At 37.1% G+C, this 144,179-nt stretch overlaps 6 protein-coding genes across 8 annotated transcripts in view; 3 read left to right on the forward strand and 3 right to left on the reverse strand.

Moving 5' to 3' along the window:
* Positions 1-7,379: 7,379 nt before the first annotated feature.
* On the reverse strand, positions 7,380-12,890 carry LOC108671942. Its single transcript, XM_047883112.1, has 6 exons — positions 11,774-12,890; positions 10,690-10,912; positions 9,977-10,112; positions 8,364-8,503; positions 7,438-7,663; positions 7,380-7,384 (listed from the first exon to the last, which is right to left on the reverse strand). Exons 1-6 carry the CDS (start codon positions 12,301-12,303, stop codon positions 7,380-7,382), a joined length of 1,260 nt encoding a protein of 419 aa, XP_047739068.1. The 5' UTR covers positions 12,304-12,890.
* A 16,518-nt stretch (positions 12,891-29,408) lies between these two features.
* On the forward strand, positions 29,409-75,487 carry LOC125178714 (prostaglandin E2 receptor EP4 subtype-like). Its single transcript, XM_047883117.1, has 8 exons — positions 29,409-29,523; positions 54,075-54,251; positions 63,086-63,249; positions 65,775-65,920; positions 67,387-67,610; positions 71,587-71,747; positions 72,066-72,194; positions 75,186-75,487. The coding sequence occupies exons 2-8, from the start codon at positions 54,134-54,136 to the stop codon at positions 75,285-75,287; spliced, it is 1,044 nt and encodes a 347-aa protein (XP_047739073.1). The 5' UTR covers positions 29,409-29,523; positions 54,075-54,133; the 3' UTR covers positions 75,288-75,487.
* Positions 75,488-77,178: 1,691 nt separating this feature from the next.
* LOC125178711 lies at positions 77,179-80,114 on the forward strand. Its single transcript, XM_047883113.1, has 4 exons — positions 77,179-77,183; positions 77,221-77,339; positions 77,901-78,368; positions 78,881-80,114. Exons 1-4 carry the CDS (start codon positions 77,179-77,181, stop codon positions 79,768-79,770), a joined length of 1,482 nt encoding a protein of 493 aa, XP_047739069.1. The 3' UTR covers positions 79,771-80,114.
* A 4,236-nt stretch (positions 80,115-84,350) lies between these two features.
* Positions 84,351-100,320, forward strand: LOC108671946 (mitochondrial amidoxime-reducing component 1). Of its 3 annotated transcripts, none has more exons than XM_018159542.2 (8): positions 84,351-84,767; positions 94,716-94,871; positions 95,916-96,098; positions 97,022-97,199; positions 97,696-97,814; positions 98,393-98,500; positions 98,814-98,888; positions 99,271-100,320. In XM_018159542.2, the coding sequence occupies exons 1-8, from the start codon at positions 84,646-84,648 to the stop codon at positions 99,374-99,376; spliced, it is 1,047 nt and encodes a 348-aa protein (XP_018015031.1). In that variant the 5' UTR covers positions 84,351-84,645; the 3' UTR covers positions 99,377-100,320. The 3 variants fall into 3 exon arrangements, with proteins under 3 accessions (XP_018015031.1, XP_018015032.1, XP_047739071.1); XM_018159543.2 differs by lacking the exons at positions 94,716-94,871; positions 95,916-96,098; positions 97,022-97,199; positions 97,696-97,814; positions 98,393-98,500 and adding exons at positions 89,489-89,641; positions 90,078-90,260; positions 90,496-90,673; positions 90,815-90,933; positions 91,318-91,425 and having other exon boundaries at positions 84,384-84,767; XM_047883115.1 differs by lacking the exons at positions 94,716-94,871; positions 95,916-96,098; positions 97,022-97,199; ... (2 more) ...; positions 98,814-98,888; positions 99,271-100,320 and adding exons at positions 89,489-89,641; positions 90,078-90,260; positions 90,496-90,673; ... (2 more) ...; positions 91,643-91,717; positions 92,122-92,286 and having other exon boundaries at positions 84,455-84,767.
* Positions 100,321-105,077: 4,757 nt separating this feature from the next.
* LOC108671945 (toll-like receptor Tollo) lies at positions 105,078-119,413 on the reverse strand. Its single transcript, XM_018159541.2, has 2 exons — positions 117,671-119,413; positions 105,078-108,280 (listed from the first exon to the last, which is right to left on the reverse strand). Exons 1-2 carry the CDS (start codon positions 118,724-118,726, stop codon positions 105,482-105,484), a joined length of 3,855 nt encoding a protein of 1,284 aa, XP_018015030.1. The 5' UTR covers positions 118,727-119,413; the 3' UTR covers positions 105,078-105,481.
* Positions 119,414-142,619: 23,206 nt separating this feature from the next.
* The window catches only part of LOC108671943 (calcium-binding mitochondrial carrier protein Aralar1), a 51,041-nt gene continuing 49,481 nt past the window's right edge, over positions 142,620-144,179 (reverse strand). Inside the window, exon 15 of the mRNA XM_018159538.2 lies at positions 142,620-143,843. Coding sequence (XP_018015027.1) covers positions 143,669-143,843 — 175 coding nt within the window. The 3' untranslated portion in view covers positions 142,620-143,668. The remainder of the gene's footprint in view (positions 143,844-144,179) is intronic.

A 144,179-nucleotide genomic window follows, 5' to 3' on the forward strand; every position in this document is an offset into this window, starting at 1 on the left:
CTGTCCAACGTCCCGCCGGGCCGTCATGCCACCGTCCAACGCCCCCGCCGGGCCTTCATGCCACCGTCCAACATCCCGCCGGGTCTTCATGCCACCGTTCAACGCTCCCGCCGGGTCTTCATGCCACCGTTCAATGCTCCCTCCGGGCCTTCATGCCACCGTCCAACGCCCTACGCCAGGTCTTCATGCCACCGTCCAACGCCCTACGCCGGGACTTCATGCCTTCGTCCAACGCTCCGCCGGAGCTGCCTTAATGGAACTCCCCAAAGAGCTTTCATACTTCAATGCCGGTGTTGCGTATGTATCAAAATATTCCTTTACTGTTATCTAAACGCACAGCTCTTGTCTTCGGAAAGTTTGTAGGAATATCTTACAGCTCTCGGCTTTAGCTAGCGTTTACAAAAATCTTCCAGTTCACGACTGAGGCTAAATAGACGAATGTTTTCTAGTTGTAGGTGTCAGGAGTTCCTACAGTGTTTGAATTTTTTCTTGATCTCGACTTCAGCGAGATTAAACTGTCCAGACATACCTGAATTTTGTTATCTACCTAGTATGACCAAATAGAATAGAAGTGTCGGCACTGAAGAAATAGGCCAATGGCCTGTTGCCGATTCTTGTACTTCTCTTGACTTGATTCCACAAGGGATCCGGCCTTTGGAAAGCGATCTTTCCATAACTGACGATTGATTAAGATAGCTGCTGGACTTATTGCCTGGTCCATAAGGTGCTAGGCATTTTAAGACTGAACATATGCTCCTGCATAGCTTCGTCTAGTCTGTTCATTGAAGGCGTTCACGAATCAATTTTACTATTTTCAGATTTCAGATATTATATTTAAACACTTCCAGCTCGTAGCTTAAGATTGGTTATCTATCAATTATATAATGTATGTATAAGAGGCAAGTCTAATAAGTAACAATTAAAATCATCTCTTGCTGTTTTCAAAATGAATTTTGAACTTGATAAACCTGAATTCTATGTGTATTCTTAACAATATTCCTTTTATTCTAGAGTGAACGGAAATTGGTTGAACAATGCCGGGATCCTTCGGAGCCAAGTTGTTCCTACTCAGCGTCAGTCTTGCGAAGTGACAGGAAATAGAACTTCGTAACTGCGACGAAGCTTCCAATTGTTTACAGTGTCAATTCCTTGTGGAAGTTGCGTCGCCCCTAACGGCGAACCCAAGTTCACTGATAGACAGAGAGAAAAACATTAGAAAAATGAAGAGGCCTTTTAATCGGGAAAGGAAGAATGAAGATAGGTGAAATGCTCATGATATAATATTTTTATACTGAGGGTGAAAGTGTGAGACACTGAGAGTGAAAAATTAAGGAAAAATTCTTATTATTTATGTAGATTTATAACTTAAACAAATATTCCTTCTCAAAAACCTTCTGACACACATAGTATTCAGTTCAGAGCTTTGTAATGAGTAATTATCAACTAATAAAATATAATAAGCATTTTGTTTCAAGTCAGGACGTGATCGGTGATCATGAGCGTAGGATGGGCGATTGCCCGTCCATTCAATGGTATAGTTTTTACGTTAATAAATCGATGTCATCAGTGATACCAATGTATTCTCTTAACGCTTACAAATCGCTGTCATCAGTGACACAAAGGTATTCTTTTTACGCTTATAAATCGCTGTCATCAGTGATACAAAGGTATTCTTTTTACGCTTACAAATCGTTGTCATCAGTGATACCGAGGTATTCTCTTTACGCTTACAAATCGTTGTCATCAGTGATACCATGTTATTCTCTTTATTTACGCTTACAAATCGTTGTCATCAGTGATATCGAGGTATTGTTTTTACGCTTACAAATCGTTGTCATCAGTGATAACAAGGCATTCTCTTTACGATTACAAATCGTTGTCATCAGTGATACCAAGGCATTCTCTTTACGCTTACAAATCGTTGTCATCAGTGATACCAAGGCATTCTCTTTACGCTTACAAATCGTTGTCATCAGTGATATCGAGGTATTGTTTTTACACTTTTAAATCGTTGTCCTCAAGGCGAGAACGTGAAGTCACACACACACAACCGCTGGCCTTCCATAGAGGGTCTGGCCAAAGCCGAAATTACGTTCAAGTTGACACACGGCGACCGTTGTGGCGATGATACGAAGCTGCATCGTCTACTAGTCCCGTATACGCGATCGATCTCACCCACAATTTATTTCACGTTAAGATATCGTTCATTTAACGTTGTTTCTACAAAATTAACTCGTAATCTAGGTTTTTTCAACGGCATTTCTCAGGCAAGTACAAAGTAAAGGGAAACGAACATGACTTTTACTTGAGACGGCAGCTCTTGCATAGAATAATCTTACGAAATTATGATTCAGAATGAAAAAAATGTGAAATAATTAATGTTTGATGAAAGACTAAAAAAATTTCTGCTTTTTTATTAAAGGAACATCTTTGAATTTCTGTTCACATTACGCGTGAACACCGACCAAAATTTAATAATAAATATATGATCATTCTGGCAGCTGGGATATTCGTTAAAAAAATTAAATATGTGTGGGATTAGAATGATTCCAGGGCCACTCTAAAGTAGAAATAAAAAATTCTATTTCTTCAGATACAATTTTCATCAATTGACGCCAAGAGAGAGCTTGTTTAAGGTTGAGGGGCTATACTTGCGTGATTGTAATAATAATACTGCAGTAATGCCTTTTTAAATTAAATTAATGTTTATTCAAGTCAAACTTGTCTGAAGCCGGAGCAATAAGAGAATTTTATTTAATTAGGAGATCTCAAGCTCAGCTTAAAGACAACTTTACGCTAAGGTGATGTTAACCATTGCTAAACTTCAACTGTTTTTTTTCATAGTTTTTGAGGCCTCATATAATATCGTTAAGAAAAATCTCGTCCAAATTCACAAGCGAAATCGATTCCCTCCTAAGGGAAAAACTGATCACTGGGACAATGAAAAATAATAAAAATTCTCTCGTCCGACAGTATATTCAACTCGTGCAGCTATTTAAAAAGGCATTCAATTTTGTGTCAAAGTTTTGAACTATTAGAAATCTACTATTCTATTTAGCAGAAAAGACCATTCTATTTTTCAGATGAGCAGAATGAAATTGAAAAGCTCTATTTAGACCTTCAATCCTTTTGTACCTATTAACACCTCAGCTCGGACTGAGCTTGAGTACGTGATCAATTCTCAATTTATTTGCTGCCTTTCACTCTTTCTAGAAGATAACTTTATTTATTTTCTGCTGCCAGAATTCGAAGAAAGCTTTTGGTTCAAAGCATTGAAAGTAAAGCGTGATTCGTGTGAATGAATCTAAGAGGAATCGCAGGCTTGCAGTTTATTGCATTATCTTGCAATTGATATCTCGTACTTCGACTGCAGTTGAAAGCTCAATCATTCCGTATGCATTCGAGTTTCGATGACAGTCATAGGATAATTATTCAATATTAAAATATTTAACTATTATAAGCATATTTATCTACACACAAGTTAAGTATTCATTTGAGATTTTTCGTATATTAATAATCCCGATTCATTTCCGGCATTTATCTTTTGATTTGCTAGCACTGATAGGCTCTAATATAAGTTAGTAAGGTCGACGGCTGTGCTGATGGAGAAGTGCAGAAACACGATTTTTCAGGCTTTGTTTCGTTAATCATTCATTAAATAACATATAACCTACTGTAATTTATGTTTTTCGTCATTGGAAAGACGAGTATAACATCCCTTAGCATCAACGGTTGTACTTGACCAAACCTTATCTTTATTTAACGCAACCATGTGTTACTATTTAATTTGAAAAACTCGCATTCGATTTCAATCCACCAGACATTCGGATCTTTTGAAAAATAAAATCTTGGTGAAATTTGAAGATATAGGTATCATCTATTTGCAGCTCTGCCTCGATCATCCAACGCTAGAAAAACATATCTTTAGTAAGTTATCATTTAGCGATAATTAAAAAATGTGTTCATCGTATGTTTGCAACATTTTTGAATAAGAATAAAGCAACAGGACCGCCGTGCTTAAATCTTAACTTCAACTAGAATATCGCTTGAGCTGAAAATTTTGGGTTCGGATGCGAGGCAATTTTCCAGTGCTTGATAAATAGAATTTTTTAAGGTGGGCAATATGGCCTTATTGCTGGCGCTTCGATAAATTGTGATGGATTGGAACATAGGCCTGCTTAATATGCGGCACAAATTGAACTGCCGAACATATTTGTCGTATTTTTCGACTGGAAAAGAATATCGATTAATTCTGATCCAGTGCTAAATTTGTGCTAATGATACTTTAATTGCTTCAATAGTAGGTATTTTCTCGAGGGCGGTTATTATATGTGTAGATTATTTCAATTTGATCATTATATGTTGGGGAAATTCAAGATATTGTTATGTCTGTCCTTTCATTTTGTTTATAATTATTAACTCAAGAGTTCTTACACTTAGGAAATGTATAATTAATGAGTAATATATTTCTGAATTTACCTTCGATTCTGGCCAATTTACATGTGCTTATTCTGACTGTGCTGATATACAATTGACATTTTCTTGCGAATTCTATTTTTGATGGAAAATACCGGATAATGATCAAAGAATTGTCGTATTTTCATAGCGCATTTTGGCTTTTTATTTTTGCGACCGGAGCTGTGGATGGATTTAGCTTTAATATTTGTGACGCTCATCTGCGTCTTTTGAGGCTCAGCCAAACATTTTCTGACAGTTGATTCGTTGGTTTCCGACGTAGGCTGAACGGAGAACAAAATTCTTTTTCTGTTAGTTCGAGACTTGCCAGAACTCTGGAGGAAATTCTTTCATTTGATGATAGCCTTTGCTGTCACAGGGTGTCCGGCACACAGAATTGTTCTCGAAATAGGTTTTTCTCTGATGAAAAGATCTAAACTTTTTGCCGGGCTTTTCTAACTTCCGCACGATAAGTTCGCTTGCGTATCACTGTTGTCTGATCGGGCCACACAACATCGCTGTGAACGCGGCCGAAGTTTTGTTCTCTTGAACAGAATTTTGTATTTCTATGTTTCATGGCTGGTATAAAGCATGTTTAGCTTGAGCTGAACATTTTAATTATTTTCAATTTCATTAAATTTTTCTGCAACGGAATTCTCATGTTCGGAGCGTACATTTTTATTGCTTTAAAATTCATAAGAAATGCCGCAATTAGAATTGAAACGAGCACTTCCGTGATCAACTATCTAATTTTTTCTCGTTTATTGATTTGACGTGAAATTGCGTTATTAGAGGAATGAGATTAAAATCAAGTTATTCATACATCGTTTATTTAATCGCAAATACAATAACACTAAAACATCTAGACATCAAAAGCATCGTAATCGCGCATCTGAATTTCAAGCGCCAAGCTCGTGTTTCTTTAGTTTTGATCGACAACATCGCTGTTTCATTTCAATTCTTATCCAGAGAACTTATACAACTAAGATGAACCATGGATAAAATTTTTGCGATGATATGCTTAGATATACAGTATTCGTATATTTCTCTTGAAATAATATCAAACATAAAAGCCGGTGAAGAACTATTTTATTCTCCATATTTTAATTCACCAATGTTCCCAACATCTGTAAAATCCGATCAATTATCATTTTATATAGAATCATTGTTAGAATCAATGTTCATTATTATTCCTTTTGAAATGATCGGTATGCAAGAGGGAGAAAAAATTTTTTGTTGTGTGAATTCGATATAAAATTTCTGTTCATTTAATTATGCAGTGCCTGGCAGTTTCGATTGAAATTTAAATCATTTAAACAATCCTTGGTGCAGTTATTATTCGTTATTAATGATAATATTACAAGGAGATGTCCGCTAATTTTACAGTACGTTGAAGCTCAATACTGGACGAAAATGTGTTTTTCTAGGCGAAGCGCTTATATTTTTATTTTTTTGCTGGCGAGATACAGATAGCGAGATATTGCCACGATAAGGTAAAGTCTCTATTTCTCAACATTTTATAGTTAATTGTACGCAGTATAGCATCTTCCGAACTCAATATAATTGTTTTTCCCTTTCATATTACTCCATTACATTTCATATTTCCTTCTAAAACTTGCGTTTTTTGCATACTTTTGTTTCCTGCTTCCCCCTCGCGGTTCGCGTTTAGTAATGAAGAAGATCCGCCATTGACTCAATAATTTTATTACTTTTTAATATAATTTCCCCTTTAATTCCCTCTTTTATATATTTTCCCCTTTAATTCCCTAATTAGTTCTCGGCTGCGTGGATTTCACCGCTGCAGCAGGAACCAGCAAAATAGGAGCTCAAGGATAACCAACCAGCGCCTGCCGTCCTCAAAACCTGCACAGAGACCAATATTTATGCACATTTAACTATTTATTTTTAAGAACATAGACAAAATTATCATTCAAATATCTTTTGTAAACTGATCACATGGTTAATAGTTTAATATAATTTCTTAAGTTTAAAACTTTCTTGAGCTGTAAAATATTGGTGAAATATATTGAGGATATTCTAATCTATTCATTTTTATTAGTTAATTAATTTATTATTTAGGGAGATTTTTTCAGAGAGAAGACGCTGTTAATGCCATACGAGAATCAAGGTAATAGTGGAAAAATCTCATTACATCATTTATTATTATTGGTGCTCCCAACGAAAATTAGTCAAAGAAAAACGTGCACTTACTATTTGATTTATTCGAAATAAAAACTCCCATTTACTCCCAAAAAACTCTTATTTAGAAACTCCCGCATTTACTATTTGATTTATTCGAATTACAAAACTCTGATAAATTCGTTCACTTGACTTCTTGAAAAGGAAATTGTTAACGAATTTGGTTGAAAAAAAAGTAATCAACATTGATAGTGCTATCGATCAAGCTCCGAGCCAAGAACTCTGTTATGACGTCTCTTGACTTATAATACAGTTTAATACAGTACCTGTATTATACCTGTAATGGTTGTCATCCATTATACCTGTAATGGACCATTATTCCTCTAATGGATGTCATTCATTATACCTGTAATGGACCATTATTCCTCTAATGGATGTCATTCATTATACCTGTAATGGATGTCATTCATTATACCTGTAATAGACCATTATTCCTCTAATGGATGTCATCCATTATACCTGTAATGGATGTCATCCATTATACCTGTAATGGATGTCATCCATTATACCTGTAAAGGTTGTCATCCATTATACCTGTAATGGACCATTATACCTGTAATGGATGTCATCCATTATACCTGAAATGGATGTCATCCAATATACCTATAACGGACAGAATATAACAGACCTTGGCTAACAGCATAGGCGTTATAAGGAACAGGAAGCATCTCGTCGACATAGAGCGTCTCTGACAAGTTAGACGCAGCTGGCCGTTGAAAGTAACCCTACTCTAGTGTTTTAACCGTATGAGACAATATTTATAATGTACAGAATATAACAGACCTTGGCTAACAGCATAGGCGTTATAAGGAACAGGAAGCATCTCGTCGGCGTAGAGCGTCTCTGACAAGTTGGACAGCAGCTGGCCGTTGAGAGACGCCAAGCACGAGACGCGCGCCCGGCCTGCGCTGAAACGCACCGGCGCTACGAGCTCGACGCTGGAGCGGGTGCTGATCCTACCATCGTCGTTAACGCGGTCTGGGTAATCCGTCTGCTCCTCCGATGTCGCCTGCGCATAAATTATCAATAATTATATTAAATAATAATATATTAATGCTTACTTTCTCTTTCATGAGTTTGCTGCGAAATAGCCGGCTATACGCTGTACTATCGGAGGAAAAATTAGACTCTTTCCTACAGTTTGCCACAATTGGATGTTACGTAATAAGATCCAAGTACAATTCCGGACAGAACTATATGTATAATTTGAGTATTATTTCTTGCATTTCAATCTATATTGTTGTGAGACCTTTTGTTTGAGTTGTAGATATTTTGGAAACATTTGTTTATTTTATTTGAGTTTTCGTGTCTGTGCTATGTATTGATTGCTGTATGAGTTTGGAGTGATTATAATATCAATATTAAAATATGAATATGTGCAGCTTATTTCTTTATTCAACTTTTGATAATTTAAACCACTATTCACTCGATACAAATAATTATGAATATCAATTGTGCTATTATATTCTAGTTGAGGTACTCTAGTTATATTCAGTTTAGTATGTTTCTGATGATATATTATATAATACAATCCATTTCTATGAAGCAATAAATACCACTACGGAAAATAAAGTACAAATGAAAGGTGCATAAATAATTTCCGGATTAAATCCCAACATCGAATCGTGCAAATTCGCTTCATATATCGCAACAATCGATGTTTAAAATTGATACACAATAGTATATAAGCGATGCATAAACATACAGACCGGTATATCATTGATATGCCATTGCAGATCGGTGCGCGGGCTGGAGTCTGTAGCAGTGCAGAACCTTTGGATGGTCTCACCAGGTTTGTACAGCGCGGGCGCTGGTAGCTGAGGGTAGATGCTGATGCTTGCTGGTGGAACTGTCAGAACGAGAATCATGGTTTACTATGGTCGGAATGGGTTATAAATAATTTAGTATAATTTATTTTGCGTATACATAATTCAAGATTGTTGTGAAATATGTGGAACTCGTGGACGGAACAAGATTCGTGGGTCGGATAACGTATCATAAATCATATTCCTCGAAATTCGCACACGTTTCGTATTATAAACTATATTCACCCCAAGTTCGTCTTGGGTAAAAACGAGGCAGGCAATCTCCGCGGTGCGTCAGGCGAAATGAAACAAAGGCAAACAAAATTTAGGACGAAAAAGTGACATCGTTGGAGCGACGTCCCCAAGATCCTAATGAAGACGCATCCTCGACGAGGAATTACCAGACCTCGAGTTTTTCAGCTCAGCCATTCCTTGTTTACTTTCTTTGAACTCGCAGATTAAACGCCGTCGGTACTTTCAAGTAACGTTTTTTTTTTTTTTTGTCAATCCGAAATATTTAATTTTGCGACATCGCTTTTTGGGCAGTGAACAAATATACGGGGTTAAGATTAAGATATAAAAAGTTAAGGTTAAAAAGGTTAAGATGTACAAAGGTAAGATTTGGTAGTGGACGATGCGCTATTGAATCGCAATTAAGTATGACCTGACGGTAGTTCGGTTGTAGCGGGATCCGAGGATATAGAGGAACAGCGTAAACGATTACATAATATACTTTTAGGATTATAGTTCGGCTTACAGGTTAGGATAATCAGATTATAAGTTGGAGCTTTAACACTGATGTCTTCGGCGTCCAGTTGAAGTATGGATAAGTCCAGAGTGTATCTTCTACTCTGAAATTAATTTAGGGTTACTGTCCTGATGGATACGGACAGGAGTAAGGGCTTACACACGACTGTTCTCGGCCCAAGACAAGTTAATCGCTTGAGACAGAGCTTTTATAGCTTCGCTATTTGACGTCACCAAGGGCGTGACTTGATAAACAGGAAAGACTAATAAAAGGAAATGCTTATGAACATATCGCATGTGAAGGATATTATCTTTTAACAATGAAGACATCAATCAGGAAATATCCAGGGATGAATGGTATCAACATTGTCACCTGACATTTCTGCTTTCATTTAGGGATGAATTTTAATATTCCGGTCTTTTTGGTTTTCCTTTGCCATACTTCTTGTTATCTTACAAAATATGTTTAGGTAGTTACATCGCCTTCATTAATCACTTTTTCATTCGTCAAGACGGAACCATCATCACCCATCATCAATAATTCGTTTGCTCACCTACAACTGTCATGTTTTTGTACATGACGGCCGTCTTGAAGGCCGGGGCCTCCGTCATCACCTCGCACTGGTGGCACCATCATCACCCCCATCATCAAGTTTGCTCACCTACAACTGTCATGTTTTTGTACATGACGGCCGTCTTGAAGGCCGGGGCCTCTGTCATCACCTCGCACTGGTGGCACCATCATCACCCCCATCATCAAGTTTGCTCACCTACAACTGTCATGTTTTTGTACATGACGGCCGTCTTGAAGGCCGGGGCCTCCGTCATCACCTCGCACTTGTAGGCGCCGCTCGTCGCCTGGGAGACGTTCAGCAGCACCACCGACCGCTCCGTTGACCGCCACTCCTGCACCGAGACCTTTACTACTTCACACTTCATTAAATATTATAGTTTTTCAAATTATTTATATTGACAATTAAACCTTCAATAAACATAATGGTCAGCAGCACCACCGAGCGCTCCGTTGACCGACACTCCTGCACCGAGGCCTTTACTAATTCGCACTACATTAAATATTATTAATATTCAAATTATTTATATTAACAATTAAGCCTGTCATAAACATGATAATCGGCAAGTAACCGACCGCTCCGTTGAGCGCCACTCCTACACCGAGACAGTAAATTTTCACCGCTTTAGACTAAGTTGCTAGGTTATAGACAATTGTTGGTAATAAAATAAAATTATTAAATGTTATTCAGCAATATTATGAACGCTATGCATTCGGAAAAATGCCTTAGCAATTTTTTGACTTGCGAAACCATCATTACTCTAACCCTCAATTTATTTAAAATAAAGTAGAGCAAAGAATTTTAATTTGGACTTTTGCCTTGAGAAAATCATACACGTCCGCTCCGGAAAAACATGCAAAGTAACACAAAGTTTAGCGTCAAGAAAACAGTAGCCAGCGACGTAGACTCACGTCAACTTTGATGCCGTTGAAGTGATAGACGCTCTTATTGTTGTGTTTCTCTGTGTTGTATGTGTAGAACTGATCCTTGTCTCGCCACCAGTTTACAGTGTAGATCCTTTGGCCTTCCCCCAGCAGTCGGAAGTCGCACGTAAGGTTAATGTTGTCACCAACCCGCACCAGCGCCGGCATGCCCAGCGACACGATCTCCACGCCCGGGCTGCCCGTCGAGGACCTGGGCACCGGGCACGTCAGGGTTGGGACTGGGTATCAGAAATGTGGTTATCAGTTCCTGAATACGTGAGGGATCAACGTCGAATTTGTGGCTGGGCATCAGAAATGTGGTTAAAGAAAAAATGATCGCCGGAAAGGTGGTTAAAGATCATGTAAAGAAATACAGGATTGGACTTCAAGAATAAAATGTTTTTAACAGTTTCTAGGTTCACCACCAGAAGCTCATAAGTTTATGGCTAATTTTCCTCAGGACGGAATGCGAATAAACATCATTGCAATGATCATCTCGTCAATAAACACATCTCCATAATTTGTTTATATATTGCGCACGTACTCTAAATAAATGGCCAGTGTAATTAATTGTATGCCAGTGCAATAGCATGGTAATTATATAATCTCCAAAAGTCCATGAACCTGAATTCCGAAAGCACTGACATGGCCTGTTCACCTCAAATAGTTAAATTGCTGTCATTCAAACCTAATGGTAGTAGATTGTCCTGATGAGCATATTTAATTCAAAGTAATCAACTTTATTCATTCATCCTCAACATTCTCAACACATTCTTCAACAGTCATTCATTCTCGCTTCGATCAACTGTTGAGAGACAGAAGTAATCTTTGTTAGGTTCATTCAAATTACAATTCTACAAAGGTTTGCAGAACCTTTGGTAGCTTCTACAAACTACTACAATTTATCTTTCAATTGTCTTATAAGATTCAGACCTGGCATTCTCGACTAAAATTGAATTATCAACAGCAATTTTCCGTACAATAACGTATGATATTCATGTACAGGCTTGCGTATTGAGTAATACTTATGGGGTCTGTGCTATAACTTTCTTCTGCTTCTTGCAGGCCTCACCGATCTATATTGCGACGACTATTCCTATAATCTTCCGGAAACCAATTGTTGTCATACGGTCCCAAGGTGCCGACGTGAGGGTAAAGAGGATATTTCCCCTCCTCTCCTTCGTAAGGATGAGGGAAGTTTGAAGGAGTCCCTCTATGTTGAGCGAGTGCCAAAGCTCGCGGAGGTTCTAAGAAGCTCATCTCTATTTCGACAGGCGCTCGAGATTGCTGTTCAGTGGATGAGACCTCGGGCTCGAATGCAAATCTCGTAAATATTGGCGACGAATCTGCTTGAGTGCCGTCGGGTGGCTGTGGTGACGGCGAGGAAAAAGACGACCCAGATTTGTACTGTAATATCGTACGTGGAAATGGAGATGACGCCAACGTCAACGAGCTGCCAACAATGAAGGCGTCAAGAAGAATAATTCGCTGAATAATTTGCAGGCAATACACGACCAGGGCGCTTTTTTTGTCCATTGGCTTGCATGACGAATAGTATGAAGGGCTTTCCTTCCTCTGCATTATTACTTCTTTTCTCGGCATTATTTTATTCTATGCAACTACTTCAATTCTAGGAATAAAATTTCGAGTAACGTTCAGTCGCTAAACTACACAAAAAAAACTTAACCATCATTTAAATATAAAATTGGAGCTTATTGGCTTCAAAAATCCAAGGAACAGATTATCGTCCTGTTCAATTTCTTTGATGTTCGCGATTTTCTAGTTATATCTAGATAACTTTGCTAGTATAAACAATTTTTCACCATAATTTTATAACCATAATTATCTCAACAGTATTCAGGGCATTCACCATAATTTTATAACCATAATTATCTCAACAGTATTCAGGGCACACACAGTGTTTGTGTTAGAGCTTCTATGCATATAATGGAAGACACAGTTGACTAAATATACTCATTTGAGAGTTTTCTAATTTATCATACCGCAGTCATTGTTCAGTAAACTTATTTTTCAATCTATTTTTAGTGCGGCACGAGTAAGACAACTGTCAACTATTGATAATTTCAGAAGGGTAATTGACACGCGGTATATTTAAAATTGTATAATGAAGTGAAATTTCATCAGTGCATTAATCAATCAATTTATTCTGAGCTCGTATTTCTTCAAAGACGAATATCTTATACTTCCAACTTTCACGAGTATCTGGTGCATTCTTCACTTCCAACTCAGGTCTAACTGGACCTGAATGTTTTATTACCCAGAGTATAAAACATTTCAAGAACATGTGATGTAATAATTTAATGGCAGTTACAATTCATATTGTCATATTTTGCGTGCGATGTATCAATGCTAGAGCTCATTGTTCAGCATTTCCTGATCCACGCTCTGAAAAAATCTCCGGGATTTTTCATCAGAATCCAGTAATGGAAAGCCTGATCGTATTTGGGATCTGCTGAAACTTGGAAAGTTCATTTCCTTGCAACTGAAACCTTAAAGCAGAATTGGTAATGTTCCTTAAAAGCGTATCAAGGAGGCTCTGCCAGAGCCAGGCTTGCCAGACTCTCAAGAAGCGGCTTCAGTTAAATCTCTTCGGTCTTGATGCGTTATTAGGATGTATTCTGCTACTTGTGCAGACAACTTATCCATCTTATTAAGAATCAGGCTTTTATAAAACGCGTATACATAGGTTAATCGAGAAGCAGAAAGAAAATAAAACTTTTATTTGGAGCAACCAACGAACAAAACGAATTTTAGAAAATTTTCCGACTTTTCGACCATTTCGACAATTTTAAGGGGCAGGGTGGCCTAGTGGTTACAGTTCAGAGTACCAGGATTGGAGCAGAGAGGCGCGGGTTCGATCCCAGCTCTGTGCGCCAGTTGCTGGTCAGAATCGGCGAGGAGGCCAGGCGGTTAAGCGCAGCAGAATTGTAGCAGTGAGTTGCGAGTTCGAGACCACAACAAGCTGTGAATGTTCTGCTATGTTAAGAACCGGTGACAGGCCTACGGCCTAATAAACGCTGAATCCGCTATTATTATTAATATTATTCATCAATGTAATATAACATCCTATGTCATTATATTTGCTATAACGGGACAAAAGAAATACCCAGTGATAATAAATACATAAGTAATGTTCATCAATGACGATGCTCGCGCATCAGTAAAAAAAAGAAAACAGAATAAAGTTATCCTACTCAGAAAACCCGACTCTATTTTCTCCTCAAATGCTAGTACACGTCAGGGATCTGGATAAACAACATGCCGGCCATTTCTCCCCTCGTGAGATCACGCCGACTTTTGCATCTTTTTTCCTGGGCAATGTCGGGCGGCATAACCATAAGAAAAGGCGTCAACTTGCCTTCGGGATTTGTCAGTGTAGCGACCAAGGCTGGCCAAGAAATTTTGTATGAACGAGCGGCTGTTCATGCGGAATAGCAACGAGCAAACGACTCGTAAAGGGAATCGTCCACGCATCGCAAGCCGGCCAAAATACTGACGCTTGCCACCTTTGTGGCCATTAATAGTCCCGGCTGCGGGAATTTTATTACTGCTTCTTCTATTCTAATGCTGCTCGCTCTAATTCAGGTCAACGTATGGGCATATTTATGCAGTCGTATCCTCGCTGAATTCAAATGCCATGAATATTAATATAAAAATATAATATGAGTAACTATATCATAGGTGAAGCTTCTGCAATATAGAGGATTGTAATGCTGATATTAATGATCATGTTTCAATGTTATCGTAATTACAAAATTATTTCATCACTGCGTAAAATTAAATAAATACTAAAATGCCTAAGCTCCTGATTTTTTATATTATTCATGAACCCAATAGAGATTTGTAAATCTACTTTTGCCATATTTTTACGTAATGATTGGTAGACAATTGAGAATTTCGCATGAGCCCCGAATGAACATCGTTGACTGTTGGGAGAATTAAGTTTCAAGAGCAAATAAGCATTGCCACAGTGGGCTTTTATTTTTTACAAGGACCGTTTCAGTTTCCATTTGCATTTTGTGCAGATTACCTGGCAGAATCACATTATTTTACTCTGCTAGATAATTTTCTTATTTAATTGCAGTGTGTTCTTTTTGCGGTGGGGAACGAAAATAGTTTGTTTAAAAAGCTCATCACATTTTTTAGTGCTTCATTTTATACGAATATTGTACGTATTACTTAATTATTGATTTTCATTCTCTTTGAGTGTATGGTCCAATTTTAAAATTCCAATCAAAGATTCACGTTCGCTTTGCACAATAATTTGGTTCTAAAAAATATGGCCAATTTTTTTGATAAATCGGATAATTTTTATCTGAATTATACTCTGATAATAAAAATAATACATTTTGCTAATAAAAACGATTACTCCGATAAAATTAAAAAATTTTAACGCATAAACATTGAATTGTTTTCGTAGTTTCATCGTGGTTAATTTGCTTTTCAAAATCTAAATTTTTGTTAGCTACAAAAACATTTGCAGAAGAAGCTTTTCGGTTTTATGATATTTTTTCAAACGTTTTAATTATACATTATTTTTTATTTTATGAAAGTATAATTTCGTTAACTTTTCCGTGTAAAGATTTCTTACGAAGGTGAGATTTTTTCTGTTGCGGTTATCGTCCAATAAAAATTTACAAGAAAATTAAGAAGTTTTTAAGATAACTATTATTGAAGAAATAATCTGTCTCCGTAGAAAAATTGACAATGTTCGAATTAATGTAAGTGCATAGTGTGTTAAGTGATTTGAATAATCGTTATTGGTGACAATATACTCAGTCTTAGTAGCATTATTGAACTTATAAATAACTGAATAATTTTTTATCATTATTCTTTAATTATTCAACACTTCTATTCATTACAGAAGATGGACGTTGCAAGTAAACCGAAGTGACCTCAAAATAATAAAAAAACATTTTTTGCAACTTTTTCTATTCCTAACAATCGTAGTGAAATGAAAACGAAATGAATTTATACTCATATTATCAGTCTGCTTATATCGCAAGTTCACAAGGAATTTAAAAGCGATATGGTAAATTTTCTTGGCGTTTTCTTTGCCTTTAAATTCCTTGATTAAACACGCTCCCGTAAACTCGTTAATATTGCGTCACTGTATTTTTTCGGGTTAAGCCTTATATACAAATTAATTTCTTATCAAGTCCTCATGACAGAGTAAGCCCTTCTTGACGCCTAATCTGCAAGTCAAATTTACGCTCCTAAGACGACCGAGCGCAACAAGCGCAAGAGCCACTCGGCTCCACGGGAGCTTCAACATCAACCTCCTCACAGCCTGAGGTGCAAGGCACCACTGAACCCCTCGAATTTCCGAGGCTGGGCTGCCCTCGCCAATTGGGCTGCAGTGCCTATACGACCACGTGACCCACGCGAGAGCACAGAGAGCATCAACTGCTGCGGCACTTCCCTCCCAAAAATGCCACGGAACTACTCAAAAAATATTGCAACGACTCTTAAACAGGATTGTAAAAGGCAAAAAGCCGACCAGTTAATTCAACGGAACGACTCTGAAACAGGAATGTAACGGCATGGTGCGGAGTAGTTAATTTAGAGGGACGCCCTGTAAAGGACGGGATCTCTAACTATGATGGTTTGCCTTACAAAACTGATCACAAATTCTCCCCTCGAAACTTATTCTCTCTGGAAAATCATAACGATCCTTGCGTTTCTACTTCAGCTTGTTTCTTGCGGAACTTCTGTGTTTTATCTGTCACGGATTTACAGTGTTCAGGTTGAATTATCAAGTTAATATGTATTCATTCTTACTTTCTCTTCCATGAGCTTGCTGTGAAATTATAAGGCTACCGCCCTATTATTGAAAGGCAAGCTGCACTTTTTTCGGATTGCACAAATGGTTATATGGTTCCTTAAATTCTAGGCAAAATTTCGGAGTTTTATTTCTATAATTTATAATGTGGTTAATGTGATTTATTCCTGAACCATTCGGTTCAGAAAAAGTTAAAATAGCCTCACATGCACTTCGTCTTCCAAAACCATGCTTCAAACTATAAATATTAGATAAAATTATCCAAGTGATTCATGATAACTACTTGTATTTATACTATTAACTTTAGAATAGAATAGAATAGAAGTGTCGGCGTTGAAGAAATAGGCCCATGGCCTGTTGCCGATTCTTGAACTTTTCGTGACTTGGTTCACAAGGGATCCGGCCTTTGGAACCCGATCTTTCCATAGCTGACGATTGATTGAGATAGCTGCTGGACTTATTGTCTGGTCCGTAATTTGCTAGGCATTTTAAGACTGAACATATGCTCCTGCATAGCTTCGTCTAGTCTGTTTTTGAAGATGTTCATACTCGGAGCTTCAACGATACTACTTGAGATATCTTGAAATATCTTGAGATATCTTGAGATATCTTGAGATATCTTGAGATATCTTGAGATATCTTGAGATATCTTGAGATATCTTGAGATATGTGGAGTATGTGGAGATATGCTGAGCTATGAATGACGGAAAACGAGTTGAATGTGAACAGTTTTTGTTGTGCAATTTGGTATTGTTAGGCAGAAGTTCTTCATTTATACAAGTTCAACTGAAATACAGAGTATGCTAACTATTAAGTTATTAAGCTGTAAAATTTACGGCTGACTTTTCTGTAAAACGCGTGAATTTTCAAGCTCGTTTTGTCCGTTCAATCATCAATTAATCTATCAAAATCTACGAAGTTAATCGCAATTAGGCAGCTCTAAACCTCAAACTATTATTAGCTCTAAACCTCAAACTATTATTAGCTCTAAACCTCAAACTATTATTAGCTCTAAACCTCAAACAACTATTGTACAGGTAACCAGACAGCGCACCGCCGGCAGTGAAACACAGTGTAACACAGAACGTATACTGGCAAGCGTGAACGAGGTTCAGCAGTCTGCATATGACGAGTATAAAAGGCATACTGACTCCGATGTCAGGCACATCGCATATCGGCTATTGTTCGCTCTGTTATGGTTCCATAGAGAGTTGTGCATCTTAACTCTACACAACTATTAAACTTTGCCGTTTCCGAGAACGAAATTAAGAGAGGCAATGATCGTGTCATGCGTATCGAAAGCATTGACGCAGAAATTTTTTTAAGAAAAAAATTTACGGGTGTAATTCTTAACTAAGAGGACAAGTACTTACATTATTTTCACGCTGATCTTCTCTTTCAAGCTAAGAAGCTTAGAATGATTTTATGATTCCATCATCTCGGAATTTGACCTGTACAAATAACGTTGTTGATCCTTCACACGCTTCGTGTTTAGTCGGTCATTATTGATAATTAATATTAAATTAACCTACCTAAAGAGCTTACCTAAGTTAAGCACCAAATAGAAAATAGTACACCAATAAAAATTAGTTCATACATTGACGGAAATGTTTTTCTTGCTAATGGCAAGGGTTATGACTGGCAATGATTTGTTTTACGTCTATATATTATATTTTTTAGTTCAGATGCTCCAGGTGCTATGGCTGAAAGATAATATTGAAAAATTTGTATTCACGATGCAATCCGTGGATCTGCAAGATGAAATATCACTGTACCAAAAGTATATATGTTTCAGAAAACAGCAGCTTATTGATATTTTCTGCCGTAAATTTAGATCCCATGGGAAATCTACGGTCGATAAAAGGCATCCTCACCCTCGATATCAACCGTTGACAAGAGGCACCCTCACCCACGATATCAACTGTTGACAAGAGGCACCCTCACCCACGATATCAACTGTTGACAAGAGGCACCCTCACCCACGTTATCAACTGTTGACAAGAGGCACCCTCACCCACGATATCAACTGTTGACAAGAAGCTCCCTTACCCACGATATCAACTGTTGACAAGAGGCTCCCTTACCCACGATATCAACTGTTGACAAGAGGCTCCCTTACCCACGATATCAACTGCTGACAAGAGGCTCCCTTACCCACGATATCAACTGCTGACAAGAGACTCCCTTACCCACGATATCAACTGCTGACAAGAGGCTCCCTCACCCACGATATCAACTGTTGACAAGAGTTGATATCGTGGGGACAAGTGACAAGATGTATAGCGCCTTGTCACTTGTCCGTCCAGCGCCACGCGCAGGCGCACCACGTCGTCTGCGGGGGGAGGCCCCTATAACTCTTTCCGAGTAGTTCACAATGTGATGATATTTTGCCCAATTAAATAATTTCTCGCTACGATAGGTATCCTGGATACGCTTGCCAATAGCTTTTGGCGCTATACATCTTGTCACTTGTCCCTCCTTGTCACTTGTCCCTCCTTGTCACTTGTCCCTCCTTGTCACTTGTCCCTCCTTGGCACTTGTCCCTCCTTGTCACACACACCCTCCTTGTCCCTCCACAACCACGTGATAAAAGACAGCCGTTCCACTTAATTATTCATTACGTTGTGCAGATTTCATAAAAAAATATTTTCAATTCTTTGAAAGGCACAAGCTGTTACATTAGTCCGAAAGTTTTCGTAGATTATCCAACCTAATTCAGACTTTTTCAGACAATTGCTCGATATTTATCCAAGTTTTATTTGAACATCGTTCAAATTTTTTGGCGAACTATTTTCGAACTTTATCTGAAATTAGTTCGAAACCTTCTCCACTAGGTAAATGACGTCGATATATGTAGCTTCTAATTAACGTTGATGGATAAAAAACGTTTACTTAAACTTCGTTTCAGCGTCGGATGCCAGATGGGTTAATAGTCAAACTTTTGTTCAATTCTTGTCCAAGATCTCTCCACTTTTTTACAAAAACTTCCTTATTTTACCCGAATTTTTTCCAATCTTTGTCCGAATTAGGCCCCTATAACTCTTTCCGAGTAGTTCACAATGTGATGATATTTTGCCCAATTAAATAATTTCTCGCTACGATAGGTATCCTGGATACGCTTGACCTCTTTGTCATCTGTCTCTACTTGTCACCTGTCCCTCATTGTCATCTGTCTCTTCTTGTCACCTGTCCCTCTTTGTCATCTGTATCTTCTTGTCACCTGTCCCTCCTATCACCTGTCTCTTCTTGTCACCAGTCCCTCCTTATCATCTGTCTCTTCTTGTCACCTGTCCCTCCTAATCACCTGTCTCTCCTTATGACTTGTCTCTCCTTGTGACTTGTCCCTCCTTGTCACTTGTCCCTCCTTGACACCTGTCCCTCCTTGTCATCTGTCCCTCCTTGTCACTTGTCTCTCCTTGACACCTGTCCCTCCTTGTCATCTGCCCCTCATTGTCATCTGTCCCTCCTTGTCACCTGTCTTGTCACCTGTCCCTCCTTGTCATCTGTCTCTTCTTGTCACCTGTCCCTCCTTGTCACTTGTACCTCCTTGACACCTGTCCCTCCTTGTCATCTGTCCCTCCTTGTCACCTGTCCATCCTTGACACCTGTCCCTCATTGTCATCTGTCCCTCCTTGTCACCTGTCTCTTCTTGTCACCTGTCCCCCCTTGTCATCTGTCTCTTCTTGTCAACTGTCTCCCCTTATCATCTGTCCCTCCTTATCATCTGTCCCTCCTTGTCACCTGTCTTTTCTTGTCACTTGTCCCTCCTTGTCACTTCGTCTCTATGAGATGCTACGCTGTTTTTTTCGCGCCAGCCTCATCAGACTGGACAATTGAGACCTTCCGCCCCTGGTGGGTGATAATTAATTCGAGAAATTCCCAACAATTGGAACCTTGTCGTTAATTTTTGACCTTCGGTGCGAAACCCTCCTATTACCAACACCAGGGACCACGGCTATAAACTAAAAAAACTGCGCTGCAACTCATCCATGCGACAACATTTCTTCTCACTTCGAATCACCGACATGTGGAACAGCCTCCCCGATGACATCGTTGGCGCTCCGAGTATGAACGCGTCCAAGAACAGACTAGATAAAGCCATGGAAAAATATATGTTCGGACTCGAAATGCCTAGCACCATATAGAACCCGGTGGAAGTCTAGTGGCTATTTCAAATTATCATCAGTCATAAAAAAATCCGGTCAAATGACACGATTTAGATCTTCTGTGAACAAGTCACGAAAAATTCAAGAATCGGCAACAGGCCACATCAAGCCTACACTTTAGCGCTGACATCGCTATGGTATGTTATGTTATTACTGCTGCTACTCCTAAGGTCCTGTATACTATACGGAACTAGTATAGTCTCACCAAGTTCAATTATTCTTTGTGGTTTCAATAAGCAGAAAACTGCAGAAGCATCAGTAACTGTTATAATTACAAATCTCTAGAGCCTGTCATGTACACAATCAAAAAGCTTAGCGAAATTTATTTCCTTAGATTACATTTGCGTATTGTGCTGGTTTTCTAAAATGGTTTACTTGCAGATGAATTATTCTTTGCGGTTACGTCTATCGTATTTTTCATTTGAAAATAAATGCTATTATAAAATCTTACTTTGTTTACCATTGTAAGATTTTCGTTCAGAAAGATGTTATAATAGTGCATTTATTCATTTCATGGCATTCATTTTCGTAAACGACAATTCTTGTCTAATGAGCTCCGAGTGATGCCGGAATATTGCATGAGGAACTCTGGACGATAGAAGTTCTGACGTAGCACGCGGGGGTTGTAGAGGATTGCACTGAGAGAGTTGCACTCAGAGGTGGGCAGTAGCGCGCTATATGTAGCGGTAGCGGTAGTGGTAGCGGCTCTCCATTTAAGGCAATGTAGCGGTAGCGGTAGCGCCCGCTACATATTTAAGTAGCGATACGAGGTTTTGCCGCTACAGCGCTACCGCTACATTTATAGTTCAAGACTGCATTACACAAAAAAGTATTGCATGTACATCTATGGTAGTAGCTTTGTTAAACGCGTCTCGTTTATAGCTTTCAAACGAGTGCAAACACTTTGTAATTAACGAGAGTAATGATCTATATATACAGATTTAATTCAAATAAATCTTTGTACATATTATTAAAAAATGTTCATATATATATATATTTTTTTTAAAATTGTCTTACGCAAAATTATAGCACGCACAGACAAGCGGTAAACTGCGTTAGACGCGCCTTTTCAGCAGCTACAAAATGAGTCAAGAAAACGGTAAAGCCAAAATTTCCGATTTTTAGGGTAGCCGGTCCCCTTAATAGTATTAAAAATTATTTAAAAACCAGCATGATACATACATAATATAAATTACAGAATAAAACTCTACGAAAGATTTCGGTGTAATGTTGTCAACCTTAGCCTGTTACTAGTGTCAACATGTTAGTTGTTACTTGTTAAGTTGTTACCAGTTACCACTTACAGGTTTTTTTTCATCTTTCAGTTTGCTTACAGTTATTTTTACACAGTTATTTTTATGTTTCACCTTCCCTACACGGATGTTTACTTTAATCTACCAATCTCAAAAATAATCCACATATATATACAAAAAAGACTGATTTTTATAGGTATATGTGGATAATTTCTTAGATTGGTAGATTAAAGTTCACATCCATGTAGGGAAGGTAAAACATAAAAATAACTGTAACTTTTATTTACTGTATCTAACCCTGGGGTAACACATACTAGTTCGGTTAGGTTCATTGCAATAAAGTTGCATTGATATGTTATAAAAATGTTTTATTATCATTAAATGTTAATGAGTAAATCCCAATAGCAGAACAGTAAATATTTAGAGATTTCCAATAATTTTGGCCATCGTAGCGGCTAATGTAGCGCGCTACATTTTACTGTAGCGGTAGCGGTAGCGCCCGTTACAATCTAGTGGGTGTGTGTAGCGGTAGCGGTAGCGCCCGCTACATTTAGAGCATGTAGCGGTAGCGGTAGCGCCCGCTACATTTAGAGCATGTAGCGGTAGCGGTAGCGCCCGCTACATTTAGAGCATGTAGCGGTAGCGGTAGCGCCGCTACATTTCCAAGTAGCGCTGCCCAGCTCTGGTTGCACTGATGGATTTGAAAAGATTATTATGCGTTGTATTAGTACAAAGGGTTGAGTGATGAAAAATTCTCTCCGAAAAATTGAGATAATTTATTCAAGCAGTGATGCAATTCATGTCCTTGTGTGGGTCATCCTGACTCAGTTTTGCCGTGTAAAATGACGCATCAGAGGCCTCGGACAAATTTACGGCCGGACCCGCGGCAGGTCTCGCGGCCGGAAAAGTTTTTTTAGTGTGTTTATGGGTTTTTCTAGGTTTTTTGTGTTTTTAATAGAATCTGTTCCTAACTGACCTAACCTGTAAGGTTTTCGTTGATTGGCTAGGTTTTTTTCTATTTTTTGAGTCCGGCGGCCGCGAGACCGACCGCGGGTCCGGCCGTAAATTTGTCCGAGACGTCGTATCAGTGCTACACGCAGACAGTTTGTCAATCTTTGGACAATCTGACGCAATCATTCTTTTCTGTAGAGTTGGAACGACACTCGAGAGTTGTTTGAATTTGCTGGCGTTGAGTGGTTGAAATGAATTATCAAGCGTCAAAGTGGCACTAGAGGTTTGTGAAGGACGATTAGGTGTAAAGCAAAACAAAATTTCATCTTTCTACCTGGATTAAAGCCGGTATGATATTATATACTATATATCTATATATATAATATATATTATATATAGCAGTATGATGTATATTCATGACATTTTTTAAAAACGTCTGTGTCTCGGATGTTTCATTAGAACTTTCTCCGTGTTTATTCAATATTAAAAAATTAGTTCTATGTCCACATTATTAAATTTTACCGATAAGAAATCATACCTTCAACTAAATTAAAGTCCCTTTAAGGCGGAAGACAAACTTGGTTGGTGGATGACAACGATTGCATTTTCCAGGATCCAGGGTCGATGGAGGTGACGCCAGCTCTGACATTGCGGTGGCCGGGTGCTGCTCTTGGTTAACGTAAGTGATTAGATCTGTTCACTCGTTTAAAAAAATTCAAACATTAAGTGAAAGAAGCGGAGGAAGAACCTTAATCTTTATACGAATTTACTTTTTTACACTGTATTTACAGTGTAAAATTACTGTAAACAACAACAACAACAGTGTAAATTTACAATTTACACTGTTGATGAAGTAGAGGTTATTTTTTCGGAAAGCATAGAAATTTTGGAACCATCGTAAAATGTGATATTTGAATTATAAGTCACACGTTCCGAGGACGGTTTCGCTTGGAGGCAGGCGTCTTTATGGGATTCCGTTTCTACCGAAGATAATCTAGTTCTAGGTATTTCTAGCCGAAATAACCCCCGATTGTTAATCTAGTTTATCTGTTAAACATTTTTACAAATCATTTTTAGATAGCGGTTTGTTACCCTAGTTTTTACATCAATTGAATATTCTCACTATCATTAAATATTGCACACTCGTTCTATACTGAGATATTAAATAACGTTTCCTGCAGAAATTTCCACAAAAAATTAATTTTAATTTCTAGGTTGTGAGACAGCTGAAAACTTAGTACCAATCAAATAATTATCAACAACGTTGACTTCACTTTTATATGTTAATTACCAGCTATTGTTATAACATAAAAAAATCGGCTATTTTTCAGGCATTGTTTGAACTGAGATAATCATTATCTTGTCATCATTGAAAATTCCCTCTAAGTTTAATGTCATCACTTATTTAAAAGTCAATTCATCATATGCTCAGATTGTTCTAATAGTAACTGAATTAAGCTTGCTGTAGAACTAATACATGCATTTTTTTCTGGGCCAAACTCGGTCAAGATGACCCACATAACATGAATAGTGCATCGCTACTTGGACAAAGTCTCATTATTTTCTCAGAGTGCATGTTTCGTAGAGGTTCAGGGGCCATACTTTAAAAACTCGCTACTTGAACGTAAGTACTTACGCTCTAATTTCTTGTCTATGATTGGTGGATTTTGCTCGAAAGGCCGTCAATGATTGGCTGATGAACTTACGATTTCTTAACTTTTTTTGAAAGTAAAGGCCCTGTCCATTATAATCTTTATTTAAGCTACCGGCCTGTAAGGGGCACGTAACGATACACATTTCCTGTAGCACCTCTGCTGTTTACCGAGCCACCTTGACTCGATGAGATCCACGCCGGCTCTCATCGATGCGCAATGTGTTTTGTTTTTAGATTTATGAGGAATTTTTCCAAGGTTATTCCATGGCATTTAGCCCTTTTGAAATGAGATATTGCCTAGCCTTTATTGAGCTTTTGCAATGTTTACCGACTCTCCTTTGAAAAAATTTTGATATTGAAACCTGCATTTGGAAACCTGTACTTATTGCGGATGAAACAATCAAAGTAATTTGTATATTATTATGATATTGTACGAACAATGGATATTCATGAATTGACGGACATATAAATTATTTTTAATACTCTACTATACACTAAAGCCTAATACAAATACATGTTCAAATTATTAATAAATGCAAGTTCAAATTATTTGTAATCCATTAGATTCATTACCTAATAAGTTATATATAATATTTAATTAACAAACTAATAAATTCACAATTACAATTATTCGTGCAATCTTTACCAAGAATACAAGTACAAGAAAATTGAATTTTTAATACCGTTATTCGTCATATTTTGAATGTAATAATAATTCAGGAGCGAATTGAATTGAAATTAACGTAGTATGTGACTAAATATTCTACGTAACCGACAATGCGCTGGCGTTTCCTCCCCACTACCAGCAATCGTCGCAGGGTACGCGGATGTTTTTTCTTGCATGGCAAGCGTGTAAACATCGCTACGCATGCGTGAGACGGTAAACAAGTGGGGTGGTAACGCAGAGCCATGTGATGATCACTCGACTTGAAGGTAAATACGTACAGGACGATAATTGTTTCTTTCGAGCATAATGACTGTACCTATTTCGATCGTTTAGCTTATGAAACTATCAGTAAAATTTGTTTCATAGTTATGCCTATATCAATCATTTAGAATATGAAACTATCCGTATAATTTCTTTCATAGTTTTGCCAATTTCGATCATTGATCATGCGAAAATATCAGTATAATTTCTTTCATAGTGTGCCTATTTCGATCATTTTGCATATGCAACTGTCAGTATAATTTGTTCAATCATATATCAATCATTTAGCTTATGAAACTATCAGTATAACTTGCTAGATGTTCATGCATAATTTTAGTATTTAACATTCGAAGCTATCACAATTACTTCCCAGAAATACTTGAATTAAAACAACACAGTTATGTATAGTGACGTTTCTCATACATATTTGCGTGATATCCTGTGGTATACTATTGTATTTTTCAATGAATACTAAATATTTTATAAATGCTTCTAAAATGGCAAAGAACTTTATCGGCCCTTATATTTAAATTGGCTTTATTTCTACGTGAATATTTTCGTGGTAAGAGCTCATATTTCTCGGCAAAAAAAAAATAAATATAATACAAAGAAAACTCGACCACAATGGTTTGGTTAAAAAGTCTCAATATATACGGTAGGACTCGTCTTGTGTATGATGACAATTGCATCACGTTGAGTTGCTCGACCGATTGCTTATAAAATACTCTCAACAGTACAAGGTTATTCCATGGCATTTAGCCCTGTTGAAATGATATTTTGCCGAACCTTTATTGAGCTTTTACTATGTTTGCCAACTCTCCTTCGAAAAATTTTAATATTGAAACCTGCTTTCGGAAACCCGTGCATATTGCCTGCAGCCTCGGCCTTGGAAATCAAGGCCAGTGTTCGTGAGATGAATTTCTCGCGTATTAATTAAAGCGGAGAGAGTAGCAAGTTGAACACGTCCAAGTTGCGCCTCATAAAGGCGAAAATTAATCGCGTGATAGCTGATGCCTGCATTGATGTGATAATCAGCTGCTTTCTAAAGCCTACATGGAAGTGATAATCGTTGCTTTCTAAAGCCTACATGGATGTGATAATCGTTGCTTTCGGATGTCTATTTTGATGCACTAATCAGCTGCTGTCTGATGCCGCAAGTGATATGATAATCAGTTGCTTTCTGAAGCCTGCATTGGTATGATAATCAGTTGCATTCTGATGCCTGAATTGATGTGATTATCAGTTGCATTCTAATGCCTGAATTGATGCGATATCAGTTGCATTCTGATGCCTGAATTGATGTGATTATCAGTTGCTTTCTGCTGATCGAATTGATGTGATAATCAGTTGCATTCTGATGACTGAATTGATGTGATAATCAGTTTCTTTCTGATGCACGAACTAATGTGATCGTTTTAGCGTATGATCTTTTCAAATTCAGTTGTGCCAAGCATTTTATAAGCGCATTGCCAGACTTTCAAATCCAACAATCAACTTCTAAGACAGGATCTTACTTATATTTTCCTTGCTATATTAAATCAATTATTTTATGAATGGTCTCTTAGAATAAATGACCCTGCGCCTGCAGGCTCTTTTTAACGCCACAAATATCAGTCAAACCGTTTTATGTAATCTTGTTGGATTCTCTGAGTTCAATATAAACTCAAAACCCTCTATTTATTTCACTTGCCTATACTCTGTTCGCGAACACATGCGGAGATATTACCATCATATTTAGGATCACTAGTGGAGATAATACCTTCGTAATAACAAATAGATATAATTCCTCGGTGTGTACGATCAAAGTAAATGAAATGCATTTGAATGTACAATCGCAATTAGAGAATATACCCTTGTATCTATAATCATAGCTTTGCAAGCACGAGTAAAGAAAATATCCTCATATGTTATTTCAAAAGGAAATATTTCGACTGCACTTGAAGATAGGGTATACCCAATCAGCCTACATTGTCTAATACCGAGCTGTCACCTCCGCGGTGGCGGCCTTGGTTGCGTCGTTCATCACAAGTTCTATCCTCAGATTACCGGAAAGTCTGAGCTTCTGATTAACGACATTGGGCGATCATTCGAATTAGTTGCTGAACGTTATTCGCTTGCGTTAACATCAATAGGACTTGGATGAATGTTTGGCTGTACACTAGGATCTGTCTTATAACGTCCTACGACACAAGCTTTAGAGTTCAAGGCGCTTCATTGCATATAATTTTATTTAAGCCCGATTAATGCAACCTTTAGAATAGCTGTTTGATTGTAATTCGAATCAAATAGAAACGATATGAAATAAATTCGAAATGCTACTAATGATGATTAGCAATTTAAATTATTACTGGTGAACAATTTATTATAATCGTGAAGTTTGCTAGTGATGCTAAGTCAAGTGAGACTAAATAAGACGCTAAGTAGCAGATAAATCGATTTATTAGCTTTATCTAAGATGCCATTCACTCGTTAATCGTTTCAAATCTATCGTTTATTCATGTTTGATGTTCTTTATTGATGGAAATCAATAAATATGCAAACTAATACCTAAATTAAGATTATTAATTCAATTAACTAAAAAATTTATAGAAAAATGTTCATATAAATTGCCATTTATTCATAGCAGCTGCCTGCCAAAATATGTAGTTCATTTCGCGCCATTGGGTAGGAACTGATGTCAGAACGCTTCATCTCTTATGAGTTATCGTTTTAAACTATTAGATCATTAATTTAACGTTATTGGCTGTGTTATAAACTCATTATAATATTATCTTCAGTTCACTGACATTTAGAGAGGCTGGATATAGCGCATTTAGTGCTGCTGAAGCCGTAATTGTAATGTCCATGTAAAATAACGGATATTTATAAACGTTTGTATAGCGCAATATGCAACGTTAAAACTTCTATGTTATTTCACCGCACATTCGTATTAGAATTGATAAATTGCCTTCATTAAGAAAATCTTACTGAATTGGACTCGAGGAATCTTTGCTGAAAAATCTTCCGATTTTAAATAATTTAATCTTTTGTCGTGATTAATTTCATTTGCCTTCCTATCGTCATTGCCGAGTTTTGTTGTTATTTTCTGCCATCATAACCTCATCATGACTGCCATCATAACCACGTCACGACTGCCATCATAACCTCGTCATGACTGCCATCATAACCTCATCACGACNCTGCAACAGGTCTTGCCTAGTCTTACCTGGACTTACTGCAACAGGTCTTGCCTAGTCTTACCTGGACTTACTGCAACAGGTCTTGCCTAGTCTTACCTGGACTTACTGCAACAGGTCTTGCCTAGTCTTACCTGGACTTACTGCAACAGGTCTTGCCTAGTCTTACCTGGACTTACTGCAACAGGTCTTGCCTAGTCTTACCTGGACTTACTGCAACAGGTCTTGCCTAGTCTTACCTGGACTTGCTGCAACAGGTCTTAACTCGACACCAAATGTTGCGCAACAGGAACAATAATTTTCTTATTTTTGACGGCGGTAAACTTTGCTGACGCGTCAGTCCCGTGGTGGGTGTCGTCGTGAGGGGTTGTGTGGCCACGCGCTCCCCTCTGGTGGCCACAGAACCCTTGAGTTTTCTTAACATAACTGTTGGCTGCTTATTTTGTCTATCAATGAAGTCGTGTATGCACCAATATAATGCGTAAAATTTGTAAGTAATCTTTTCCTTAAAACATTATTAACTTCAGAAATTCAATTGTATTTGAAAATTTGTAATAGTTACTCAAGGTGGAAAATCTCTAAATTTGTCATTCGTGTTATATAATAGATGGAATTAAGTGTAATAGTTGCCAATTACTATTCATAAAAATCAATAATTCCTCAATCTTGAACCTGTTGAAAATTAGGAATTGGGCAAAAAATCCCATTTAATTTGTATTGAAAAAATTTCTTATGGGAATGGAAGATTATTTATTGAAGGCGAAAGGTTTCAATATTTTATGGATTTTCACTGAACTCGACAAGTTGGATTATTTACAGAATTTGTTATCAAGACTTGTAATCTGATCCAATAATTTATAAATAATCTTTGAACGCTCTAAGAAATAACCGGTGAGTATGAGACATTAGCTTAATACATAAACGTTCAATTTTACAATGTTTTATGATTTGTATGATCTTGTATGATTTGTATGATGTTTATGATTATATTATGTTATAAGTTTTTTTATAAAGTTTTATGGTTTGTTTGATGTTTTATGATTTATATGATGTTGTAAGATTTGCATGATGTTTCATGATTTATATGATGATTTTCGATGAGGCCGAATTATAGTGTAAAATATACCATAAATGTTATGGAAAAATACTGATTTTTCTCGAGCTATTATACGGCTGTCAAGTTTGTTGTATTGGATTCTCTGTGAGTATAAATATAATTACCATTATTTTCCGCCAATTGATAGTCATTTTTCTTTTTTTTTCATCAGAATGAGTCAGAACTTACTCATTATTATCTGAGTTTTATAGATCGCTTGGAAATTCAGTGGGAATAAAAACTTATTTATATACAGTTTTTTATCATTTTTAGCGCATATTCTCATTTATGGAAAATAAGGCGCTATTGTACTTGCAATGTCCGTCCGTGACTTCACGTCACGGACGGACGAGAAAATGCGCTCTCTGTCATTCACGGCAGTGAGTTATATTTTTTCCATTTAAACTAAATATCGTTACAAATTTCGGGATTCTTTTCGTAGGTCAAATCATTCATTTTTTATATCACTCGTACATATATAATTAAATCTTCGTTTGTTTATCCGTAGAGTTTATTATTTCGTCACATGCTCCTACGAATACTAAATTAAGTATTTCATGTTCGTTTAAATTTCCATAGAATTTATCAGTTCACACGCTTGTTTGAATTTTGGCATCTCTAAGTGTTATCATCAGTAACTAAAGTTTATGAGTTTGCTACTTTCAATTTACGAAAATTCGACGAGGTGTGATTATTCATCAATTATAGTTTTATTCATAATTGGTTTGCCCAAGTTAGTTAGTATCATTTTAAGTCGAGTTCTATTTGTCTAAAGTGGCTTGCTTAGATATTTGTGAATTATAATTCACCAAAATTCCTAATAATTATAAATATTCTTTATTAATCATAAAGAAATCGTTTAATGTTCGTGGAAGTATCTCATTTTAGGTTCAGTTCATCTCTACTATACCAAACTATGTATCGATTTCTCGATATTTTACGATTAAGTATTTGTAAACAACGAATATTTTAATTACGCGTCACTGTATTTATGTTGACCGTAGTAAAACGCATTAATGAATCCCGTCGTGTGTTAACAGAGATAGTTTTATTTACATGGAGAATCTTTATAATAAATGCACTCCCCTATATTAACGTCATTAGTCACAAGATTGTCACATAAGTGCTCTTCCTAAGAAGCATCGAGCAATATGTAAGTTTCGGAATATTTTGAATAACATATAACTTTTTGATTACCTACTTCAATGTCTAATTATTTGTTGATGTAAGATCGCGCAGTTCCGCTAATGGGCAACTTCCAGCAAGCCATTAACTGGAAAACTCATTTCCTTTCATTACATCAAATCCCAAGTTCACTATTCTATCAACATCCATTACTCACTTGTGCACAACACGTTCAGGAGAGGATCAATATAAGAAGAAACTTTACATGTTTTTTACTCGAAACATTTATTTTTCTAGCGCTGATCAGACAACATCGCTCGACTTGCTAACTTCGATTGAACTTTTACCCGCAATTGCAGGAGTAATGGCACACGACTTATTTTTAATATATTGGAAACTGACGCGCTCATTGTATTTAATTGACATTCTCAATAAACGTAACATATAAATGATTTATAAAAAGTGGCATAACTGATGTATAATATACAAATAAATAAGGCACCTAGTCTACATCATTTGCAACTAGGTTGATTAGTCGATAGATTTAACTGACGTACTCAATCTACATAATTGACGTGCTCAATCTATCTATAAAATACATTCTCAATATATATATATAAATATTACTTACGTACTCAATGGATATAAATAACCGACATGCCCAATACATATAACTGATGTTCTCCTTATATACTTTTATTGCACAAACGGTCTGGTGACTGCGTGTTATGGAGCGCCGCCTGGTGATGCAACATTTAATCGCACTGGCAGGTTTCTACTGAATTATTCGCGTCTGTTCGTTGCATTGCTGTTTGCACGGGGATTAGAATGTGATAATACAGGAAGTGTGAGTAATGATAGGAGAGCAATGATACGCGATGAGTTGAGCAATGATACGCAATTAGAAGAGATTTAATATGCAAGTATGAGAGTTGTAATACGCAATGAGATCAATAATATGTAAGAATGTCAATAATACGCTAGGAGATCAATAATATGCAATGTTGAGAGCAATAATACGCAGTTTCCCAGGGCAAAAATAGGTAATCACAGAAGTAAAAATACACGTTTTTATAAAGCAATAGTCCGTGCTATACAGTTCATAAAGTTGTTAATTTAATTTTATATTAACTAGAATAATGATAATTATTATTATTCAAGAATTATTCAATTAACTTAAAAATTACCTCGAAAGGCTTCTGCACGCATCAGAAACATCAGCGGCTTGCAGTGTCCCAGGCTTAATTGAATTTAGACCTTCAGTTGACGCATCTACACTTGAATTCTATGATTTAAGTTATTAATTTTCAGTTTGACAAGTACTTTTATTATACATTTTCCTGGTGTATTATTCAACGTAGTTTTTTTGAAAGACTTTCTTTCATATTAATATTTCTAACTACGGTTAGTTTCTTTTCCAATTTATTGCTAACCTGTCACACCAGTTTTCCACTTATTTCAGATTAGTGTCCTGAGATCAGTTTTTTCGGTTATGCTTGCGCAAATTGACCTATAAAGTTATCCAATTTCACAGTCCATTTAGTATGGCTCATCTCGCGGAACTTGGTAAGGGTGACCTTGCATTAATGATTAACAGCTCGTATAAGAAGTTTACGAACAAGCTTTTACGTGTAAAGTCCCCATAAAATATCATCAGGTCCGTCGTAACCATCGTAAGATACTTTAAAACATTTCCTAGAGCTGAAATCTCCCAAGAGATACGTATTTTCATATCTCCTTATTATGATGAATATGTGCGAGCAGAAGGCCAAACTATGTAGGTCATGATGATCTACAGAAAGGCAAAAGTGCATCGCTATTTGGACAAAGTCCCACTTATTTCTCTGAGTGTGAAATTTGAGCCGAAATTGTGTAGTGAGCCTCGATTTAAAATTGTGTAGTGAGCCGCGATTGTGTAGTGGGCCTCGAATCTGCCGCGAGACATGATTATGGGAGCCGGTAGTTCTTATTTATATTAAATAGGTTTATTATTATATCATGCAAATACATCCGTCTGGTGGTTTATTCTTCAATGAAATAAGATTTTATGAGAAATTCCCACCATCTGCGCTAGATCGACGCACAAATTGGTCAATTATTTACAAAAATCTTGCACGTTTCAACTGAGTATTTTTTAAAAGTATTACATTCATGCACGAAGGAATTCAGGTTAAAAAACTAGTCGCAGGTATTTTGTATTTCTCCAACAAGAAAGATCCTTCTATTGTTCCGAATAACGTAGCAGCGTACGCACTAAATCTGTTGAGAAATATTGTTCAAGTGATGCAGTAGGATTGCTTATGCCTTTCAATTCAAATATTTGAACATCCAATAAAAAATGGAAATGAGCACCGCCGTTGAATAAAAAAAAATTCATACGCAAGTTCGCCAATCCCAGCTTATCCCGTGCAGCCCGCGATTAAACGCATTGCCTGTCATTACCGTTAATTAAGAAATTAACTCGCACTCTATTCTGGAACCTAATTTTTAAATCGACTTTTGGTGAAATCAAATAATGTAATCCATGTGTTCGGAAGGCAAAGGGGAGAGATCATGTTCATAGGGTAAATATTTGTTGTTAATTTCTATTTCGGTTTTCAGAAGTAAATCAAAGCTTCAAAAAAATGCTTTATTATATTTTTGCAGCGCTATTGGTTATTTTAATACATAGCAAAGCCCATACATATGTGCTCAGCAACATCTGTGATTTTGGAAACTTTTGCACATTCTTGAAACGAACATCTTTTATTTCACATTTTACTGAAGGTTTTGTCAAATTATCATTTATTAAGTACTCGTACTGAGGGTTAAAGTATTCATCTATAATTAAGCAAGCATTAAATCTAAGTAATTTCACGATCAAAGCATACATTAGTTTGTATTACTAATTATTTAAATTAGTGTCATGGATCGCTAAAACATTAACCTCTCGGCGACAATTTAAAAACATAAAACCTCATAGCGACAATTTTCCAGGATGTGTTGGTCAGTTTATTTAATTTTTTTTAGGTCGGTGTCATGAAAGTTGTTTACCGAACGCACAATTACGACCGTAACGCAAGCAGGGGCAGAGAAATGAAGGTTGCTGTGTGATGGGTCGCAAACTTGGGCAAGGACGACTATTAATAATATAGAAACTATTATATATATAATATTACTGTTATATTATATATTTTATTATATTATACATAGAATAGTATTATACATAGTAAAAAGATTAACACTAATTAAACTGTAATTATGCTGCAGAAATAAAAATTTTAGATAATATTTTGCTAGTCAAAATATGGCTCTGTGAGGTATTCACACAATCGACAGGTAGTTAATTAAAGAAATAATCAAGGAAGCTTTTATTTTTAATTTATCAAACAAAATCTTGAGTTTGAGTTCGAATGATATAGCTTCAGAGTAATGGCGAAAATATTTAGTCGATAAGAGCCGAATCCTAAAGTTCAGAATGCGGTATTAGAGAAGTTGAAGGTTGATGGTTGACAGAGCACGTGACGAATGCGTGACGTAGATATCACGTAAGGCCGGCCAGTTTCAGGATCGGGTTAATGTATACTGTAGAAGAAATAAATTAAAATTATAAATCTTGCAAAATGACGAGGTAGCAAATTACAGCCAAAATAAATGATCAAAATTTCATTCATTTTAACAGAAAAAAAAAAACAGAAAAAAAAACAAACCTGAGGTTTAAATGCCCAGTGTGGTGATCACTTTTTGAATTAAGAATAATTGCAGGAAAATAGCGGAAATCAGTTTAAGGGGTGGGAAGTTGGACGAGAAAAAATAGCAAGAACAGTTGAAGGTTTTGATGCTTTAGAAATTAGAGAGATAGACTTAAGACTAAGGTTTGAATAATGATCTTCGCATGTCACTTAAAGTAAATAACGCACTTCTAGAGCGAAGAACAAAATAAAATACTTAAAAAAAAAACTTTTTAAAAAAACACGTTTTTCTTGTGGACTAAAAAGTAGAAAATAAATTATGGTTCGCCCCAAAAAAACGTGTGTCGGGCAGATTTATGATTAAAGCGAAAAGCACACAACACTTAAATTTTGGAAATTTGATGATAACGTGAGCGCCCGCACGTCATACTATATATATACTATATATATACTTTACTCAATTAAACTAATTTAGGTCTCTAATTACTAGTTTTTATGATTGTATCTGAAATTGTTAGGCGAAAATGGCCTGCATGCCGAATTTCAGATCTCTAGAGCAATCAGAAGTGGGCTAATTTTTGTTGTCAATGTTAACAACAAACAAACAAACAAGCAAACAAACAAACAAACAAACAAACGCGAAGCTAAGCTAAGAAAAACGTGTTAAAAACGTGTTAAAAAAGGAATCGATTTAATTTGAAAGAATTAGCATTTTAATTTTACGCATGAAATTTGAATTTAAATTAATTTGATTGTCTCCTTACACTAGGTCCAACTTCCCAATAGATTTAATAAATGAATTTAATAAAGCAAAAATAAATAAACAAAACGAAATTCACACGACATTCATACAAACCAAGGGATAGAGAAACAGGGATCATAGCAAGATGGTAGAAATACTTGAACTTCGGTTGAAGTTACTTGTTCACCGGTTCAAAAACGGCGGTTAAGGTTTTGAGCTATGAATAATGAATTTGAACAGTCTTTGAACACTGCTTGAAGGCACTATAACTTTGGACTGGCACTGTCGGCAGATATCATTTGATGCAATTGATAACTAATGATGATGAAGACTCCCAAGACCCGCGGCAGAACCCCTGATCTCGACTAAATACTTTTTCTTCAGATGAAGTTAGAGAAGCGGAATTCTAAGCAATTCCAAGCCAACAATAGATCCCGTAAATAAACCCTAGCATATACACAAATTGACGGTGGGAAATGAGGAATTTCTCACAGCTCCACATTCTTGAGAAGAATCTTGGTATTTTATGCAAAAAATATAAATACCTTTTAAAAATTATTTCACATAACCTACATTAGGCCGGATTCGTATGATGGCAAATGAGGTAGTTCATAAATCTCTCGAAATTTCTGAAAAACAAGAGGTAAATTCAAGGTGTTACAGCCTTGCGCTGAGAGGTGGCCTTCAGAAACGTGCTTAGTTTACCGAGAAATTCCGCTCGACGCGTCGTCAAGATTACGTCGAGAGCAGAATGGATGTTAGGCTGGACTGTGCTCCCACATAATGTTGAGGTAATGAAGATCGTTCGCAACAGGGAGTTTCTTTAAAAGGTATCTTAAACAAAATAATTTTCAGAAAGATTAAAACTTGTATGCATGTTTGTTAAATATTTTCTCGAGCTAATGAGTGACTAAAATAAATTGGCGTATTTCACGATGAGAGCTGGTGCTGTAATTCCACTTTGAATTTAGATATGAAAATATTGATTCCCGGGTCTAGTTTATCATGACTTTATCTAGTTATCCTGATCAAGCATCGAATAGAGTAATCTAGCAGTAACCATAAGGTTACTGCTAGGTTACAAGTTCTACAATGAGTTTGGAAGTGCGCTTAATTCTGCATCATCATCAAATTTAATCTTCGTAACACATCACCATTCAGACGCGAAAGAAAGCACTCGTATATGCAAAATACTAGTGTAAAAATAAATATTTATCCCATGCTTCCAGTGAGTAAGAACCGGCCTTGATTAGTTGGCGCTGCGCCGGCCAAAGACCGGCTCCATGTTCCCGCTCTATTCAAAACAAACTTCGTTACATTTGACTCCATAATTTAGTCGCTTCACAAGCGTTTCTGAGGAATGTTTTATATTCATTTCCGCATTTACATTATAATCTTATTATTACCTTATTTTGGTTTAGCGCCCCTATTCTCGTATACCTATCTGGTCTTCGCTCCATACTAGGATTTAAACCAATTTGCGTTACATAGTAAGCTTTGAATGTAACACTTTTATATTCTCAATTACAGTTCATATCCAGGAATTTGCCATCAATTCGGAATTTTGTCAGTTTTTGATGTTACACTGAAACTACCTAGTGCAGTGAGTAGTTCAGACTATTATGTTCTTCTAGCCCAATGTATAGTCAATGCGACCAATTATTATACATTATTAAATAACTGAACTCGCAAGCATTTACAATTACCATTCAAAATTCATTTAACATATTACCCACAATATTCGTAATTCAGCATATCTATATTATCAAAACTAATCCTCTTTCCTTAGTCTAACTTCCAACCATCATTATTCACAGTGAATATATTTTCAGAACATTGACTTCAATTAACTTTACAGATAATCTTGATAATGGGTGTTCTTGTGATTGGTGACTCGCGTAACATTGATTTCAGTTCACGTTACACCTAATCTTAATGATGGATGCAATGGGTGACTCGTGTAACACTAATTTTTATTTACGTTGGGGGTAACTTTAATTATGGATGCGATGGGTGACTCACGTAACATTGATTTCAATTCACGTTACAGCTAATCTTAATGATGGATGCGATGGATGGGTGACTCGCGTAACACTGATTTTGATTAACGCTGCCGGTAACTTTAATTATGGATGCGATGGGTGACTCACGTAACACTGATTTCAATTAACGTTGTCGGTAACTTTAATTATGGATGCGATGGGTGACTCACGTAACAATCATTTTAATTAACGTTGCACGTAATCTCAATGATGGTTTAGCTGTGATGGGAGGCTCTCAGAACACTGAATTTAATTAACGTTACATCTAATCTCAGTGACGGGCGTTAGCAGTGATGGGTGACTCGCGTAACAATGATTTTAATTAACGTTACAGCTAATCTCAATAATAGGTGTGAGCCGTGATGGGTGACTCACGTAGCGCATGTAAAGCTGGACACGCAGCATTGTGAGGCCCGGATCTCCATCAGTCAGTGACGCTGGGCTTCCATTAACGCGATTAGCAGCGGCCGCCCGCATCCTTGATTGTTTCTTGCACGCGCACTAATAAAAATTAATGGGAAATGTTGTCCCAAATAGTGACGCACTTTCTGCACGTGCCGCTGATACGTCAGTTTTGCTGGAGCAAACTGGACCAGGAGGACCCATACAAAAACCTCATCATAATTTGGACAAAGTTTCGACCGTTGCTTTCACTATTGTTTGTAAAAATTTTCGACTGGAAATATTCTTTATTTGCGGCATACACGTTGACAACTTTTTTCTTTTTAGAGGTATTTTTGTTTTTTATATACTTCTTAAATTTGAATAATTTTCGATGAATCGTCTGCTACTCTAGCACTACGTACTTATATGTTATTACTCATTACTATTTATGAAAAGTCTTTGGTCAGCAGAATTACATTCGTATCCATTTAATTTCAGGATGTCGAAGGTACCTTTTTCCCTGTACTTTTTTCGCGTATTGATGTATTTGTATTTTCAGCTAAATTTACGCTTAATCCTTGCCTTAATACTAATAATTTGCTTAATTAATTTTGCCTTCTTCTGGATTACGTATCTTTCTCATGTATACGGTTACAATATTGGGCAATACTAATCTCACGTTCCCGGAATATGCGTCATTTTCAGCGAACCGAATGGATGAGATGACCTCACCGAAAGATCCCGATGTTCAGTGACATTTCATCGCATTATCACACATAATCCTAGTCTTCTCAGCCAGCGGCTTGTTGAGAGTCTGTACGATGCCTCCAGTATCATAGGGGCAAGAATTGACCGCGTGATGCCATATATGTGGCCAACACGTTACGGTCTGCATGGCAAAACGTTCCCGCCCGCGGATACAGAATAGAATGACCTGATTTGAAGGCTGTCTTTTGGTAGAGTACGGTGCAAGCGAGGGCCTGACCACGTATTTGACGTTGAAATAACGTTTCTTAAACGTTTTTTCCCCAAAATCAACTCGGAATTAATGTTTTAACAACGTGATTTTCCTATAGTAGTTGTTAATCGGACTGCCTAAGTAATTGTCAGTCCGAAATAGCGGTGTTCTGATACACTAATGCAATCTGGCATCATTTTGACGTGATTGTTCAATTTTACGATCAATTTATCTCAGTTTTCGTACCTTTTATCAAGTCTGGATTAAATATTACCTTCAGTGACATGAATAATAAACATTATTTAATCACGATTTCCAACATTCATGAGAAAGATTTTCGGTGGACTTTCGCTAACCGTATTTGCAGAAGGTCAATTTATTTAATTTCCTTACGTTGAATCAATTTTATTTCTAATAAGATAATAGGCAATTTACCAACAGTTACTATTATTAATAATAACCGTAATTAATTATAAATAATTTTTTTAATAATTTTGAAATTATCAAAAGTGTCTTGAGTTTGGATTGTAAAAGTATGGTTATGCATTAGCATCACTCTGTACCATGGGGACTTTAAAAAACGTTTCATCGTGTGATGTCTGGCCTGCTGTTTGTGTATGGGGACTGGAACCTTGGCTGTGTATACAGGCAATGCATGAATCTGCATATATTTTCTTGAATTTCATTGCATGAAGTTGCCTGAGGATGGAGCAAAAATTTACTTAACTTTCCCGCGCAGAAATTAGGTTTCCATATTTTTCTGACGCTACTCATGGTAGTTTACTAAACCGCTAGTGAGGCTCGCATCGACAAAAATTGAATGAGACTTGAAATATTTACATATAGTTTCCTATATCCTTCAATCCTTGCAAATTATAGGCCCAAAATTATTCGATAGTCTAAACGTTCTGAGGAAACGATTTAAAGAACTGAGCGTTGTTAAAACAATTTAGTATCTCGCGCGTGCATCTCAAACGTCCTCGTACATTTTGGACTTTTAAAATTATTCAATTATGAACTTCTCAATAATAGCCTCTAGACGTAAAATTTGTTGCAAACTTCAGCCAAAATAGCATACAAATTGTTGTTTAATGCCTAACATTATATCACAAATCGTCACACATGATTAACAGTAACCTGTAAAGAGAAGTTCTTTTCTGAAGAAGTACTCAGCGTATGTACGGATCTCTACTGCCTTTTGAATATTAACGATTACTTATCCTTGACATGGCATGTGAGGCATGAAATGATAGGCATGACATGAGGAACATGGCATGATAGGCATGACATGAGGGCAAGACTATGTGAATTTGTAAGATCCAATTAGGCATAAACCTGCTTCAATTAATTATTTTGCATTATTATTTTGATTTCATAATCATTTGCTCTATTAGAAAGTTGTTCATAAATACTTCCGAGCGAGTCCAAAACTCGCCTGAACTGAAAAAAATTAACATTTACTGCATTTTAACAATGCAACTCATCAGTTTCGTGATGACAACATCAAGTTTATAACATTAAAAATATTTCCCGTACGTCGGCTGGTTAAAATTAAATATTTTCCATTTTCCTTCTCTAATTTCTTCACAAAAGTTGTACACTCTAATGACTTTAGCGTCACCCCGAAGCAACAAGCCTCGCCCCTAACCGTCCAGCAATTTGTCAGAGGCGCTTGAGGGAAAATCTTCCCGTCTATTTTTTTCAGTAGCCACGCCCTGGGCTTTTAAAGCTAAAGAATTGCAGCGACGTGACTCAAGTCTTGCGCTGCTGCAAAACTTGACTCTTCAACAAGAAGATTAAAATAAGAAAAAGAATTTAAATTAACTACTAGTGTGAAATAAACATAAAATTTTTTTAAATGTTTACATGCAAAGCGTTTTATTTTTGTTCAGTACTTCCAGACAAGCTGATTTATGCGACAATACACAACTCTGCGTGGTTCTCAGTGTCTCGGTATTGGGGCGAATATGAAATTTCTTATTTTAAAAATCCATAATTTTATTCTGTTGTCGTGTTGGAGTTATACCCACTATTTTTACCTAATATAACCCAAGCAAAATAATGTAATAATTATGGTAAAATGATATTCTTATTTTAACGTTGTTCATGCGCAGTCAATATGCCGCAATTAGAAAAGATTTTAGATTTTTTTTTACTCAGCCTCTTCCATGGATTTCCCTCAGAACTTTGTACTGTATGAACACCAACCGTTGCCTTGTGTTTCAACATAACAATCACGATAATCTCAATTATTCCTGGATTTTATTTATATACGTGCACTAAATTCGCGAAGTAAAAATGAATAATAATTGAAGGGTACAAAGAATACGCTGTTGACGACGCCGGTGCATGCCACCTGATCCTGCCACTGTCAACAAGACTCTTATGCGCATAATGCTGTTCAAATATGAGCATAATGGCCACTCCCGAATAATTGGAATGATATAAGCCCTATATATTATGGCGCTTCGTAATATTCTTTACGTTATACTTGTTGCATTGTGCCAATCTTCCACCCTGTTTCATTTGCTTGTCATCGTGGAATAATTCAAAATTTAATAACTGGAAGATATGTACGGGAATATTGCATCTTGAAATTCTTTAATGATTTATTGTGGTTTTCCTAAATTAAAGAGTGTATATATATCAAATTTTAATTAATGCTTATTAGAATTTCATTCAGCACTTTCCTTTATGCATTAATCCCCTCCCATGTTTGAGAGAGATGTCAAAGTCACTACAATCGATGTAATTGACACACTTGTTGTTTAGAATCTTTATAATTGTGTACGTGATAACCTCATAAACTTGTTAAATAAAATATTTACCTAAAGTTACAGAAACGGTTTCTTAGTATGAGATGTATGCAGCGAATAAGCCTATTACGGCCTTCAAGCTTCAAAATAGCGCAGCATAACTTCATATTGCACACAGTCTGCCTGAGCCCAAAGAGCTATAGGGACTTGAACATCTGTAGCATAGCCACTCTAGGCTCACACGCCTCTAAGTTCACGATATATTTTTTATTCTAATTAATTTTATGTATCACGTATGTTTCCGACTCATTGTACAGTATGAGTCACACGTATCATTGTCGAGAAGTTGCCTTCATGGCCCGTACTCAACTTTCTTTATAGCTACTCGAGTTAATCAAAGTTCGCGGGATTCGATGCAATCCTTTTAAAGCACTGCTACCTTGATTCACGGCTGTCTTAATTAATACAGGGTGCGGCGCGGGAACTTAATTATTTGAATTGCGCGCCACGTGGCGGCCATTAGTCCTAGGAAGGTGGCGCCATGCGCAATATGGTGCGCGGGCTATGAAGTTTTTCGTCCACTCAGTTCAGTTGCGACCATGCAGTGGTCGAGAGAGGAGCGCGCGTTCGCAGTCTCTGTGTACTTTTCTAGTGGCCGGTCTATCGACAGATGAGGGTACTAGAATACAGATGAGGGTACTAGAATGCAGATGAGTGCACTAGAATGCAGACGAGGGCACAGAGATGAGGTCACAGCAAATCAGACGAGGGCGCGAAAATACAAAAGAGGCCCCGGTAATACAAAAGAGGGCCCGGTAATACAAAAGAGGGCACGGTAATACAAAAGAGGGCCCTGTAATATAAAAGAGGGCCCGGTAATACAAAAGAGGGCCCGGTAATACAAAGAGGGCCCGGTAATACAAAAGAGGGCCCGGTAATACAAAAGAGGGCAAGGAAATGCAAAAGAGGGCCCGGTAATAAAAAGAGGGCCCGGTAATACAAAAGAGGGCCCGGTAATACAAAGAGGGCCCGGTAATACAAAAGAGGGCCCGGTAATACAAAAGAGGGCAAGGAAATGCAAAAGAGGGCCCGGTAATAAAAAGAGGGCCCGGTAATACAAAAGAGAGCCCGGTAATACAAAAGAGGGCCCGGTAATACAAAAGAGGGCCCGGTAATACAAAAGAGGGCCCGGTAATACAAAATAGGGCCCGGTAATACAAACGTGGGCACAAAGAGAAGCAACTTGATATGTCTGAAGTGTCATTATTTGACGAGGTGCGATACTCTGATGTGAAAATGTGATCTTTGATAATGTGATGCTAAATAATGTGATAATAAATGGTTATGTGATGCTGAGGCCTGATGATGTGTACATGTCATCCCACGATTCTTGTTCATGTGTTAAATTCTATCAATTAACTATTATTAATTTTCGCATAGTTTATAACACATTTTTTCTGTGATTTTCTTTCTATCTTGAAGAGCAGCTTCAAGCATCAATTTATACCTTCACACATGCTTCTCCAATTGGTGACACTTTGTTACAGGAATATGATAAGATCTTTTTATATATGTTGTAAAATCTTTCATAGATCGACTGTTTCGTAGATGGAATAATTATTGTGTTTCGTGGCAACAGTTTCTAGCGAGTGCAAAATATTTATTAAGACCATTTGCTGACATCGCATATGTACACATTATTTATACACAGTACTCGTCCGGTATTGTGGCTAACGGGTACTATGGCTAAAACTCCTCTAATTATTGAAGAAAAGGTCGGATTGCGTGACTAGTTCTGCGTTTCTTCATCATGCGTAGTCTTCATCATGCCTGTCAATACTGGCTAAAACAGCGTAGTAAGCTACGTACAGTATATATACCCTGAAAGGGACTTATACCGTACCGTGACCGTAGTAGGAAAAATTTCATATTGTTTTTTGCAAAAAGATAGTCTTTTTATATCGTTAGCTATAGCAAAATATAATCTTTTTGTAGATTTCTTACAGCAAAATAGATTTTCTACAGAATTGGTTGCAGCAACATCGATATGGTACCAGTAATTCAGACATTTCATGACCCGTTGACAAGATTGTGTTTGTGGTTTAACTTATGTAAGAATGAAACCAAATTCGCTCCTCTAAATTTTCTCTTTTCTCTAAATTTTTCTATTTTCTTTCCAGCTATGGGAATGACGAAACTCCTAACGTAATATTAGCGGTTCGTTTTCGATATTAATTTAAAGTGCCCTAATTTAGTAGTAGTCTTGATTTAGGTCAAATCAAAAACGCATTGTTTCGCTTTTTAGAAAGATAAGTATACAAGGCGAAAAATCCACACATTTATTAATTATTGAATTATTGCTATGCTTACAGCTATAAATAGTCGGATCAATTAATGCATTTACATCAACTGTGTAGGAACTGTGGCGTGTGTGTGCCACAGTTCGTGGCGTGGTGGCGTGCAGCGAAAACATGCGTCTGCCTCTGAGCATGCAGGGTGATTATGCCCTCAAGCTAGCGTGATTATACCCTCATGTAGAGTGATATGTCGCCATCGCTCCACTGTCAACACTCTATAATCAGTGATGCAAGTCTGAACACGACTGCGTCCATTTGGCACGACTGCACTAAACTCAACTCATCATCGCGACTGCACCATCGAGTTATCTTTCACTAACGGAGCAGAATTATCTTATCGGCACGAGGTCCAGCCGGCGAGTCAAGACCGTGGATTCATTGTTTGATGTTAAATGCTGACAACGAATGCATTGCATTCATGGAAAATGCATAATATGCAATGGCAGAAGATAGCTTAAGAGTCTTAATATGCAGTTTTCCTTGTATTCTTTATCCTTCTGCAATTTTAGAGAGTTGATCCAGTTGGCTGGTCAATAAAGTATCCAGAGTAAAGGGTTAAGTAAATTGCGACAGATCGGCTCCAATTATATTGTGCTCAAGAATCAGCTTCGAAATTCCACTGTGAATATATTTTTTCAAACATTTTTACCTATAAATATTAACGATTTTGATAACCGTGTGAGAAAATATCTGCATGTTCCATTGGCTCAGTAAGAAACCGTTCATCAGATGTAATCGATATTTTAAACGTTCGTTCATAAACTACTGTAGATCTTTTTGTAGACTTGTAGACTAAACACCCTTGGAGTTTCTATTTCTTTCTACGTACTAAGATTTATTGATACATTTTTTTCCTAGAATCGATGGGTCCCCACATCTAAGTACCAAACTTTACTCGTAATTCAGGCAAGTTATAATCAATACAGAGAGTGCATCGTGGCATCTTCACTGAACTTATACTAGGTTTTTATCAGGCTTCACCAGCCGGTCATTCATATCACACGCCTTTCCCTCTTGAAATGGACAAGGTTCTTCAGAAATTTTTAATTTTCTGCTCTTTGCGGAAGGCCTTTTCCAAAAATATAATCGTTTTATTGTCACATAAGTTATTAAGTAGCTCTAAATTAATTTTCTTCTTTTGTTGCAGTCTGATTTAACCAGGTGTGTAACAGCCATGGGCGGGCTTGTAATTGTATTGAGAAAAGTCATGCTCTAATATAAATAAGAATAATATAAATTTTAAATAATATGTTCTAGTAATATGTTTTTCCTCGGCTCCAAATTCAGTTTTGCACCGTCCGTCAGTTCGCATATTTCACCTTTTCTAAAGACGAGCTTTTAAATTTTCCTTTAAAAATTACCCCTGAAATGTTACCAAAACCTGCATTTCTACCACAGTCTCTTATTTCTTCCATGCAGTGCAACACGCAGCGTCTTCTTAGCTTTTAATTCAGCCCAACCCTCTGTCTGCAGATACACACATGAGCGAAACTTTGCTTAAATGGCCATGCACTTTCTGCCGTTATGTGGCTCATATTAACCTAGTTTGTCCCGGTACGAGAGCGTATCAGCGCTACGTGTTTAAAGAGAGTCACTATTTGGACAATATGACCCGTTCATTTTTCTGAGTGCCGTTTCAATGGCCGTCCCGTTACTCTCTCTTTATAGCGGCAATAAATTCTCGTCCGCCTGCCGCAGGCGAACAGTATCGTTTGTAGCGCGGTCAGCCGTTGCCCTCATTGTAAGTAAATTCAGTAAATTTATCCCACGTACCAATATTTTCCTCACTACAAATGTGACTTACATGCATGTTGTTTAGAAATTATTAACTGAACGTAGTACCCAGCAGCAATACACGCATTATTTGAGGTCAGGAGTTGTTGCGCCATTTTACCTTGTAAAAATTGCAAATACTATGAGATTTTTTTGCTCAACGCAGTAACTTCATCATATGGAAATTTTATTCTGCCCCTTGCCGTAAAATATTTATTCATTTCAATTCCAATTCCTTATATCCTGATCAAGTGTTCCCCATAACATTTCTGTATTCAAAATTATGTTATGTTATGTACAATATCTGTTATTGACGAAACATCGGTACCTTTAACCGAGCACAGTTCATCCAAGGTTATTTTAGTACTATGGCTTCTGAATAAGTCTGTTGCTGAAAAGTATTCAAAAACTTAACTTTTTTGGCTTCCTGAAAAACCACCGATGTTTTGTTATATAATATTTAACAATGGATCCGAGTTGTGCTTCCGTATGCGGATTTTGTTGAATTTTGATTTGAGTAAAGACTTATTCATCGAAACTATCTAACACTTTTTAGTCAAGATCTGTTGAGACCTATTATATTACATTAATTATATTATATTATTGCAATTATTGATGGATGAAGTGTAATTTTTTAACATGCTATTACATTCGTAAGAGATATTTCAGTTCAAGCCCCCGTTTGACCTTTGACCTCGTAATACACTTCATGAGCCATGCATGTAAACAAACGCGTGCGCTGACCCCACAAAGAACACTAATACTGACCTCGACGTGCACGCTAATGCAGCCTTTTTCAAGCTCGCCATAAGACAAATGACGCACAAGTGGTTGTTGTCTACGTCCTTGAACACGAAATTACAAGATGGGCCTCTAACCAAGACCAATAATTTTCTACTTGTATCGAATTCGATTTGGAAATTTGGTGTCTGGTAGCAGTGTCAGTTTGAATGCGTTTTACAACTTTTAGAACATCACTTGAGATGAAAATCTACCTCATTGAAAAGCTCCATTTTCCGTTACTTCTACTTATAATATGTTGCAAGACATAATTTAATATATGTTCACACGGCGTCAAATTTAATTTCAACTGCTGTGTTATCATAAATAGTGAACTATTCATTGTGATCCAATGGATCTCTTGAATTGTATGTTAATAAACTTATGCAAATGGAATAGCAACGGGAAGTTTGCTGATCAGAATACTACAACTTAGATAAATTGTATATACTTAATTATCAAAATATTTTCAGCTTTTTACAACATGCCTGAATATGTAAAATAAATGCAACAATGGAAAATTATTCGGTTTTGAAACCGGATTTTCCAGCAAACAGAGACGGAAAATAAAAAGGCATCTGTGCGACAACCTTGAAAATCTTCTGGTAAAAGTTTTATTTTCAATTCCTAAAGGAGCTTTCAAGAACTGCCACGTAGAAGCACTTCCATTTTACGACGAACCGAAGGTTATTTCAACTGAAAGCATTTATAACTGAACTCTTTACTTTGACAGCTGCTCTACTGAACACTGAAAGCTACAAGCCACCGATAGCTCTGTGCTTTTGTACTCCCTGAAGTCATCAACAATTTAAGAGTTATGACCTCGCTGCATTTTATGACTGAATGCTTGTCAAAACTTTGATGAATTATGTCCTCGTAAAAAATGTCCCTGAGCTTTCACACCTATTTTCTCGATCAAAAACTCAAAATTTCATTTTATTTTGGTACTATGTAAGGGAGCTGCAAAAATTGGAACAGTTCATTTGTCACCAACATGTTAAGTTATAGGTTATAACTGCTGCAGCAAATTCTAATAAAACGTTCACTGACCTGTTGGAAGTGAGGAATAAAAAAAGTTTTCGCTGCCATTCTGTTAAACGTTTTTTAGGTGACAACAACTTTTTAGAAAGAACATTTGTGAAGAGTTTGGTTCGTAGTTCGAAGTGAATAATAAAACACATTCGATTTGAATAGTGTTTTAGCTCGTGGGTTGTGCATACGATCCTATACGCACTGCCGCTATTGCATGACACTATTTCTCGATTACATTTAATTGAAGGATTATTAACATTAATCTTCAATTTTATTCACTTTATATGAAGCGCTTCGTAAACACCTAGCATAGCCTTAAATCATGATGTTCTTCTAATTTATTCAGATCGAAATTAAGATTAATAATTGGAAAGTAAATTTATTGAGGTTCATGGGAATCACTAACCATTATGTCAAGTTGAACAATTCAACTAAAATCCAAGCTAAATTTAACGCAAGTGAGTTTATTGATTCCGAAATTTTGATTAATAAATTCTGGCATCGAAACAACATGATTCCTCGAAAATGAATGTGACGAATTTCGTAGCGAGACTCTTCTTTGTGGATAAAATAATTTGACACGCGTGGAGTGAAGTTACTTGCCAACGGTTTCTGGCGAGGTCGAAACATTTATTAAAACCAAAACTAAACACCTTATGACGAAATATAAAACGTACATATATGTATAAACAATAATTGTACAAACACAAGTCAGTAAAATAGCTCTAATACAGTGGCTTGACTTACCAAATTATTGAGGCAAAGCTCGGTTTGTCTACAAGTAAATGCTTTTGTCGTACAATGAGGGCCTATATGCTGATAGCAGCGCCCTAGTTAGTTACGCTTGCTAGGGAATGGGACAAATCTAAAATTGTATATCAGGTTCACATGAGAAAGCCCGCCACAATGAATTTTAATTATTTATTCTGGAGTTATACTGATGAAGAAACCGAATAAATCCATTCATTCAACGCGCAAATATATAGCATGTTTGAGTTATATAGGTTATCAGAGCTATGAGAATGGGCTTAGTATGGAAATAAGGTTGACTTCATCCAACGTCATCCAAAGAGGCTTTTTACACGGGTAAAAGAAAATTTGCATCTACCACATTTTGGTTTTCCCCTCGCAATGAATATAAATGTGCTAATCAGGTAAGAACTTATAAGAAATCTGCATTGTAACTCTATTTTTACAACACTTCTCTTTAACTTCACTTCTTGTTGTTTGCTTGAATGTTTGTTTGTCTGTCTGCTACAAATCTTATAGTCGATATTTAACACACTTCTATCTCTCCAATCGAGCTGAAATTTTGCACACTTGCGTAAAGTTGGAGACAATGCATGAGTCAATTGACAGAATAAACAACTTTAAAATTTTTTTTCAATTTAAAAAAATTAAAGAATTAGAATTTTGTCTGCTACAAATCTTATAATCAATATTTAACACACTTCTAGCTGTCCAATCGATCCGAAATTTTGCACACTTATGTAACGTCGGAGACAGTGCATGAATCAATTGACAAAACAAATAATTTGAAATTTAATTTTTTGAATATTAAAAAATTAAAAATTTATTTTCTTTAGTATATGAAAATATAATTAGAAAATCATTGTACATGTTTAATATCAAAGACGCCGGATTCTTTAGAAGTGTTGTCTTTAAAAAGTAATTTTTAAACGCATATTATTACAACACTTCTCTTTTACTTCACTTCTTGTTGTTTGTTTGTTCGTTTGTTTGTCTGCTACAAATATTGTAATCGATATTTAACACATTTCTACCTGTCCAATCGATCTGAAATTTTGCACACTTGCATTAAGTCAGAGACAATGCATGAATCAGTTGGCAGAATAAATAATTTGGAAAACATACAAAATTTTTGTATATTAAAAAAATTAAAAATTAATTTATTTTAATAATTGAAAATAAAATTAAAAATTCATTTTACATGTGTAACATCAAAGACACTAGCTTTTTTAGAAGCGTTTTCTTCAAAAAGTAACTTTTAAACGCATATTATGTATATGTAGATCCCATTTAGAATATCCCCCATTTATTCATTATAGATGCTGTAAAGTAACACAAAAGCAGTGAGATATTGTCCCAGTGAATCCTGCGACGATTTGTGCAAAACCAAGAAGAAAGCACCGGCTGCTCGATACAAATCTGCTTAGGATTACATTACTCTCCAACCGAAGACACAACAGTTCGGGAAATTCCGTTAGTGATTCTCAACAATACAAATGGCTTAGAGTATTTATTCTCAACAACTTTGCTGACTACGATTGTTCGTTCTAAAAAGTTTGGGAAATTGCGAGTGTTTATTCGCAAGGAACAATTTGGGATACTTTGAATGTTTTTTCCAGCAACTCTTACCTATTATTCCGATTATTTATTTTCAATTATTTAGGGAAATTTTAAGGTTTTTCTCGGTATCCAGACTGGAGATTGCGAGGCAAATTATGTCTTCCTCTATCGCCATGGCGAGAAAGATAAATAAATAGTCCCTTCTATTTCTGAGAAGAAAGTCTTATCGCTCCTCTGGCCCAGCCTGCTCTGGTATCTTCTCTACGGAAAAGTTCAACAAAAATAAAAATGTTTTATTCGACGTTGGATCACGAAGTGGCGTTTCATCAAAACTCTGAAAATAATTTGCATAATCTGCTTCACTTTCATCTCAAATAAGTATTTTTTGGGGATTTCAATGTGATCCAAACGTTGCTACAGGCTCGGCTCAAGTTATTATTCAATTTTCCAATAAAATTCCTTGCATTGGGTGCATCTTACGTCAACCTAAAGGAGGAAGATCTTACTCAATTATTCTATCTGTTATTTTTTAGCAGAAAGTGACTAGTAATCCGTGCTTTAGGTACTGAAGATCTTCAAATTAATTGTCCACTGAATTAACGATGATTATCTCATTAATCACATTTCACAATTTGTTCCCTCGACATGCATTTATGGCTTAGGACTACTACAACTATTGATATTATTTAAATGGAAAACATCTTATACAAATCTTATAAAAAATATTTTATATCTTACTAAAAAATTGATCTCCATTATGACGATCAGCTGTACTAATTCGAGAACAAAATACAGAGTTCGCTCAAGTTGCCTTGCGTCGTCTCATCCTGAGCAATGGTTTAGCGTCCAGAGGCCATACTTTTAAAACTCGCTAAGTGAACGTAAGTACTTGCGCTCTATTTTCTTGTCTATGATTGGTGGATTTTGCTTGAAAGACCGTCAATGATTGGCTGATGAACTTACGATCTCTTAACTTTTTTTGAAAGTATGGGCCCAGTATAGTTAGTATAGTTCCAGTAACAATGGCGTATTCGCCGATTAAAATTTATTCTCATAGTTTTCAAATAATAAGGTACATGTGTTTAAGTCTGTGAAAACATTATTCAAGTGGGTAATCACTACCGTTTTTTTCCAAACTAGATAATATCTTCGATACTGTGAACAATAATACATATTTCAAATGGACAATTATTTGCCGTTTTTTCCTCAGCTACACTATTTTCACAAGTGTCATCTAAGACACCGGCTCTAATACCGCGTGCCTGACGCTTCATAGACGCCGCACGCGTCCATGCTTGTTCCTTCAGACATTAAACTGACTTTATCCGATATTTGCGCACCCGAGCGTTTGTTTCTGCACTGCCGATTCGTAAGAGAAAATATGCCGCTTTTGCCTCGCAGAAGGACAGCTTTCTTCGTTGTGAGCAAATCCCGCAATAAATTCTCCAGCAAATTGGTCAAACTTGTGGGGAATATTTTAAACTTGAAGGTCGCTTCTCAAAGTTACAAATGCAACTTGATACTCTGCACCCAGGTTGGGCATAATTATTTACAATTTCTGCGATGTAATGTTGATTTTTTTTGAAGAAAAACAGCAAAATATTTGCAATGCCATTGGAATTTAACTTTCGAGTAGCTGAGCTTCGTTTTTTCCCAGTAATTTGCTACAAACTAACAGGTAAGGTAAGTTAAATTAGTAAGGTAAAATTAGGTAAGTCAAATTACTAAAGTAAAATAAGGCAAGTCAAATTACTAAAGTAAATAAAGTTAGTCGAATTACTCAGATAAAATAAGGTTGCCGAATTATTCAGATAAAATACGGTTAGTCGAATTACTCAGATAAATAAGGTTGGTCGAATTATTATAGTAAAATAGGGCGAGTCTAATAAATATGGTAAAATAGGGTAAGTCAAATGACTAAGGTTAGTCACTAAGTAACTAAGGTTAGTCACTAATAAGGTTAGTCAAATTGCATAGGTAAATAAGGTAAGTCAAATTACTAAGGTAAAATAAGGTGAGTCAAATGACTACGGTAAATAAAATTAGTAAAATAATGCTCCGTGTATGAAAATATATTCATTGATTAACTTCTGTAAGAACTAGACTCGGCATTTGCAATGCTGCAATACCAACAGAGGTGGACAGTAGCGCGCTACATGTAGCGGCCGCTACTAGCGGCCGCTACATTTTCGGTAGCGGTAGCGGCGCTACATTTAAGGCAATGTAGCGGTAGCGTTAGCGCCCGCTACATATTTGAGTAGCGATACGAGGTTTTGCCCCTACAGCGCTACCGCTACATTTATAGATAAAGCCTTTAGATTTTGCCTGATAGTATTAAATACTATTTAAAAACCAGCATGATACATACATAATATAAATTACAGAATAAAACTGTACGAAGGTTTTCGGTGTAATGTTGTCAACCTCAGCCTGTCACTAGTATCAACATGTTAGTTGTTACTTGTTAAGTTGCTACCAGTTACCACTTACAGGTATTTTTTCATGTTTCAGTTTAATTACAGTTATTTTTACAGTAATTTTTATGTTTCACCTTCCCTACATGGATGTCTACTTTAATCTACCAATCTCAAAAATAATCCACCTATATATATAAATAAAAGACTGATTTTTTATATGTATATGTGGAAAATTTTTTAGATTGGTAGATTAAAGTACACATCCATGTAGGGAAGGTAAAACATAAAAATTACTGTAACTTTTATTTACTGTATCTTACCCGTACTAGTTCAGTTAGGTTAATTGCATTAAAGTTGCATTGATATGTTTTGAAAATGTTCATTAAATGTTTATGAGTAAATCCCAATATCAGAACAATGAATATTTAGAGATTTTCAATCAATTTCGCCATTGTAGTGGCTAATGTAGCGGCGCTACATTTTACTGTAGCGGTAGCACTCGCTACAATCTAGTGGATGTAGCGGTAGCGGTAGCGCCCGCTACATTTGGAGCATGTAACGGTAGCGATAGCGCCGCTGCATTTCAAAGTAGCGCTGCCCAGCTCTGAATACCAATTAATGTTCCAACGAATAAATTAAAACAATATAGCAATTTTAGAATTGTTCTTTACTTTCTGATTCTTTTTGAGTTATTTTTATCTAATTCGTAAGGATTATCGTGCAATTACGGCGATGCTCAACAACCCTGATTTTCTTTGATCCCCAAAAAGCGTGTCGCTTCATTTTTTTTAAACATTATTAACTATTATTTGTTCACTTATGCATACTCTGGTCAATGTTCTATTTTAATTTGAAAAAATTAACTGTTGCTTCTTGCAAATGCTTCGAACTTATGGTTCGGTGAACTCCAACCGTAAATTGGCCTCCGCCAATCCGGTCAATTAACTCGGTTTTTCATCAGCGTTTGGCGACCGATAGTTTTTCTTCAGCTTAATGAATTGACTTTAAGGCAGCTGGACAACAACGTCGAATTTAACCATTCGCATTTCCGTAGTCATGGAGCAAACGCTATACGCACTTTGCAGCTTGCTTTGTTCCAGAACAAAGCAAATTAATTAGGAGTAATTTTTAAACTTATTTATGATCGTCCACTGGACAGCAATTTCCATAACAGACATCGCCCCCAAACTTCCATTCATCAAAAGCGCAAGTTTGAAATATACTTGTCGTTATCATCAAACTAGCATCATTAAATCAAATAAATACATCATCATGATTAACTGTTCGAGATATGCTCCGTGCTTTCACGGGTAGAAAGAAATCTATAAACAACGTGTTATGTCTTCACATAATATATATTATTCTCTAGGGGCGCTGAATTGAGTCATGAGTCACCTTGCTTCGATAGATTTGTTGTAAGTACGATATATAATTTGAATAAATGATTGTCTGCACTGCAAAATTGATAGTTTCATTAATGCAATCTTTTTTGCCTTGTGGCCATTGGTCATGTTTTATTAATGTCACTCGTGAGTTTCATCAAATCCACACATTCGAAATTACATTTTATTTTTCCATTTCCTTTTGCCACTGCCTGAATGTGAGGTCATAGAATGTTTTCACATCACAATGGAATAAAGTGATTCAACTACGTTTCAAATTTCATTGCTGAAAGATCAGTTCATTAACTTTTCTGTACAATGGCGTATTCACGATCTGTCCGACTCTATTTGTACCTCGGATAGAAAATTTGAACAGTGCTCAATGGATGGCGTGGTAACTAAAATTTTTTATCTTTTTTAGTGAGATGCCAGCAGACTTCAACCGACTGCATTTTTATAAGCCTGTATACCCCCTGATCCCAAATTAGCAGTAACACTTTTAATTTATTGTTGTATTAATGCTGCACCATTGATACCGCGAGTTTTACTGGTAAAATCTGCTTCCAAATTCTCACAATTTTTTCATACATCTTACGCCGCTCATTATTTGTCTGCAGCCCAACTAGCCCGACAGACGCACAGTCAATCACTGTACCGGGGCCCATTTGTCACCATCATGACCGATACAGTCCTGACCATCGCCTGCGAGGCGGGCGTCAACTGTACCGTCCTGGCCCAGCAGCCTGGGGCCACGGTCGTCTCACCGCTGCTCCTCTGCCTCACTGGGGTTATCGGTAATAAAATTATCTAGTTTTTTCAATTATGTATTTCTAGATCCCCTATTAATAGGCACTGTTGTTCTCAGTAGTGTCTATATCTATATACTCTATCAATAGGCACTATTGTTGTCAGTAGTGTTTATTTCTGTAAATTTTTTCATGACTGCAGTGTCCAACACATCAGCGACGCGATCATCTCACCGCTGCTTCTCTATCTCACTGGAGTTGAAAATGATGTCAAGTAATTTTCCTACTATAATATTTTTAGAGTGTATAATTGGCTATACTGTCTATTAATGTCGCTACGTAGTGTCGACCATTGTTGAATCTATCTACTACTAACAGGTTAGGCCCGCGGTGACCGAGATCGCTAACCCTAGTCATTTCAATCCCACTATCTTTAATCCCGTCAGTAATAATAAAACCAATGTATGCCTTTGAAGAAAACCTTTATCTGACTTTCACTTGAAAATATGAAAAAGTGCATTTAAATTAGATATGTTTGTGCAATTTGAAAATGGAATGTTCAATTTTGTATCCTGTCCCTCTCTCCCAATTTTACGATTTCTTTCTATTATCACAGTAAAAATACATTTTCAGGTCCAGGTAATATCGCGACACGATTAAAGCAACCTGAATGTGTAGCGGCTGCTGAAGCAACAGCAGCCGCTACACATTGTTGCTCTAACCCTCACACTATGACAAATATATACTGCATACAAGATTATTTTCATTAGTGTTGACAATTGTCTTTAGTTTCATTGTAATGTGTTCCGCGGGTGATAAATGATGTGCTAAAATTATGCTTAATCTATTATTTATTAGATGAGAATTCCAATGACAAATAGCAAGATATGATGTAAGTATTCAACGATTTATTGCTATTATGTATCATTATTACGGTATTAACAATTATTTATCGTTGTAAACTTTCGTAATTTCGTTTTAAGCCTCTCGTTCTATTTCGATCTCAGAGATGCCGACGTCGAAGTGTAGTTTGCTCCCCTGAGTGACGTTAAGATCTCGAATGACTTGATTTACATGACTATGGGACGTGGTTTTACTGTCCAATTTGCTTTTAAATAATAAACTCTTTTAATTCATCGAATACCGTCGCCATCTGAGCGGGATTTTCTCTCAAATTTTCCGTTAAAAACAATTTACGTCCACTGATTGGTTTTCAAATAATGAAATACGATCAAAAATTCTGTTGATATTAATGCAGGACTATTCAAAGTGTGGTTGAGTTTTTTATCTGTATTGGATAAACAAACTTACCTGATCATTTCGATACACACATTTTGAACGTAATGAAGTCTTTTCTTATAAAAGCATTTTCTCGTCGTAACTCTACTCTCATTTACTGGAAAATTATATACGTTCTCAAGATTAAATGTTTCGAGGTCGTTTTGTTGTCTGACCTAGCACGTCAGCTGGAGGCGCCATGCAGTAACGTTACGCCAGAACCTTTACGGAATTTTTTTCTTTATTCTGGAAGGAAGTGCCATCCTGCAACTTAATTCTGCTGCTGCATGAAGAGTTTTTGGCTAATCGTGCCAGGAGATAACGAAAATTGTGACGAAAAAATTAAACATTCAGAACGCGAAACAAGTTTATTGCATTGACCACGTGTGCAGGGGTGGATCAAAAATAAGGTTGCATGAATTCCGCCAATTTTCGTTCAATGCGGGGCCAGATGGAAGCATGAGGTGGATGACGTCATTAATACGTCTTTATGCGGCTTCTACAACGTAAAATAATTAATTACAATTAAATTTAATAAATGGGAGTTATTTTCATATCTGTTGCAATTTAGGCGAGTTTATCATCACTTACAGATTTATTAGACGTCAGAAATCAGTTCAATATATTAGTTATCAGTTATTGATGGTTCTCTTTTCCAATTATTGAGATCCATTTGAAAATCAATTTGTACCATCTGTTTCGGTACTAAAATATCAATAATTTAATCAGCCCTACGTCTCCAGTATAATTCAAGCCGTAAAGCGGCTTATGATATTCGGACCCAACATAATCCTCGACAAAGAGTTACGCCTTTCCATTTTGCCCGAATTGCCGTGGGTTGCGAAGACACGACCAATGTGGAGCTTCGGTCCCATAACAGTGCAGTGAAGAGGAGTCTCCGATTCCGGGCGGCTAGTGAAGAGTTAGTTTAGATACGATAAGTCGATCAGGCCTCAAAACATTCCACGGAGGAGGTCGGGAATTTTGACCGCAGCGGAGTCGTCGCTAACGCAGACACTCGTGCTTCGTCGATCGCTGATGTCACAGCCGATCATATTTGAAATCCCACTTGCCAAAAACTCTCTCACCAACTGCAGCCATAGAGATGATTTCACTGCCGTTATCTGGCTTTTCTTTCTTGGGACTTAAATTAGAAACACGGAAGGTGTTGAGTCATATATGCAGTTATGCAAGGTATAAAGAATTTGTGCGTGGTTTGATGTTATTTAATGAGTAAGTAGTTTGCAGTTCAAACAAACATTTGTTTTAGTTCAAACAACAACCTCAAACGTTTCTCTATATATATAATAGGAAAATTTAGATTGAAGAACATGAACCACTCCAGTTTTAGTGGCAATTATAGAAGAAATCTCGATCCAGCAGTTCTTTGGTTTATCATATGATTGAAAAAAATAACTAAAAAATCTTTAATAATTTTATCGCATATATATTTCCTTTCACTTGCAAAATAAGAGCGCGAGGGTTATTATACAAGTATTTATTATGAAATTTGTCTTTTCACGAATTTAAAAGCAAAGAAAACAGCAAAAAACACCATTTCTTATGCTATGTTTTCTCACGAATCAAAGGTAAATCCGTTTTTAATTACTCTTATCTGAGATCGCCAGGCTGCACGCTCCCCGGATTTACGCCGCATATTTACGCTTAGTTTTATAGGGCAGGCCCCGCGTCTATCTCTTGGCTTAGAAGAATAAGAAACCACTCTGGAATTTTATAAGGTATTGTGAGAACGTTGAAAACGACTGAGTAAAATGAGCTTTTATCTCCACCTTCTTATCGAAAGACTTTAAGTTTTATTTGAATATAGAATGCTAAATGACAAATTCATCTTTGCACTATTATAAACGCAAAATACTCACGAATAAATGATTTCAATTTCATACTTTTTTTAGGTTGAGAGTCATGGTGGAATTTGCTTGATGAAACTTATGCCTAATACACTGAAGAGAGAAATTTTTCATATCAAACAGGGTACGTTTCTCCCCGTCCTAGTCCGATTATTTTCCTACACTTGCAACGATACATCAAAGGCTTTGTTGAGTCACCCCATCAAGTCAAGAATCCCCTAACCTATCAAGTCAAAAGGCATCTCAACTTATCAAGTCAGAGGGCGTCTTGCACCTGTAATTTGTTGTGATGAGCATCAAAAGTCAACGCTCCGAAAACATTGAAGGCCTTTTTATTTTTAGTTGAAGTTCCCTGCTCCAATGTTCGCGATTTCCTTCAAGTGTGTACACCGTTAAGAATATTTAGTCACATGCACGAGGATAATCAAGAACAAGTTATAATTATACTCTCGAGTGAAATTAACTAGTAATGCATTAATTAGAAGGTGCACTTTCCATTTGTAATTAAATACAAATAGTAATGGCAAACACCCAACGCCCATTTAAATGGACAATGCTTCTCTTTTTGTATAACCTTTAACGTTTATTATATTATCAACGGTCTCATAACAGAATATTACATACATATTAATATTGCATTGAATAGAATATTACAATAGATGAAACAATGCGTTTGAACGTTTAGTCTTCCGAGCATCGTATACAATCGAAATGATGAGAAGATTCTACGTCAATAGGCGGGAGTTTCTTCTAATAAGTTGCTGGCAACTATATAACTAAACCCGCGTTTTTTAACTTAAAATTTAACGCAGTTAATTCTCTTCGCAATTCCTTATATTACTTTTAAAACCTGAAATAAAAAGTTCGAGCTGCCACATAATGAATGATGCTTTAGAGCAACAATATCTATTATCGCTGGAAATGTTCACTCCACAAGTTGGTTTCTGCAATTTATGAACACCTCCAGCCTTGGACTCGATGGCATTACTAAAAATCTATATGTCAATGTTGTGTTATTATTAAATTAATTAATGTAAGTTAGCCCTGCTCTCACATTACGATTCAAAAGAAAATCCACTCATGCCTTGCCGCGTAACCTTTGAACGATACTTTAATTGTGACTTTAATTATGAGTCAAATTATCTTTAATTGTTTTTCCCGGCTAAAGACTGCGATTTTCAATATCAGCATGGAATATTGTTTGGCTTTCTTCATATTATTGTCACCCATCATAAGAATTCATTTTCAGTATAAACTAAATACCTATATGCATTTTTCATATTTTCAACCCTTCAGCTTGAATAGCAACGGCCGGGCAATCCTCTCATTCCCCATATTAGTGATATAATTTTAAATTTAACTCATTTAATTTCAAAAACTTCAATTTCATTCTCGTTTTCAAAGAATTTAATTTTAAGAGAAAGTGCCGGATATTTTCTCTGCATCTTCAGAGATTAATTTATTTAGCATTTCTTTGCTCCCGAGTTCCTGGCTAATTTGCGATTTAAGCCATAAATGATGCATCATTAAAGTGATCTCAAACTTATGATATAAATTCTTTTTCGTGTCGTAGTGTCTTCTGAATGCAATTTCTTTCAGGAAGAAAGTCTCTGATTGGTCGACTGCCTCAGCGACGCAATATATAGCAAGATTTGCTCGTCATGCGCTCTTAAAGCAAATAACAAGACCACATTAGGCAGGATATTAAATTTCTGCTCGCTCTTAAACTTAAATTTCATAATAAGAATGAATCCTGAAAATATATGTGAATATAGAATTTTTCCAAGAATATGTAAATTTTAAGTGTTCAAAGTTTCATGATAGTTATGAACAACTCACTTAGAAAACCATACAGGGTTTAATAAACTTTTTTTCCTGATGTACTTATAGCTGTGGATTTATGAGATGATTTTCAACGCATGCGATATCATGCTCATGTAATCTAGAGCTTAATTTTTTCACCAAATACACCGGCAAGATCTTATGCACAGAAGCGATCAAAGTGGCATGGCTTGTCGCGCTGGCTTGAGCCGCAGCTCAACCTCCACACTCTATGAAGGCTTGGAAATTCTGCTTGCCAGCGATACGCATGATTTTAGGTTAAATTAAATTAACGTTGACGTTCTTGCTATTAGTCTCAGATAATAAATGCTAGATAAGATGCACAAAATTCTTGCTGATAGTGGATATTCTTAACAATCATCTCATTGCTGCATTGACAAAAAAAACAATATTTTTATTCAATAACATAGTAAAAATATGATACATTCTATTAATCACTTTATAAGGGCAGTCATCCCTCCAATTTTTGAAAGGATTATCTCCAGGATTTTTTCAAATTTGTTTATTTGCTTAAGTATTGAAATATCAATTTCCATTATTATATTATCTGTTTTTTCTTTGTCCACATGAATCACTGAAATTTGAGATTTTTTTGCTGCGACACTCTGTCCATCATCTGTCATCTTCTGAAACGCAGACTGTAAACTCAGCTCTTCTCTTCCTGCGGCCTGCACATTGCATTTAGCGCCAACAAATGGATTGGCTTATAATAGTGACTTTTGCCTCGTTCATTTCATTTTGCTCTGACGCCGGAAGAGTGTGGCAACGCAGATAAACAACTTCACCACTCAATTAATCTCTGCCACTCGGAACATTCAATCTTATCAATGCAATAGCTCCTGTAGAGAGTTCATTAGTCTCGAAGTCCTTTAATCATCCAACTCTTGGGAGAGACGTTCTTCTCAACTGTGAACCAGGAAGTATTCTATCGACGCAACTGGGGACGCAAGATCACTCCATGAATTGAGATGAATTCCTATCAAATTAATGGATCTCGGCGCATTTGAAATTTGAAGAAAATATTTCCCTGGAAACCAACAAATTTTTATTTAGAATTGGAGCGCATGCACGAGATGCTTTGAAGGTCTAGAGTGAAACTTAATAAATAATCCAACGTCATTTTTTCGATGGAACTATTCAATGGAGCTGGTGAATTTTAATAGCTAATAGTTTCATGATATTATCCATGCAATTGCAAATAGCCTTCTCCGGTGCAGCCGATATAATTGTTATTATTTATCGTGGTTATTCCGATTATCAATATTGAAATCTGTTCAAGTTAGGTGTATATTTTTCAATTTTACTTTGAATTTTAATTATTCAGCAAGTAAATACGCGGCAGATCTTATCACGGTATGGAAGTGGTTTTTGGTCCACAGTTACATGCCCTTCTGTGTTTACAGGCGTTCTTAATTGTGCTTTTTATCGACACTAAAACAAAACTTTTGCTTCGTGACCCAAGAAATTGTGTGGAAATTTACGACCGCGTTTATAATGCAAGTCTCGCTTCGGTGTTCGTTTTATGACGCATTGGTGATGATTTTTTACCCCGGGACACCCTGGAACGCGGCGATCTTATATTCTAAACTTTTGTCGGTAGAAATTAAAGTTACAAAAATTTACTGGATTACACTATTTAAGGCCGATCCACACACTCAGAAAAATCGGTGAGTAATATTGTCCAAATACACATTTCCTTGCCACAGAACGAATAGAGAGCAGACGTAGCACAGCTACACCGCTTTTGCCAGGACTAACTGGGTAAGGATGACTCACACAAGAGCATAAGTGCATCGCAATGTGAACAAATTCTCACTCATTTCTCTAAGTGCACTCTGTTTTGCAAAACGATTTGTCTGCGGAATGAAATCGTTGCAATTTTTATAGCGTCCACACGGTGCCGACTTATCTGTGTAGTTTGCTCAGTTTTGTGCAACATCGCCATAGCTGCATGAGCAACATAGCCAATTTTGATGTGCAACATCGCCAATTTTGGTATTGCACCTTGTTAAAAAAAGATTGGAACGTCACAGAAGTAACCGGCGTTCAAAGTGGTTGCAGAAGTGGCTTCTAAAAATGCAGGATTTTTCCCATATCACATTACTGCGCGAATTACATGATGAACCTCAAGCTCATAATCGAATCAATTTATTACTTTTTCCCAATTCCCTGCGATAAACACTCCTCAAATTATTATTTTCTACAACTGTTTCTCTGTTTGCTCTTTCATCGATTACTTTTAATTTTTCTACTAAACTCTCATTTGCCTCCACCTTTTTGTCCCTGTTACTATAGTCCTTGGATTTTACTCGCCAAATGCAAGGACAATTTTCGGATCGATTAATAAATTCCTAGAGAAATTCCCGAGAACATTGCGGAAGGTCCGCCATTGTCGCCAGACTAAATGAAACTGGGAACAGATTGAAACGGAAAACTGTGCTACCGTCTACACGTTCCGACTTATCTGCGCAGGTCACCGAAATCTATGCTCTGTAGCTCAGATATCGCTGCAACTGTGCAGTCTTCCCGCCGGCTTCAAAACTGCGCAGTTTTCCCGTCCACACGCAACGTTTTATCTGCAACGTTTTGAACTGTGAAGACAAATCGTTGTGTAAATTACTGTGGACCGGCCTTATAATTTTTGTGGACCGACCTTATATGTCTCTGTCATTTTTATCATAAGTAATTTGTCAGTTGTATTTATCAAAAATTATATATACTCGACGGCAGATGTTTAGTATTGTCATTTCTCAATTTGTGTCACTATTTGAATTCATTTAGTAATAAAGTTAATTAAGAGAGTCAAACAACATTGGCATTTTTGTTTATGAGTAATATAATTCAGCGCGATATATATGAGCTGTTGAAGCCTAGTAAATAAAATTCCAGAATAAATTATTTGTGCTGTTTCAGTGAACAGTTCTTTTTCTAACGACACATTTTTGCGTTTTTTTAAACGCCTGGCAAGTATTCCGACTGAAGTACATATTCATCGGCTTCCATAACATGGGAATATAATGTGCGATATGTTGTACAATATGCACTTCTGCAATCTTATGCTTTCCTAATTACCGTGACGACTTTCTGATCCGTCCTTGTAACTATTGATGCCTTCATTACCTATACCGGCTTTCAATGAAGCAATATATAATACAGCGTTGTATAATACAATCAAATCTTATGGTTATTACCGTAACAACTCTATTTTTCTGCGCCATCACAGCTCAAATTTTGGCCCTAAATTACCTGCACCGGCACTCGAAGCAGAAGAATAGCGTGCGTTCTGTTCTACAACATATACCTTCAGTAAAATATTAACAACAATTTTTCTTTCCTATGCCATTTAACTGACCAGTGCACTGTTATGCTCTACAATCAAATGTTCTAATTATCCCCGTAACAATTCACTGTACTTATCATTGTAACAAAACTGTTATGCTCTACAATCAAGTGTTCTACTTATTCCCGTAACAACTTCATTGTTCTATGTCATAACAGGACAAGTGTCGGCCCTGAATTTACTTCACCGAATTTCGTGGCAGCAAAATTGCATTTACTGCGTTGTAAAAGATATTCTTATAATCAAATCTTTTACTTATTACCGTCCCTTCCTAATTTCACTAACCACAACAGGACAAGTGTCGGCCCTGAATTTACTTCACCGAATTTCGTTCAAGCAAAATAGCATTTGCTGTTTTGTAAAATATATTATTGTAATCCTTTTATTTATTACCGTTCGTTCCCAATTTCCTGCACCACAACAGGACAAGTGTGGGCCCTGAATTTACTTCACCGAATTTCTTGGCTGCAAAATAGCATTTGCTGTGTTGTAAAATATATAATCGTAATCTTTTATTTATTACCGTCCGTTCCTAATTTCCTGCACCACAACAGGACAAGTGTGGGCTCTGAATTATCTACACCGGCGCTCGAAGCAGCAGAACAGGACTGTGTTCTACGTGATGCTGTCGACGCTGCTCTGGACGGACCTCATCGGAAAGTTGACAACCACACCCGCTGCCATCTTGGCTTACGTGCACGGCCACTGGCTTGGCGGGGTGAGCACTGTGTTGGATAATGGTTGTTTTTAACCTCAATTATTATATCAATCAATTATTTACTGTCGTATATATATCAGGAACAATCCCGCCCGCCACCATCTTTGTTACGTGCTTGGTGACTGGCTTGGCGGGGGGGGGGGGGGAACTGTGCTGAATTCACTGAATCATGGCCGGGAAGTGCTGGATATATGAAACTTAATCTGTCATTATAATATAAACTTAGAATAATTATTAATGAAAATACACTGAACTAAATAATCTAGTTCATAAATAATAAATTAAAAAAATTCTTTGTTTCGTAAAATTTTATTAATATCTTCAAGATCACATATGAAGCTGCAACTATTCAATATATTATCTAATTTTTCTAACGTACAATGGACTAACGGTAAAGAGAATGGCTATCGGCTAATATATTCAATACGGATATGATTTTTATTTAAATTTATAGCGGACTATGACGCACGGCATTAAAGTTGCTGCAACGCTCAAAGTAAATTTTTCAACGCACAACATGAACTTATTAAACGGACTGTACTATATTGTTTTCAACGCATGGCACTAAAGTTTATTCAACGCAGCTAGAGAGCAGAAGTTGATTAAACGCACGACACTAAAGTAGCGTATCTACGCCGGTACGAAGGCCAATCGCCGACTCCGTTTAAGCTAAACGCCGGCACAGCTGCTCGATCTCTTCGACGTTATGAAGCAGAATTGCCTCAACTGTTCCCCGGACAAGAGGTCAGACTCTCCTATTAATTCTGACTCCAGCTCAAGACTGGAACTTGTGTTGTGGCCACCGGCTGTTTCTGTATGCACGGCTGCTGGCTGCTGACCTAAATTCTGGAGCCCTAAGCCCGGACATCAGCTATCTTGGCATGCGTATCAAGAGAGTTAGAGAAAGACTTGCTGAGCTTAAACCAAAGTTACTAGTTTAAATGTACGATTAACCTTCTGCAGTGAAGTCTTTCATGATAAAGCGTGGTTTACATTTATTCATTTAGAGTCTTAAGCAAATTTAAATAGCCATTTCACAGTTAATAAAAGATATTTCATTCGTTCAATAGTGTTTCATTTATTGATGAAGTGCTACACTGAAGAAAAATTGATTCATTGAGCTCCATAACCAGCCTTCAAAAGTCGTTGCATCCGCATCGAATCAGAAACTATCGGTGTTTTTTAAACCCTGGTTCTTTCTTCACTGAGAAGCGTCTGATAAGTGCCACTTACGAGCTCTTCATCACCGAGGATTGTTTTCTGAATAAGTTCCGAGTTCCAAGTCTATGATTGTGTGAGAAACTCTTTTGCAAAAAGCTGAAGGAGCAATCAAGTAACATCCTCGCTTGAGCCTCGTGATCGTCGCCCGGACCAGCTCGGTTTCCCTGCAAATGCAAATTTTTATAAAACTATTGTTAGCGCTTGTCTCGGTTCTATCGAATTTATGCCTGCACGAAATCTGGCACAAATGAAATCGCTGCAAGAAACCTGCTCCTTTTTTAATTTTTTTATTATCATGTACCAACATGATCAGCACGCGCCATAAGAGCAGAATGTGTATTTATGTGAACTGTAAATGCGTTTATATTGCGCGATAGTCTATCGCCCTGTGCAGACTAATGTACTATAAAGCATTGGAAATATTAGCTCTTTTAGAGAGATGAAATGATTCTATCTAACAGCATTTTTAATTTAATTTTTTTGCAATAGATTGAATGTTATTGAGACCAATTGCAAGCTAGTTAAAAGAGGTTTCTGCATGGAAACATTTATTCAGCGACGCATATTTTTAATAATGGTTCATTATAATGAACTAGATGTATATGTTCGCTGTATAGTACAAGAAAAAAATAACTTGGTTGCCATGCAGTTTCAAAATCACTTAAAGCCTAATTATTATTTTTGCTGAAATTTTTTATTTCTATCGCCTGGTGCAATGGGTCAAAGCATAAAATTTCAGTTTTCCATTAATGGGAAAACTTCCGCATTGAAAGGCACTCGATGAACTGACGAATATCGGCGCACTAAATTATTACAGAATAAATATATATAAAATCAATCTTTTTTTGGACGAATTTGCCTGTAAAAGTTTGTTAACTGAGCGCTCATTAGTTGGTGCTCGATGAGGCCTCAATTGTTGTGCTTCAAATATTATTGCTACGTTATATGGGCAATTAGGTAAATTATTAAGTATCTAATAAAACTTTACCTTCCAAGGCTGAAAAAAGATTTTATTTTATTTAGAATAAATGTTTGTTAATTATTATTACGTTTTTGCGCTCTTCATTGTATTGATGCGGTGGTTGAAAATTGATCCGAAAAATTAAAAATTGATGAAAATTAAAATGAACTTTTTCATTGAAAAATTCTGTGTGTTTAATTAATCACACATGGCTGAGGAGATATTAATCTCTATGCTGCTTTAACATATAACTAAATTATTCTGGTTAAATAACATATAAAAATTAATTATTTAATATAAAAGTATTAATTATAGAAAAGTATTATTAAATTTTGACGGCCAGAAAGAAGCATGCAACCTTCACGGCTTCACGATGATGACGATCGGCCTGGTGACGCACTGCATGGTCTCTGCCATGGCGGTGGAGCGATACATCGGCATACGTCACGGCTACTATTACAGCAAGCACGTCACCACGTCACGTGCCAGGTAACCCCCAAGCCTGTTACTACCTACTCACATATCACTCAGCAGACTCTATGAACACCTTTTCCTGTTTGTTCTGCAGACTTCATAAATTTATCATTTTGTGTGTTCTTCAGACTTCATAAATTTCTCGTTTTGCGTGTTCTTCAGACTTCATAAATTTCTCAATTTGCGTGTTCTTCAGACTTCATAAATTTCTCGTTTTGCGTGTTCTTCAGACTTCATAAATTTCTCGTTTTGTGTGTTCTTCAGACTTCATAAATTTATTATTTTGCGTGTTCTTCAGACTTCATTCATTTCTCGTTTTGCGTGTTCTTCAGACTTCATAAATTTCTCGTTTTGCATGTCCTTCAGACTTCATAAATTTTTCGTTTTGCTTGTTCTTCAGACTTCATAAATTTCTCATTTGTGTTTTCTGCAGACTTCATAAATTTCCCGTTTTGTGTTTTCTGCAGACTTCATAAATTTCCCATTTTGTGTTTTCTGCAGACTTCATAAATTTCTCGTTTGTGTTTTCTGCAGACTTCCTAAATTTCTCGTTTGTGTGTTCTGCAGACTTCATAAATTTCTAGTCTTCATTATTATGCAGACTTAATAAATTTATCGTTTTTTGTGTTCTGCATACTTCGTGAATTTCTCTCCATATACGCTCTGCAGTCTCCATGAATTTCTCACCTTACATGCCCTTCAGACTTCATGAATTTCTCACCATATACGCTCTGCAGACTTCACGAATTTTTCACCTTACACGCCCTTCAGACTTCACGAATTTCTCACCATATACCCACTGCAGACTTCATAAATTTCTCACCTCATACCCTCTGCAGACTTCATGAATTTCTCACCTTATACCCTCTGCAGACTTCATGAATTTCTCACCTCATACCCTCTGCAGACTTCATGAATTTCTCACCTTATACCCTCTGCAGACTGAATTTCTCGCCTTATACCCTCTGCAGACTTCATGAATTTCTCGCCTTATATCCTCTGCAGACTACATGAATTTCTCACCTTATACCCCCTGTAGACTTCATGAATTTCTCGCCTTATACCCTCTGCAGACTTCATGAATTTCTCACCTTATACCCTCTGCAGACTTCATGAATTTCTCACCTTATATCCTCTGCAGACTTCATGAATTTCTCACCTTATACCCTCTGCTGACTTCATGAATTTCTCGCCTGATATCCTCTGCAGACTTCACAAATTTCTCACCATATACGCTCTGCAGACTTCATGAATTTCTCACCATATACCCTTTGCAGACTTCATGAATTTCTCACCATATACCCTCTGCAGACTTCATGAATTTCTCACCATATACGCTCTGCAGACTTCATGAACTTCTCACCATATACCCTCTGCAGACTTCATGAATTTCTCACCATATACGCTCTGCAGACTTCACGAATTTCTCACCATATACCCTCTGCAGTCTCCATGATTTTCTCGCCATATACCCTCTGCAGACTGCTGCTGCTGGGCATCTGGCTGTTCGGCGTGCTGCTGTGCGCCATGCCTCTGTTCGGGGTAGGCCAGTATGCCCTACAATACCCCGGGTCCTGGTGCTTCGTCAACACACACGTCCTGTGGGACGAATCTCCGGTGCAACACATCGTCTTCACCAACCTGTACGGCAGCATACACGTCCTGTGCATCGTCACCATCGTCTACTGCAACTTCGCTGTTATTGGTAGGTTCCTATATATGTAGTTCAAACGTGTTTAACATTTTTTACTGTATAAAAAACAATAAAAAATTACAATATAAATGTATTGTAGTCTAACTGACGATATCCTACAGGCATCGCTTAGCTTCTGTGACAAGATGCGATAAATTTGGTATGTCTTCGGATTTAGAGTCAACTCAAAATGCTTATTCTTGGGCACATGGTAGATTTAATGCAAATGCTTCGACTTTTTTTGATTATCGAATGATTTGCAATCCACAATGTTTTCAAATACAATACTTCCAAAGATTGTAATACTATGAAAATTCAGTTAAGGTCCTGAAATATTGATATTATTATTAACAAATTATTTAACGTAATTATTTTTATAAATAATATTCCAGATATTTAACCTAGTGTGATACGCGAAATAATTTTATAATATCTTTATATTCAAGTAACTGGTATATTTTATTCTCATGAATAACGATGTACCTTTTGACGTCATCAATATTTTATTTAATCGACCGCGTTGATATTCGAGCTCGCGCAAGACAAGCTCATCTGTCCATTAACCTTCTGATCTATAAAACCTGGTGCCAAATTATCAGAGCGTGTCGCCGACGAGCATTAAATTCTTTATGCCCAGTCACAGCAGCCAGTACATCGCATTACTCGATGCACGTGCTGTTTTTCTTCCAAACTTGTTCTTCAGATTGGATCATATTAGCCAATCATAGCAGCCAGTACATCGCATTACTCGATGCACGTGCTATTTTTCTTCTAAACTTGTTCTTCAGATTGAATCATGTTAGCCAATCACAGCAGCCAGTACATCGCATTACTCGATGCACGTGCTGTTTTTCTTCTAAACTTGTTCTTCAGATTGAATCATATTAGCCAATCATAGCAGCCAGTACATCGCATTACTCGATGCACGTGCTATTTTTCTTCTAAACTTGTTCTTCAGATTGAATCATGTTAGCCAATCACAGCAGCCAGTACATCGCATTACTCGATGCACGTGCTGTTTTTCTTCTAAACTTGTTCTTCAGATTGAATCATATTAGCCAATCACAGCAGCCAGTACATCGCATTATTCGATGCACGTGCTGTTTTTCTTCTAAACTTGTTCTTCAGATTGAATCATATTAGCCAATCACAGCAGCCAGTACATCACATTATTCGATGCACGTGCTGTTTTTCTTCTAAACTTGTTCTTCAGATTGAATCATATTAGCCAATCACAGCAGCCAGTACATCACATTACTCTATGCTTGTGATATTTTATCACTTGAGCATCAGATCTGATCACATGTTGGATGCGCGAATATTAACCTCCTACTAAGATGTTTAAGCATATCCACCTTAAATTTATAATTATTCTAAATCTGCTTGAATTATTGTAATAAGTCGTAAAGCTTTTCTTTGCATTTTATGAGCCTCTCAATATTAATTTATGTTTTAAATGGAATTGAGTTCTATGCACACTATTATAATTTTTTCCCTTTTATTTAGAGATTCATGAGTCATATTAATCAGACGCCAACAAATTCCCTTGAAGTTTCTCAATTTCTTGTTCTGTCAACGATTAATATTATCGATTTCCTTTTCTGTCACAAACTAATTCCCTTGATGTAACGCCATTTCCCTCGGTTTTACTTAATTTACCTCAATGTAACTCAGTTTCCCTCGGTATACATCAATTTCTCTCGATGTACCTCAATTTCCTTAGATGTAACTCAGTTTCCCTCGATTTAGCTCAATTTCCCACGGTTTTGCTCAATTTCTTCCAATTTAGCTCAATTTTCCTCGGTGTAACTCAATTTCCCTCGATTTAGCTCAATTTCACTCGATTTACCTCAATTTCCCTCGGGGGAACTTAATTTCCCTCGATGTACCTCAATTTCCCTCACTGTACCTCAATTTCCTTAGATGTACCTCAATTTCCCTCGATGTAACTCAACTCTCCTCGATGTACCTAAATTTCCCTCTATGTATCTCAATTTACATCGGTGTAACTCAGTTTCCTGCTCGGTCTCAAAATACCTCATTCGAAATAGCGCTACACTACACACGTCACCTGTACCTTGTTCACACTGCTATAAATAGAACACTTAAAGCTCTGCTCCAGCTGACCACCTGCTCTCCTCTGCCCAATATTTACACTAACACTGGCATAACTTTGGCCCACGACGGACTCGTTTGAAATTTACGATCTTCACCTGTGGCGCGTGCCACACATTATCCTCTGAGCCGCCTGCATCAGCGCGATCTATGGCCTCGCGCTTGCCTTTGCAGAATGTGACTTTATCACCTGAACCTCCTGCATCAGCGTGTTCTATAGTCTCGCGCTTGCCCTTACAGAATGTGACTTTATCACCTAAGTCTCCTGCATCAGCGCGATCTATAGCATCTTGCCTGCCCTTACAGAATGTGACTTTATCGCCTGAACCTCCTGCATCAGCGCGATCTATATCACTCATATCTTCACGCCTATCTTCTCTGTCAGTAGAGGATTAATTTTACGCATATATCACTCATATCTTCACGCCTGTCTTCTCTGTCAGTAGAGGATTAATTGAACGCATATATCACTCATATCTTCACGCCTATCTTCTCTGTCAGTGTCACTCTTACGGAAGCGATATCGTCGCAGCGAGCCGCTGCTGGCCGGTGAGTTGCCGTTTATTCCTTGTGCAAATAAATTAAATGGAAATCTCATATTAAAAAAATTGCTCGAAAATTCATAAATTTTTTTTAAATTATCTTATCTATTGTCTGCCTAACTTATAATTTCACGCATTATGCCATCCCGGAAATATTCAACAAAATCTTGAAAACAAAATAAGTAATTGGGCCATAATATTGCATCAAATGAAGAGTAAAATGCATCTTCACAACTTAAAACTATGACAATTGACATGATGCGGGGTATATTCTACAATTTTCATCTAGCCAGAGTTAAACTGCTGGTCATTTCCAATCAAAATCTAATTATGGAGTGCCTAAGTAATGGTAAGAGTGACATGCTAACGGTAGTGATGATTGTCGATGTCATCATGCAGGCATTTGATGCATAATGATGCCATTTACAAAAATTACTATTTTTATAATAGCTTCTGGATTGTTAATCATTATATCGGCGTTTCACTTGTAGATACACCCATCAGACATTTTTTTCTTACTACTTAACAGTATTCATAATTTTCTTCTCGAATATTTTTGTCATGCTTTTTTGCCGCTTAAATAACACACTTAATTATTATTTGTATCTCCTTACTTTCTTTCTCTTAATATTTCAATTAGAAAATTAATACCCTAATTATAATCTCCTATATTCGAAGAACTTTTAAAGAATATCTAACGTCATATTGCCGATTGGATCTCATACCCGTTACAGGTTTCTTATAATTACAGATTTTTTTAGGAATAGGGCAAATTTCGTCGCACATAAATCTAAAAAATATAACTCAGTACTCACTGCAGTGAGTGACAGAGAGCGCATTTTCTCGTCGACTCAAACGTGAAGTCACGGACGGACAGACAGACGGACGGACAGACAGACAGACAGACAGACGGACAGACGGACGTGGCGAGCACAATAGCGCCTTTTTTCCATAAATGAGAAAATTCGCTAGAAAACGGTGCCAAAATCCCTTTTCATTCAATTATCCTGCTCTTTAAAATATTGCGAGCCGTTTTATTCACTGGAATATCCACATCGAACCAATTTACGACCATCAGCCGCCTTTCTGCATCTACATTACGAACTGAGATATTTCCTCACATCGCTTGATGTCGCCTCAAACTTGTGTTCCGGTTAACAGACTTTCTCGTTTTAAATTAACGCTTAACCGACCTAATTAGAACGTTTGGATAGGATTATAATCAATTTGGCCTGATATTCCGTACCCGTCAAATATAATCTCACACTTTTAATGATTCCCTGGATTTATGTAAATAATTTGAAGGATTTACACCCATGGCTGCTCGACAGGAACCCTGATCAGAACGCGCATGACTCGACTGCGGGAGCCCATGAACTCGCAGCACCTCTACAGCAACCGCAGCTACCGACAGCGGGAACTCGAGATCCAGATGGTGCTGGTGCTCGTTGTTATCACCGTAGTCTTCATCGTCTCTTGGCTACCTCTTGACGTGAGTCAACCAACCATGCTGTTTTTCAACCATATTCAGGGCTGCGTGCATTTCTCCGCGATTTCAAAAATTACCACAATACCTCTAAGTAACAACTGTCACAGTGCTCCACGCATTATCATTTGTCGTTTCTTTTCTGCTTCCTTTAATAATTTTTGTGCGTTAACGCTTCACTAGAATTACTGCAAATATCATTTACAGTGGCTATTTGCATACCATGGGAAATTCTCTAACATTCACGATTCGGTTTGGATATCTGTCACTGATGATGAAAATGTACATAATTGATTAAACGTCACGGTAAATAATTTATTCCAGCTGCGGATTTTCCTGAACCAAGTTTGGCCCCATAAGTCTCGGGCAGATCACTACCCCGACATTGTGGCCATCAGACTCGCTTCCCTCAACCAAATAATTGACCCGTGGGCCTACATCATCTGCCGTAAGGTGAGGTCTGGCTTGGAATACCATCCCCAAAAAATATGCTCTGGCACTAATTACGGCAGCATAACAATCTTCAGTCCGAAACGACCGATTCAGTGCCGTTAATAGAGCCACGCCAACGCCCGTCTGCATCTACATTGCACGGCACCGGCGCCTTGGCAGTACGTTGCTTTCAGCCACCGGTGACGGCAGGTCGCGGCACGAAATCAGCCTTATTTTGGCAGTAACATAAAGAATACGGTCGTATCGACAATACCATTTTTATTGGAAAACGCATCCCTGCGATTCCTGATTAATCATGAAACATGCGTTGGCGATTATGGTAAGCCGATTATTGAAGACAATTTTCTGCCCTGAAAAAGGTTTGGCCTCTCCATACGTTTCTGCCATCAAGTGCAAGCATGAAGTAAGATTGTTCACATCTTCACATCTATTTTACTGCATTTTTTCATCTGAAGACCTACAATCATGTCCTAAGAATCGCTTATTATTATGTATTTAATTTAGTTTACTATTTTGATAAAAACTGAATGATAAAACCTTTTTCTGGCTCAGAACATGCAAACGATGAAGTTCTATGAATTAGACAACTTCACTCTCAAAACTACACTCTCAGCAAACTTTGTGGTGTAACTATTTTATTTTATGTTGAACTGCATTCTGCAAAACTACGTTTTAATTGGTCACAAGTTACGGGAGATACATAGTTTCGTATCTACTGATAATTTTGATTTTTGATTTATATAAAAAATAAAATGAAAACATTTATGAAATATACTAAATACAAATGTTCTCGAACAAAAGGCGAAATTTCTAAAAATCAGCATCAAAATTATTAGCATTTTGATAATAAATCACAATTCCTTCAACAAATAAAATTGAAAAGAAACGTGCTTGCTCCATCAGTAGAAGAAAAAAAATCTTATATATAGCAATAACGGATATTCATTCTGAGAATATACGCAGATCAATCAATCTGGTTTGCAGAAACTCAACGCCTGCTGGCGTTTTCCTGCAAAAAAAATCAACAGTCTCATTCTGCTTTATTTTTGTATTTGTATGCACATAGAATACTTTTTTCAGGCCAGACATTGAGTGCTCGAAGAAATGGAACAATAAATCTTATTCCGGAAAAAATCCTTGAATGTTGCACGGCGTAAGATGTTGCTGAGGTGGAGATAAATGTTCGAGATATAAAAAAATAGTCCAAACAATACACGTGGCGTAGGTGCAAAACTTTCATTATTGTACTCTTCATTTTTTCAGCATTGATTCATTTACGTAAAATCAACGTTTTACATGCAATCATTTTGAAATTAAAATGAATTCAATTCTGCATGAACGAGAGAGTATGTAATGTAAAGTAAAAAGTTTCATGCATTAAATTTGTTCAAAATTTCATAATAAAAAATATATTAAAAGATCAGCCTCCCAAAAATACGTTTGAACAAGAAACAAACGGTGCCACGAAGTTAGTTAATTACAGTTTAAATAAAAACTAAACTCTTTGCATCGTGATTAGCGATGCAGGATTTGTTCTAGGATTATCATTGAGGTTTTTCATTTATTTCATTGGCATTTTTTGAACTGTGCGATTTCACATCACATGTAAAAACCCGCCGACAGGAGTGGCTTTCCGTTGATCAGTATGTATTCCAATTCCCTGTCACTGCTGGAAATATGAGACAGGAAGAGGATTGACCTGATATTTTTAAGAACCTGAATTTTTAAGAACCTGAAGAACCTGAATAACTACTAATGTTTGTATATTAAAGAAGCTGAATGAAAGCTTTTTAAAAAATAAAGATGTATTTGGAGTTTTGTCATAATATCTAAAATATAATATACATATTATATAATGTAGAGATGAAAGTGTAAGACTTTTCAAACTATTCACTAATTTGAGTTCCCAAAAGTCATGCCTCGAAGCAACAGTTTGGATGTGAATTAAAAATAAATCGGTAATATATTTGTATCAGCGGCTCTTACTATGCAACTATTTTATTAGAATCATTCTGAGTTTTTTATTAATTTTCCAATAAACTCTGTCGTCGGTCGTGATTTAGAAAACACTTTGTAAGCGAACTAAAATCTTTTCATAAAAAACTGAATTGAACAAAATTTGGCTATAAATTAGCGAGTAATACTGCTGTGCTCAGCATGCATGTGAAATACAAACATATAATTCAATTTTAATTTATAATTGTATTATATTGTGTGATTAAATTACCCATAAACGAGTTTTGATTACGCCTATATTATTAGGGATCAAATTTGTATTTATTCCTTATATATGCTCCTCATTTTCAGATTATTTCTTATAATATAAAGTTGGAAGCATTCTAATAACAATTATATTAATGTCTTTCGTAAATTTCTAGGAAATTTTGCATAGCATGAATTTATTTATTTAGCTCTCGGAGAATTGTGCGCATCACTGGCCGTATTGTATAACGGTTTGCTATTAAATTAGTTTAATTATGTAAATTTGTATCTAAATTTCTGACAAATTTCTTTTTTGTCAATCATTAAATGGCTTATAGTCTTTTTCTAAACCTTCATAAGCCGAATTTCATTATCTGCCTTTCTGCCTGAACCTCCAAACTAAACTCTACGGAGTTTACTCCTGATATTTAATTATCTTCGAATTTCATAACATGTGTACTCTGACGTTTCAAAAGTTTTTCTTATATAACTAATGATTTCTTAAGAATTTCTAATCCACATAATCCCATCTGAAATTACATTTTACTGTTTAGGGATTTAATTAAAATTTAACTTCATGATGAGAATCTCTATTATAGCCAGCACCGAATTTGCAATCTTACAATATCAGTAACATGTTATATTATTTCAAACTTAATTTATTGACGTATTTGATGAAGTTATTCATATATTAAGTTAAATTACTTGTTTAGTCTTACATGATTAAAATTCATCACCAAATGTAGCAGGCAAACACATTTAGGAGTTCAGTTTTTCCGATGCCCACAGTTGTTCTTCTCGAACACTGGCCGCAGGCTGCTGTGCTTCATCCAGGGCCGTGGCTGGTCTAAAGTGAGCAGGGAGGCCTCCAGCCTGCAGGTGAGGGTCTAAAGTGAGCAGGGAGGCCTCCAGCCTGCAGGTGAGGGTCTAAAGTGAGCAGGGAGGCCTCCAGCCTACAGGTGAGGGTCTAAAGTGAGCAGGGAAGCCTCCAGCCTGCAGGTGAGGGTCTAAAGTGAGCAGGGAAGCCTCCAGCCTGCAGGTGAGGGTCTAAAGTGAGCAGGGAGGCCTCCAGCCTGCAGGTGAGGGACTAAAGTGAGCAGGGAAGCCTCCAGCCTGCAGGTGTGGGTCTAAAGTGAGCAGGAAGGCCTCCAGCCTGCTGGTTTTAAGTTTTTCACTTGATGTTCAATTAAAATTCCCGCGTGATGTGTAATTATGGTGAGCAGTCTTGTTCAAAACGTGGGGACTAATCATGATCATCCCGTTACGATCAATCATGATCACCCCTTATAGAGTTATTATTATCACTCTCTGGGTGTCGCTCCCCCAGGTGTGGGTGTCACCCCGCAAGGGGGGCCGAGGACAGCGCCCCACTGGGGACCGCTTGCGCTCTCCCCCCACCGCCATCGTCATCAATGGTGAGCTTTTGTGATATTCATCCTCATTGTTTTAGTTCACCATTAGACTTGGTGACCTGCAGCGCTATAAAGGCCATGGAGACCACCGGTCCCATGCATATTTATCAATGATACTTTATTAGCAATATAATTTCTATGAAAGTTAATTAGTGAGATTAAATCCTTAATATTCGATTAGTTACATTTGTCAAGTTTTTTAATAACAATTCATGATCTATAATATTCAATTTTAAAAAATTAATTGGTCATAACTGATCATTAAATGTACCATCGCAGTCTAAAATATACATTGTCTTCTCGCTGGAAGTTGACGTTAGCCTAGTTCCCCCGAATGAAATAGTTACCTATTTTTAGCCTCGATAATACAACCAATGCAATGTTCTCAGGTCCATGATTTAATTAATCTAATATTATCAAGAGTAAGTTATTTTAATAATATAATCAACTGGAAAGCTTTAGCAGGTATAAACCTGATATTTTTGTTACTGAAAATCATGAAAACTTTTATCAACGATTTTCATGGTTTTCATCTTTGATGAACAACGGAAACCTTCATCGCCCTACATCAAACTCGAGCCTTCGACCTTATTGAAAATTGTTATTGACTTTATATTTTGTTGAAAATTAGAGTGAAGGTCTCAAATGTGATCGCTGGCTGAAAACAATTCAAATAGATGTATCTGAGAAGCAACTCGAATTGTTTTTTCATATGATATAATTTACCTGATTTTCTAAACATGGAACAAGAAATTCATTACGGTCCTAGTGGAAGGATTTGTAGCAGCGTGATGAAAGCAGAATTTTGTTTGAAGATCACTAAGAAGATGATGATCAAAACATGGATAGTTTTCTCGTTATATTCATAGAGTATATATTATATATATATTATATTATATACCCACTGTTATATGGGTGTACAATATTGTATATTGTATGGTATATTATATATTATATTATATACCAATAGTTCATTCGCTATAAGTAGAGACCCGAGTAATTTAGCGTGAAACGCCCATCGCAACAATAGCATTACTTGCTACCTACCGCTTCCAGGTTCAAATCATAACTATTTTTATTTGTTTAAACTTAAGACTTTAAAAATACTTCCATGTATTTTAGTTTCAATTAGACATGTTAGTCTGGAGAAAAGATTAATTTCCAACACTGATTCTACAAAAAAATCTGATTCTACAAAATCAAAATCGATTCTACAATTTTCTCAGGTCGTACCGCTGCTTTGCACCAGCCGTCACCAGAAGACGACAAACTGCCGATGCATTCACTGCATGCAACCAACTCTCCCACGGACGCCACCATCTCCCCGCAAAACCAGGTTGAAGACACCAAATGAGTTTAACGATACATTAATGTTGTTTGTGTAGTGAGTTTGGTAATGTTGGCCGTGGCAGGCTGTACGGCACCGACTTGGTCGCGGAGGACGCTGTGAGCAACAGAGACTCTGGCACTGAGTCACTCAGGCAAGACTGGCACACCACGTCTTCCTGTGATGATACTTCCGTCTTTGTAGGTCAGTTATAAAATAACTTTATTTTTTAATGTTGCTGTTGTTGTAGTTGATAGTGTTGCAGTTGATTTTGTTGCTATTGTTGTAGTTAATTTTTGTTGTAGTTATTTTTGTTGCCGTTATTTTAGTTGATTTTGTTGTTGTTTATGTTGTTTTCGTTGTTACTTTTGGTGTTGTCCTTTTTGTGGCTGTTACTTGGCATTGATGGCAATATTATTGCGTTGCAATATTTTTTTTCCTGGTAAATTTCATGATAACCTTGTGGTTTATTTTTAGTTTTCAAGCTAACGATTGTATTGTAACATGGTGAGATACTGATGGATTAGGCCGCCGGCTTCTGTTTTATTGGTTTTAACAAGCGGAAGTGAAATCTTGAACAACTAGTGTTCCTTTATTAGGATATGAAAAGCTACTGATTGATCTCATACTACGTTAATTACATAGACTTAATCTAAAACAACTAAATTTACAGTGTTAATGCATTAATCGTTGAACAATTAATGAAAACGCGACTTCCATACGCAGTGATATACTCAGTACACTGTAATATTAATCATCTTCCAGATTCCAGCGCCATTCCTCAAAGGGACGGCCCTCTTCAAGAAGGCCCGTTTTATTCAGTGAATTCCATCCCCGTGTTCACATGCGAACGTTATTCCCTCACCCATCGCAGTCAGCCTTTAGACGCCGTCGAGCAAAGACAAGCTCCTCTAGTGCTGTCCAGCAATCAAGTTCGCCACACCAAAAGTTCCCCTACCAACGACGAAAAAACGTTCAAGCGAGCGCGGCGGAGAAGGTTGACCGAGGCTGCCAATGTAACAGAGAAGATATTGTTGGAGTTGACTGCTAAAAGATCAGAAATATCTTGTCGCGGTGGAGGTAGAGGTATCAGTCTTTCCGAGAGAAGGAATTTGCTCATGAAACAATACTGGAATAATAAAGATCGCAAGCTGGGAGGCAGGAAACTGCACCCCACGCATTCCGCCGAAGCTTACGTGGCACCTTCGTTTGGAGCCAACAACTCTCTTTACAGTGAGTAGATTATCAAAAATCTTTCTTCACAGCGAGTTACTTATTACACAAATGTTTTTAAAGTGAGTTGATTATACCACGTCTGTCTTGACAGTGAGTTTATTATCCGACATCTGTCTTTACAGTGAGTTGTTTGTCCCACACCTGTCTTTCTATTTCAATTTTTGCACAAATACAACTTTTTTCATCTCTATATGGCGTTTCTTCATTGAAACACATGGGTCGTCAGAGTCGCTCCAGTTATTGTATAGGATAAATTAAAGCATCATATTAAATATCGTTTACAGTGAAACCTACATAAGTCTTGTTCATCAACAACAATGATGATCAATGAACCTTGGATATAAGCCAGGTTTGTAATACTTTATTGGTTATGTAAGCGGGTGGTATAAGTAATGCTAGTGGTAATTTGCCGACAGGAAACTGAATGTATCTTTTCGCAGTCTTACCATCACTAGGAACTGACCATGTAAGGTCGGAGTCAATATCTGTAAAATTGTGATTGTTTTCAGATGTTGCATCGTCAAACGGCGGAGTTCATGGACGCAGACACTCCTGGGGCTGCGACTCTGTAGCTCCTGTCAAGCATTTCAGGACTCAGAGTACCCAGACTACGTCATCAGAGTCAGAAAGTGATCATATGAATCTCGGCTGGAATTCCGAACTTTATTCATCAAAACTTAGATCACCAGCTTGCATTATCGAGGCCGTTCCTTTTCAGCCGTCTCTGCCGTGCTCTGGCACCAGCTCGTCCCGGAGTGTTAACCTCGTTTTCCGACACGAACCGAAAACTCGATTCCCCAATCGTGGATGCAATCAGTGTTCAGAACGAAGCTTCAAAGCGTCGAAAACTCAATCATCATCCACGGATGCTTCCGATGCACTGGGGGAAGAAGTTGAAGAAACCGACTATCCACTAACTGATTCCAAAACCTCCTCAAAAGACAGTAATTCTTCTCCGTCTCCTCTGAAACGACAACAAAAGAAATTGGAATCTCAAGACCCCAACATAAAGAATACTAGTCAAAAACCTTATTCTGGGTCCCCCAAATCATCGTTAAAATCTTTAAGTATCTTTAGTCAAGGGTATTTTTCATTCAACAAGCAAAATTTGGGATTTTCTCCAGCAAAACGTAGAGCCTGCTCATCACCGCTCAAGCCCAGTAGTTTTCGAGAACAGCATACTTCTTCGTCGCCATTGAGGTTGGTAGGAAAATGTAGTAAAAGTCTGGACGAATTATCGGTTGACCTAAAGGAGGGGAGTAAACACCTCAAGCGTAAGATAAATTTTAAAAGTATCATGAAGGATCATTTGTCTCAGTCTTGTAATAAACTGAATGGTGATTCTGAGGATGAAGAAGAGCTGGTCGAATTAGAGATACCCGGCGACCGCAATGAATGAATTTCTTCCTTTTGCGGATGAATTCCAGTGTGGATGGTCCGCCATCTAGCAATTTAATTCATGTATGTGTGTTTGTATTTACCCAACTTTTTGTGCCCCTACGAAAATTTCAGTCGTAGTTACTAGCTTTCATTGAGTGTTTTCACAAGGTAATAAACAAGTTTTACATATTTTAAATTTTAACTAACTTAAACTAGGTACTCTCATCGTAACTCATTGTGAGGCCTGATTTTCAACATAAATCTCTTGGACTCAATCACGCTTATAATTTATATCGTTCAAAGTACTTAATTATCTAAAAGATGTTTAATGCGATCATTCCTAATGCTGCTCATGGGAGCGCAGCCGTGGGTAACAAATTGTACTCGTAAACAGGCCCTGGGCCTAACGCCAACCATCAGCATGCAATATCTACACATAGCCTCAGATCAATGAGCTGTGGGTAACTCCGGCTAACAGTAAATCCGCTGTGCACAACACAGCCATTGCTTCACAGCGCCGGAGCCCAACTGGCCGGAGCGCAACAGGCCCTACCGCAACAGGCGGCGCAGGTTAGGTTAGGTTAGGTTAAGTCCAGTGCCACGATTTTTGATAAATTATACAGGGTGAGCTGTTATATCGACAGGAAGTGTCGCAATTAAGCCATTTGATTTGTGAAGCTTAACGTTCATTTAGTCAAATCCCGAATTTTTAGCTGTTTTAGCTACACTTATGATTCAAATTTGTCAACTAGCTCTTGCTGAATGGAAAAATTAAGATAAAATAAATTGTTATGATAATAAACGCCTAATCAAATATAGAAACTCTAATATAAAATGGAATTTAATGCTTCTAGTTTGAAGCGGTTTTAGATTTTTATTACGGTGTACATTTTCATATACATTTGCACAAACAGAAATATTAAACCAATAGAATATATAAGGAACTGAGGTAACTTCAGGATTGTGTAAAGAAGCAAAAAATAGACATAAATTTTCCCTGTCTGAAATTATTCATCTCAAAATGATTCTCCAGTCGTCCAAAATTTTGAGAATTTGTTTCTTCTGCGGTGTTTCACTGATCCTATAATTAGAACTCATTCAGTGTGGAAATATTATACCAGCATCGACGTTCATGATACGACATCGACGCATCCATTTCTTTAAATGTCCGTGAATAAAGGAGATATTCACGGTATTCAAAATATTCATACTAAAATGGATGCTTCGAAGCAACTTGCATTTTTCCTCCATCTAAGTAGTCAGCGTTAACATTCATTTTACAGAAAAACTGTCGCATATTTGGACTGCGTATGATCTTGAGTAACTAGAGCTAACCCATTTATGTTTGAATATATTAATCCAGTCATTTAATCGAATATAACTTAAATGGTGTTCTTCTAGCACATTACAGATCCAGTGTGATTATGCTTAATTGACGAAAGTCGCGCTATTGCCTCTATCGGAAGAGGGTGTGTCTTGCAGAGCTCCGCTGTCGGCTGTTCATCTCATCCACGTGGGTTACAGCCCACTTTCCTCATTTTCAAAACGAGATTTACTTATCACTTGAGCTATTTTAGTTATACTCATGTAGCATAGTATCTTCGGCATTGAAGAATAGGCCTGGATGGCCTGTCGCCGATTCTTGTACTTTTCTTGGCTAGACAGGCCTTTTGATCAAATCTTTTCAACGGACGGTATATTTAAAATCGCTTCTAGATTTCAGTTGTTCCGTAGGATACGAGGCATTTTAAGACCAAACATATGCTCCTGCATGGCCTTGTCTAGTCTGTTCTTGAACGTGTTCAATATCTTCAGGGAGGCTGTTCCACATGTCGGTGACTCATATACGCATTGTTTTGGATTATCCTGGAACCGGCGAAATTTGACAAAAAAAAAAAACGGCGAAATTTGAGTATTGCATCACCAACGACCAAGATGGCGACCGAACTGCGCACTTTCCAAGATGGCGACCGAACTGCGCATTTTCAATTGACGCTCTTGCATCATACTCATAACAGCGATTTTGCAGAAAAGTTACATCTCACCCTTTCGTGGCTTACTCAGTACTAACAACGTGCACAAACTAGCTACTTCTGGTGATAACTGCAACGCTCTAAATGAGATGCTACGTGAGGCAAGTTGGCAACCAAAGTCAACCCAAAGCGTACAGTTATTCTGGGAGGCTTCAACTACCCTGAGATTCTGTGGGATCTGTAAAAGAGTTCAGCGGGGCAGGATCACCCTGCGACACGATTCCTTAGCGCATGCAGAGACGCTTTCTTGGTTCAGCTACAGAGCGAACCAACCGGAAGTAGAGTAGGGCAGACGCCAAGTCTTATCGACCTTGTGCTTACAAGTGACGAGGACATAGTGTGTGAAATTCAGACAACCGCAGGTCTCGGGAAAAGTGATCCTGCTGTTCTTGTCATTGGCTTCAACTTCGCGGCCCCTCACACAACCCACCCCCACGCTTCAACTTCGCTAAAGCTGACATTGACTCCATCGTTACCGACCTTGGCAGAGTAGAGTGGGGAAGTGAACTCAGCGGTCTAAACTCGGATACAATATGGTGCAAAATTCGTGACTCCATAAACAGTGCCGTCAATGTGCATGTTCCAAAAACCAAGGCTGGCAGCCGTAATAGGAAGAAATGGATGGACAAAGACATACTCGCAGCAGTGAAGAAGAAGCATCAGTTGTATCGTAAGTGGCTAGAGTCACGCAATGGTCAGGACTACCTTTACTGGAGAAAAGCAAGCAATCAGGCTGGGAAAGCATGTAGAAAACCACAGCGCAAACTCGAGAAAACCATTGCCGACAACGCAAGGAACAATCCAAAGGATTTTTGGTCTTATGTCAAAGCAAAACAAGCACATGAAGCGGCGTATCCGACCTCAAGAGAAGTGATGGCACAAAAACCTCAAACGACAGGGAAAAAGCTGATATCCTCAACGCTTTCTTCAAAAGCGTGTTGAACCGGACAGTTGAACCGGATGGTCCCCTCCCTGACCCCCCCCCAGCAACACTCCGAGAGGAACTGGTGGACTTTGACTTTTCAGTGGAGAAGGTCAGGAAGCTGCTTTCCGAACTCAACCCTACCAAGGCGGCGGGCCCGGATGATATCCACCCACTCATGTTAGCAGAAGCAACTGAGGTGCTAGCATACCCCCATCGCGACTCTGTTCAGGCGCTCTCTCGATGAGGGTAAAATCCCTGAAGACTGGCGTACAGCTCGTGTGACACCCGTCTTCAATAAGTGGAGCAGACTCCTACCCAACAATTACAGCCCAGTCAGCCTGACGTGTGTACTGTGCAAAGTAATAGAAAAACTTGTGCGTGAGCACGTTGTGCTCTATCCTCAGGCCCACTCTCTTATTAGCGAAAAGCAACATGGATTTGTGGACGGGCGTCCCTGCACAACGCAGCTTCTTGACGTTTTAGACGAGTGGACCAAAGTGCTCGACCTTTGTGGTTCAGTGGACACAATTTACTTGGACTCCCAAAAGGCCTTCGACAGTGTGCCATATCAACGTCTGCTCAGTAAGGTAAAGCCCTACGGAATCGGTGGCAAGGTGCATGGGTGGATCAGCAACTTTTTTGACAAATCGTACTCAGCGTGTGGTAGTGAACAGCTCACATTCAGACCAGGCATCTGTCATCTGTGGTATTCCTCAAGGATCGGTCTTAGGACCAGTGCTCTTCGTGGTGTACATTAACGATTTGCCTGGATGCATTCAGAGTGACATGCGTTTGTTCGCGGACGATGCAAAAGTATTCACAAGAAGTGATAGTGAATCCGTCACGGTGGTGCTCCAAGAAGACATCAATAGATTGCTGACGTGGTCTGATCAGTGGCTGCTACGTTTCCATTCGGAAAAGTGTAGTGTTCTGAAAGTTGGTACAGAGAAGAGTGAGGCATCGTATCGCCCTGTACTTGAACTTGCAAACTCGGAGGTTGAACGCGATCTTAGAGTTCTAGTAGACAACAACCTGTACTTCAGAAACCATGTTGCCCAAATGTCCGCTAAAGCCAACAGAGTTGTCGGCATCATCCGTCGTAGCTTCGACCATGGTTTAATTAATACATTCAACCATGGCTTCGACTGCCTCACAGAACCTGTGTCGGTTCAGTTATATAAGGCGCTTGTACGCCCACTGTTGGAATACGGCCACTCTGTGTGGCAGACTGGCAGCCATACAGCAAAACACTCTGTGCGGAGGTAGAAGATGTTCAGAGAAGGGCGACCAAGCTACTGGCATCACTTAGCAACCTAGACTACCCGGCTCGGCTAGCCGCTTTGCACCTACCAAGTCTCGAACACAGAAAAAATAGGCGATCTCATAGACTGTTACAAATACGTCCACGTGATGTACAACACCGCATCACTCTTCAAGCTGTCCACCAGTGACAGAACCAGAGGCTATAGTTTGAAACTTGTTTAAGAGCAATGCAGTCGCCAGGTATGCTTGAATTTCGTCTCCGCCATAGTGGTGAACGTGTGGAATAGCCTTCCTGAGCTGGTAGTTCCCGCCCCTAGTGTCAACTCATTCAAGCCTCGCCTGGACGCTCACTGGTCAAACCTAGCCACCAAGTACGACCCGGACTGCTAACACTGAACTAGTATTTGGAACCCACCACGCACGTTGCTTAATACGACGTATCACCATGATTGGTGACAGGCCTCTAATAAGGCCTTCAACACCTCAACCCTTCAAAGTCAAAGTTAATTACCCCAATCTTAATAGCTAATGGTACTTTGGATTAGCGATACCACAAGACTACGCTAGTTAATGCCGTCTATATACCAAATAAATTTTTATCTTGAATCCAATTGGGCGGATTGAAGGGAACTGATTGCTAGAGAATAAAGCGGATTGCCAGTTGCTCGTGAAAATGGTTCCCATAGTTACATCGTCGCAATGGAAAGGCTGCTTGGCAGCCTCAGCCGTCATAATTGGAGGTTACGTCGCCTGGAAGATGTTAAAACCAGATTCCAGAAATGTGAAACTTTTGAGGTAAGTTAAATGAGGATTAAATTATTTGCCTAATTAAATCAAATAACGCAGTGTGCGGGGCTGCGGGCCACGTGGCGCGTGCGCGATAACGTGACCGGTGACAAACGCTGAATGTGAGTGACTCTGACTCTCTGAGACTAAGTCTCAGAGTCACAAGTAGAGAGTGCAAAGCGAAAGCAGATAGTTTTTTTAGACTCTCCCTCAACTCTCAAGTTCATTTTTGAGTCATTAAGTAGACAAGCAAATTATCGTGGAATGGATACCACTTACCAAGTTACCAGCACATACCTACATAAGATGATAAGAAATTGGTTTAAATCTTGAGTAATGAGTAGCCTAACTGAGGAAATTAAAAATGAACTGATTCTAATAAAATCTCTATTCTCTCCCTCTGGTTTGTCACTAGACACTAGGGCTAGGCAGTACCTATGCTCTGACTCTGAGTGTCTGACAATACCTAAGTGACAAATGTTGATAATGATAAGGAATTAAGGATTCTAATTTTGGAAGTTATTATTGGCCTTTTGTAATAAATAGTAGCTATTAAATTTAATTGTATGTCTGCAAACTTCCAAGCCTTATTTATACCTAATTTTGTTACAAAAGTCTACTAAAATTACAACCAGTAATGTAAAGAAAACTTTGTCCCATTGGCTCTTAAAAAGTTTGGCAAAGTAAAGTGTGAAATACCATTAACCCGGGCTACATTCAGGACAGTTTAAGGTTTTGAGCATTTTTTTTTTTTTAATAACTTTTTACCATGAAACATTCCATAAACAAGTTTAGGCACATTTTATAGCTCTTTGTGAATTGTGAGGGCTATCGAATGGCATCTTACAAAAAATTCCATATGCTGTTCGTAAGGTGCCAGAAGCAAAAAAAGTATCCTGAGTAGCCCCGTCCGCCTGTCGAACAAGGCCTAATATGGAATATATCTACTCTAGTATGGAATATATCTACTTGGCGAGCCGCGACTGAATTTTTCGAGCCGTGGTTTTATGGATTTGCCAGCCGTGATTCCATTTCTACGAGCCGTGATTCTATTTCACCGAGCCGTGAATTCCATATCTCGGCCATGAAAAGCCATTTAGCTTTGACATGACCGCAACTATGCGCGATCTTCAACAAACGTTTTGTTTATTTGTTTACATTACGATGTTTATGTTTTTTCTGCCAGATATTTTTGGCGGAAACGGTAAAGCAATGTGGATTGCGGAAGTTGAAATCTCGCGAGCCGCGAGATTTCATACCTACTGAAATTATATGATATTAGAGCCGCGATATTTCAGACAAAAATAGGACTTTGCCAGACTAGATTACAAGGCTACTTGGGACACTTGCAATAAAACTTCATTTTAACATATTTGGAGCATTCAGAGTGTACTCATCCATTACTTGATTACTAACTAACTAACAGTACTCTGAAGTCCTCCTCTTTCATTGTAAATGATGTAGAGGTAGAATAAATGACATTTTCAGTGATTTTTCTTGTTTTTCCTTTATTGATATGATATTACCATATACATTGATTACCGTATTATTGATGCGATATTACTGTATCCATGAACATGCCATTGAGCATTTACAACAACCATGTCCACTGCAAGCTTCATATCACTGATATCAGCAGCCTTATAGCATTTTTTCTATCTGTAAGCTTACTGGACGGCTTGTAATTTCACACCATTTTAATTGGGTTAAGTGAATTTTCTATAAAAAAAAGATTGTGAAAAACATACCTTAAACAGAAAGGAATGTTTTAGTGACAATCATATGTTTTGCAGAAATAAAAAATCATAGTTTAGGTCAATTATATAGTCAAATGGGGTAAGACAGGATCGCAGCCTTCATGGGGTAAGAAAGGACCGGCCCATGGCATGCATTCTAATTGCACTGAATACAATTTGACAAACGAATATGTTAAAGCAATTATTGCCTGTCATTTCAGTGTTTGTGGCAACCCTCTTCTGCAAATAATGAATTTCTGGCTAATTTTTAAAGAAAACCTATGTAAAGAAGGGTCACAAAATAGTTAACCCTGTTTGGGAAATAAGCTCCATCTAATGACATAAAATTTTTTGGCCAGGTTTGTGGATGTAGGCAGGTAACTTCAAATAATAGGCAACTTTTTGGACATACTAGGCATTCCTACCTGCTACCATCACTGCTTGACATTTATTCTAAAATGGGCTAAAAAAGGACTGGACATGGGGTAAGACAGGACCACTAAATGATCCTGTTTTACCACACAAGTGGTCCTATCTTACCCCACAAATGGTCCTGTCTTATCCTACAAATGGTCCTTTATTACCCTACAGTTTATCAAAAATAGTTTTTAAATGAATATATTATTGTGTAGTACATGAAGTATTTTGGTCAAAATTTTTCTCTTTTGCTCAAACTTCATTATAACTTGTTAGCTTTTTAATTAGAGAAATTAAGTGCACTATTTTAAATTGCATCAAAGGGATATAGAAAATAGGGATGTCTCTTCCCATTAGTGAGCTGCAGAACGAGTATGTGCAAGATTGGCTGGGAGAAAAATCACTGTGTGAAACATGAAAAGTAATTATGATCACCACTCTGTGAGAGGGCATGAGCTATGTTTGAAGAAGTGCACCACAAATGCAGTTAGCAAGAAAACACATGATGTCTGATAGTACTTAAGTTATTATACATTGGTTTTATTACCAATTTGATAAATTTTCCAAACAATGACACTAATGGAATATACATGAAACATTTAGCAGTGCTCTACAATGAACCAAAGCCAATCCACTCTTACTACTATGCTTAACAAAGTTTTCTCATGACAAAAACTTAAATGTGACTGATATTAGAGTTGACTTCCCGCAACACAAAACAGTAACAAGTGGTTGATTAATCAAATAATGTATTTCTAAATGGATAATATTGAATATCAGATTTGTACTTTTATTAAAAACCTTGTAACAAAAGAATTGCCAGTTGGTCTTACCCCACTGGGGTAAGATGGGACCAGCTCACTTTTTTTAATCTGTACATAAAACTGTGTTAGATGCAAAACGTCTGAGTTGTAGCTTAGAAGCCCATTGCACAAGTACACCTTGTGATAGGTTTAGGGTTTTTTAGTTATTCATGGTATAGATGCTACAGGCTTGTTAGTGATTTCGGTCCTGTCTTATCCCATCTGACTATATATACCTACTTTTCATTTTATGATGCCTGGTGCACAATTCTATACCGTATATGTCATTCTATGCACAATTTTGTGATCACCAATGATGCACTAATTTTTTGATAAGTGAAATTTTTTCGCTGAACTAGATAAATGTAATCAATATTCCTTGTTTTTAATCAATTTATTTCTTAACTGGAGCCTTTGCTAACTGAGGTTCTACTGTAAATGCATTTTTGGGGGTATCCCGAATAGCCCTGGGGGTTATCCCGAGTAGCCCCTCCGTGCGGAAATGACCGCCATTTTTTTTTAATGAGATGGGCAAAATCTGTTGATTACATTTTCAAGCCAACACCTGGGTGCAACTTTTATGCAAGTAAAATTTTTTAATATGGTGAATATTTTTTTTTACTTCAGACCTTAGCAGAAGTAACTTTTCAAAATATCGTTTTTCACCTTTTTCAGGAATTTTTCAAAGCTAGTAAATGTAGTATTTTTGAACTTCCTTTATACTACATAGATAGGAAAAATGTTGACGTTTACGCCACTATATTAAGTTTTGCAATATTCAAATTAGTTTTGCTACTAAAACAGTTTACGCCATGTTGGAGGACTGTTCCGAGTTACCCCGCCCGTCCCAAGTAGCCCCAGTTGATGGTACTAATGTATGGATATGGTAATATATTAATAAAGGAATAACAAGTACAAATCACAGAAAATGTCATTTATTCTATATCTAAATCATCTACAAAGGAAGAGAAGGACTCTGGAGTACTGTTCGTAAAGGATGAGTGCACTCTGCCTGCTTCAAACATTTTAAAATTAAGTTTTATTTCAAGTGTCCCAAATTACCCTGTTATAGGGGTAATTCAGGACGCTTTTATTTTGCTCTGGCTCCTTACAAATGGCATATGGAATTTGTCAGAGATGCCATACGATTGCCCTTGCAAAGACCTTTAAAATGAGCCTAAACTCGTTTATGAAATGTTTAATGGTAAGAAGATATTAACAAAAAACGCCCAAAATTGTCTCTTATTATCCCGTTTGATGGGATGAATTAATGAGTTTAGCTTGTAAGTCATGGAAGTTAACATTCAAACCGGAAAAAAATTGTGCAGCATATCTCTAATTTAATCTTACTAATAGCTATAAATACTTTTGGTTCTTGTGTGAAAAAATTTAGCAAATTACAATGTGATTTTTTTTATTATTGTCATAGATGCATCATAATTTCATTTAAGAACTTTTTAAGATTTAGAGGCCTAAGGTGTCTGGGCCTATTTTTTAAGGTTGCTGAGGGAAGATATACCTATATATTCTCTGATTTACTGATGATGCAGGTTAGTTAACAATTTGGTAATTTATTGCTCATTGCATGTCTGAGCAATTTTCATTAGGGTTTCAAATATAAACTTCTTTCATTTTTTAAATAATATACAGTAAAGATCAGTTTTATTCCAAGCATTAACCTGATTAGTGGAATCCTAAGCATGCTGTAAATTGAAAAATTAAAATAAATATGAGCTCTCATTTTCAATTATTATGGACAATTTTCAATTTCCAGTGCCAGTGAGCTACAGGAAGCTAAATGGCAGCTTGTTGGTAAAGTCAAACATGTTTGGCTGTACCCTGTGAAATCATGTGCACCTCTAGATTTGCATGCTGCATTGGCAGTAAAACCTGGGCTCGAAGAATTAACCTCAGCTCTTCGGGACAGGTGAGTAAAGTTTTATTTGCCTATTATTCCTCCAATAACTTTGGAGGAATAATAGAAAAAGATAGAGGAATAGGAAAAGATAGAGGAATAAATGAAAAAGAGTTTTAAGATGTTATGATTTCTCCACTTCCTCTGAATAAAACGCAACAAAATAAAAGGATTATTAAGTCTTGTCAACATCTAGAGCTGTCTAATGACAACATTGATGCACAATTGATTATAACCATGTTTTCAGATTTATTTTATTGCAACATAAACAGCATTGAAAAGAAACATTGCATTATGTTCAATATTTATCTATTACTATATCATACAGCATTTATGTATGATTTTGCTTACTTTTGGCTGTGTGTACAGCTGAATCTCATAAGTTTTGTTAAAATTATGTTGATATAATGTAAGCAAGATTCTTCCTTGTGCATTCATTTTCCCTCAGGAGCTACATGGTTGTGAATGACTCACCCAAGTTTACAATGGTAACGGGGCGAATGTGCCCTCAAATGGTGCTCATAAAGCCTTCCCTTGATGAGAATGGTGACCTCACTCTCAGCTATTCTGGCAAGGACCCACTGTGCATCACTAAAGCTAACAGGCAGCAAGGCCCGGTCAAGATATCAGAGTGAGATTAATGAAACTTTCATATTTTATTTGTATCTCAAACGGTCCTCATAGCCTTGCATTTCTTTTTTCTTTGCATTCTTAAAATCAGCATATTTTAGTTCCTAGTGTTTGATAATTCTAATAGTTCTGTCTAATGGTACAGTCTATATTATGTAACAGATTATTGTGGAATCTTCAAAATTATTTACACTCTTCTAAATCTTTTTTCTGGGACCTTTGTTCTTCCACTTCAGGGTTTGGGGTGATAAGGTTGAAGGTGTGGATTGTGGTGATGAAGCAGCTGCATGGCTCCAGTCAGTGCTCCAGAGACCTGTTCGTCTCCTGCACTTCAATGAAGATGTCAACAAATCCACACGCGTCCCCAACCCTCCTACTCCTGTGACGTTGCCTCTACTCCAGCCTGGAGACTCGGTAGGACAATCATAAATATTTACTTAACCATTCATTGTTATCTTGACTGATTCTTAAATCTTTATTTGAATGAATTTATTTACATTCCTCAAGTTGAATTTATGTCATCTATATCATGGGTAGATCATTTCTATTGTGCAGGGCATCTATACAGATCTGACTGGATTCATGCTGCTGTCAACAGCATCAGTGGAGCAGCTGCGAGAACATGGTGAAAACTACACTGCTCTTCAGTTCCGACCTAACTTTGTAGTTGACAGGTATTTAAATCAAATCAATGTATTAAAATACAAGTTGGCTCTATGGCAATTCATCTTTACATTTTTTCTAACTTGAATCAGCTCTATATCAGCATTCAATTCTTACAAATTTCTTCAATAAAATGTCACTAGTATCCTTTGACATTTCAGTATCATCATCATCATCACTTCAATCCCTTGTGTCACTTATTGAACATTATCAACCATATGAATGTAATATATGCAATCTCTATTTAGAAATAGGTATGTAATAATTTTATTTGCATTCAGCATCATCTTCATCTCTATCTTTGAGTTATATACCTACTTATTTATATATTTTCAACTGTATATCTATAATGATCACACAGGTCCGACAGTATCATTTATTTTAATTTATTTCAGTGATGACAAAGCCTCGTGTGGCAAGCTACGTCCCCACCAGGAAGATGAGTGGCGCTACATAAAAATTGGTGAAACTGTCATCTTCCGCAATGTGAAACCCTGCACCAGGTAAATGTGGGTCCAGCTACCACTCAAATGGATGCTCCTGATATTGGAAAACTGTTTGTGGAAATATTGATTGCAATCTATCCTCTTATTTTCTGATTTGTATAACATGTAAATTAATAGTTACCGTATATGAATAATATTTTTACAATACATTTTTTACCCAAGTGAAGTTCAGCTACATGACTGGTGTTATATACTATGCTTGTTTTGTATGCAGATGTGTTTTCACCTGCGTTGATGCTGCTACGGGGAAGAAAGATGCTAATCTTGAACCACTAACAACACTAAAGAAGTGAGTACAAAACACCATGAATTAAATTCTAGTAAATAAAAGTTGCGACATGTACTGTGGCTTTGTTCTGATTTTTATTTTTTGTATCCAAACATGCTAGGTCAGATTTAAATGCCTTTGATGCTAGTTCCTAGTATCACTGTTTTCTTGCAAAATTTAAGTTTTTCACTGAATTTTATAAGAACTATTTGCATGCGCATAGCATAAATTATATATATGTGCCAAGCATTCTTCCATTCTCATTTTTGATGTCAGGTTACCCATTCCATGAACCTATTATTCCCACTCTAGATATCCACATTATTACCCTGTATGATCAGGATATCATTATTTCCATCATCCTGCAAGATAGATAGGTACCCTTTATTATATTAAAGCATCTCATGTCATGTATGGTTGTGCAGGACGCGCATGGTAAAACCGTGGACCAACCCTCTGTTTGGCATCAACTTGGGCCTGGACACGAGAGGCGTTGTCAAAGAGGGTGACCCTGTCTACGCACTTGTGTAGTTGATGCGACCAACATGGTAGTGGTGCAGTGTACAACTCCTGTGGTTGATGCGACCAACATGGTAGTCTGTCTCTTATACACATCTAGATGTGTATAAGAGACAGGCTCAACATTATATAACTNCACCATGGGAGTGGTGCAGTGTACAACTCCTGTAGTTGACGTGAACACCATGGGAGTGGTGCAGTGTACAACTCCTGTAGTTGATGCGAGCAACATGGTAGTGGTGCAGTGTACAACTCCTGTAGTTGACGTGAACATCATGGATGTTCTGAAGTAAATTACTTGTAGCTGACGTGACCTTGATGGTACGTAGGTGTGCAACATACGACATACCTTGGGCTTCCTAGAGCTTTTCAAGGGGCACCTATTGCAGCGTCCATGGCAATACTTAAGTTGAATGTTTATTATACTAGGTATATACAAATTGACTGCCTCTATATTTGTTCATAATTAAATTTTACTGTGATAGATATGAGAGAAATTGTTATATTCACACATATTTCAACTCCTTCTATTTTCAGCTTGATGAAAAATTGTTATTCGTAGTAAATAAGAAATAAATGCTCATTAGGTGTCTTTTTTGCTGCATTCCTAAGACCAGCAACGAGACTAGATTAGAAGCTCTCGATGTGTCTCAATGCAGTGCATTTCCAAAGCCAGTAATTAAGGTAGATAGAAAGATACTAGTTTGAAGTTTGTCTTCCATGATCAGTTATTAAGTCGGCAAAATAACGTTGTTGTCTTTGTGTGGTGAATACATAGGCCTTATGAAGGTATGAAATATTCATTATTACCTATATTTAATGGAATAATTGTAAGTGTCTCCAGAGACCAAACAACAATATTATATGTTGGGCAGACGTAAAGTTATGACGTAACTTACATTTGTTGTATTTGCAATATGTTGAATTTACCTTATTTTGTTACTCGTCTCTATAAGTAGATACAATTTATATATGTTATGAATGTGGGAGAATTAATAAAATCATTCCAATTCATATATATGGACCTTTATTTCGATATTTTTTTATTGTCTAAATTCAGTAGGATTAACAGTTATAAACTAATAATGAACGTATAGATTTATAATTTAATTTGTTGAATTTGTCAAGTTATATTTGGAATATTAGACGTTTTACTATGCTTCTTGCTTTTTTTTTTGCCCCATCATTTATCGTTACCTTGTTAATATCATCACTTTGTTCCCTAAACTAAACTATCATGTGAATGGCAACTGTGAGGGAGAAAATAATTTTTTTTCAGACACTTCAAATCGTTGTAATTTAGTGCTGATGTCTTTTTATGTTTTCATTTCTACATTTTGTTCAAACTTTGGTCTTTACATGTGACAAGGCTTGGAGTCCAAGCTGCATGGCTTTGAGAACTGATTAATCCCTAAGAGATGATACGATTCTTGTAGGGCTGGTGATGCAGGTCAGTCAAAACTCTGTTAAATTGTCAATGTGCTGATGTTTGTCAATTGTCAATGTGCTGATGTTCGTTAATTGTCAATGTGCTGATGTTTGTTAATTGTCAATGTGCTGATGTTTGTTAATTGTCAATGTGCTGATGTTTGTCAATTGTCAATGTGCTGATGTTTGTCAATTGTCAATGTGCTGATGTTTGTCAATTGTCAATGTGCTGATGTTTGTCAATTGTCAATGTGCTGATGTTTGTCAATTGTCAATGTGCTGATGTTTGTCAATTGTCAATGTGCTGATGCTTGTCAATTGTCAATGTGCTGATGCTTGTCAATTGTCAATGTGCTGATGCTTGTCAATTGTCAATGTGCTGATGCTTGTCAATTGTCAATGTGTTGTTTGTCAATTGTCAATGTGATGATGCTTGTCAATTGTCAATGTTCTGATGCTTGTCCATTGTCAATGTGCTGATGCTTGTCAATTGTCAATTTGTTTGTCAATTGTCAATGTGATGATGCTTGTCCATTGTCAATGTGCTGATGCTTGTCAATTGTCAATGTGCTGATGCTTGTCAATTGTCAATGTGTTGTTTGTCAATTGTCAATGTGATTATGCTTGTCAATTGTCAATGTTCTAATGCTTGTCAATTGTCAATGTGATGATGCTTGTCCATTGTCAATGTGCTGATGCTTGTCAATTGTTAATGTGCTCATGCTTGTCAATTGTCAATAAGCCGATGCTTGTCAATTGTCAATGTGTTTATGCTTGTCAATAGTTAATGTGCTTATGCTTGTCAATTGTCAATGTGCCGATGCTTGTCAATTGTCAATGTGTTGATGCTTGTCAATTGTTAATGTGTTGATGCTTGTCAATTGTCAATGACAACACGACGAAAATGTTGATCTTGAGAATAAAATTTAATTAGAGTTATTCAGTTGGAACCCCCTACTTCTCACTGCAGCAATTTTCTTTGTAAAATCCTTTAGTGGCTCCTTATTAAACAATATAATATTATGTTTATGTTGAAATCATGATTTTCTAATATGTTTATTTTAATTTCCAGTGCCCGTGAGCTACAAAAGGCTAAGTGGCAGCATGTTGGTAAAGTCAAGAAGGTTTGGCTGTATCCCGTGACGTCGTGTGCACCTCTAGATTTGTACGCTGCCCTGGCAGCTGTACGAGCTGGATTGGAAGAACTGACATCTTCTCTTCGGGACAGGTGAGTGAAGTTTAACTTGTTATGATTCCTCAATTCCCTTCACCCCAAATATTTAAAAAATTATGCAAAATTACCACTTAGAGGAAGCAGATCCAATTTAAGGATAATTCTCACGAATTGAACTCCCAGTTTAATCCATCGCGAATAAATCTAATAATAATATGTAGTAGTACCTATCATTTTTAAGCAGACCATGTTGGCCTGTGGCCGATTCTTAATCTATCGGCCCTCCCGATTTTGACCAGAGTTTTTCAAATTTGTTGCGGGTTTCGAATCCCCAACTCATTGCTTCAATTTTGGTGATCTTAATTATTCTTAACTACTCAACCACTCCGCGCTTGTATTAAAGCTTGATTCTGCGTAGAGTTTTGCATTATTATTACAGTATATGATCAGTATTGATGGCGAATAAAACATTTGGCTTTACTTTCGATAGATTTTCATTCATTCATTGTTTTTCATAAGTATTTTTGTAAACATAGTCAACATAAACGTGATTTTTTTTGCTTTGTGCCTGTGCGATTACTGTTATTGATGCAATGATCTTATGGTGATTTTCATAATAAATTCATTTGCTTTGTAGGAAGTAAGCTCTGATAAAATAGGATCAGACGGGAACTCATTCTGTGAATGCAGCATAACTTCCATATGAAATTGCATTCAAATAATTCAACCAGAATTTCAAAGTGAGGATTTTAGGGTCAGGGGTAAAATATTGTAACCTCTTAATCCCTCTTTTACCATCGTATTACCTCACATTTACCCTCATATGAACTCTCTTTTACCCTTATATTCCCACTCTTTTAACCTTATATTAACTCTCTTTCACCCTCATATTCCCTCTCTCTTTACCCTCATGTTCCCTTTCTTTCGCCCTCATATTTCCTCTCTTTTACCCTCACGTTCCCTCTCTTTTTTACCCTAGTATTCCTTTTTTATCCTCATATTCCATCTCACATTTACCCTAATAATTCCCTCTCTTTCGCCCTCATATTTCCTCTCTTTTACCGTAATATTACCTTCTATGCCCTCAAACTCCCTCAGGAGCTACGCGGTTGTGAACGATTCGCCCAAGTACTCGGTGGTGACAGGGCGCATGTGCCCTCAAATGGTGTTCATCAAGCCTTCCCTTGATGAGAATGGTGACCTCACTCTCAGCTATTCTGGCAGGGACCCGCTGTGCATCACCAAAGCTAGCAGGCAGCAAGGCCCGATCAAGATATCAGAGTGAGATTAATGAAACTTTTCATTATGTATTGAATGATCTTCATTAGATTGCACTCCGCTAATTATTCTTACCATTGATTAACAACAAGCTCGTTACTTCGGTATGTGCTTCCGTAATCGTTTTGCATTGCTTCCTAGAAAACTTGCATCTCAACACCCAGTTTATATTGAATTAGTGAAACGATTTAATTAATTAATTAATTATTTCTAGTTCAGTTGAAGGCCTCTCGGTCTTTTCTTTTTTCCGTCCATTAAGATTCATATAAACACATGTTTGTTACCTATATCAAGTACTTTTGTTTAATATTCACGTCAATACCTATCATTCACCTGATCGTTTTGCAATCATCAAAGCAATCTGCACTCAAACGGAATACTTTTTCAGATGCTCTCTCTGTTCTCTCAACAGACATTTCCTCTTCTTTCCCCCCCCCCCCCACTTCCAGGTCCAGGGGTTTGAAGAACTGTAAATGTTCACAAAACAATTTCAATTTTCGCTCAATAGAAGTTTCTCTTCTGGGATTTGAGAAGCTGTAAATTTTCAGACATTTTCTCACTCTTCTTTGTTCAGAAATTTTCTCTTCAAGGATTTGAGAAGCTGTAAGTTTTCAGAAATGTTCTCACTCTTCTTTGTTCAGAATTTTTCTTTTCTAGGACTTGAGAAGTTGTAAATCTTCAGGCATTTTCTCACTTTTCTTTCTGCAAACAATTTCTCTTCTAGGATTTGAGGAGTTGTAAATCTTCAGGCATTTTCTCACTTTTCTTTCTGCAAACAATTTCTCTTCTAGGATTTGAGCTGTAAATTTTCAGGTATTTTTTCACTTTTCTCTCTGCAAACAATTTTTCTTCTAGGATTTGAGAAGCTGTAAATTTAATTCAGACATTTTCTCACTCCTCGTTTAATAATTGGTCTTCCACTCCAGGATTGAGGGACGTACAGTCGAAGGTGTAGATTGTGGTGATGAAGCAGCTGCGTGGCTCCAGTCAGTGCTCCAGAGACCTGTTCGTCTCCTGCACTTCAATGAAGATGTCAACAAATCCACACGCGTCCCCAACCCTCCTACTCCTGTGACGTTGCCTCTACTACAGCCTGGGGACTCGGTATGACACTTATTCTTTTTAATGCATATAACGACACTCGCTCTTATAAATGCTTTTAACGCTGTTCTTCATCATATTTCCTTGTTCTTCTAGACTTTAAATTGTTAAAATTTCTATACGTTTTTAGTTTGTTGTTGTAATGAAAACTTTCTTTTTGTTGATAAACATTGATTTTGACATTTATCATAATAAAAGCTGCTATACGTTTTTGTGCTGAGTTATTTTTGTTGGAAACGCACTGGCAGGCAAAGATCAAGATAATATTGCAAATAGTAATGTTAATATTGTAAATATCAAAATAATATTATGAACATTATTTTGTATTTTCTTCTGTTGATATTTGTAATAAGTTGTTTTAGTTAATACGTTCTCTTAGACTCGCAATGTCTAGAAATTAATGGAATTAATTTATTAGTAATACATAACAGGCCATGGGCCTATTTCTTCAGTGCCGACACTTCTATTCTATTCTATAATTATTATATTGATTGTGCAGGACTCCAATGCAGATCTCACAGGATATAGTCTACTCTCGATGGCATCTGTAGAGCAGCTACAGGGTCCAGGGAAAAGCTACGCTGCACTTCGCTTCCGCCCCAACATCTTGGTTGACAGGCAAGCAACGCATTCCAACCCCACACGGCATGTAACGTTAAATGAACGTTGATTAAACGTTATTTGCTGTATATGGGCTAATTACTATTTATCCTATGTCGGACTACATAGGTAGAACTGTTACAACTGTACCTACAATATTTGCGATTAGAAAATTTTAAAATTATGCAGTCTGACAAGGTTCAATTGAATAATTTGAATTACATTCAAATGTTTTGTCATATTCAAGCTAAATTTCGTCTCGGAGTACATCAAACGTACACATAAAAATTAGCTCCACATGTGCATTACCTGAGTTTTGGTAGACTAGAGTCTATACAGTTATTCTGTATTAGTGTTCGATTAAACACATAGAAACCCAACCTACTTTATACAGTTTTTGAAACCTAAATATGCTCATGACTATTTTGGCGAAAAAAAAACAGAACTCCAATTACTAACTTACCTGTATCCTCCTTTTCGTATCTATCTTTGAATTATATATATATATCTATATATATTTATACACATCTTCAATTGTACTTCTATAATGAAGGTCACACAGGTCCAACAGAATCATTTATTTTAATTTATTTCAGTGATGACAAAGCTTCTTGTGGCAAGCTACGTCCCCACCAGGAAGATGAGTGGCGCTACATAAAAATTGGTGAAATGGCCATCTTCCGCAATGTGAAACCCTGCACCAGGTAAACTTGGATCGATATGTTCAATTTCATTGCTAACGTTAAAATGTCGATTGTTGTATAAATTTTAAGAAAATATGCACTTAAAGCTTGCAATGTAGTAATGTTGCAATTTGTACTAATGTTATGATAGAAACATAGATCTTATTCATCTTTATAGTTTTATGTTTTGTTTCGTCTTCCAGCGAAAAGTGAAATTCGTCATTGTTATTTAGGTGTATAATTATATTATAGACCTATAATATTATACACCTATATCATTATAGTTGTATGATATCACACACCTATATTTATTTAACAATTGTGTTTCACACAGATGCACATTCGTCTGCGTTGATCCCGACACAGGGAAGAAAGACCCAAATCTCGAGCCTCTGAAAACATTGCAACGGTAAGTGCCTTAATATCAATGAAACTTGATCACTAAAAAAATAACTGATCGAAGAAGTTGATTGAATTTGTGGCTCTATGTCAACTCCGATTTCCTATTCATCATTTAAATTTAATCGCCTTAATGTACTCTTTTTTTTTGCCATTAATACTTTTCATCTCATGTTAGCTTACATAATTTCGGGTTTAATTATCTCTCAGCAATAATTTTCTATCTTAATTAATCGTTAGTGAAGTGCATGTTATTCGGGCGTCAAGTAACCCAGCAATCTGATGTTTGTTTGTAGCTATCAATTACGTTGATCTGATGTTTGTCTGTAGCAATCAATTACGTTATTATTATTATTACACTCTACAACCTTTTCGCTCCTTCACACTTACAGGACGCGCATGCGTAAGCCTTGGTCCGAGCCGCTGTTTGCCATCATGATGAGCCTACAGACGAGAGGCGTCGTCAGAGAGGAGGATCCTGTCTACGTATTATATTAATTATTATTATTATATTAATCATCATTACAGCATCACACAATCTACGTATCACTCCGACTCGAAACTTACTTTGATTTGATTTTCTATAGGTAATAATTTTACCCTGCCTTCGCGCTATATTAATAATTATTTCAACGAGAACCAAGTACCTTAACTCTGAACGCCTAAATTACACAAAAAGAATTATATACGGTATTTGTGAAAATTTAGCGTTTCTACAATGATTTTGATAGCGTTGTCTATTTCTTCAGCTGATCATGGAGCTGGCCAAAAAAAAAAAGTTCTGGACGAAGATGTGGTTGGTGAATTTGCTCGACGTTGTCTTTGATTTTAAATTATTAGTGAACTTGCGTTATAAATTAGTTGAACTCATTTGCTTCTAGGGGCACAGAAAAATTAAGTCGCCGTTCTCGGGAATGTGCCAGGACGAAGATGATTTTGAATGGTAAATATTGGTACTTTGACACTTTATATATTAATTTGAATGTAATAGATTAATGTGATATTGTACATATCTCTCAAGTTTCTATTTTTATATCTTAGCTACGTATACTAGTAGTTATATCTGTTCATTAAATTCATATTACAACATTTATTCACTTGTATACGTCCTCACAGATTACGTATTATACCTATAGCTATGATTTTATTCCTAGGAAATACTAGGTTATGACGTAAACAAATAATTGCTTTATTTGCGATGTTATTATCTAGACAATTTGTGTATGAATTAAAAAAATTTAAAATGATAATGGATTCGTTGAACTATATTCAAATTTATAAAACGCATACCTATGCGTAAACCGAGGCATATAAATCAAATATTGAATATTTTTCAGCGCTAATGCCTAAATTACATCAATATCGACATCGTAATTTGAAATGAATTGTTACTGTTAAGGAAACTTCAGACATCAATATTAATTAATATTTTTTACAGTCTTGCACATCTTTCAATCGCCTCCGTAACCAAATAAAAAAAAATGAATTTTTGAATGAGCCACTATTATGCCAGTGCGAGATATCATTTAGAGTTAAACAATAAATTTAATCTGTAAATTCTGCACTTCATTTTGTAGAGACAATTCAGTCGAAGTCTTTTTGCTGTACAGGCTGCACTCGTAATTGCCAGGTGCAATTTGCAAATCTAGGTTTGTTCAGAGAAATAGCATCACATTATCCAAGTAGAGACACTTTAATTGTAAGCAAATGTAACACTGATACGCGCTTTTGCCATGCCTAACTGGGTCAGGATGACCCAAACAAGCGCATTTCTATTTGGACAAAGTTTCGTTCATTTCTCTGAGTGTATGATGATCAATAGGCAATAGTCAATGGAAGATGGCTTATTGGATACGAAGGATAGAAGATTTTACAAGGTTTGCGACGATGCATGGTTTTTTTTTTTATTTAAGAAACTCGTGCTATGTTAATAAAGGCGATTTCAAGGTCCTTTTTCAGCTACGCAATTAAATATTAAGTTAAGATTGCGCGCTTACAAGTACAGTAACAACATAAAACTGAATTTCATCAGTTTCAAAGTTATCTCTCTGTAATAATAAAACGTATTAATTTTAGAGAATAATCATTTGCAAGGTTCTGCATCTATTGTAGTGAAATTTTATTCGGATTTCAACAATTATCCAATAGACCATACAAAATTGTAACTATTCATGACAGCAATAGTGCGAAAAACCGATTATATTGAAAAAATAGATCATTAAAATATAATATACTGTATGTTAAGAAATGAAGTATATACGATCGAGGGTATCGAGGATAGTAGGAATGTACAACACTAAAATGCAGCAGAAAAATCTAAAAAAAAACAATAATAGATTTAGGGGCATATCGAACATTGCGTTTAGGCGTCAATTAATATGTAGATACTTTAACTGCCTAGCATACAAAACAAGAAACGAATGATAAACATGAATACAGGAAACGACAATCCATTGCGAACGATACAACGAAAAATTAAATGCCAATCGTACGAATACTGCAATGAAAAAGATGTGAGAGCTCTGTGAAGACGAATGATGCCATGTCGGAGTACGTGTTGGTGCTGATCGCCACAAACAAATGTATGAATATCCTGGAAATGCATGGGTAATAATTCAGTTTAGTTTTGTGCCCTAATATCACAAGTTTTACTAAGTGACATTCAACAAAACTTCTTTTGAGCTCAATTATCTGCATGCTAATACAACTAAAAATAATGATATTTGACATAATGATGATAATTCTATTCATGAACCAGATCAATCTCTGTCGTACCACATTGTTCCATAACATTATTATGAATACTTTCACAATACACAGGTATGTTATAAGGGTTCCAGGTATAACCTTGTACATAAATTTCACTATCTTGGAGAAGTGAGACAAATCCAGTAGAAGTGAAACTATGCTGGACTATACTGAACTACTTTTTTTACTTGAAAAACTATACTGAAGACGGAATTTTTCAAGTAAAATATCAGAACTTTTATGGCTGCTCCGGGTATATAGTTGCGGAAAATTGAACACCTTACTATGAATTTGGAATTTAAATGATGAAACCTCAATGAAATAACTGCACATTAATTATATGCTTTCAATATACAGAAATGTATTTAGTTCCCGAACATTTACATTGAATATCACACAGGAACTTTTATTACTACTAGAAAACAATTGCATCCAAAATCCCAGTGGGACTCACGAATATAATATAAGGAAAGTGAGTCTATGTTCGAAGTCTGAGCTGGAATAGAAAGTGAATATTATTCAAGGTTAACGAAGCAAAGGCGTACAATTAAACTCGTGGATTCTTACGTCTACGAACAGCCGTCGAAATACGTAAACAAATGACTAGATATTTTCTAATGATAATAAACGAATTCAAATTCGTACGTGATTTACCGATAAAAAAAATGAGTAATTTGCAATCTAAACCATGAATCATTCTTCTCATAATAGTTGTATAAATAGTTTTTTTAGCATGATTAAATATCATCAGTAATCATTCTAATGCATTGATCTAAATATAGTTAATTTTACATTTAATTGGTTGACAACTTTTAAAACAGTGAAATCGTTCAATAAAAATTATTTTCGCTTCAGTTAAATAAAAATTCCGAATAAATTACTATGTGGGCCCTACCTACCCAGCATAATATTTTGAAGAAGACTACTAAACTTATTTCAACATTTGTTTTGTAAAGGCAAAAATTAGTTGGCAGGATGGGCTAAAAAAAACTACGTACCAAAACAGTACACATAATTTTCTCGATTAATTTGAACATTCAGTGTAGTTCATTTTTTTTGCCAGATTCATACAAGACCACAGGATATTCGGTCTATGCGCAGGAGTTTCATAATCTCTGTAAATGTTTTGATTATCGATAATCCGTATTGTAATCAGAGTCTGAAATTCAGGTGAATGCAGCTAAATACAATCACAGTACTTTCGTAAACTTTAAACCGTTCATAAAGATAATTTTGTAAGAATTTAACTATAAAATTTTATTCTATAATCTCTGATATAAAACGAAGTTTATTGAAAAATGTGGCATCGGCCGTCGAATATATATACGGGTAGGCTACAAAGAACAGTTCTTGCCACCCAACGACTCCATTTTTACGCTCAAAATATTTTACACATGCATAAATTCAGGGCATCATTGCATTCTAGAACTTAAGGAAGTTAGTATATTTACGTGAGAAACTAAGAACATAATCTTTACAAATTAAAATAAATAAAATTTACAATTACACAAATAAGAAAACTTAGTCAGAATATCACGAGTCCGGTGTGAACTACCTCTGATAAGAAGAAAACTTATTTACAATTGTACAAAAAATATTACTTTTACTCAGAATTAACATTAGAATAATCCTACAGGATCATACGCACCAATGTCAGCTGATGACATACTGAAATGTAACAGCATTTTCCATTCAACTTAATATGAATAAATTGTTTGCACGGCGCAATCACGTTGACTCAAGCATTAAGCGGCAGTGAATAAAGTACTTAACCGTTCCAGCATACATGCTAACCAACACCCATTTCATTATTAAACACAACTTCGTTGCCAAATCGTCCGTTGAAAAATTCGATCAAAAGGCCAGTCTAGTCAAGAAAAATACAAGAATCGGCGACAGGCCTATTCTTCAATGTCGAAGATACTATACTACTAAATTAACGTCTAAATGCTTGGCGACGAAGCGGTTTTCACTTCACAGAGACAAGTCAACCATCAATAAGAATGATGGTGAAAACATCGTCCACAATCACAGGTTGTATATCAGAAACGAGCGCAAAGTTCAAGACTTCAAAATAAGGTTTAACTATGAAATATTGCATCACAAAAATATAATAATCATCATGTACAAAATTATTCCAATTATGCCTCGCAAATGAAAATTTATCACAACAGCAGAGTTATTCGGAATCATAAAATTAAATTTACTGCGTTCCGTGATAATTGGAACGACAAGAACTGGCAAAATCCTTCTAGTGCAAGAATACATGAACTTGGAAGAGTTATTGCGTTTGCAACTGTAATGCACTACACGAAGCAAGCATTTAGGTGTTATGCACTTATACTCTTCCAAACTGAGTAACGATAGAGATCTTGGAATTATGAGCATCGTAACAACAAAAATATCGAATATAATTTCGATATATAATTGAGAAACAATAAACTATGTTTCAAAACACATTTAGAAACGTACCTATAGGTAAAAACCTAATAATTCCATGGCCGAATAAATCTTAAACAAAAAAAAAATAATAACGGGCCTTTGACAATGACAAATGAGGCTGGAACAAATGCACCATAATATTAAAAGTTACATTCCAACTCGTTCATTGAGCGCTAAAGTGAAGTAAAAATTAAAGTTTGTTATCTCTCGTCCATTGCGATGAATAATTTTGGCACTTCTTCCAATCACAGATCTCCGTATGCGTGAATATACTACCAGTGCAGAGGAATCGCTTGTTATTTATCCCAGAGTTTGCACTTAATCTCAACATACAAAACTACACAATTTGACTAACAAGATGGCTACGTTCGCAAATAAATGGCAATGAATTAGGGTGACTATTGATTTCGCATGAAGTATCTCTCAAAATGTACAAGCTCGAGCTCTAATGTATGGAAAACGTAAGAAACGTCTTCTACAGAATATGGCAATGGGCTGAAAATTTGTTTCTGCTTCATTGAATCACTTCGACTATAACCTTCACATGTGTGATCGTGAACAGAACAGTCACGAAGCGGCGGAAGCGCAATTCTCAACTACATTTGCAGGGCACAATTTCGACAGACAGGAATAATTAATATTGATAAAACTTTCACTGCAACAACCAAGGACCGCACATTTATCATTTCAATACCAGCTGCAATGCACCGATTCAACCTTGTTGCAACCAACTGATATTGCAGATTGTCTTGGATCAATATGATACTAAGTAGTAGCAAATCGAAACAAGCATTCACGAGGTCTCAAATTATGGCTTCTTTAACAACATCAAGGATAACATGATTTATAGCTCCATCAATCATCATTTTAGCATAATTACCAGCTTTTCTATTACTAAAATCTTTCATCATTAAAATCAATAATTTATGAACTGTGAGCATATTTTCCGCATTCATATTTGTCACAGATTACTAAATTTTTATCAACGCTATTTCTACCACAAATTAATTGCACAAGTAAGTTTCCGAAGATATTAGTTAATTTTTTATTAAAAAATAAGACCATAATGAAAGAAGCAAGCCAACGAAATCCATTGCTCTAGCTAAAAAAAGGTAAAAATATCCTCCACATTTAACGTTTGGGTTTCATCTCATTGATATGAGCGAGAAAATTCAGCAACCTTTACTTGGCAAAACGTGGTTAAATCCAGCCAACCTTCCTTAGCAATGAATGGCTGAATCCAGCCACCTTTACCTTACTAGGCAATAAATGGCAAAATTCACCCCCCCCCTTACTTGGCAATAGATGGCTAAATCTACAGTAGAAATGCACTCGCCCAAACTCGGCAATAGATGGCTAAATCTACAGTAGAATGAGAACTACTAGACACTATCAGACACAGCAGGCTTGTGGCTAGGAACCACTATTAGAGTTGTTGTGTCTATGATGGTGATGATGAGCATGACGCACCGAATTGTGGTTGTGGTTGTGATGTTGCACGTGATGCACATGCTGATGAAGGGCCTGATGTGAGGTGATGTGCTGTAGGTTGATCTCCTGAACTTGTTGCTGGTCAGGCAAGATGATAGTTTGTTGCGGTTGAGTCTGTGAAGTGTAATGACACGTCGTTTGGGCAGGTATGCTCGTCTGGGACACAGCTGTTTCACTGGGGGATTGTTCCTGACACTCCTGCTGCTGTATTGCCCTTAGCTGGTGTGTTCTAGAGGGCGGTCTTGCGTCTGGCATCGCAAATTTAAGTTTATGCCAGAAATTGGCATCACCCCACCTCAGCCATGTGTTCGTTTTCAGGTAGAGTCTCAAGTCTGGGTCCAAGTCCCCCATAGAAACTTCACCCAGAAGGATAACGATGAGACGGCGGCAACGATCGCGCAACACCTCGTGGTGTGCCGAGCGGAACTCGTATCGCATCCACTCCGACTTAATGAAGTTGTCGGATAAAATAAGCACCGTTCGCTTGCTAGACTCGACGGCGCTCAAAATACTGTCAGTGACGTACGCACCAACAGGGAAATCTCTGTAGTGTAAGCACAGCTTATAGGAAGGACTCCCTCTTTCCAGCTCAGGGGCTAAGATTTGAGTAACGAAAACTTCGTCTTTGGAGCTGTAGCTAACGAATGCATCGAACACCTTACTGGAATCTTCACTGCGATCATTTTTGTAGAACAGTCGAACGCCATGCTTGGCGTGCATATAAACTCGTATTCTGTTACGATTACAAAATACAAAGAAAAATATCAATAGAAAGAGGGCAACGCCGCTCAACGTTGCTACTGGAACTAAAATTTGGCTATCGCTAGGGTCTCTATCCCGAACTAATGTTGTTTTCTCTATGTACTTGGTGCCACACTCTGACGAATTGTACGCAGTAATTTGTTCACCGCTTTCGAGGCTCGTGCCGTTCTCTATACAGTAAACTTCTTCGGAGTCAACCGAAATTTTGCCAGGCTCTTCATTTTCGAACAAGAAATACTTCAGCTGGTCCAGAAAAGAACATTCGCAAGTCCATGGGTTTCGACCGATCCGGATCGAAATTAGACTGGGGCTGAGTTGGTTGAATGAAAACACTGATAACAAGTTGCCGTCTATACGAAGCATTTTTAAAGCTATCAGGGTACTGAATGTCGTGTTATGGATGCTCATTAGCTGGTTGTTATGTAGGTAAAGCTCCCTCATCAGCACCAAGTTCTCGAATTCGTATCCTTTCAATGATTTCAGATTATTATCGTTTATGTACAATATCTGCAATTGTTTGAGCCCGTTGAAGGTTCTATTGTAAACAGTGTTGATGCTACTGTTATTGAGGAAAAGAACCTGTAGATTCTTTCTCCCTATAAAAGTGTGACTCGAGAGAGATTCAATACTGTTGCCGTCAAGGTAAACTTCGGACGCATCCATGGGGATTCGGTCTGGTACCGCGACGAGCTTTGTGCCAGAACAGTCGACTATATTAGCGGTCCATGAGGCGTCGTGAAAACAAGTGCAGTTCGTGGGACAAGTCATCTCGCAGTCGCACGCGTCAAAGTCACAACAGTGGCAAAGAGAGGGACAATGTGACTCGTACTTGCACAGGAATTGAAGCTTATGGACCTCGAGGAGTGAAAGCAGACCTTGCCCTCTAGCATTCAGCAGCCTGCAGGTAATGGCGGCTAAGTCAACTATTCTTGGAGTTTGCCTTATTTCTTCAGGACCGTTGATTTTTTGCAGCCACTGAAGGGTGCAGTCACATTGTAATGGGTTCTCTCCAATGTAGAATTCAGGTTGAGATTTTGAAGGTTCTAAAACAGAGAGCCGCAAAGCGTTTTGGTCGAGATGCTGCAAGAGGTTAGAAAATAAGTCTACCCTGGTGAGATTCTTCTTTTTGAAGAATGTGTAAGGTTGGATTTGGCTGATCAGATTGTTATTGAGAAAAATTATTTCAACAGAATCGGGAATCGAGCTGGAACTTACTTCCCGTAACTTATTGAAACTCGCATCTAAAATTCGCAAACTAAGTTGACTTTCAAGTTCGAAATAATTTCCTAATTCATTAATTAGATTCGATCGTAGATCTAAATATTCTAATCCTAAAGGGATGAATGCATAATCAAACATTTCTAAGTGGTTCTTGGACAGATTAAGCCACTTGAGCTGCGACAAGTCCGAGAAAAGGCCGTGGACATTCGTTAACACGTTGTCATCCACACGTATTGCTTTCAAGTTGTGATTGTGATCAAACGCACCATTTTCTATTGTACGTATTTTATTCTGCGATAAATTTAAAACTCTTAACATAGCTAAATACTTAAAAACTTCTTTTGATATAGTTTCTATTTCATTATTTGCTAAATTCAACACCGTCAACTGCTGCAAGTCTTTAAAAGATCGTTTCATCACTTCTGAAATGCTGTTACCACTCAAGTCTAAACTAAGCAAATTTCTGAGCTTTTTGAGCACTAAGGGCACCTCCTGCAAGTAGTTATTACTAAGGTGCAAGTCTTTGAGCTTGGTGGAATTTCTAAGTGCATCGCTGTCAACACTGAAAATTTGATTAAAGTCCAGCCTGAGGTGTGCCAGTTCAACAAGACCTTCGAGGGTTAGGTCGGTAAGAAGCTTCAGACGATTTTCCGAGAGGATGAGAGTGTGAAGGCGGAAGAGGCCGGAAAAGGTGTTATCATTGATGCTTTCCAGCTGGTTCCGCTCCATGTTCAGCACCTGAAACACAAAAACATGTTAAACGGGAGCATATTGACTTTGCGAATTGTGCAACATTGTGAATAATGTGCAACATCTTCAATTGGTAAGGTTCAGTTTGTTTTTCACTTTTAGCATATGAAACGAAGAAACCTGTTAATTAAGAGGGATCATGTTAACATAGTGATATATAGAGTGTGGTGCAACATCTTTGATATTCAAGGTTCATTTAATGTATCACTTATAGCATAAACAACATTAACATCCTGTTAAATGTCGTCTCTCTTCCATTACGATGAATTCACTATGTTCACATAGTAAATAATGAGTGCGGCTGAGCATGTTTAATATTTACGGTATTAATTGGCGGGCAGCCAAGTTTTAAACATATAATACGACTTAATAAACATATCCATATTTCGTTAACTCTAATCGACAATTTATGCATAATATACCTACATAAGTGATAATATTTAAAATAACTAGGAATTTATTTTAAATTCACGACCTGATTAAAAGAACTACTACAGTTTTGTGCACATGGGGACGAAATCTGATGCTCGACCAGGCCTTTTATTTATAAATATTAATGAAAAAATATTATTTGTAGCGACTTTCCTCTTACTGACACGCAATAAATTCCTTAATAAATACAACAGGCGAGGGATCGATCAACTGTAGTTATGACGTACAATTCAAACACAAAATCTACTTTGACAAACTTTATGTAAAATTTAGTTTTCATGCGAGTTAAAGGTGCATGAGGCACCGCAGAACGTCTCATCATCATGTCGTCGGACGAAAATCATGTCCATCAAATAAATGCTTCATTGATTGTACATGTTTTCCCTTGAATAGGAAATGTATTGACAGTGATGGCGAACGAAAATATTAAAAACACAGCAATTAGTACGACGTAGATGCCATTTACTAAAAGGTGGTGTGTAGTGTGTATATACGTATTAAATCGTTTGAAGGCGAGTGAGACAAAAACACTTCGTTTTATTATTTCACACCATATAAGCGCTTAGATTTAATTTTATTTACAATCCGAACAAGTATTTAAGAACACGCAGGGTGCAGGATTTATTGATACAGCGAGGTAGCGGTAGGTGCATGCTACAATACACTGAGAGGAATCAGAATGATTTGTCCAAATATCGATGCGCTTTTTGCCCTGGCGTGGGTCGTCATGACCCAGTTTGGCCCGGAAAAAGAATTTATCAGTGCTACGTGCAGAAAGCGAGTCACTATTTGCACGACATGACCCATTAAACATTGCAGTAAATTATGCACCGTTATTGCTGTGGTCCCGTTACCCACACCGGAAAAAAGGGTATACGCACGCAAGCAAGAATTTGCATGATGAATAGAAGATAATCAGCAAAGACTGATTATATAATTAGCAGTATCTCAAGCTTCCCATTATTAGTAACATCATCATTAATGATTTAAAACATGCAACAGACAAAATTGATTCCGTTAAAAATTAGTTTTGTCGAACAACTCAGCGTTTTCATTAAATAGTAGTTGGAATATGTCAGGATGCTAGATTTTGTTGTACTACTACATAACAAAATTTAGTGCATATCAAAGGGAAAGTTCACGTGCCAAGGCAACTGATTAGCAGTAATTATGAAACAGGATTCTGCTGAACTATTGACCTTCGGATGTTGCTTTAGCACAAGGCGGAGATGTTCACAAAGCTTTAACTTAACACAAGGCGGAGACACAAGATGTCTGAGTTTACGTTCTTTATATAATGCATATTTTTCGCTTGTTTTCGATGCAAACCAGTCTGACGTTAATTTCATTTTAGTTAATTTACTCAAGTCCCACAAGAAATGCCCACTGGAGAATTTGATAGAGTACATATACCACAAAAATATGACATTAGCAAATTTTCTTGTTCGGCTCGTTCATGCGATCCCTTTGCTCTAAGTGAAGAATTATTCTACTACGGTACACAAATATTCAAATTTATACACGAAAAAATCATGATGGAACTGAATCTACATATTTTGTTTGAAGTAAAATGTACAAAAAATCGATTGAGGTCACTTTCGTTAAAACTAATATAAATAAATAACAAATAAATGAATATTGCCAGCAGGTTGTTCCAAGAGTTGCTTGACATGAATAATCCCTTCTTTTTGTGGCTGATTTAATTTTTACAGAGCGACGAAGTGTGCTTTCCATCTATCAAAATAATTCTAAATCTAGCCTTCTGTAATGAAAAACTTTAGATATTTACAACTTCTACGTTTTAACTATTACCGGTACTACATATTTACTGCTCTTTTTAAACTCGTTCGACATTTTTGAGAAATTGTAAGATTAATTGTATATCGTTATAAATTTATAATTGAATTACAATAATAAATTCCCATTACATCTCAGATCTTATCTGCCTCGTGATTCCACGACTGTAAAATAAAATTAAATCAGATTCTTGTTACATTCGGATACTTAAATTATAAAGACTACATATCATCTATAAATATTTACTGCATTAGGCTATGAACACGCAAACAATATATAATGTACCTATAGCCCAATGATCGCAATCAATTTTGCATCCCAAATTTCCCACTTGTCTACAACTAGTAGCTACAAACACATCATTAGTAATACACTGAATTAATCCTGAATATAAATCATCGTAACTAGAATTAAACGAAGTGGCACAGCGTGACGGCAAGGGTGTAGATTAAATGCACGGAATTCGCCTCCCATGTTATTCATTTCAACACATCCGCGTTTATCGCCACGCAAAGAGCAAAGCGACTGCTTAACCTCAATAAATTAGACCCGACCACCTTGGGTAAGGCGGAAATAGAATACCTATGTCAAATAATTTTCCATACAAGGTTAACGAAAAACTTCACATGCTGTTCTGTCGAGATCAGTTTTGGACGACTCATATATATAAGGTTTTAAATGCATTTATTTCTACCAATCACGACCGTTTCTTCGGAAGAGTGGCATCAAATTACGTTGGTGGCTAACTTTTTACGAGTGAGGTACATACTACCGCACTTGTCATGCACTGTCTTGCAGCCGTCACGTTCTTCATCAGTAAAGTCATCACTAATGTACGGTCGAGAAACGCGGTTGATGTTGTCGTACAGTAGACATAGCGGGGCTCGAGCAGAGAAATGCAAGCAGTCTACACCTTCATTTGCCTTCAGCAAGTGTTTGATACAGTCAAGTCATCAATAGTCTATAATATACACAGATCTAATATTACATATTATCTTCAATGTCAGTTTAGTTTAAATAATTTATACATTCTATTTTCATGTTGAGTAAAGTAATTCAAACATATTCAAGTTGAGAAATTCTTCAAAAACATCTAAGTTTTTAGAGCAAAAAAATTTTTGCGTGCAGCTTGCTTCTGTGGTTGCGAAAGTCGAACATTTTTCTGAAAAATATAAATTCAATCTTTGCACGTCCAATTATAAGTGAGGAAAATTTTTTAAAGTTACCAAGTATTTTGTTTCCTGTTATTGGATCCTATAAAAATATCAAATTTAGTATCGGCTAATAATAAATCGAACTTCAAAATCTCGTAGCTTGGAGGATGCCAACAGCATTAAAGTAATTACGTTCAAGTTGAATGGTCATTGACCTTACGATCTCTCGACATTCGTAAGTAAAAACGCTCAAACGCAGGTCTTATTGATGTGAGCTTGCAACAGCAGACAAACCAAACCAGTATTTGTTTTTTACGCTAAGCAAATCGTGGCTATTATAAAAAACGCGATAGCAGCAAGTCTCAATTGGCTGATGCCAAACCTCTACTCAGAATGCGGCTCCCGGAGAGCGTGTGAACGATTCTTCTCGAATTGCGTTGTTAATACGATCTGATTCAGTCTATAATAATAAGGTGAAAAATACGTCTTGAAGGATTACGGCGTTTAAAGCCTATTTAGTCAGATGAATGAAGCAGATCTTTCCATTGGTGCAACAATAAGCTTTCACTTGACAAGAAATGGCTACCTTAAGCCATAATTCAATATCAGCGCAAGACAAATTCATTTATTACAATTCAGATTAATAATTCTGCAATTCAGGCAATTCGTTGCAGCCATCAGTGCAGTGCCTTTCGGAGTTTCGCTGCAGCCATCAGTGCAGTGCCTTTCGGAGTTTTGCAGCAGCCATCAGCGCAGTGCCTTTCGGAGTTTCGCTGCAGCCATCAGTGCACTGCCTTTCGGAGTTTCGCTGCAGCCATCAGTGCACTGCCTTTCGGAGTTTCGCTGCAGCCATCAGTTCACTGCCTTTCGGAGTTTTGCAGCAGCCATCAGTGCAGTGCCTTTCGGAGTTTTGCAGCAGCCATCAGTTCACTGCCTTTCGGAGTTTCGCAGCAGCCATCAGTTCACTGCCTTTCGTAGTTTCAGTATTTTGGTAATACAGTCGTACCTTAATTAACTCGGCAAGTGCCTTAGTAGTTCTTACCTAGAAATTTACCCACGATGTTCTGAGTTATATACACAGAAGACAGAATAAAAAAGAGCTCCCAACGTTTGTGAAAACAAAACATATTTATTAGTTAACCAAACCGATAACCCTATCAGAAGTTAACCCTCATCTGATTAAACTTGTACCGAATTGTCATTCAACTATAGCATTAAAAAACTAAAAAAATTTTGGACATTATTCAGATGCGATACCAAAAGGCGAATTATTATCCACTCCAGTCCTTCACCGCGATTTGAATGAGGAAATAGCGTTATACGATTTGAAAACTAAGGCCCTTCAATAAACGACTCAATGAGGTAACAGAGAAATGGGCAAGGAACGGAATAATGGTTTTGATCGCTACCGGTATGTTTCTTGCTACCCACTCTAGAGACAGGCTTTTACAGACTTTAATGCTGCCGAGTAACACTTCGCAAATTTGCATGTCATCATGTAGGTCGTAGAAGCCAAACACAATGAAAGAGCATAGAAACAGTTTTCGGCATGGCGATTTGTTTACAACTAAAACAAATAGCCTGCAATAAAACTTACACAAAATGACCTGCAATAAGATCTGCCTAAACTAAACAACCTAAAACTAAACCGACTTGAATACAACACCTACAATTTAGTCAACCTAAACAGCACAACTTAAAATTAAGATAATACCTATGTAACAAATTTGAAAGCTTTTTTTTATTAACATAATTCGCCCCCAAATTTAACTTATTGAACTGACTAAGAAGGATCGAACATGCCTTAAGATGATTTTTTATAATGCCAAATCATAATATAGAGCTCAGGCACACATTGCATAGCGTGCTGAACAAATAAATAAATTTTCCATCACATTCTACTTTTTTTCGAACTACAAATGAAACATTAGGTAACACAAGAGTCTGAAACATTGTAGTAACGTACGTTCCAAGCGAAACCGTTGATGCCTTGTTTTTCCGTAAGTTTATTCAAGAAAAGCGACTGGAAACGGCAAGCTCAGGTGACATTTCGGTCCACGAAACTCCAATAAGTCGGCACCACGCATGCGTCCGTGGGAAACCACGTTCCCGCCGTGACGCCTGGGTCTCCAAAAATGGTTGTGTTGCGTGAAAATAAGCTCGTAATTTCTGGCGAGATACGCCAAAAGAATCCAACTTTGAATAGCAATAATGTAGCAATAACACAGAATACGGAATGCTATTGAAAGGGCTATTACTTCCTCTCGTACTTGAAGCTTAGGTGAAGACTTCAACGGCACAACTTGTAGAGCTACGGATTTGTTATTGGAAGAAAAGAAGTATTTACATGGAAACAAACAATTATTGCTTGAGAGCATAAAAACTAGAAAAAGCATTAAATGTAGAATCAATCTTAAGCTACTCAAAAACATAAAAAAATTCACTAACATTGTGAATTTGAAACTCATCAAGGCGAAAGAATCCTCAAATTCGCAGAATTCACGACAGAATTAAGTTATAAAAGCATGTGAATTGGACTTTGAGTCGTTGCTCGCTGTTCAGAAATGCCTTGGGCTTTACCAAATGCAGAAGCGGCGGTTAATTAACAACACGTCCGCTGCACCGTCCATATGCACGTAGCCTACGAGGGTTTATGCAGAGGTGGGGTCAACGACAGCAGAAGGCGGACGGTTAAAAAGCAATAATTACAGCATACACAAAAACATTTCGCAAAAATATCCTTGTGCGGTAATAACTGCGAGCACAAAAGCGATGTCCTTGTGCTGTAATAACTGCGAGCACAAAAGCGATGTCCTTGTGCTGTAATAACTGCGAGCACAAGAGTGATGTCCTTGTGCGACAATAACTGTGAGTACAAAAGTGATGTCCTCGTTCGGTAATAACTGCGAGCACAAAAGTGATGTCCTTGTTCGGTAATAACTGCGAGCACAAAAGTGATGTCCTTGTTCGGTAATAACTGCGAGCACAAAAGTGATGTCCTTGTGCGACAATAACTGTGAGTACAAAAGTGATGTCCTTGTGCGGTAATAACTGCGAGCACGTTTCACGAAAAATCGTTCTGCTACGGCATGATAAAAAAAATGCTCTTTTATTTCCACCATGGACCCCGACAAGTTCTAATAAAATGGCGATTATTCTATGATGAAATAATTTTCTGGAGACCAGCGTGACACGGAGACATGGATTACCACTTTCGTGTGTAGCGTAAGGCAGAGAAGACAGCGTCCACTCTTTGTTTTGCTGAGCCTACCACGTATATTGTAACCATAGCCGAGTCTCAAGAATACGTCAACAGTGAATTTTCAAATACCGAACGTAACAGCACGTCACCTATCATCGATTTCCGTGACGGTCTGACGGGAAAACTTCGATCTCGGCGTTTTTTTTTTCATAGAATTTGCCACACCCGCCATACCTCGTTCTTGATAGTCGGGCGTCCTTCCTTCTTCCATTCTTAGAAAAAAATTATTTCATATTCTGGTAATATAAGCTCTCATTTTATTTTGCAAAGAAGCGTAAGTTCCTAGTAGTGAGCAGAGATTACAGGGACACACGCATATCATTATTAATTCTAACTACTTAATTAATCGCTTCATAGTCAAAGGAGCAACTGAACAACTAGGATACAGAGAATATATTCAGGAGCTTGCATAAATATTCTCTTAAGTGAAATAATAAATCAGTAGTAATAATAATTTTAATACTTCATGCTGTTAACCAGCTAACTAACTTTGATGATCCCAATTAACGATGCAAGTATATATACATAAACTAAAAAGCAAATGACAGCCAAATTAAACTAACGTTATTATATGCTCAAACTGGATGCAAAGTTTCTCAGAATGTGATATTTAAATTAGAAATAAAAAAGAAAGTCAACAATACATCACTTTAATTTTTCTTCCCAGTCCCGACACTTTTTATGGCAAGCGTGCAGTGGTGTGCACATGATTTTTGTCAAAAAAATTTACCCAAGAGACCGAAACCCGTACGCAAATATTAACCTAACCTTTTCGAGGTTGATGCCATAAGATAGTTAAGGAAGGTTCTACCACAGAACCAAATGAACGCCAAGCTCGTTAAGTTAAACTCATGATTAGCTAATGGAAACGGTGGTTTTTAGAGTCCATGGTCGCTGGGTTATTTCTCGTTAAATAAAGAGCATTAGCACGCAGAACCGGCTTCTGAAAAGCAGGTAGAAATGTCTCGCATAAAAATAAAGCTAAATAACCGGTAATTGACCAAGTAAAATATACAGGCTACGTAGTAGTAACCGATGATTATATAGTGAATAAAATTAAACGTATATCGAGGAACATTTTCGATGTGAATTTTGAACTAACAACACCGCATATAATCGACGGCAAGAGTACAAGTAACACGTACGTTCAAAGAATCCATTAATTACGAATTCTGTAAGATTTAATAATATTTCTGAAAAAATATGCTTAATACATAACATTTTTATTCGCTCACTGAAAAAAAATATTACTGATAACATGACGAATCAACAGTGGCCATTGATCAACATTAGAGAGAAAATATCTCTATCAAGACTATGTAATAGAACTACGAAATTGAAATGTATGCAAGGCAGATACAATGGATTTTAACTTTTAGCATTATTCAAATCAAGATAACATAATACTTTAAAATAATCATTTATCGAATATGAACTAGAAAGGTAAGAAATGTCCAAAAAAATATCGTCTTCGATAGGGAAAGCATGTTCGCTTCCTGAATTACCCTAAACCAAGGTACGAGGGGATGGAATTTATTCAAACACTGCCTATCGATAAAAGTTGTGACAGTAACAATCAACAGTCTATCATTTATAGCAGGAAAATTGCAACATCAATATTATTAATCGAAACTATTCGTCTGCAAAGGTTCGTCTATCATCGTCAACGGGTTAATCATTCTCACGATTAATTGCCTTCAATTGTCACAGGGATCCAGAATTAGGGCAACATTGAATTACTAAATTAATCCAACCCACAAAAATGTTTCTTATCGAAAGATTTGGAGACAGGATGGTTGCTTCGTGATAATGGAACATAGAACATCATACCTGTGAAACTTCAATAAAAAGTTTAAAACTTTATTTTTGTCATATTAACCACCATCGTTCAAAAATCATCCATCTTTCGTTGGCATACTTTACAGTTTACATCTAAGTAACAATTGAGGTTTCAATCTTGAAGCATTTTACGCCGCTGACGCGAATTTATAAAATAGAGAAAGTTTTTCTTTTTTTATTCCTGGTTTGCCCACGATTATGGTTACATCTCAGATTTGCAGCTAAAAACAGGATGAAAGGACAATTAATTTCAATGATTATCAAAGCGAATTTCATTAACTTTCCTGGCATCATTGGAGCTAAAGTAAATTATAAACTTATCGACCGAACACCTAGAACTAATTTGCCACTAATTTAATTGCGAAGAGAACGCTTAACTAAGTCATCTTCATCGAAAAGGTATATAAATTTAAAGAATAGTTTCTAATTAAGACAATAGAGTGAACCATAGCAAGGCAGACTAATGATATAATAATTAATATTAATTCAAGACTAAACTCTGAACACAATTTCATTCAGAAGTTCGAAAATTATTCCAAAGTTTTACGCTGATCGCAAACTCATTTCTCTTGAGCGGCCGTGGGGGGAGAAAACTTTCGTGAAGTCCAGAATGTTACAAAATCGTTGGATAATGTATTCCAACTAACCACATTTTGACAATGCGGAGAGTGAACAATCAATATTGTGATGATTTCCTATGTCATAAATAATTTCTGATACAAGCATAATTAAAGTTCCTGTGTACACGAACGTCCTAGCGGCCGGCTGCTCGTTCCTAGCGAACTATAATGATCTCCTTATTGCATGCATGAAGTTAATAAATGGAAGTATGGCCACACTAAGTATTAAAAATACGCACTTAAATACGAGTTTAAGTTAAGCAAAAGTCCATACCTGCAAGTTGGTGAGATCCCTGAACGTCGCGGCGTCGAGACGACTGATTTTATTGTGGGAGAGATCCAGGCTTGCTAGTCGCAGAAGATCCATGAAGGTCTCCGAGTTCACCCAAGTGTTAGTGAGGTCATTATCAGCAAGATTGAGCTCAAGTAGCATGTAGAGACCGGTAAAAAGTCCAGGAGCTAAGACTGTTATGGAATTATTCCTTGCATAAAGCTTGGTAAGGCGTTTATTTTCTTTGAAAAGTTCGGGCGGAAGGGTGCTGAGCAAGTTGCCTGAAATGTCAAGGACTTCCAGAGAGTACATGCCAAATAAAGCTTGATCAGCAAGATCTTGGATTCCGTTGAGACTCAAATTTAACGATGTCAAATTTTTTAAGGCAGAAAATGCGAACGGGGGCACAACATTAAAGTGATTGAAAGAAAGATCCAGTTGCCTCAGTCGTGGTGCACATTTTTTGATTGCGTTGTTGAAACTAAGGTCGTTAATATCCTGAAGTCTATTGCGAGACAAATTGAGCATAGTCAGATTTCCAAGACCACAAAATAATCTGGGTGGGAGAGTCCAAATATTATTGTCACCAAGATCTAAATTTTCTAGAACTGTCTGATGGTAAAACGCGTCTGGCGCAATTGAGAGAGTCATAGCTGACCAGTCGGTGTTGAAGGTTTTCAAAGTTAAATTCTGAAGATTACCGAGTCCAGCGAAAGCATCACGAGGAACTTCTCCGATTTTGCAATATTCTATCTGAAGTTGTCGTAATCTGGTGAGCTGCACGAAACTCTTGTTTCTAAGAGCGCTCTGGAAAAATAGGACATCGCTACATTCGACCTCGAGGCTGATGGTAACTCTTGCTGGGATGACACTGAAGTTGGTCGTATCTAGTTCACTGTTGATAGTCCTTAGGCGACAGATGAGGCTAACTTTATCGCCTCCAGCACCTGTCATCTGGCAGTCATCGGGAGTGTCGATGGCCGCCCCAACGGAGGCTCCCATCACCCTGGATATCATCATCCATTGCAGCACCCACAACGCCCACGCTTTGGGCTTCATCGTGCATCCACGACGGCAGTTTCAGCGAAGCGAAAACTCCGCCGCCGCTACCCAGCTTAGTCTCCCAGCCCTAGAAGTTCTCGCCATCTTAAACTGCCAAAGCTCCTTCCATATCAAACACTTTTGGATGAATTTGATTTCTTATATTGGTGCCTGTACACTTTAGCACGTGAAAAACAAACGAATCACATTATGTACACTTCACAAGGACTTTTTAACCTTGAGGAAAATGGAAGCAAAATTATAGAATGGCACACGTACAACGAGCACAATATCAAAACAGATGGTAGCGACAGACAACCTACCACATGACGGACAAAAATTCCACTGAGCAACCCTAGCGGAGGAAGCCTCTCACATCCAGCGAGGTGCCCGAGGCCACGAACGCCGTCTGGCTCCTCCCACTCCGTCAGACAACGCCAGTGCTCTTCACACACAATTACCACGTATTTACTTATTGCCTTCAGGCAGATGATCAGATCGTAGTTCCTTGGACATTAAGAATTCTGCTCTAGTTCAGCCGACCTACTTTGCCTACTAGAGTATTAGTCTTCGTCATATTGTCCGTCTCGGCATGACAGGCGTTCGCACAAGGGACGAGAACTTGTTGCTTTGTGAAGAAGCGCCTTCCATGCAAGCATTGGAACTGTCAGAAGGAACGGAGTAACCTGAGGCGGGCTAACTGCAACGGTTCCTTCAGCACACCTGGAATGAAAACGAGGCGTAACCTATTTCTAGGAATACGCAGCATTACGATTATTGCGTTTACACGACGTAATTCGCTATTAACCTCCTACTACAAAAGGAGCTTCCACCATAAAAAGGGCAAATAAAATATTCTCCACATCACGTCATAAGTTCAGCCCTTGCGAATGCCTGTATAATGAGCCTAAATCTGGAAAATTATGCAGTAAATATTAAGCGTATAACATAGTCATAACCTTGACTTTCTGACTTGAAATGTAAAAGCTATTAAGAATTTTGTGTATTACAAATTACATACACACAAAAATGCAAGCTTATTTACGGGTTTTACTTCAAACTTACGTCCCATACCTCATGAATTATTGATAAAAATCACAAAAAGCAAAATAAGGCCAAACTTATCAGCTTTCGATTTAGCGGTCCGGCATAATCTCTTGGCAGTTCGCGCGTCTGGCACGCGTGTGCTGTTGCTGCAAGCAGGAATGAAGAGTTCGCTTCTCCGTGACCCTATTCTTTCTGCGACCCCAAATGACCTATGCTGGATTCCCGACCATATTTGAAGTTCTCACTCTCTTGCTGGTCGTTCCTTTGGCGAGTATTTGATCCAAGCTTCTATTGCGATATTAAGCATATATGTACGGAAGTTTGTTCGGTATGTATCTTTTATCAGCTACGGTAGCACCCAAGTGCAGTGAGTTGTCCTTACTTCAGCTGTGCAAGTTGCAATCACCACCGCCACTAATCCAAGCTACCCTAATTAATTTGTCGATTGTGATGTCTTTCGGGTGAGCAGCAGGTATTTAAGTTTTTCGTAAAATGGCAGGCGATAGTATTGCATGCGGGCTTCATTCGTGAAATAACTGTCTTGAATATTGGCTGTCGTCGGTGCTTTCAAAAAGTAAAGCAAATATTGCATACAATACTTGAAACATCTCAAGTTATGTTGTTCACTAATTCATGTTTAAGAACGTAATCTCGAATTTGTGAGCGTGTCTCTCTGTTCGAGACAGACGTTCGTATTTTCACAATGAGCAGACGTTATCGGTAAAATGCATTTACATGGCTTTTTACATTAATCCATGAGAAGTCTTCTTCGAATTAGCTGGAACATAAACGAGCCTGGAATTCCTTAAACAAAATTGCATTGATATGGATAACTGTAACAAACATAGATTTCCGAATTGTTTCCAATTTTACGCTTTTTTTAAGGGATGAAAAATACGCACAGAAAAACAAGCGGATCTTATTGTCCAAGTAATGACTTTCCGCATGTAGTACTGACAGGTCTCTTATCTGAGCAAAACTGCTTCGGGACGGTCCACACAAGCGTAAGAAGTGCATCGCCATTTGGACAAATTTCCACAATTTTTCTGAGTACAACGAACCACGGACGCTGTCAGCTGAGCTGATCGAGCGACGCGCTGTAGAGAGTTTAACGTCATCTATAACTCACTTAGACTTAAATAATTTATCATTTGCACATAATTTAGCGTTAACTATGCTGTAAAAATTATGCACTCATGCTGCGTTTGTAAGTATATCTTAACTAACTGCAAAATAATAGAATTAATTGAAAACAAATAAATCCTTAAGTATTTTTTACCAACTTGTGGCAATCCGAAGTTCATTGTGTGTTAAAAAAATTTGCCAGATGCAAAAAACAAACATTTTAAAAACGTTGTGAATAGATAGATTTTAATGTATTATTTCAAGTTATTCTGCGTGCTATAAAACAAATGACTAAAAGGACTAATAAATTTATATTGGTTTACAAATGAAACAAATATAAAATCTTATAAATCATGGAGGCAACGAGAAAAAAATGCACGTGGATGAATTTCCCTTTGTATTAAAAGCAAAGAATCTGTTATTGATTACCTGTATGTTAATACTGTGATTTCTATCAGTTACAACATAAAAAAGGTAGACATGAATATATATGCTTTCGGATCTATTGAACCGAAATTAGAGACATTCTTCTCACAATATATGGAAATTAATAAATATGAACATAAACTGAAATTTAGATTCATTGATTCTGCATGAGTATTGTCTAAAATTTTCATTCAAAATGTTCTCAAGCGTAGCACATGGAAAATTGTCACAAAAGAAGCTCACAAAGCTTGGCCTTATTGTGAGCTCTTATTTAGGGTTGACACCCAGAGATATTATTGGATCATATTAAAAAATAGTGACACAATTTCTCACTCACGTCAACAAAGAGCGGACGTCGCAAAGATACGACCAAACTGGGTTAGGAGGACTCACACAACGGCAAAAAGTGCCTCGATATTTGGATAATGTCTCACTCAGTGCTCTGAGTGGCAGTTATATTATGCAGTCATTTGCCATTCTATCCATTAGTTACTCTTTCTACAATGGGTCAATGGAAGCATGTGTTCGTTAACTTATTTATTGTGCAGGCCTCTTATGAAGTGCATACATACTTAATTGGTTCCATGCATTAGCTGTTTTGCAATCGAAACTTAATTGTCCCTTGAATAACTGGAATGTTTTCAGGATCGCCTAGGAATTCATTTTTTAATCCAGAAATTATTTTTCTATTAATAGTTTTAAAAAATTAATTTTGCATTTAAAATCGAAGGAAAATTTATTATTGCAGCTGAATTCATACCGAAATGAAAATATATTTTTTGTATTTTTCGTATTCCACAATAAAGCATCTTCAATTTTTGTGAATGAGCTTAAGAAATTACTTGGTTATTATTAATGAAGTCGTCCAAATATCTAGTAAAATAGGTTATTATACATCATAATATTATAATACAAAAATTATTGGTAATCCATATTTCTGACAGTGCTTCGCGGTTCTCTGATGCAGAATATTTTATTATAGCTTAATTGCTAATCCAGAATTATCTTGCATGACTAATTTTCTCAAGGAAATAAATCCTAACTAAACTTAAATCCTCATTGAATTAAGAAACAATTACACATCATTCTTCACTTCTTTAATGCAAGTTTCCTTGCAGACCAACGACTGTTTCTTTCAGGTCTTAAAGTTTATTTTTTATTGGTAATAAAAAAACTGTCACATAGAAAAACACTCGGGGCTTCAACCAAACGTGCAAATAAAGAACTACTTTTACCTAACAATACCAATATTCTTCAATACGTTCAATGCTTTTATTCGGCAGGCATATTTGGAGCCTGCAGCTAGCCTCATTTTGAGCGCTTCGAAAGATAAGAGCATCGATCAATTGGTCTAAAAAAGGCTATTATTCTGGGCAAGATATGAGTGTGGTGGCAGCTTCTTGTCTGGACAGGCTAGTGTCATTGCTCCACATCGCAACGCTCAAGCAAAACAGGATCCGAGCAACTGTCTTCGCTGTACAATGAGCGAGAGCAGTGACCACTGGGCCACCCTCATCGGGTGCAACGTATCACTCAGTAAATTGAATGGGTCATGATCTCCAAATATTGACGCACTTTCTCGCCCACTGCACGAGCAGAGAGTGGATGTAGCGATGATGCACTCTTTTGCCGGGCCAAAAATGGGTCAAAACGACCCACATAGCAGTAAAAAGCGCATCGTTTTTTCGACAAAGTTTCACATTTCCATAAGTGTACTCAACCACCAATGTAAACATCGCTGTCATGTCCAATAGTAATAGTGCATGGCTTCCTATTTTGGTTCTTGATCTGGGGAAGGTACATAAATCATTAGAATATGTCGTAGAAGAGAAAACCGTTCGACCATTGTTCCGTTGGTGCAATGTTGAGGTTATTGAAGTTTTAGGATTTTTCTTTTTCGGGATCATACGATCTCGTCCGATTCAATTGTATGAAACTCTTATTACAATTTTCATCCAGGCTTCAGTTTCAGAGCATAGAAGGGACTCACTAACTTGTAGGTTGCACAATCGTTTGTGTGTTCGTTGTTCAAACTTAACTGTGTCATACATTTATCATCACCTAAGTTACTGCGATACATCATCACCTCAGTTACTGCGTATCATCACCTCAGTTACTGCGTATATGCTGCTCGCACATTGTCCGTCTATATACTATCCTAAGTATGCACGCCAAGTGCATGGCGAATAATCTTATATATGTTTTATATATGCATGCCTGAACTCCCAAATAAGTATCTGCTTGACTGATCCAAGATTATATTGCGATTCTGAGCATATATGTACGGAAATTTGTTAGGTATGTGTCGCAGGTGGCTACGGTCATGCAGTCATCCCTCGCTGTTTCCCTAATCTCTTCTTCAAGCCATTTGCTGTCAGCCAAAACACTTGTGCCAGTAGACAAGTCGAGTCCGTAAATACTCTTAACGAAAAAGTCGAAATACCGATAAAGTAATGTAAAGTATTCAAAATAAAGCAGAAAAACGATTGGTTATTAATCACATCAAAATGACCACTGGAAAAATTCTGTAAAATTCCGAGTCTGCTATCTTTATGTATTAGTTAGTTTCCGACATTATTCATGAAGCATTATCATTCTTCAGTTCCCATATCAATGCCAGCTAGGTTTTACGCGACTCTTCAATTTTACTCCCTTCGCGATTTAAGCTGGTATGTAATTTGTTGAATTGCTGAATAAAAGCTACACGTTCGTTTCCTCTTTTACATCGCGAAGAATTGCTTTAAAATGTCATCTCGACAATTCCACTTTACACTTCTGAAGTAAACTATTATCTTTGGAATTAACCTCGCTAATGAAAGTATAAATTTCTTCACTTGAATTATTCTATATGAAAAAAGATGCCGGATTTCGCAATGAAACTGCGTTTTGATGTATACTACTCTAAAATATGTTTTTATAGTCTTAAACTTAATCCTGTCTTTCATATTTCCATTCTAATTGTATTAGCATCACTAAATTCCTATTAGCAGGACTGATTTCAATTTTTTATTCGATTTTCCCCACTATCTATTTAACCATTTTGGGAATATATGATGGAAGTTCCATTTGCTCCGTAGTTTTCCAAAGTTTATAAACAAGGTTGTTGGTGTCATGGTAACAAAACATTATTTATTGACTTTTTAAGTCAATTCTATAGGTTTTCTTCAATCTAATACCTACCTGTAGAAAACGTAGAACATGAACCTTGCAGTTTTCCAAGCTATATAGATGAAATCTGTGTAAAAAATCAAGCTGAAAAGTCATGTATGGAGGACAATTATTTTCTATTATTTCGAATAGTACTCTAATAGAAATAGAATACAGATTCCCGGTACAAAATTAAAAGGATATCTTCCTTTTAAAAAGTTATAAATTAAAGGGGAAGGTGCGTACGTATACGCGACCTGATTTCAGATCGCGCAGGCTGTAAGTGGATTTGTAAACCAGACAAATCCATTATGATCCTTAGGCTTCAGGGATTTGATGGCCTGTGTGGTCGCCGCCATTGATAAGGAACGTTTCGCAGACCATAAGATAACCGTGAACAAATGTAGTGTTATAGTTGCCCCGGTTCATGGACATGTTACGTGATCCACGTTTCTTTCGTAATGTCACATTGTATCACAGAATAAATACTTTGGAAGAAGGGAATCTATTGGTTATAATCCACTGGTTATTTTTAATTTAAGTTTCCTCTGGTGGAAAGTGTAGATAAGAATACTTTTTTATATGCCTGCTATTAGTTGCCATAGCAAGAAACAAATATGGCTGAGAGAGGATCGTCAGTCTGGTGCAATGGTCATGGAGGTCATTACGTAGGCTACAAGCGTATGTACACCTGGTCGCTATACGGCGGTGCTATAGAAAGGAACCCAGCCAACGAAATTTACAGTGAACAGCGGCACGAAGACTCACCTACACTCAGAGAAATGAGACTGTGTCCAAATAACGATGCACTTTTGGCCCTTATGTGAGTCATCCTAACCCAGTTTGGCCTGGCTAAATGGCGTACCAGTGATACGCCCGCTCGATCGCTGCTCGTGCTGTGGGTAGAAAGAGTGTCACGATTTGGAATATTTGACCCATACATTTTTCTGAGAATATAAGACTTCCTCACGCGTGCAAAGCAACAGGACAGATGGTCTGTATTCCAACTAGTACGTCCCGAACGCTATTGCAATATGTTTAAAGGAAAAATATTCTTTATAGAATCGAGCTTCTGCACTCACTTGAGCGCGCGTGATGTGAATTTCGATTAAAAGATGTTCCATACCTAGCAACTTTTCTTATTACGGAGACTGAGGTACCTATAGAAGAGTTGCGAGGGAGAGGAAAATATGTTCTTATTTCAATAAAAGTTTAATCAGCACTGTATTTTAAAATAACTAATTTGATTTAATATGCTCGGCATGCATGGCTGCCTACATGGAAGTGGTACTCAAGAACAAGAATTTGCAATAAGCGAAATTTAAATTAGGTAATGGTACTACTACCTCCACCACTGGTCAGCAACATGTTTATGACCAGCGCTTCCCAGACTTTCACTCACGTAAAGTGAATTCATTTCTTTGTTCCAGCGTTTGATGGAGCGTTGGCAGTTACAGCCCCATCATCACCTCAGTTACAGCGCATCATCACCTCAGTTACAGCCCCATCATCACCTCAGTTACAGCCCCATCATCACCTCAGTTACTGCTCCATCATCACCTCAGTTACTGCGTATCATCACCTCAGTTACTGCGTATCATCACCTCAGTTACTGCGTATCATCACCTCAGTTACTGCGTATCATCACCTCAGTTACTGCGTATCATCACCTCAGTTACTGCGTATCATCACCTCAGTTACACACAGAAAAAACACGGGCTCAGTCTCAGACGCTCTTATAAACCGTCTTACCAAAGATGGCTGCCACGAGTAATTTGCTGGAGAGACTGCAGGGACATGGAGGTTCTGAGTTGTATAGGAATATCCTTATTTATACTATAATAAGGGAATTACTTTGCCCGCGGTGTCTTCAACAGATCGGTTGCTGGTTTCTTGGCTATATAATTTATTTAACAAAGAAGATGCTGCTTTTTGAAATCCGTAGCAACGATTCCAGACTTTCAAAAGTGATGCAATCATTTCATCTTTTATATCGGAATAATCAACTAAATATTTTAAAAAATCACCGCAAAATTTGTAAAACTCTCCTTAAATACGCAATACTGGTATATATTTCGAATTGAGAAGTCTTATTTGTTGACGGTTCTTATATAAATATATTAGCAATATATTAGCTGTTTATAGGTCACCGAAATATGATCGGTAGGTCACCGTAATATTATCATTAGGACAGCTTATTTATTATTAGCAGTAACTCACGGTAAAATTATTATCAGTTAGTTATCGTGATCCGTTATATGATCAGGATAAAGTGTTCAATACCCTAAAAAATATCATGAAAGGGAGTGATTTACACTAATGGTCGGAGTAATGGGGAACAAATGTTGAATTTCAGCGGTGGAATCAGCATCGAGCCAAATCGAAACTGCAGTCATCATGCCGATTATTAGAAAACATATAATAAATTACAAATAATTGCTCAATTCAAATGAGAATACACAGCTGCGATCAAACATATTCCTGTCAGGCGCTCCATTTAGCAATTGAGTGCGTCAATTGATAAAAAACGCGTTGGGAGTGAATTTTTTCCTTATTCCTATAATTGTTACTCCCCACAAGCGTACTTTAGGTTTAATAAGAATTGGTTACATAGAATAAAACGTTTCTTGGTGCAATATTGCATATAATAGATTTATTCGTAAATTTAGTTATATCTACATCTACGTATATATGAAGGGCTGAAACTACGAAGCACTTAAGTATGTTTTCGAAGCATCGACGCTAGCAAATCATTCGCCAAAACTTATGCTTTGATATTCCAAGAATTAATTTGCCATTATTTTTGGAAAGAATCGCTTGTCAGGTGCGAACTGGCAAGTGTAATGGTAGGGTTCTTGCCTCATCACGCTGAGGGTTCTTGCCTCATCACGCTGTGGGTTCTTGCCTCATCACGCTGAGGGTTCTTGCCTCATCACGCTGTGGGTTCTTGCCTCATCACGCTGTGGGTTCTTGCCTCATCACGCAGGGGTTCTTGCCTCATCACGCAGGAGTTCTTACCTCATCACGCTGTGGGTGATGCAAGACATTGCGCCTCGCATTGAATATGAAACAGACAAATGGCGTTATTTTATTTTAAAGTTTACGACGATTCTCTATTGCACAACGATCCGCTACTGCAATGAATTGGTCACCTGAATTTTAATTTTTGTCGTAGATGAATTTTAATTTTCCGAATAAATTTGTATGCAAGGCATGAAATGAACATCTAAAACACAAAGGTATACGGACTCTTCGGATTCACAAAGTAATTCTGAACGTTCAATCGAAGCGTACTACAAAGATGTACAGGATTTTAAAACGTTAGCCAAACCTTCTTTGTTCGGGCGGCGAGTTTGATATTCCTCCGCGCGCCGGTAGGTGGCGCTACAGGTTCCTCCAGCTGGATGACCATTTAACTTTCTTCAACTTCCTTACATTTGGCGGCGCTGGAGAATACGTGTATCTATTCTATGCTATTTATTCAATTTCTGATAGAATTTTTAAATCATTATTGTTTCTATGCGTTATCATATTAGGCCTGAACAATGTTAGATACACGATACGGATGGACGCCTTCCCAATAAACCATAACAAAACTTTCCACTAGAAAGCCAAAATTAAGGATTCAATTTTAATGTTTTAAACTTAGGTATGGACGGGCTCAACCTGTCACGTTTTCCGAATTTGTTTTAATACGTTTTTGTTCATGATTTATTCATTTTTAGGTTCGCTTTAAGTTGGAACACCCTCGTCGCATCGTCCGTTTTTTTTATGTGTATCTTTTTTTCGGTGCCACTTATCCATCTCCTTTGCACTTATCCATCTCCTTTGCACTTATCCGCCTCCGTTGCACTTATCCGCCTCCGTTGCACTTATCCGTCTCCTTTGCACTTATCCGTCTCCTTTGCACTTATCCGTCTCTTTTGCACTTATCCGTCTCCTTTGCACTTATCCGTCTCTTTTGCACTTATCCGTCTCCTTTGCACTTATCCGTCTCCTTTGTACTTATCCTTTGCACTTATCCATCTCCTTTGCACTTATCCGTCTTGTTATTTCAGAGTATCTGTGCTGGAAGAATTTGAGCTCTTGATGAAAAATTCGTTAGGGAAATTAAGAGCCGTTGAATTTTCATAACGTCAAAGGAGAAACGTATTTCAATTAACAGGTTCAACTCACATCAGATATTGGGATTGTGTCTATTGTTTATGAAGTGATGGTAGCCAATTAAAATTCGTATTATTTTATGGCCACGTAATTTCAAGTGATCAAAGCGAGATTTTTTCCGCAAAAAAAAGTCGCCACACAAACATGACTAACTTATATTGTAAATAATGTGATGATTTTGGGTATGAAAATTGTTTTAATATTATGTTCTGAATTTAATTTTCCAATTAAAATAACATAGCGAATGTCTGAAATTTTTCGCAAATGGTAGTGTTGGTTGAATTGATCATTCTAGACCTGGAGCTATCAAACGAGGCATAAAGTATGTCCGGGAACGCACGACGGCCATCATAGTGACAATTAGGGAACTTCCATGGGTTTTTAAATGATAAATTAACCTATAATTTCAATAGAACTCGTTACGAGCTCTAACAATGGAGGGCACGCAGCTGAGTGAAAAAATGTATTCAGCGGCAGGATTCCTCCCCCTTGCCCCACTGTATGATTTACCTCAAAAGCTTGAGACTTAAGATCGGCTGTCTAGAAACCTCCTGTATGTGCGGTGAACGTTTTTATCGACGAGTCTGTCTGATGAAATATGTAGCCGTCCAGTAAGAAGATCGTGCAGAAGTGAGCTATAATTTGCTGCCTATTACAGGTCTCTAGATAATAATTAGATTCAGCACTTGAGCTGGCGGCTAACAAGCACTTCATGTTCGAGGGCGGCCGACTCGCCTTCGTTCGCCCATGTTTCCACATCCACTTCGGTTAACTATCAAGTGAGCGCAATTATTTCTTAACTCACTTAGAATTTCATCGAGTGTAAATTTTGGTCATGACCGCACTGCAGTGAATTTAATGTTTACTGCTTGAGAATTTAGATATAACTACTGAGAGCAATTTTGGCTTAATAGTCTTGATAATTTTTCAAGTGGCCAATGAAAATTTTTGAACTTCTTGGTGCCGGAGGCATCAAACTGAGATACACTGTAGATCGTTAGCGAAGGTACTTTCGGGATGATAAGTTACAAGAAGTCCGTAATAGTTAAATGGGAGGAAAAGAAGAATTAACTTAGGCTGTGATATCGACTTCAAAGAATATCCAAAACACCATCGACATATTTTTATAGGCTTGAACAGGTGCATATCCAACGCCAATTTGATTAAATTTTTGTTTGTGCTCTAGGTTCATTTTTCGTTTAAATCAATCGTCTTGCTTTAGAAAGTTTACACCCAATTAGTTGCAGGAGGCTAAGTATAACTAAATAAGAAACAATCTTACACCACCGAATGTTCGCAGAACGCAGTCATTTCAACTGTAGTGGTCTTTTCTAATTTGCGATCAGCTGATCAAATATTAATCTGATGCATTGTCTTCATGAGAATAAAACAATAATAAATGTCATTACCTAGATCATTTATGATACTAAAATTGAAAGCATTAACAATTGCATCTTTCATAGCACACCCGAACAAAATTGGTATTTATACTTTCTATTTAATACTGCGCTATAAAAGCCTCATAATGAGAATAACAAAATTTAAATGGAAATGCTAAATATAACCCGTATTTTTTTATTGTTTATTTTTTTTCCGTTAATACCCGTATTTCAACTATTAAATCCGATTTTAGATATAACAAAATTCGAACAAATCCCTAGTTCGAAAATGACGATGAATGATAAAGCAATTATACCATTCGCACATTATTAAAAGGTATCATTTAACGCAAATTACATTAGTTGCGTTGTCTATCAGCGGTCAAACGAAATTTTTTGAGTCGTGGACTGATCGAGAAAATTGTACTTCTCGTACACTATACGGTTGATAATAATACATAAGTTTATTACTGATGATGATTACTTGTTGATACGGATGATGATTGCTTGTTTATACGGATACATATGGATGATGATTACTTGTTGATACGGATACATGCTGATAATTGTTTGAATGAACAGAAGGTAAGGTGACCGAAAATCGGACATACGTTAGATAGAAAGCCTACATGAGCAAATTGAATATTGAAGGATAAGATAGATATTATTGAGGACGTTACGTAGATCATAAGATTATTACTGAGAAAAGGTTTAAACGCGTCAGGATAAAGTTATTTTGAAAATATAAAATTAAATAGATATTTTCTTCTAATTTCTACAGACGCACGTAATTTTTTAATCTATGTTAACTAACTTTAAACAATTTGTATTGTATGGCAATCTAAAAATATATAAACATTTCGATGCAACAATAAAATAGCTCTTAGACTAAATCTACGTGAATTTGTAAATATTATAGCAATGAAACAGTGTTCGAAGATCTTTGTATCTTAAAGCAATGTGTGACAGCTTGACCGATAGTAAATAGTGCTTAGATAGATAAATGATGAAATGCTTTTTAAAAAAATGCCTGGCCCTGCAATTTAATGCTGATTGTTATAAATTAATTAGTGACTGAAAAACCATCGTCAGCGCAACCTCCGTGCGTCGATGTTCTGCTAGTACAAGTCCTTTGCTTCTATCACCGGCGCTGCAGTCCGCTACTACATCTTCATTAAAGTTTTTGGTCGTCTCTCACCTCTGCCGATGAACACGGATGAATGTGCTCATCATCTTGTGGTCTGAAGAACAAGCTTGCGGCGGACCGACATGGTTTCTTTACCAAAAATTTTGGTTATATCCTACTTCTATATACAACCGTGGCTGGAAGAGGCCACCGAGGTACGATCTTTGGAAACCAGCCTCACTTATGAATCCACCAACGGCGCTGCAGCCTGCCTGGACTTCAACTCAAGTCAAAACATTTACCTACCAATAGCTGAAAAGCGAGGCAGGAGGCAGCTACTGGGCGGCAATGGTTGGAGAAAAAATCCATTCGTGTCCACCACAGTTGCTGCATGCGCTATTCTAAATGCTACTCACTTCTCGCAAACCCAAGCTTCGCTTTACGTCGACCATCGCGTGGCTTGTGCCAGCGTGCAAGCTGCGTTGCTTCATCGTGACCGAGCGCCTACACGGGAAGGTTCGGGCTGTTCATGCCAAGGTTGAATACAAATTATTTCAAACCTGGTCCACGCCATTTTTAGTAGTGCATGTAAATATGTATAACTTCATAGCCGTCTTATTCCTGTCTAGCTTTTGGTGCAATTTATTTCTTACGGTATTTCTTCCTTACCAAAATTATTGTTAACAGAATGAAGTTCTGTCACTCAATCAACTTTTAATGGCCCTGACCAATTTTAGTCTACAAGAACTATTTCAATTTAGCTAAAGTAGGTAATATCTAGCTTCGATTTTCAGATCTGGTATACACGCTCTTTTGAACCACCGGTCCACGTAACGTTATATCAACAAACACCCTAATATCATCCGCATCCGCAAACATAACAAACGATTTTTCAAGAAGTGAGGTACAACAAAACTGTAACTGGATTCCACAAGCTCTTATTTTCAGAGCTGGAAATTCCCGTTGCTAAGATTGACGTCTTCGTTGAGGTGAAAATAAGCTTAATCAGCCATGATTGAAGTCGAATCAAAATCTTGATTTATTGCGAGCGGCAAAAATGTGCGTGTGAAATCGGCCCGCTTTTTGAAAATTCGTGATTTAGAGCTCGTATGTCAGCTGCATTTTACTATTTTTTTTTTTTCGAACATACTTCAACAGAATGCGATGTATTTAGAACTGAGTAGAAAATTATTTGACTGGAATTGCAAATCCGGTCGGCTACGAGCGTGTCCGAATTCTGCATTGAGAGATCTATCCGTACCTTCACGTGGTGAAGTATATACGGCTGCTCGTGCTCAAATATTTTCAATTCATCACCAATTGCTTTCATGCCTAAATTTTCAGGATTTGTTTGATAGTAAACTTCACGGGGTAACTCCTCAATTTTTCTCGTATAATTATGACATTTGGCACCTATTTTGTCGTAGGATTTTACGATGTATCAGCTTTACAGTTGGCACAGTAGTTCCAGTTCAGAATATCAGGATTGTAGCAGAGAGGTGTGAGTTCAATCCCAGCTCTGTGCACCAGTTTCTGGTCAGAATCAGCGAGGAGGCCGGGTGATTAAGCAAAGCAAAATTGAAGAAGTGATTTGTGTGTTCGAGACCGCAAAAAATGTGAAAGTTCTTGCGATGTTAAGAATCGACGACAGGTCTAACGGTATAATAAACGCTGAAAGCGCCATATAACATTACACGAGATGATTGAGGTAGAATTAATCGGGCCGAAAAGTCATTTCACATCACCACATCTTCCCCTTATTTAGTTATAGATTTTATAACAGGGCTTGATGAGCTCTATGTGGAATTTCTTTTCAGAATCTACTAGAACTTGTGCTACTACATTTCAATTTGTGATGGCTAAAAATATATTGCGCAAATTAAATTTACATACAAGGTATTTCCCGTGGCAAAGTTGTTTTCATATTTAGCAATGGTTTGGAATAACAAAAATTAATAAAAAATTCAAAAATTAATTTAAATTAGCATAATGCGTTCGGGTAATATTTTCACTGGAAAAAGATTGCATCACTGGAAGAAAATTGCACACAATTTTCCCAAAGTAAAAATTTTGCAGAATAATTCAATTATTTTTACGACATTACATTGAGAACTCATAAACATCAACATACTCATGGCAACAAATAATGGTTATTAATTTATTATTTTAACAATATGTTCACATTCAAGAGCGCAGGGATGCGTTCTTAGGGACAAGCTTCACCGGCGCCATGTCTGACCGTCTCCACTCAGAACAATGCATGGGTCTCATTGCAAATTAGCAACACAGAGAGCTCTTTTGCCGACCCAAAATGGGTCAGTATGACCTACACAACAGTAAAAATTGCGTCGCTATTGAGACAACGTCACACCAATTTTTCTCGAGTGCCGTCTCTCGCTCAAAACCCGGCGGAGGACCTAAACGGGGCGGGCTGGATGGGTTTACAATACAAAGCAATCATATGAAGTTAAGATTTTTGATCACTTATTGATGAAAATGCGGCGGCTTATCATCATCAGCTGAAATCGAATCGTCATGATATATTATTATTTCATATATATTTTAACAATAAGTTAAATATTTTCAGTAAATGTTATATCTATTTAGTATATATAATTTTGGGGTGGAAAACAGTGCAATGTTACATATAATAATTGCATGAAAATGCAATCATATTTTTTTGACAAAGTTCCAAATCTCTTTTGCCAATTATAATGAAATATTAAACAAAATACATTTAAAATTCATAGGGACAACGATTTACTCACTAGTTTTCCGATTACCGTCTTGGAAAATAGCTTATCCGAAATTAATCAGAAAGTGACTCAGGTTTGAACTTTCGATCTAGAAATACTCTAATAATAATAGCAACTAACAGAGAGAACAAACCTGGTGATTGCCACATAAATCGATAATAGCATCGTTAAATGTTTCAAGGTGCTCAATATCAATGACATTCTAAGTGATACAAATATGTTGGAAGGCTAAAGATGCGTAATCTATAAACTACCAATTGATATCTTCGGGTAGAGAAGATAACATTGAAAATCTCCCGAAAAGCATATTTATAAAAAAAAAACGTGAACATCTTCCGTTCGTCTATTTTTTGGTATTTCCCGTAGCTTTGTAACCGCTTCTGACAGAGAACTCCTCGCCACTCAGCTTTTGCCGTAGTGCTGAATCTGTCATCTACTAAAGAGTGTTCTGTCGTAGTGCTGAATCTGTCATCTTCTAAAGAGTGTTTTGTCACAGAGAAGAGAATTTAGAAAGCGGTCGCTGCATTCGCCTTTGGTACGGCACTTAGAGAACCGGTTACCGGCGCTCATTTACTGATCAAACCTCTATGCATTCTGTTTGCTTTAGCTGCAAAAGAGAAGCCGCGTGGCTAGCTGCATGTCGGCTACCGACGCCACACCTTTATTAGGGGCTTCTGCTGGAGCATTCTTGGTGGTGATGGTGGTACGAATAATTGCTTTTTTTGGTGGGTAATGAAGGTAATAGCGAGCATCGCTGCATCTGTGGGTAATGCAGGTAATAGCGAGCATCGCTGCATCTGTGGGTAATTCAGGTAATAGCGAGCATCGCTGCATCTGCCCACACCGTCCATGAATAAACCGATTTTCCTGCTCTCAAGCAGGCGCTATTAAGATTAAAATTTTTCGCGCTATTAAATTGATTAAGGCACTATTATTAAGATTAAATTTTTTCCTTTAAATTTTAAGGCAGCAAACATTCAAAGGCGGCGGTCCACTTAATGTTAAACATTTGCCGGACTGCATCCTTTAACAACGTTATAAACATATATATACTGATTACTGAGTTTCGGTACAGTGGTGGCTACTCGTGACCCGTAAAGGGTTAAATAGGAATTAAACTTCATTTAATTAGACTAATTACATGAAGTCTAATACTAATTAGACTAATTCCTATTTAACCCATCAAGGGTTAAATAGGAATTCGATTTTATGGGAATTAGATTTCAGTAGGATGACTATAATTGTAGCCAAGAGTTCATGAGCATTTATTTCCCAATTTGTGAAGAAAACATCTACAAGTGTTAGGAAAACTTATTGCGTAAATACTTCTGATTTTTATCTAACATATCCTCTCAAAGAGAAATTATAACCAATTTTTTTTGTGTTTTACGTTAAAATATTATGTAATTATAGTGATTGAGAAGATAGTCGCTGAATTCGTTTACTGTTTGCAACATAAATCAATGCATATTATATGTATTTCATTTACATGTGATTGTACTTCCTACACGGCGGCTTACAAGCTACGGTAGTTTCAGAGCCCCAACTCTGCAGCGGGTTAAGTTTCATGACGCTCCCGCAGGAAAAACAAGTGCTTCAGCGTTCCATTTTATTAAATTATATATTCAGCGGGCAATTAATTTAGTAAATTTTGACGTGTATTATCAGAAGTGATATACGCTTGATAATTTGTGTAGCACTTCATTTTTAGCGCATATTCTCATTCATGGAAAAAATGCACTATTGTGCTCGTCATGTCCGTCCGTCCGTCTGTCCGTCTGTCCGTGACTTCACGTTTTCGTCGACGAGAAAATGCGCTCTCTAGTTACTCACTGCAGTGAGTACCGAGTTATATTTATATATATGTATATTTTTTAACATTAGCGCATGAATGTTTAACTCGGGCTTTTTGATAATTTTAGCCATTTATATTAGCTAGAAATATATAAATTTTACAGCTTCTTACATTTTGGCACATGTACAATCGTGCAATCGTTCGGACTTGACATGAAAAATAATATTTTGTATTACAAGTGAGATGAGATGTTGACAATTAATAGCATGAAAAGTAAAAAGTTCGAGTTAATTTTCAACCAATACAATTATTAAGGAAAACTCAAAGGAAAAAGCTGACCGTGGATATATAGTTCCATGAAATTAATTGTTAAACGCTATGAATTACGGTGGTAACAATTTACTTAGCGTCGGCAAGTACAACAAACTGCAGCTTCGTAACAGACCGTTTAAAATAACTATATAGGAAATAAAATAATCGAAACTCTAAAATTCACTTAGGCCTAACAGCTTATTATACAGAAAGCTAATCAATTGAGGCTATAATTCATGAGAACTAAATACAGCAAAGTTTAGAATTGAAAGGCAAATTATTGAGTGGTAATCTTTCTGAAGGCTAAAGAACTGAACCTTCAAGACGGCCAACAACTAAAATCAGAGTGCACTGTATCTGATAACGTTAACTGTATTCGATACATTTTAAATTAACGTTAAGTATAACGGAAGCTTAAAACCTGAACTGAATCAACTTGAACAGAACCAAGCGACCTTTTTCAGGTATTCACTTAAATCTTGATAGCTCAACATCTCGTGCACGGGTGCTTGCTGAGGTCAATCAAAATTGTTGGTGAAATACCTAAATATTGTTCAGTTTTCACACAACTTTATAATTGAATGATAACTGCCACTGAAGCTTTATGATTGGACGGTATCACATAAAATTACTACCTGAAGGCTGCTAGGAAAATGAGTTACTTGAACGCCAGTTATTCAAGAATCTTAAAAACTTAATTTTGACTGACGAGGCAAAAAAATAAGTGTGAACAGTTCCATGACAGGCAATAGTACACGAACGGTCCAAAGAACTGATAACTGCGCTGACATAACTGTTGGCTTACTACTAAGTGTGATGAAATAACTGTTGATTTACTGCTAACTGTGCTGACATAACAGTTGACTAATTGCAAAGTGTGATGACATAACTTGACCAACTGCTAACTGTGATGACTTAATTTTTAATTACCGGTTAAATGTTTCGACTTTACTAACTGCAAACTTACCTTATGACCTTATGATGAGTTCGGGACTTCCTAGTCCCCGGTCACGCTGATGCGCCGCCTTCGTCGTCCTCCGTCTCCGAGTCGTCGTCGGATGTAACGTTGGACGTGTTCCGTCTATTTGCCCTCATTTGGGCCAGCTGATGCAAGATGCTGTTGTTTGTCACTTGCTGATGGTAGTTTCCCATTACTGTTATAACTGTTGATTAACTGCTACTGTGATGACATAATTATGAACTAATTGTTATCTGTTGACTGAATCAACTTGTGCATTAATCATTTTTGATCTGGTTTCAGCTTTTCGTCACTACCGAGCTTCTGAAGTTACGGTATAGCTTCTGAATTATTAACGTTCGGCTTTATTTATACAAGAACTTGATACCATTAATATATTTATATTTTATGATTAATTGGTCCCAGAAAACTCGATAACTGAAAAAGTCTCGCTTCATTTTACATTGTCCACAAAGGTTGCATGCAATAAGTGCATTTAAAAAGATTTGCCTCGACTTTAATTTAATTGAAGATAGAGGAATTTAACTATAACTTTGAAAAATAACCGCATGTAAAAATTAATGAAAGGCAAGTCATTGTCCAGCTGATATATGAAATATCGTCTAAGATTGCACTTTCAGAAAATAAATGGGCCATATTGTACAAATAATAACACACTTACTTACCATCGGCAGGAGTAGCGAGCGGACGTATCACTGATACGCCGTTTTCCTGGGCCAAAATGGGTCAGGATGACTCGCACTCGAGGGTCATCAATAAATTGCATCACTATTTGAACTATCTCAGTTATGTTGCTCACTTCTCTGATCGAGCGTAGAGAAATGATCGAGTGTGTTATTTCTCTCTTAATTCTGTAGACGATAAAACATGAGTCGCCTTACGACGAACTAGACGTAACTCACTGCTTGCCTATAAATATTTTTAATACTGGCCTTAGGCCAGTATTAATCCATTAAACCCAGTATTTAAATAGTAATTAACGCAGTTTTTAAATATTTGTGCGGCACAAATACTTTCAAAACTGTTGAGCTGACACTAGAAGCCGAAAACTCATTTTTCAAGGAAAATAAATTTCATCATGCACTTTTCCTAGTCAAATCTGTCGAATTTAAAGGAGAAACGAATCGTTAGAATAGTGAGAGAGAGTGTTTCCAATATCTCAAATGGTTATTTCTTATTTCAAACTCCTTCTATATCTTTTAATGATTGAAAGACAAAAAAATGACGCAGGATATCGTTTTAATACCTTAAAAATGACGTAGCACCGTTGAGTTTTTCTCTTACTATAGACAATAATTTCAGTTTGCAGCACAGATCGAAAAAAACGTGAAAAAACGGTTTCACTGGCGTTCTAGTGGCCGGCCGCCACGTGAAAATACGTACATCGTTACGCAGTTTCTTTCAAAAATTATACGGGTTTTTGCATATTAAATTGGAAATAATGGTGACTCGGTGTTTTTTCACGTTCCGATCTTTCATTGAAATGCCTTTATACCGTTTAACGAATATTTTTCGAAGAGTTTAGTACCGTCAAAAAAACAATGAAATACCCATGTACTCTAACCAGTGACTAATTCAGGCAAATTCGAATTGAAATAGAAAACATTTAACTTTAAATGCCCTCAAACGCGTCAGATAGGAGATGGTGTCCGACATCGTCACCACTGCGGGCAGGGTGGCCCAGTGGTTACAGTTAAGAGTACCAGGATTGGCGCAGAGAGGCGCGGGTTCGATCCCAGCTCTGTGCGCCAGTTTCTGGTCAGAATCGGCGAGGAGGCCGGGCGGTTAAGCACAGCAGAATTGAATCATTGAGTTGCGAGTTCGAGACCGCAAAATGCTGCGAATGTTCTGCGATGTTAAGAATCGGCGACAGGCCTACGGCCTAATAAACGCTGAAACCGCTATTATATTATTATTATATTATCGTAAAATTCCGAACATAATCACATTACTCTTTGAAAAATTAAAAATTAGTATGGCGAAATTATCACGTATTATTATCAGATATATTAAGTGAAAATTATCAAGTGTCACTAGGGGGAGAATAATAACAGTTGACAATTTTATTCAAAGTATCAAGAGGGACTATAGCCATCGCGACTAGAAATTTATTTGCATTGAATACGCAAACGACCCCATACCAATACGATAGATAAAAGATATCTCATAGTACTATATGGAAATGAAAGGAATGTTTTAAAGGAGTTTTATTCGACTGACGGTATCGCTGTACAATAATAAGTTAAGAGCTCAACTAGCTTCAGAAATTATTTACAAACGTCAAGTTTTTTCTAACTCCTTCATATTTGAACTAAAGAAATGTCCAGCACCAAACAAAAAGGCATCATTATTTGCAAGATCCATCTAGCATCACCGGATAAATCCGATGATAGTCAGGAGTGACAATAACAACCATGGGTTACAATACATAACCACCATGGGTTACAATACATAACAACCATGGGTTACAATACATAACAACCATGGGTTACAATACATAACCACCATGGGTTACAATACCTAACAACCATGGGTTACAATACATAACAACCATGGGTTACAATACATAACCACCATGGGTTACAATACCTAACAACCATGGGTTACAATACCTAACAACCATGGGTTAACCACTACACACGTACGGACATATCATCACCATATATACAAAAGGGAAGAATTATGCAGAATATTTGTTAAGATTCATAATTCTGTGCACTAATCTGGGTGACGAGCCTGAAATGGGAAGAGAGTTTAGCAGAGACTTTGACCGCATGTAATGTACAAAATTTCGATAAAAGTGACACTTTTGGACCAACAAAAGAAATAAATTAAGTTAAGAAAATTTAATTACATTTGAAAGATATTTCAATATCATAATGATTAGGTAATATGAGTGCAAGGTGATATATGCTGAAACATTAACTCTTGTGGTGGCCTAAAACTCTGCTTACAGACGGCAGCGAACTGCTCAATCCACCGTCAATGTATCCGTCGACAGAATGATACTTTCTTCGCTGACGGTAACTCTTGTTATCGGGCCTTTCTGGAATCGGCTACACGACGTACAACATTTGTTCAACTGCCCGGCCAAACCGACACAACTTTCGGCACTCGATCTTTGGACGCAGCCAATCGATGTGGCGCGCTTCATCGGCCTCGGAGCGGACTAGTGGTTGATGTTGCTACAACAACAACAACAATCGGGCCTTCAGATAGGAATAAGATTGAAGGCTTTAAAATGCACTCATTGACAAAGGGTTGAATTTTATTTACTTACAGTAACTTGAGTTACTAGGTCTTCATGTAGGCATAGAATCGACGGCGGATTATGTACCCATAGACAGAAGGTTAACTAACCTCTTCTCCGCTGACGGTAGGTACTGTTCGGCGCAAATTGTCTGGAGGCACGTTTATGCGCCTCCTGACTTATTATATAGAATAGAATTGTCTGCGCTGAAGAAATAGGCCCATGGCCTGTTGCCGATTCTTGAACTTTTCGCGACTTGATTCACAAGGGATCTGGCCTTTGGAACCCGATCTTTCCATAGCTTCTACCTTAAGTATATTCTACCTTAACCCAAAGACAGTATAGCTCGTTGACTAAGTGCGTGAGGAATGAGTAAGACAACATCTGTCTAGAGTACTTATCTTGATACGGGGTGGTTATACACGAGTTATATTAGCGGTATAAGTTAAAGATGTCGACGTTAGGTCAGAGTAGCTATACAGCGAGTTACATGGCGCCATATTTGCCAGTTACTGAGAATAGAGCTACTCCGAAATAACGGTCGAGGCCTTAGCCTTATACCACAAGTATATCTCTCTTATATAACCACCCTGTATCAAGATAAGTACTCTGGACAATTGGTGTTTTACTTATTCCTAACGCACTTAGTCAACGAAATCCTGTCCTCAGGACCTATACGAAGTCTTGAGGAGCATAAACGTGCTTCCGCACAGCCCTCGTTACTAGGCCTCTATATACGAATAGAATCGAAGATATTAAATTTCTGCATAGACGAAGGCTCAACTGTCCTGTTACGTCCACGTCGGAACGACAGTCTTGACAAGATAACGATGATTGATCCTGGTTACGTGACAGCAATCGAACACGCAGGTCATCAAACCGGGACTATCAACTGCTAAATAAATGCTAAATACAACACAACACAAAAGTTGATAGCCATAACGTCAATAGTTGAAAATAATACAGAAACCAATCATGTTGACATGATTGTTGAAGAAAATCATGATGAGAACCACGCAGAAAACTTCTTACGAATATGAACACATTAATTGCAGTCCACCGACTAACATTACGTACGTATTGAGCAAATCAGTGATGTCAGAAGCAATAAACGTTATTCAGGAATTTGAACACTGCTCACGAACTTGAATTATTCAGAATAATTTGACTGTTTAATATGGACATTCGGTGGAGTGATTAGAGTGGAGTTAGAAGAAGTCTTCAGTTGTTCATATTAACCTTTGGAGGGTTGACCATTTTTCGACTAAAATCTCAAATGAATAGAGAGCAGAGCCCAAATAAATACAAATATTTTACAGAATGTATTCTCAGATTTAAATGATATACGTAATAATGTTTTGCCATTAAAAAATTGATAAATACCACCGCTTGCCATTAGAAATGAGTTGGATGGGGGATGGGGGGAGAGGAGAACTGAAAACTTCTTGAAATAAGCCAGACAATTTTTTCGATTGTTGAATCAAAATCTAAATAAAATTGCTGTTCCCTAACAAATATTCGAGAGCCTGATTGTCATGAAACCAGTCAAGGAACAATGTTTTCTTCTAAAAATCCCCAAGAAAACTGCGCTAGGTCCCACGTATCTAAACATTTCATACAGATTATTGAACTGGTAGTCAAATTCTAAAAATGAAAACGATGGAGAAACACAAGGTTTATAATTCCTGGCTCAGCGTCAACTAGTGGCAGGCACGGTAGTGTAGATGCCACCATTAATTGCGCAAGGTGAAAATATCTATTGTAATATTGTACATCGATGACTAATATTATTCTAGGTCATATTGGCGGAATTCAGTCACTGCATTAATCGGATCAACCCGCACAACTTCATTTTCCATACAGGAGGAATATGGCTGAATATATTCCATGCCAATAGTCTAAATAATTTACACGTAAACTAAAGATAAAGAAATGGCCTAACGAGAGCAAACACACCCCCCCCCACCCACTTTCAAGCGAAAAAAAAAATATATTCTCGACAATTTGTGCTAATAAGACAACCGCCAACAGGAATTTTTCAAACCCAAAATTGCTTTTCACATACTTCGCTGGCCTCAATAATAAATAGAAACATACCCATTATAAAATTTATAAACATAATTGAGTTTTCACTACGCCATTCCTCTTGGATTATTAATAAAGCTCTATCGAAGTTTTGAAGAGCAATTCGAAACATCGAGTGTAGGAAACACACCTAATTCAAGTTTTAATACATATTTGCCATATTTTAAACTAACAAATCATAAGTTTGTAAATTATATATATTAGGTAGGGGTTAATTCTAATAAAGCATCTAATTATCTAAACTATAGATAATTTCGAATAAACTTTTTCCGTTTCGTTAACACAAAGAAAAATAATGGTACCATCCTGCCAAAAATCTGGCACAGCGTAACAATTCAAATTACAAAGGTAATGAGTATTTATGACATTGGCTCGTTTCAAAGCAAGTAAAACAACGTTATTATAAGCACGGCCATGATTCCATCGTTGGATATTCAAATTTGTACACATGTGCCTTTAACACTATGCTTTCGTGCCGCAGTGATTCTAATTTATTTAATCATATAGCAAATCGTAATCGTGCTTCACTATTTAATGAAAATAATATCTTAAGCAGCTGGATAAAAGCTGAGCAGATCAATGCTTAAACTTGAACAATACCAGTCCATTTATCAAGTATCGAAATTTCAATATAACTTCAAGTTCATGCCGAAATAAAAGCCAAGCTTTAATATCTAAAAAACTTGGCACGACTCGAACTGAAACGATTGGACTTCTCCCATCAGTTATATTCTACGTATTTATAGAGAATCGTGATATAGATTAAGTCCTATAAGTCATAACCTTTGATTAAACTCGAATTTATTCTCCCATAGTTTTCCAGTGTGATTATTTTGATTATTTACTTAAGAAAAATTTCCGAGTTAACATCCTAGCAAAAAGTCATCGTTTTTATTGAACTCATCGACTTGAAGGAATCTCTACAGGCTCTAAATTATCATTTTTTCTTTCTATTTTATACTTTCCATCATTCCTTCTAAATCATCGAACAATAAATGATCTTTTCAAGGAATATTCCTTACTACGGCGGATTACACATCATTTCGTTAATCGAGTTTCCTTTCGTCAGGGGGTAACTACATCATTTATATAAAAGTGTGATGGAGCGTAGCTATTGCATCGACGCGTGCTATTGCTGCTAGAACTCATCAGTAGAGATCATACTCATACCTCAAGATAATTAATTACTTCATAGATATTTTACTGGCAGAAAAGCAATGCATCGCTGCGTATTATTGCTGTCAACGCTGCTTCTAATTTGCCTATAGATCTGTACTATCACTGTAATTCATTAATGGATTAATCGAAATATGTAATGGCAGTTCAAGTAATGCATCGATGCTTGCTATTCCTCATCCATTTTCCCGTCTCATGTCGATGGGGCAGGAGAAGCAGCCTGGAAGCGGGGCAGGAAGAGGCCGAACTTGGACTCGATGCCCCGGAACATGGGCACGGCCACCTTGTAGCCGCCCACGTGGTCTGGGTTTGTGGACTTCACGTCCGACGCCGACATCGGCATCTGGGCCTCCGAACCTTGCGGCCGACTGGGTTCAACAAAATTATGGAGACATTTTTAGCAAATCTTTTTATTATAGTGCAGTGAATAAGTTATTGGGTGAAAGTAAATATTTAGCAAATATTTTTTACTATATTACTAGTAAAAAGTATATAGAAGTAAATAGTTTTTTTTCGTGGCATAGTAAATCATTTTTTTCGACAGTTTGGGTGGCGTATGAGGTATCTTCAACAAACGGTAAGAAGCGTTCAGACCGCACACAACATTTCATACAATTGTCAATGTTTATCCAATATTACCATGATTTTACGAACAATTGAAGGCCGGAGAAGTATAACAAGTTGAGTACACATGAAAAAGTATA

The sequence above is a fragment of the Hyalella azteca genome, unplaced genomic scaffold (genome assembly GCF_000764305.2).
Source record: "Hyalella azteca isolate HAZT.00-mixed unplaced genomic scaffold, Hazt_2.0.2 contig12030, whole genome shotgun sequence".
NCBI lineage: Eukaryota > Metazoa > Arthropoda > Malacostraca > Amphipoda > Hyalellidae > Hyalella > Hyalella azteca.

Coding starts and splice junctions, on each gene's coding strand:
- LOC108671945 (XM_018159541.2), bottom strand. CDS start 118,726: ATGAAGCCCAAAGCGTGGGCGTTGTGGGTGCTGCAATGGATGATGATA. Junction 108,281..117,670: donor GGGATCTCACCAACTTGCAG/GTATGGACTTTT, acceptor TTTGTGTTTCAG/GTGCTGAACATGGAGCGGAA.
- LOC108671946 (XM_018159542.2), top strand. CDS start 84,646: ATGGTTCCCATAGTTACATCGTCGCAATGGAAAGGCTGCTTGGCAGCC. Junction 84,768..94,715: donor AGAAATGTGAAACTTTTGAG/GTAAGTTAAATG, acceptor TTTAATTTCCAG/TGCCCGTGAGCTACAAAAGG. Junction 98,889..99,270: donor CCTCTGAAAACATTGCAACG/GTAAGTGCCTTA, acceptor TCACACTTACAG/GACGCGCATGCGTAAGCCTT.
- LOC125178714 (XM_047883117.1), top strand. CDS start 54,134: ATGACCGATACAGTCCTGACCATCGCCTGCGAGGCGGGCGTCAACTGT. Junction 65,921..67,386: donor GTCACCACGTCACGTGCCAG/GTAACCCCCAAG, acceptor TACCCTCTGCAG/ACTGCTGCTGCTGGGCATCT. Junction 67,611..71,586: donor CTGCAACTTCGCTGTTATTG/GTAGGTTCCTAT, acceptor GCTGCTCGACAG/GAACCCTGATCAGAACGCGC.
- LOC125178711 (XM_047883113.1), top strand. Junction 77,340..77,900: donor TGATACTTCCGTCTTTGTAG/GTCAGTTATAAA, acceptor ATCATCTTCCAG/ATTCCAGCGCCATTCCTCAA. Junction 78,369..78,880: donor AGCCAACAACTCTCTTTACA/GTGAGTAGATTA, acceptor GATTGTTTTCAG/ATGTTGCATCGTCAAACGGC.
- LOC108671942 (XM_047883112.1), bottom strand. CDS start 12,303: ATGCCGAGAAAAGAAGTAATAATGCAGAGGAAGGAAAGCCCTTCATAC. Junction 10,913..11,773: donor AGTCGTCGCAATATAGATCG/GTGAGGCCTGCA, acceptor CCCGGTGCCCAG/GTCCTCGACGGGCAGCCCGG. Junction 7,664..8,363: donor GGCATATCAATGATATACCG/GTCTGTATGTTT, acceptor ATTTATGCGCAG/GCGACATCGGAGGAGCAGAC.